Source organism: Astyanax mexicanus, chromosome 11, assembly GCF_023375975.1.
Source record: "Astyanax mexicanus isolate ESR-SI-001 chromosome 11, AstMex3_surface, whole genome shotgun sequence".
Taxonomy (NCBI): Eukaryota; Metazoa; Chordata; class Actinopteri; order Characiformes; family Acestrorhamphidae; genus Astyanax; species Astyanax mexicanus.
In genome coordinates, this window is record NC_064418.1 from 802,745 (window position 1) to 918,860 (window position 116,116).

The 116,116-nt window shown below is 38.0% G+C and overlaps 2 protein-coding genes and 1 long non-coding RNA gene across 3 annotated transcripts; all 3 read right to left on the bottom strand.

Moving 5' to 3' along the window:
• Window positions 1–8,346: 8,346 nt before the first annotated feature.
• On the bottom strand, window positions 8,347–81,896 carry LOC125805017 (uncharacterized). Its single transcript, XR_007441286.1, has 2 exons — window positions 81,774–81,896; window positions 8,347–9,655 (listed from the first exon to the last, which is right to left on the bottom strand). It is a non-coding gene; the product is annotated as an uncharacterized LOC125805017 (long non-coding RNA).
• Window positions 9,830–24,441, bottom strand: mxra5b (matrix-remodelling associated 5b). The gene is made up of 7 exons (XM_007227693.4): window positions 24,119–24,441; window positions 23,151–23,355; window positions 22,263–22,392; window positions 21,713–22,103; window positions 16,508–20,710; window positions 14,553–15,453; window positions 9,830–12,422 (listed from the first exon to the last, which is right to left on the bottom strand). The coding sequence occupies exons 1-7, from the start codon at window positions 24,129–24,131 to the stop codon at window positions 10,514–10,516; spliced, it is 7,752 nt and encodes a 2,583-aa protein (XP_007227755.3). The 5' UTR covers window positions 24,132–24,441; the 3' UTR covers window positions 9,830–10,513.
• On the bottom strand, window positions 48,150–77,829 carry LOC103040942 (cAMP-dependent protein kinase catalytic subunit PRKX). The gene is made up of 8 exons (XM_022665664.2): window positions 77,362–77,829; window positions 73,168–73,336; window positions 69,574–69,837; window positions 66,346–66,465; window positions 58,629–58,724; window positions 57,714–57,771; window positions 49,175–49,252; window positions 48,150–48,710 (listed from the first exon to the last, which is right to left on the bottom strand). The coding sequence occupies exons 1-8, from the start codon at window positions 77,588–77,590 to the stop codon at window positions 48,585–48,587; spliced, it is 1,140 nt and encodes a 379-aa protein (XP_022521385.2). The 5' UTR covers window positions 77,591–77,829; the 3' UTR covers window positions 48,150–48,584.
• Window positions 81,897–116,116: the final 34,220 nt, after the last annotated feature.

Genomic DNA, 116,116 nt, shown 5'->3' on the forward strand with positions numbered 1-116,116 from the left:
CACAGTGAGAACACTCACTCTGCTGCGTGTAAAAACTCTGGGGTTTGGTTCACTAGAGTTTGGTTTACGGCTGAAGATGAGAAGAACCTCCGGGTTGCTGTGGCTGTCGGCGTGGGAATGGGAGGGGGTGGTGTTTATATGTGTGCTGTTTACAATTAGCCTCGCCACATTAGATGACTTAAATAAAAGTCAGACTGACAGAAGTACTGGTTCGGAATTTCTAATGTCTGCAGTTTGTGTTTTGCACTTAAATTAAGTGTAAAGAGGGAATCTGGAGTCCTCTGGGTTCAGCATTTAAAAGATATTAGAAGACTGATAGTGTTTTACACCAATCCTGATCATTTTCTAAAATCTTCTAACTCCAGTTGTGGTTTTGGTCCTGATTGCCATATTTTTCACACTATAAAATTCTTTAATTTTCCAAAAAATCGTCAGAGCTTCTTATAATCCGGTGCTCCTTATGTAGGAATTCTACTAGTCAGGTATTAGGAGCAGTAAAGACACTCCACTGAAGTACAGAGTTATAAGGGTAAATTTTCAGCTAAGTTTCTCCAGCACTAAGGCTGGGGGCAGCAGTAGCATTAGCGGCTAACTGCATCACTTACTCTTTCACCTCTCAGAGGCGAATATATTGGACTGTAGTCTATTTATTCTGTTTATTGTTGAGTTAAAAGTAAGGTTTGTGCTGTGAGAGCACCTATAGGAATGGACTCTTGACTGTTGACTGTTGTCAGCGTTTTAAGCAGTCAGTGGCGTACCTGTGTTTTCCACTGCCAAAATATATAGAAACATGCCAGAAATGTACCTGAACACACCTCACTTCCAGACCACCACGCCCATCGGTGTAGATATATTCCTAAACTCAGCATCAGAATATTCAGAATAAAGCTCTTTGGTTCCATCATGACCTTATCTGGAACCTTCTGTCTCCATCCTCATCCTGTCTGGTTCTGACCAGGTCTTCTTATCGTTCCCTTTGTTTCCAGTTCCTGGTTTTCCGTGTTGTAGTTTTCTGGTATTGACCTCGCCTGATCCTTTCTCTGTTTATGATTATGGATTATCCCTTATTGACCCTCGCTGCCTGTCTGTTGACCCCTGTGACCCCTGCTGACTGTGCATGCTGGGAAATCTGTAATAAAGTGTTTTGGTGTTTCCATCGGACTCCCCCAGGCACCCGTTCATTACAGAGTAAACTCCGAGTAAACAGAGAATGACCCCGGCGGTTCTCCTGACAGGATTCAGTAGGCCTCCTCCTCGCGACCCTGCTTTAGAGGAGCGTGCTCAGTACTGACATCATTTCCATTCGGCTCTTTGATGTTTGGAAGCTGCATGAAAGGAAAAGCAGGGCGTGCTGGACTGATTAGTGCGAGCATGTGTTGAAGCTAACATTGTCCATATGGCAGGTCAGACCCAGAAACCCACCGCTGTCCCATAAATGTGTAGGATAATCTGTTACCTGGAGCTGTGCATCATGGCGGGAGTTGATAATATTGTTATTATTCTTTTGAAATGGATGTATCAAATAAAATTATTTGAACAATCAATTGATTGGATATTTAATATGTGAATTATGTGTATTGTTATTGAGTATTGAGTATTGTTATTGAGTATACTGTGTATATTGTTTATACTGTACTTATTTTATATTATATTTTATTTTATTATTCTTCTTGTAAATATTGTTCTCTGCACAAGTTTTCTGTATGTTCTCAGAACATTTGTATTTAACTTTTTTGTACATTCTGGTAATGTCACTGTATTGTCAATTGTGTCAGTGTTTTCATTTGTTATTTTCAGAATGTTACTTTTAATATTTTCATAGTGTTAGTATATTTATCTAGTTAGAAAACACAAAAATCGGTCAGTAACCATAGGAAACCAAAAAAATAAATAAATAAAAACATGACGAGGATCTACTAAAAAGGAGAGGTATATATACTAACATGACCAGGTGTGAGCAATCAGAAGCTCGGAGAGCTTGAATGCTGTAGTGTCCTGATGGTCCAGTGTGAGTGCATGCTGGGAGTTGGAGTCTTTAGTGTGTGAATCAGAGTGTGACCTGGTGTCCTGGATTCAAGCGTCTAATAGAAACCAATATGGCGTCCAGGCAGTTGAATGATTTGTGATGTCTTTGTAATTTATTGATCTGTGAAATAAAATCAATAAAAGCAATTTCACACAATTTATAGCATAAGAGATGTTTAAATCATTCGGAAGATATTAAAACCCTTATTTTATTTCTCTTATGACATCCACATCACTCTGCAGGCGCTCTCCTCCCCCAAACACTATCCAAACAATATCGCCTGGCTGAGCTAAAATTAAAGACAGGCTTATTATCGGCGTGAGACATCAGGTCTGAATGAAAACACAATAGTCCTCCAGTGTAATGAGAATAATTTACTGGTGTTTTGAAGAGCTTTTCTCTCGGGTACGAAGAGTTTAGAAGAGAGGAGACTCCCTCTGTGCTTCAGAAACAACCCAAAAAATGAAGAAGACCCATTTCCAGCATCTGTCTATACAATAAAAACACAGTCTGGAGTAAATAAGTGCACGTATGCATGTGTTTCAGTTCTTCACATACAAACACATCACATTCACAGACATTTATAATTAAAGGCAGTGCTGTGTGAAAGTGTAACAGGCCTCTCAGCACATTATTTAAAGGCGTTTATCTTGGCAGCGAGTTTGTTTTTGCTTATAAAAGCGCGTATATCATCAATACCATTAGAATAGATGCAAGCAAACATAACGTAGTCTATCCGCCAACATATACAACACAGGATATAACATAACTCAATATATAACGTAACTCAGTCAGAGGAGGGTGGGGTTTGTTGTGAAATTGTGGTTTATTGTAGAAATTGGTGGTGAATTGAATCAGGATTTAGTCAGCATCGATTACAACACATTTATATCTATTTTATTTAATATTCAAACCCAGCAGGGAACCCACACATGTCTTCTTAGTGTCTACCTGTTTGTAGTCACTTTGTCTGTCCTGTGTAACTTTGCGAAGTATTGCCAACATTTCCCTTTACATACTGTACTTAGTGTTATTCCTGTCAGTATCTCTCTCATTATTGATCTCTGTTCCAGTTCCTTCTTCAGTTTTTGGTTTATAATTCTGCTTCGCCTATGTCTGTATTAGTCACCTCCTGTTTTGTTTGTTACCCCGCCCCCTTGTTACTAGTCCCAGGTGTTTCGCACCCTATTCATGTATATAAGCTGCTTTTGTTTCAGTGTTTCTCTTCGAGTCTTTTGTATTTTTTTTATGCTTTGAGCTTTTGTGCTGATTGTTTTGTATCTTCGTTTTTAAGTAACGTTTAATTTGTTTAGTCTTCTTAGTGTTTTTACTCATCGTCTAGTTTTTGTAGGTTGATTTTCCATGTCTGGTTTTCACAGTTGTGTTTTCTTAGTCTTGTTTATTCTCGTTTTGGGTTATTCCTACCCGTGTTTGTTTTCTGTTTATGGTTTTAGTTGTTTTATTGAATTAAATATTACGTGCATTTACGTCCATCCTATCATCCTCTATCAAACTCTAATAAAACAGTATCTTATGTACAAGGCTGTGTATTAATAACCATTTGGTGTAATAAGATCCTGTGAGGGGTTCCTTTAATCATCACTGTAAACAGTTTTCTAGAACTAGATTTCCTTGATAGTTATATTAGCTTTGTAGCTTCTCTGCTAAATCAGTAAGAGAACATGACTTGGCTATTTGACTTAATTTAAGATAAAAAGGGAAAACGATTTCCGCATTTCCACAGAACTCACAGAACTATTGCTTTAACTTGGTTTAAACTGGTTCAGAAAAAACGCTGAGCATTTGCTGAGCTCCTCCTAGATTCTGACCTGTTTTAACTTTACTTTCCCCTCCAGGTGGACAGTGAGCCGGCCAAGAGCGACGAGCACCACATCTGGACCTAATTACTGTAAATACAGTAGTGCAGTAATCACAGCTGTTCCTGTGTAATGTGTTTAAAATTCTGACATATTTATGCTCTATTTTATACAACATACAATCCCTGGCCACTTTATTAGAAATACTTTCTAAAGGTTAAAACTGACCAATAATGATAAAGGTAGAGGAGGTCTGAATACTATAGTCAGTAGAGTCTTTACACCTACGAGGTTGGTGATGTTTTAAAAGTCTCCACTATTAGAAGCACAAAGGAGGTGTTTCCAATAAAGTGTCCAGCTCTGGAGCCACAGGTTCTGTTTAAGATCACTTTAGAGTCCTGCAAAAGCTTTGAATTTGTCCAAAATACCAAATAACTAAAGAATTACTGCTCCAGCTCCGTTTTAAACACTTGTTATTGATTCTTCCCTGCTGTTTCTTTATTGGCCAGTAAAAAGTCTGGGCTGCCGTGCGGATGGAGATTTACTGCTGGGTTTTGGAGCGTATATATTTACATTCTACTAAAATACATTCATTTACAATGGGGCGTATAAGCAGCAGAAACAGGGAACAGCCTAGTGCAAATTCCCAAATTATATTATCAACATTAACATTTTATTGTTTTAACATTATAGTCATTATATCATTATAAAAATTTGTTTTTCCCCTTTTATTACTTTTACTTTTATACTTTAAATGGTTTTGAAACCACTACTTTTTTAAACATATTTACTTAATGAATAAAAAGTTTAAGTTGATACTTTAGTTTCTCTGATTTTGTTATTTATAGGTTTATGTTTGAGTAAAATGAACATTGTTGTTTTCTTCTATAAACTACAGACAAAATCATTTAGAGCATTTATTTACAGAAAATGAGAAATGACTGAAATAATAAAAAAAAGATGCAGAACTTTCAGACCTCAAATAATGCAAAGAAAACAAGTTCATATTCATAAAGTTTTAAGAGTTCAGAAATAATCAATATTTGGTGGAATAACCCTGGTTGGTTTTTAATCACATTTTTTTTCATGCATCTTGGCATCATGTTCTCCTCCTCCACCAGTCTTACACACTGCTTTTGGATAACTTTATGCTGCTTTACTCCTGGTGCAAAAATTCAAGCAGTTCAGTTTGGTGGTTTGATGGTTTGTGATCATCCATCTTCCTCTTGATTATATTCCAGAGGTTTTTAATTCGGTAAAATTAAAGAAACTCATCATTTTTAAATGCTCTTTTATATTTTTTTTCCAGAGTTGTATAATTCTACCTATAGAGTAATGGATGGAGATACCTTTCACACCTTTAGTTAAGAGTTTACATGGGTGAATTAAGCTCTTTTTATCATATTTGGGAATTGAGGCATGCTGTGTGCTTGAAAACTTGATTGAATAATCAGACAACTGCAGAGATCTGTTCATAATCAGATTCCATAGCAAAATCTTATTCCACATTTTTTAAATCCTTTGAAATTAAGCATCTGCAATGCTTAGGCTTATTATTATATTCCGATTTTATGACGATGCCTCTTTAGTTATGTTTTATGAGCAGGTCTTATGCAATAAAGGATCATATATCAACTATGTAGTCTGAGTTTCTCGTAACTTTCTAAGGCAGCTCAAAGCTTTTGTTCATTCAAGTCCTTCATGAAGTTCTTTCATTCTTAAGAAACACCAGAAACGTTCGTCTCATTTGTCTTTGAGAGAAAACAGATGAGGATTTTGATGAGCTTCTCTCTGTGCCTGAATCTGCTGCATCACTTCCAGACTCAGGAGGTCATCGCTTTCCATGAGCTAACCGCTAAGTAGGAGGCAGCAGTAATAATGAAAAACCCCATGAGAATAAATCATGACAAGGCTAATAAACGCTAATCCCTTATTACTGGAACCAGAATATTACAACATATTATTATCATCTGTATTATAGTGTTATTCTTGTCATCTATTAGTGCATCTCAAAAAAATCAGAATATCATTGAAAATTTACTTTATTTCAGTAATTCAGTTGAAAATGTGAAACTCGTATATTATATAGATGTATTAAACACAGAGTGATCTATTTTAATAAGCATTTATTTCTTCTTTTACTGTTGATGATTATGGCTTACAGCCAATAAAAACCCAAAAATCAGTGTCTCAGAAAATATAATATAATATAGAATATTATAACACACCAGTTGCTGCTGGAAAATGAAATCCGCATCTCCATAAAAGTTGTTTTCAGCAGAGGGAAGCTGTAAGATACGAAATGCTGTGAGATTTTGTGGGAAAACAAAACTGGACTGACTTTAGACTTGATAATAAAACACAGTGGATCAACAGCAGCAGATGACAGACATGACTCTCCAAACCATCACTGATCATCAGTACATTTTACATTTCATTTAAAAAAAGAAATCAAGGGAGCAGAGTCTGGAGGAAGAGTGGAGAGACACACAGTCCAGGATTTCATTTTCCAGCAGGACTTGGCACACTGCCCACACTTTCAAAAGTATATATATATTCAAATTTTCTGAGACACTGGTTTTTGGGTTTTCATTGGCTGTAAGCTTCATAATCATCTTAATCATGAACAATAAAATAAATAAACAATTTAAATAGATTACTCTGTGTGTAATAAATATATCTATATAATATATGAGTTTCACCTTTTGAACCGAATTACTGAAATAAAGTAAATAAAACTTTTCAATGATATAATGATATCCTTGAAATGATATCATGATATGAAGTCTTAAAGAGTTTTTTTTATACAGCAGCAGAAGGACAGAGAGAGGTTAAAGCTGTATAATATAATGTATAGTGGTGATTTGATAATAACTAGCCTTTAGCCGGTGTGCTCGTCTCTTTCACTGCTATAAATTACAGTCCTGTTTGTTTTTACTCTTTTTTCCTGCAGCCGCTCTTCTGAACTGTCATTCATCAGCTGAAGTGTGACGGTTCTCCCTTTAGAACAGCTGGTTCTGCTGATGCCGGCGGCACTAGAATTGGGTGGAGAAGGACTCGGCGCTCCATCACTGTCTCTGAGACTCGCTCTGTAAAGATCTCAGTAAGTCAGTAACACTGTCAGGAGTGAACTCAGTCCAGTTTAACCCCGAGATAAAGAGAGAGATACTCTACAGGACCGGCCGTAAGTCCTGAAGAACTGGACTGAGACCTCAATGCTCAAATTACGTGTTTGAGATTATTAATAGTTTATTTTTTCTATTTATAACATGGAACATGTTTGTGCTAGAGGTACAAACGCAGCTGACTAGCCTAGCGCTTGAGCTATTGTTTTTCTTACATAGTAAATGAATAGTAAATTGATCTATCAGATTATATGAAGGAACACATAAGGAATCATGCAGTAACTTAAAAACTATATTTTTTCCCAGCTATAAGAGATCATGTAATATGGGATGCTCTGAAAACTTGTAGCGTATTTTTCACACTATAATTTTTCAAACTATCAATTTTCTGGTCTATTTTCATACATAAGGCGTACTGAATAATAAGGCTCATTTTAAGAGACACTATAAGGAACTTCTAATTCAGCAGGTCTCGCTGCTAAGTGGTGGTGGGGGAGAAGCTAAGTACGTTAAGTAAAGCTAAGCTAAGTAAACAAAACTGTAATAAAAAGACTTTCATTAAATTCAAACGAGCATGAAATGTTAATCTACACAGATTTATCTCCTGAAAACTGGAAAACTGTTTATCTACAGTAAGCTTAGATTCCCAAATTTCTCCAGAACTAGGGCTGGAGCATTAGCATTAGCGGCCAACCGTTAGTGGCTAATGCTAATGCTGCTTCAGCAGTGCTAGCCAGGGGAAGCCGACAATATTCATCTCTGAATGGGGAAATAGTGAGCTCAGTTAGCGGCTAATGCTAATGCTGCTCCAGCCTTAGTGCTGGAGAAACTTCACTAAAACTCACCTGTATAACTCTGTACTTCAGTGGAGTGTCTTTACAGCTCCTTAATACCTGACTGATAGAATTCATACATAAGGAGCACCGGATTATAAGGAGCTCTGATGATTTTTGGGAAAATTAAAGGATTTTAAGTGTTCTTTATACTGTGAAACATACGGTAGTTTTAAAAATCCATTAAAAATTCATTGGAATTATACTTAACTATACTGATTCTACAGTACCGCATGATATTTAAATAGCATTACTAAATGTAAAAATGTAAATAAATAAAAAAAACTGATTGGTTTATCATAATGTTCCGGTAAATTTTAGGTGTATTGCTGTCTTTGCAACGAAAAACACAAAAACACAAGAAAAAAAAAACACACAAGAACTTAATTTCATCACAGAAGTTGATGGTATACGTTCAAAAACAAGGTTCTGATGTTTTTGAATTATCAGTACCAATAATATTTCAATATTTTCCTGCATAATTATGAGATTATGTTTTTTTTTCTAGAGTTAGAAGATCATCAAATGTTAATTTTAGCTCTTAATGAATTGCAGGAGGTTTATTCTTCATATTATTCTGTATAAAGGAGGAAGTAAAGTCATTTATAGCCGTGCAGATGATCTGCTGAAGCGATCGCCGTCGCTGGTCTCGGTTGTGAGAGTTACGGGTCCTGCGGGACTCTTACACTTTCTCAGATATCAGGGCAGTCCTGCTCACACTCGCTCACAACACTGTTCACTAATACAGAACTCAGAACAGCACAGAAACAGAGCCTCAGTCAGTTTAAAACCCAGCGTCTTTAAGAACTCTCCATCACTTTAATGGAGCTCTGCTGAGATCATTCCCCTCACGGCTCATTTACTGATCTCAGATCATCTGAATATCGATTTAAAGGACAATACGAGTGATAATAAACGAGATACCATGCAGAGCTTATGAGAGATAATGAATCCAGAGGCTTTTTATGATCACACTTGCTTTTCATAACTGGATAATTATTCTGTTTAGACTCAGATTAAAGAGAAATAATAATAAATCACATGCTTATATCAGTAATATTTCTGTTATTTATTAAAAATGCAGATGTGAAGTGCAACCATGAGTTTCTCAAACAAAAACAACAAAAAAAGAATGATATTCATTAGCTTAAATGAAATAATTAGACTTTTAAAGACGAATAAGTTAAAAAAAGAGACACAAGTGTTATAATAATGTTATAATAGCCTAAAACAAACAAAAAATAAAATGCATTTCTACTGTTCATTTTAAATCCATTGCAATGCAAGTTCTGGAAAACAATTATTATTGTGTATCAATTAAAAAAGTTAACACAAATTAGGCTCAATTGTTATAAAAAAAGAAGAATACTGCCAATGCATGCAAAGAAATATAGCAATATACACAATTCTGTTTGGATTGCACCCTGAATTGAAATAAATGGCATTTTTTATTTTTATTATTAGTCAAAGTGTAAAATCTAAAAATCTGGTCAAAATAGGGTAAAATATATGAAGTAGTAAAGATTAATAGAAGGAAATGTGCTCTATCAAAATCCCTGATCATTTGTACGTGGCATCATAACATATTTATAAAAGAAGCACCATCTGTAAAAGTACCAAAAAAGGCCAAATTTGCTAAAAAAATATATATATGTGCTAACTCAGATATTTGCCAAGAAGATCAGTCAAAACTTGGCTAAAAATGGTTGTTATGAGTGGTGGGAAAAACAGGTAATCTCACAATATGACAATATCACGATATTGTGATTTTACGATACTTAATATACAGCTCTAGAAAAAAATAAGACATCACTTAAAAATGATGAGTTTCTTTGATTTTACCAATTTAAAAACCTCTGGAATAAAATCAAGAGGAAGATGGATGATCACAAACCATCAAACCACCAAACTGAACTGCTTGAATTTTTGCACCAGGAGTAAAGCAGCATAAAGTTATCCAAAAGCAGTGTGTAAGACTGGTGGAGGAGATCATGATGCCAAGATGCATGAAAAAAAAAACACTGTGATTAAAAACCAACCAGGGTTATTCCACCAAATATTGATTATTTCTGAACTCTTAAAACTTTATGAATATGAACTTGTTTTCTTTGCATTATTTGAGGTCTGAAAGTTCTGCATCTTTTTTGTTATTTCAGTCATTTCTCATTTTCTGTAAATAAATGCTCTAAATGAGAATATTTTTATTTGTAATTTGGGAGAAATGTTGTCTGTAGTTTATAGAATAAAACAACAATGTTCATTTTACTCAAACATAAACCTATAAATAGCAAAATCAGAGAAACTGATTCAGAAAGTCTTAATTTTTTTTCGGAGCTGTATATTAAAGGACAATTCTTTACGATAATTTATGGCATCTATGGATTTACTGGTGTCAGTTTCACAGAATTTAACAACCAATATTCTTCACTGCAAGTTTAACCTATTGATTTGATTATAGCGCCATATTTTGTCATTTGATGCCATTATAACGTATAGCAAAAGAAAATGAAACAATACCTTGTGATATCTATATATTTTGTCCCACTGGTTGTTATTAGCCTTTCAACTCTATTTACAAGAACATCAGTAGAAAATAATCGATCAAATAAACCAAAAATTGCATAGTTTGAAAAATATCTCTGTTACAAACAGTATTCTCTGCACTCTCGCAGTTCTTCGGGCATTTTGTACCTAAAGTTCAAACGTTTCCTATCAAAACACGTATACGTATGTCGCTTTGGTATCACTACCCACCACGTTCTTGGCAGTGCACTTATAGAACCCATTGTCTCTGCTGGAGGGGTTCTGGATGAGCAGAGAGCCGGAGGGGTGGAGGTATCTGTTACCGTAGACTCTCGGCTGGGTTCCAGCTTTCAGCTGAGTCTTATCGGGCATCTCCCACTGAACCTCGGCTTTAGGGATACCGATAGCCAAACAGTTCAGCTGGATCGCCACTCCAGGTCTGGCGTAAGTGACTGCCTCTGGTCCGCTGGTGATCCGCGGCGGGTAGGCTATCACGATCACCGCAACGGACATGGACGACAGTCCGTACTCGTTGGAAGACTTGCAGAGGTACGTTCCCCTGTCAAATACAGACGCCTGTTGAACAGTTAGTGTGCCGTTGTCGAAGACGACGTATCGTCCCATTTTCTGTGGCCTGGTCAGAAGAACTCCACTTGGTAAAGTCCAGGTAAGTTTGGGTAAAGGGTTTCCACTCGACAGGCAGTTCAGTTGCAGGTTTTCTCCGTTGATTATGCTCACCAATGAGCTGTACTTGCTGCTGATGTCTGGCTTTTTGCCTGACTCCAGAGTGACCTTTCGTTCCACGAATCCAGCACTGTTGCGTCCAACGCACCGGTATGTCCCTGCTTCCAGCGCTGAAGCCTCTCTAATGACCAACGATCCATCAGGTCTATGAAAAAAACGGAAAATGCTGGTTCCACTCAAGAGCGATGTTCCATTGGGAAGAATCCAGGTGATTTCTGGATTGGGTTTTCCCTCCACAGAACAGTTCAGGGTCACTGTTACGCCATCAGTCAATTGAACGGACTCTTCAGCCAAGCTTTTCAGTCGAGGTTTCTCGATGTGTTCTGTCACGTGGAGCTTCACCTGCAGTCTGGCTTCTCCTGCCTCGTTACGGGCGATACAAAGAAGTTGGACCGAGTCACTTTTGCGCAAGTTACGTATATCAAGTGTGCCGTTTCGATGAACCGTTATCCTGCTGCCGTAGTAAGGTGCTGGAAGCACTACGTTCTCAGGAAGTATCCACATGACTCGTGGAATTGGGGATCCTTCAGCTTTGCAGTGCAGAAGGACCTGCTGGTCCCTAACAGCAGTCTGCTCTACAGTGCTGATTGGCTTTTGTAATCCGTTAATGGTGGGTGAAGAAACAAGAACCTCGACACGGACTACTTTCCTGTCTGTTCCCGCAGAGTTCTTGGCTGAGCAGGTGTAGTTCCCGCTGTCAAATGTTTGAAACTTTTGAATAAGCAATGTCCCATCGTTGGTGACGTGGTACTTGTCTGACGCTGGCAGTATGATACGGTTAATTGGGGAAAACCACGTTATCGTTGGGGAAGGTTCTCCTTTTGCACTACAGCTAAGAGACGCTGTGTCTCCGTAAGGTACACGCATCACTTCGTAGGTGTTGTTCCGAATGGTCGCTGCTGCTGCTACGACCTTGATGTAGACCTTCATTTCGTCTTTGCCGATCTGGTTCTCGGCGTAGCAGGTGTAGTCCCCCTCCTCCCTCATTCCCACTTCGTTAAAGTAAAGCGTACCATTGTCGAAGACGACGTATCTCCTCCTGCGCACCCCGCTGTCATCTGACTGCATGACGCTGTTAACCATAGTGCCGTCGGGAAGGCTCCATCTGATCTCGGGGTTCGGAAGACCCGAGGCAACACAGTCCACTTTCAGATCTCCGCCGTAAAGAACCTTGTGATCGCTCGACTGCTTCTGCTCGATTCTGGCCGCTTTCATCATCACGTTTACCCTCAGGAGAACGTAATCATCACCCATTTTATTCCTGGCCACACACAGGTAGTCTCCCTGGTCCTTGTCGGTCACTGATTTAATGGTGAGGGTGCCGTTGCTGAAGACCTTCATTCTGTGATCGAAACTGGAAAGACAGATCAAGAAAAGAAAGAAAGGTCAGTTTTTAATGCAAAGCTGAATATGAACAATAAACAAATTAAGATCAGATGAATATGGATAATAATATGGCACTGAATGGTTTATTCCAGCAGAATAAAGCAATTCCACTATGATCGGGAGATTCCTGGTTCGAATCCCAGTCATGCAGCTTGCCATCAACTGCCTGAAAGAGCACCTGAGGGAGCACAGTTGTCCTTGCTCTCTCTGGGTGGGTACAGTACAGTAAATGGCGTTCTCTCTTTCCCCTCATCACTCCTAGGGTGATGTGGAACAGCACAAAGCTGTGTCTGTGAGCTGATGTATCAGATCTTTACATCCAGAGAGTGCAAGGCCAATTTTGATCTCTAGGAGCTCTGGCAGCTGATGGCAAGCTGCATAACCAGGATTTGGACCAGCGACCACCCGATCATAGTAGCAGCGGATCACTGCTGTGTACATAGTAGGCAGGAAGTGTGGGAGAGAGTCATCAGGGAGAGCCAACAACAAATGGGAGGGGTTTAAGTTTACATTTTACTGAATAAATTTTACTTTTCAAATAAATATTTTTAAACTGCAGTTTTGTATTTGCCTTTTCTTTAAATAGCAAAACAAACAAAAACATTTATGACTATTTAATTTATTCAGTGTTGATAAGAATACAATGGCAAAATAAATGAAAACCTGCAAAAAATGCTTAAAATGTTTAATTTTGTTCTGTTTCATTCTTTATTTGCATTTAAAGTCCTAAAGTGCTGTTTCTCAGTTTGGTAAGGTAGGAAACAACCTGACCTCTAACTCAAAGTTCTCTGAGCTTAAGCATCATCATAAGCTGATGCCAAAGTCCCAATTCACAAATATTATGCACTTAATCAATTTCTTGTTTTTTTGTTTGTTTTTGTTTTAAGAAAAAAAAGACACTTCTTCTTATTTAATTTTAAAATCTTTAGATTCGCTGAGTAGCATTCAACACTTCTCAGTTATTCAACAGTCTTCAGCTGATGGAAGCACACTGAAGACTGAAGAGGATCACTGGAACAAATAATTGGCACGGATGCAGAGGAAATTAAGGCGGCATGGTGCTCTGTAAACACTGACAAATGTGAACTCTTTGGAGAAGATTGAGAGTTTTGCTGTCAGATATGACACTATATTGGAAACGCTCTTCTGTGCATAACTTTCCTGAACCTTGGATGAACCCGAGCACTCCTGACGAAGCTGTCCAACCCGAGGGATTACGATTATGGACAGCCCTCCTTAATCAACTGTCGAGAAACAAAAGTTGATGCGTTTCCTTTTTAATCAACTGCAGATGGAGCTCTGAGATCTTCTTCAATTCTACTCATCAGATTTGGAATCGTTAATATGTATATATATATATATATATATATATATATATATATATATATATATATATATATATATATATATATATATATATTAGGAGTCACCATAAGTGTGACAATTTTTAAAATCATTGGTAATCCACAATTCTCCACCAAAAACAAAAAAACTTTATCCATTTCAAATCAGTGTCTCAGAAAATTTTTATATTATATAAGACCAATTGGTACTTTTCGCAGTGTGGGCTGTATGCCAAATCCTGCTGGAAAATGAAATCCGCATCTTAATAAAAGCAGATGACATGACTCTTCAAACCATCACCATCGCAGTTTGGACTGTGTGTCTATTTTGAAATATATACAGTGTATACACTTATTAAAAATATAGTTGCACCCAGAAGGAATCAACCAATAGGAATTAAGTTTGGTGGCTAATTTTTGATAATAGGGTCCTGCCAGTGGCCCTACCTTTTCTGAATACATAATTCAGTGTGCTATTCCATCAGGACAATGCTCATCCACACTGTTGCTGTCTCAATACATTTTGGCCCTATCAGTCTTAACTTTCTGTAATTGTATTGTTTCTGGTAACCTTTAAGGTCTTTTCAAATAGAAATACAATCAAACACTTCTTTAATGTGTGTATTCTACTGTAGTTTGAACATTTAATGTTTTAAAAAGGTATACAATCAGTTTCTCCTAACTCTCAATGTTTAGTTGTGTAAATTTACATGGTAGACATAGATCATTTTATTACAATATTCACAATAACATACCTGTAGTGTTCATCGATTAATTTCTTAGCTGGAGTTCTCCAGATGATCCTGGGTTCAGGGCTGCCCAAAGCGCTGCAGTCCAAACGCAGGAAGTCGCCGTAGCTGACGTCCGTCTTCTGTGGAGACGTGGAGGTGATTTTGGATGTGGAAAAGTTCTTCTTGACCAGGAGATTCACTCTTCTCTTGTCAGCTCCCACCGGGTTCACGGCGACACACTCGTAGGTTCCAGAGTCCTTTTCCGTCGGGTTTCGTAGATACAGCGTTCCGTTGGGGAAAACGAACAGGTTTCCATTGATGAACTGAGAAGGTCGTATGTGTGTACCGGTGGAGGTAACCCATCGGATGGTTGGACTTGGGGCTCCTTTGGTGCTGCAGTGGATGTTGATGGTCTGACCTTCAGAAATGGTGTGGTTCTCTTGGCGTTTCTGCAGGATCATGGGTGGCAAGACCGTGACGTGGAGCCGGATTGATGACGTGTCCGCTCCGGCTACGTTGCTGGCTATGCACTTGTAGGTTCCTCTGTCAGTGTAGCTGGTCTGCTTGATCTGAAGGGTACCATTAGTGAAAAGATGAAGCCTCTGATCACTGATGCTCACCGTTTGCACAACTGTCTGGTTTGGGAGAACCCAGCTGGTGCGAGGATTAGGAAGACCCTGTGCTCGACACTCCAGCTGAATGGTGTCTCCCAGGTACACGGTTAAGTCGCGGTGCCGTGGCACTGTCATCTTAGGCGGTTGCACCAGAACCACCAGGCTAACCATCATCTTTTCCGTACCGTACAGATTCTGAGCAGTGCAGAGGTACTGGCCGCGGTCCTGAAGCTGAACGCCGTGGATCATTAAGGTGCCGTTGGACTGTACCTCGAATCGCTGGAACCTCGTATTGACTGACATGATAGCTCCTGAAAAATGGAAAAACAGAGGAAAACAACAATCAGCAAATATGGAAGTGATCTGTGTACAGAAATCCAGCCCTCAGAAGTCATATCTCCTTCTGAAACATTGCATGTAACAGTAATGTGACATCCATAATGATATTTCATCACCATATATCAGTCCTTTCAGTGTGTCGCTTGAGAGAGAAAAACAGAAGGCGAACACATGTTCCCGCTAGACATGTGTTAGTCATACCGACGGCTTCTGCATTTTTAAGCAGAGGCACAATTCCAGTTACTGCTTGTGTGCAAAAAGAAAAGCTCAACAAGCAACAGAAGAAAAAATAAAAAAAGGTTGAATACAGACTCAAGAACTGAACAAAGAGAATACTGTACCCTGTTAAAAGTAATGTTAAAGGTATACCTTCCTTGAGGAACTTTTTGTGGTTCCTCAATGTGAAAGTATGGGAGAACCCCTAAGTGCTAAAGAGCTGAATTGGGCTTTATTACATCAAATCAAATTGATTTTGGAAATCAGTGATGATACTCATATTAGGGATGCATAGATGTGTGAATTAAGGGATGATGCCAATAACTAATATTATTGATTTATGATCTATTTTTATTTTACAGGCTACTGTACAATCTCCAGCATTATTTAAAAAACAAATTCTAATAAAATGATAGGTTTCTTCTGAAAAATTATTTTTTACATTTTTTGGCTTTGCATTTATTGAACTATCTGGTCCTTACATAGACTGGTCATAGTTTTTTGTTTTTTTAAGTGAACAGGTAAGATAAAACAATAGATCTATTTAAACTATGAGAAATAAATAAAAATGAGTTTTAAATCAATGGATATTAAAGTAGCACAGTACCCAGTGGCTTGGTTCTTTTCCAGCATACAATAAAAACATCATCAAGTATCAAAGTTTTAAATCGTCCAAAAAAATTAGACCAATGTCGATTATTCTATATATTTATACCACTAAGCATCCCTAATCTATAAACCTGATATATCACTCATCCTATTAATCTCACTAATGTTTCATAGTTTTCATTTCTTAAGCTGTAAACTTACCTGTGGAGACTTTGGTCCAGGTGATGAAAGGTTTAGGCTCCCCCACAGAATCACACGGAAAGCGCACATCTGTTTCAGCGTTTACGATGACCGTGTTGAGATTAGCCGTGGTGATTCTGGGCCTGGTTCTCGGTACAGAAACAGCTGGCGGCTGGGCGGGTGACACAGCTGTGCCGAAGCGCCTGTTTGTAGACACTATGTTTATCTGAATTCTGCTTCTAGGATCTGAGGTTGAGTGAAATGATCTTGAGTGAATGGTGGTGCTGGTCGTTGTTGGTTGAGTAGTGGTCGTAGATGTTTCAGGTAAGAAGATCGACAATTTTGTGCTGACCGTAGATGTAGAGGACAAGGTCGTTGATTTGATGGTACTTGTTGATTGAGTAGTGGTTGTAAGGGTTTTAGGTGATAAGGTTGTTGATTTGACGCCACTGACGATCTCTGGGCTAAAGGAATTGTTAAATGATGGTGTTCTATGAACCACGAATGGATTTCTATGGTTGGTATAGTAAGGATACCTATAGTTAGGTATTCTTCCATGGTGCCTGTCTGGAATGTAGTTTGTTGCAGGGTTTCTTGAGTAGTATGGGATTCTGTTATCTGCTATTGGAATTCTGGGTTTTGAGGGGGTCGTTGTTGTTGTTGTTGTAGTTGTTGTAGTTGTTGAGGTGGTGGTAGGGGTGATTGTCCGAGTTGTTGGAGAACTTGTAGAACTTGTAGATGTTTCTGTAATCTGTTCTGGAGCTGGTTTGGGGGTTGCTAAAATTGATAAAGGGGTAGCTGCTATAGGTTGTGTGGTCACCATAATTCCAACTGTTGTAGTTTGCGATGTAGAAGTTGATGCAAAAGTACTTGTTGCAGAAACACTAGCTACTGAATCTGTAATCGTCTTTGGTACCTCTGGCCATGGGTTTCTTCTTGTGTTGGGGAAGATAGCAGTAGGCAGGGTTGTTGAGTGTAATTGACTCTGATTTGGGTCTGAAAACAATTGTCTATTTTTTGTTTCCTGCTTTGAATCTTGTCCCTCAGCATCATATGCATCATATGGAGATACCACTGGTGGAGGAAGTGGTGGAACCGAAGCTAACTGAACACTAACGCTATCCTCTTCTGACTCTACAGAAGAATTCTCGGCAGAGTTCACATGCTTCAAGCTACTGGCCTCATCAATGCCTTCCTCTGGGCGCGATTCAGGTATGTGAAGGACATCCGGACGAGGCACTTCAAGGCTTGCTGTAAAACTGGTTTCTGTTGCATCTTTCTCGCTAAATGCCTTTTGAGTCGGTTCTGATTCCACAGCTGAGAGTACGCTCACAAAATTCTCTTGAGTAGCTGCCAGAGGAAGGGTTTTGTGGTCTGGCTGAGATGTTGGAGCTGCTTCTGTAGAAGCCATGAGCTCATTTGTCTTGACCGATTTAGAGGTTGTGTGTTCGTTCCACCAATCCTCTGTGGACGTGTCTTCATTTGCTACAGGCTTGTGACTTGTGACCACAGTGGTTGCTGGTGGTGAAAAGTCTACTGTAGGATTGATCTGCTGGTTTGTGGAGAATTCACTCTCTTGTTTTTGGATTTTCTCATAAACGATTGCATTATCCGTACTATCCATTAAATTCTTTTGGTACTGAGGGGAAGTGTTATATATGTTATATATATTTACTATATCAGCACTTCCAGTGAAATGCTGGTAAGCTGCTGTGCTTTGGACTGTTGGTGTAGAGGATGTAGCTGTAATGATTGATGATTGAGCCTTGGTTATTGTAAACATCTGTGGTCTGCTAGTGGTTAAGGAGGAGGATGGCTTCGGTCTTAATCTGTTCATACGCCTCCTATTTCCAAATCGCCTTCTGGAGTTCCAGGGGGATCTCGGCCTTGATGGTACTGAACTTATTACTGGAGCTTTGTGCTTTGTGGAAGTAGCTTTGGTCACTGGTACGGAGGTGGTAAACTTTGATTTTAAAGCTGAATCATGACTAGATTCACTCTTCACGTCCTTCAAGTTATTTCCAACATCAGAATCAACATCAGCCGTGTTTGAGATGATATTAACAGACTTTTCTGAGATGCTAAGAAGCTCATTCTTTACTCCTGGATCTGGCACATTGACAAGCCCTGAAGACAGTGGGTTATTTTTTCCCATTTCTTGATGATGACCCTCTTCACTGTTTGAAGTGCTTGTAGTTAAAGTGTTTACAAGGTCTCCCTCCAGGACATTTATTTCATTGATGCTGTAATTGGACGCAGCTGTGGGCTTTGCGGTGCCAGGGCTCGGTGTCACTTTACTGAAGTCACTGCTTAGTTTAGGAGAAGCTATTTGATGCGAGTTATGTTGGCTTTCAGTTTGTGGGGAGGCTGTGATGGATTGTGTACTGTAGGTCTGTTGATCTGGATTTTGTGTAATTCGAATGCTCTCAGACTGTGTTGTCGGGTTTGTGTCATCAGGGGAAGATCCTTCTGTGTTCTCTGGAGATTCTTGCTTACTTATCTTATTTATCCTGGAGTTTACAGTCTGTAACCTATTCGCTGGCCTGCTTTGGAGAGAGTTAGCCGGTGTGGTTTTGGGGACGGTCTTCTCACGGATTTTGGCCAAGATGTCAGCCCATCTCTGCGGATCTATCTTTTGCTTTGATGTATTGGTATTTCTCCTGTTTTCGAAGATATTTTTCCTTTGTTGTCCATTCAGACCTTTCCTAAGAGGCCGTCTGTGGTCTGGGAACCTTCGCTGGGTGTTCCTGAAAGGATGTCCCTGTGCTCTTGATGGTTGTCCCCTCCTCTGGTTGATTAATGGTCTATTCGAGGGCGTTCTGTCTTGGTAAGAGTCTCCAGAGGACTCCTCTACGTCCTCTAAAAACGCTCTGACCTTTGTTGAGACTCCTGCCGCAGACTGAGGTCTCATGGGGTATCGTCGGAGAGAAGGCTGCATTCCTTGCCTTCTTGTGACCGTGAGCTTGGTCGAGAGAGTATCCACACCATGTTCATTCAAAGCCACACATTTGTAATATCCATTGTCGTTATATTTGCCGTGAGAAATGAAGAGTGTTCCGTTGGAGGAGACAAAGCCTCTAGATGAGTTTGCTTTGGCATTGATCATGTCGCCATCTGGAAATATCCAGTTTGTTACAGCGTCTGGTATTGCAGTCGAGGGGCAAGGAATGGAAATGGGCTCGCCTACAAATTTAGCTATTGGAGTCCCAACCTCGTCACCTTGGGGAGGAGTGGAACCTTCGACTACAGATAAACGGAAAGGTAAAAGGTCCATATCTCCAGGGACCTCAGCAATGCAGTAATACACACCCGAGTCTGAATACTCAGCAGATTTGAGGAGAAGTGTGCCAGCACTCGACACGGACAGTCGATTATTATTTGGGCTGCTGAAAGGAGCTTTAACCTTAGATCCATCAGGAAGCATCCAGTGAATAGTTGAATCTCCAGAACTTTGCAGATTGCAGACCATCTCAACCCTGCCTCCCACGATAGAGCTGTACATCGTCTGGGTTGCGTTGTTATGTTCGATCACCACCCAGGATCTCCTCTGTCGTTGTATCTGATCGCTGTCCGTGATCGTTGATGTTTGTGTGGTGAGAATGAGCTTCACGGTCTTGGATGTGGAATAAGGTCTGTTTAGCTGTATATTTAGGAATGATTGCATGATCCAGGATGGATGGGATAAAACGTTAGCTCTGACTCCGGTGTAATAGTATGCATCCCTCTCAATGTCCTGCTTGTACCTGTAACTCAATTCAGGTTCTTTACTTAGCATGATCTCCCTCCTCAGGTGCACAGGCATCTCACTGTAGTACGCTAGTAATCTCCATAAGCTCTCATAGTTATCTCGATCTATAGGACATTCAAGGTCAAAAGAAAGAGTCATATTAGCCGCAATTTGCATCGATTTGGTGTAATTCCAGGCGATTTTGGTGGAGTCTCTCGGCTCCAGAATTCTGCAAATCAGTTCCACTTTGTTCCCGTGTTCGTCAGACAGGTTCAACGTGACGCTTCCTAAAGGTGGTCTGAAGTCCTCCAGTGAGAGCAGCTCGCTGAGGTTCTCCTCAGGTGAGATGTTCTTTCCTGGGGAGGTGATGATGGGTCCGGTGCACTGAAGCTCCTTCAGTCCGTAGATGTCCTTCCCTTTCAGTTGATTTGGTGAAGAACAGAGTGGACAGAGTTGACCTTTGGCATAGGATTTGTCCTTCTTACATTTCAGAACATCTAGAAAAGAAAAGAAATGAAATTGAAAGATGTTAGAGGACAGGGTTCAGAGAGAATGCCTAGAGACCTTTAAAACATACTAACACACACACAAAAACTGCTACAAACACAATGTTTTATTGTTAAATGTTTTTTATTTTTATTTTAATGAGGCAGTGTGCCTAATGACCCAAAGTAAGAATTCAGATTCGTTTTTTCAGAAATGTTGGCAAATTTAATATAATGGAAATCAAGCTAAATGCATTTTAAAAGGCATTGAAATCGAATAGAAAATTAAATTCAGTTGAATTTGCAAATGACAGAATGAGTTTAATTTAACCAATACTATGATTAATACATTTTAATTGCTTTAAAAATAAATTAAAATACAATAATCCATAGCAGTATGGTATAAGTAGTAATAATACTAAAAGTATTAATTTCATTATTATTGTTGAAGGATTTGAGATTAAGTTTATTTTCTCATAGTGATTCACCGAAATCAAACTAAATTTAACATTTAGCCAAAGGATGAATACGAATGCCAAACGAATATGAATGTTTATTTGCAGTTTTAATTTCTTTTTTAATAAATTTCATTAATAAATTAAATGACAGAAATGTATTTACATTTCAGCATATGAACAAAGCACAAAAATATTTTTACAAAATGACATTAAAACTCTAAATCTGCTGATATTTCATGTGCAATATGGACACTTTGACATAAAGACCTGAAAATCTGCTATTGTTGTAGTTTACATGCCACACATACAATTCCACAGTAAACTAGAACATTTTGGCTGTTTCTCTGAGCTAGATTATTCACTAATACTTAACAACAGGTCAAAGGTTAAATAAATTGATCAGTGTTAAATAAAAAAGAAAATTCTGCTTAGTCAAACACTGAATTTTTTTTTCTTGCATTTTTGTCAAACATTTTTTCTTTTGTCAAAGATTTGGTGCATCCTTATTTCTTACTAAAAAGCTTTTGAAAATATAAAAGCACAGTGGTCAGATCACCTGAGTGATGTGCTCTCCAGCCCCGGAGCCAGTTCATCCTGCAGTCGCAGGTCCAGGGATTCCCGTACAGGAAGAGGTTCTCCAGCTGAGGCATGCTCATTAGCATGTCCCGCGGCATGGAGGTCAGGAGGTTATCCGACAGGTAAAGGTGTTTGATGGTGGAGACGGGAAAGTGCTGGAGTAGAGAGAAAGTGCTGAAGGTAGCAGGATGGAGCTTCTGCAGGTGGTTCCCCTCCAGATGCAGCAGACGCAGCGACGTCATCCCGTGGAAAGCATCCGGATGGATGAACTGGATGCGGTTGTTGTCCAGGTGCAGCCGGATAAGTCCTGTCAGACCCAGCAGACTGCGGCCGGTGATCACCCTCACCTTATTGTAGCTCATTTTCAGCACCTGGAGGAGAGGAAGCTGGGAGTGAGTTCTGGATGACCGACGACAGACTGGACTGTCCAGGACTAAGACTGAGAACCACAACTTTATTTATTTAATCATTTTAATCTTCAGCGTTTCATTAGACTGATTTGTGTTTTAGAGCTGAAGAGTCTTCTTTACCTGCAAGGCCAGCAGATCCTGAAAAGCACCATCTGGAATTTTGTGGATGTCGTTCCCGTGCATCATCAGAAGCTCCAGTTTCCTTAATCCAGAGAAGGAATGCTCTGAGATGTGAGTGATGGTGTTAAATCTATGTGAGAGAGAAAGAGAAAGCACAATGTAAACCAATGGCAGTGATCTCTGTATCTGAGTAATTTTGTTGTATAATTATAACCCTTGTGTCACGCAAGACGGGATGGTTTCAAATTCAAATGCAGGTTTATTAGCAAAACATCAAGGTCAAATACAAAAATCAAGGTCGAGAATACAGAAACATAGAGATAAATACAAACAGGTTCGAAATGCCATTGAGTTTCAAACAAGAAGTCACACCACTGTTCAGGTTTGGCGTCCTTAAATAGTGCAAACCATGAGCAGGTGAAGCACAATCGAAACTCTTATATAACCTCTTATAGCTCTTTCACAGAAAGTTATTGAGACACACTGTTTTCTACCAGAGTATTTAAAAGATTTTGGATCTAAAACAAGTTTTTAAAATAATGTTTTTAACATAGTGGATGGATACATTCAAAGTGGCCAGTGAGATGTTATTTATGTGTTTCTAATAAAGTGGCCAGTCAGTAGAAGCACAAGATACCAAAGTTATTTCTAATAAAATGGCCAGTAAAGGGAAGATCAAGTTAGGTGTTTCTAATAAAGTGACCAGAGTGAGTAGAAGCACAAGGTACTGTAGGTGTTTCTAATAAAGTGGCCAGTGAGTAAGAGTTTCTAATAAGTTGGCAAGTAAGGGAAAGATCATGGTAGGTGTTTCCAATAAAGTGACCAGAGAGCGCAGGTGGAGTGTGTGTGTGGTGGGGGGTGAGATTTGGCCACAGGGGGCACCCTTACCCGAGGTTGACGCGTTGCGCGTGGGCGGGCATGGGCGCGGGCACGGCGCGGAGGGAGCGGAAGGTGCAGTGCAGCTCGTTGGGGCGCGGGCACGCGCACAGTCTCGGGCACGCGGAGGCGGCGCTGCAGGGGGCGCGCCTCAGGAGCAGCAGCAGCAGCAGCAGCGGGAGCGCCATCACGCGCATGCGCATCATGGCTTCAGACGCTGTCATTGAAGCGCGTGCGGAGAAAAAGAGAGACAAATAACAGTATATGAAATATACATATAATATATCTAATGCATTTATTAGATTATTAATCTGAAATAGTTTTAAGTTTGAATGAGTTTAAAGCGTCTTGATACTGAATAACAGGATATAAAAATAAGTACATAGTATATATAGAATAGATATATATTTAAATAATATATTTATCTGGATATGAAACATTTAAAATTAATAATAGATATAAAAATATATAATCTATATCTTATGTATTAATATTTTTTTTAGTTAGTTTTAAATTTTAAGGAATTTAAAGCGTCTTAATACTTAAAAACAGGACATAAATATAAGTACATAGTACATAGAATAGATATTTATATAATTATTAATCTGGAATAGTTTTAATACTGCAAATATATAAATAATGCAAAGAAAATAATTTCATATTCATAACGTTTTAAGAGTTTAGAATTTAAGAGTTTTAATCATAGTTTTCATGCATCTTGGCATCATGTTCTCCTCCACCAGTCTTACACACTGCTTTTGGATAACTTTATGCTGCTTTACTCCTGGTGCAAAAATTCAAGCAGTTCAGTTTGGTGGTTTGATGGTTTGTGATCATCCATCTTCCTCTTGATTATATTCCAGAGGTTTTTAATTTGGTCAAATCAAGATATATATTAATGTGTAAACAAACACAGAGATGAACTAGAAAAAAAGCATTAATAAATAAATATATACTTGTATGAATAAATAGATGAATACCTCTGAGAGTCATTAGTCCAGGCTGGGCTGCACATCTCCTCCTCAGAGCTCCTTCACGAGCTTCTCAGCCCCCAGCAGAGTGAACCCCCCACTCCCATTATATTCCATTACAATAATCATCCACAGCTCGTGCTCAGGTCTGCAGGCTGAATTATGAAATTAAAAAAAAAAGGAAATTAATTAAAATATATATATATATAAATATATAAAGTCCAGTACAGAGAGCTGAAGTCCAGTCTGGTGTTTTCATTCATTCAGTCTCCGCTCCACGTGCGCGCAGATCCCAGACCAGTTCAGCTCGAGGAGAAAGTTTAGAGCAGTGCGAGCTCGAGCTTCTGAGTCTGAAAGCTCCTCGTGCAGCTTTTACACAAGAGCGCTGGAGAGGAGGAGCTGCAGATCCTGCACTACTGAGTTCACTATTGGACTGAGTTACACTCACTATTCTCATACAGCCCTAAACACCAGTTAATAATTAATAATTCAAACTTTAATTACATTACATTACATTACTGCACTATGTATAATCTGAATTTAATGACTTTCTTACTTACTACAATACTTCAAATATGTATATTTATTTTACAATTTTATAACTGATTATTCTATGAAAAAAAGTGAAATATTAAAATATAACAAATAAAAAGTGCCACTAGATTTTTGGTAAACTGATCAAATTTCCAATAAAAACTACACTTATTATGTATTCAAATATATATATATATATATAACATATATATATATAGTTAATAACAATATCAACTACAAATTGAGTCACAACCAAAATATTCTACAATGTAAAAAATAATAAGTAAGTAAATAAAATAAGAATGAATGAATGAATAAATGAAAAATAAATACATAATACAAAATATATATGTAACTAGTTAAATAATTACATTATTAATTAATGAGATAAATCAATATTTATAAGTGATTTCTGATGTCCATTCTGTATAATTATACATTTTACATCAAATCCACTTTTTGAGACCACCGTTTCTCTAGAATCCGTCTCCAAACCAAAGCTAAGAAATCATCAGTTTGCTTGTTTAGCTTTAGCACTCGAGCTATGAGGCTAACGTAAGTTAGCTATCTAACAGAAGCCTATACTCTACTCACTAACCAAACTTTACTAAATATTGATGTTTATTTTATAATTATTGTGTATTCTATGAAAAATTAAAGTGTTAAACATACAAAAAGTGTCACTATTTTAATTATTTTACTATATTAATTATTAAATGATATACTGTACATGTAACTGTTAAAATAATTAACAAAAGCCTACTCCATGCACATCAGTTAGCATGATGCTAACTGCAGGTCTTGAGGATCACTTGAGGAGCTGAGGAACACTGTTCTTGATGACCTGCTGTCCTCTCCTGAGAGCTGACACATCCTAAAGTTCCTGTAACCATAAATAACCTGTTCCTGGATTGTCGCTCACTTTCTACACTGGTTATTGTGTAGTCTGAGCGGTTGCTGTGGTAGACTGTGGTGGTTTAGTGGGCGTAAATCATCTGAATTGCTGTTGTTTGGTCAGCGGTGTGGTCAGCGCTTTTTCTTCAGCTGTGCTTCTAGTTTTTAGCTCTGGCCTCCAAGGGGTGGTCCAACTGTTCCCATGGCTGAAAGGGTAGCGTCTAAAATAAAGGTGTAAATAGTTGGAATTATTGTGGGAACAGCGGCATTCAGAGCCAGATTCCCTTTAACCTCCCGCTGCTGATCTGAACGCTGTGTAGAATTTAAAGAATAAAACCTTTATTTTAGTGCATACAGGGAGAAAATTAACTCAAATTAACTCAGCATTTCCTTTTTTAGCCAACACACTTCCCTTGTAGTTTATTAGCGACAGAATTTATGATGTATTACATACAGAACCACACAATACAGACAATCCTGGGTTTGTGCTAATTATATAGATATTACATATGAAGTATTAAACATCATCTACTGCTGTGATCTTAAGTTCTGTTAGCAAATACTGTATATTACCTATTTAACTGTATTTAACAGATTTTTGGTTCGAATCCAGGTTATGCAGCTTGCTCTCTTGCTCATTGCTCTCTCTGGGTGGGTACAGTAGATGGAGCTCTTTCCCCTCATCACCCCTAGGGTGATGTGGATCAGCACATGGCTGCGTCTGTGAGCTGATGTATCAGAACCGAGTCGCTGCGCTTTCCTCCGAGCGGTAGCACTGTGATGCTACTAGGCAATGCTACAGCATCAACAGCAGTTCAAAAAGAGGCGGAGTCTGACTTTACATGTGTCGGAGGAGGCGTGTGCTAGATGCAAAGAAAACAAGTTCATATTTTCATAAAGTTTTAAGAGTTCAGAAATAATCAATATTTGGTGGAATAACCCTGTTTTTAATCACAGTTTTCTTCATGCATCTTGGCATCATGTTCTCCTCCACCAGTCTTACACACTGCTTTTGGATAACTTTATGCTGCTTCACTCCTGGTGCAAAAATTCAAGCAGTTCAGTTCTTCAGTTCATTCATCTTCCCCCTGATTATATTCCAGAGGTTTTCAATTTGGTAAAATAAAAAAATCAAAGCTGATCAGAGTTATATAATTTAAAAAAGGCTGCTATGTATTACTTATAAATGAGTCTTCAACAGTATTATTTAATATTAAAAGCCCACATCTGCAGCAGTTTTATAGCATTAACACTTGTTCCTGCAGATAAATATAGACTGTAATTTCCTAAAATCCCAACAAACACAGGACTTCTTCATAAACTCCATCATAAAATAATGTTTTTGATGTGTTTGTTTGTGATCTGTGTTTGATAAACAGGGATTACAAACTACATCTGGTCCCACAGAGAGAGAGAGAGAGAGAGAGAGAGGGAGAGAGAGAGAGAGAGCTAAAAATTAAAGAAAAGAAAATAAAGAAAAGCCACAGATGCATAAATAAACCCATGTTTCAATGAGTTAAAATCCTGACAGATCTTCTCAGAACATCTGTGCTGCTCGGATTAAAGTCTTCAGAATGATCATATTTTGTTCATAAAAATCACATTTCAGTTTGTGTTAGTGAGGAGCCTGTCTCTGCAGTATCTCATAAATACTCTCATGTTCATGAAGCTGGAGGAGGCAGACGGGCTCTTGTGTTTTAGAAGAGCTTCAGGCCTAATTATATAGAAGAAAACACGACGTAGTAAACACCAGACTGTCACGAACACAGCTATTTTTATAACACTAAACATCGAGAAAAAGCATTTAACACGACATAACACACTAAAACGAGACGTTTTAAAAACGCTTACTTCACCCAAAACACTAAATATCTCTGTTTTATTTATTCATTTTTATCTATATGATATTTAATGTATAATGTGTTTTGTAAACTGTAAAACTGATGACCACCCATTGTTTGCAGTGTAGCTGTGCCCAATCAATCTCTAGCAGTTTAGCCCCGCCCATCCGATTAATAGCTGTTTAGCCCCGCCCATTAGATCTACAAGAGATTGGCCCCGCCCATTCAGTCTATAGCTGTTTAGCCCCGTCCATTCGATCTACAACAGTGTAGACCTGTCCATCCAATCTATAGCAGTTTATCCCTGCCCATCCGACCGATCTATAGCAGTTTAGCCCCGCCCATTCCCTTTATAGCTTATTAGCCATTTGATATTTGATATTCAAGAGTTTAGCCCCGCCCATCCAATCTATAGCAGTTTAGCCCCGCCCATTAGATATATAGCTCTTTAGCCCCGCCCATTCGATCTACAACAGTGTAGACCTGTCCATACAATCTATAGCAGTTTAGCCCCGCCCATTCAATTTATAGCTGTTTAGCCCCGCCCATCTGATCTATAGCAGTTTAGTTCCACCCATTCATCCTACAGAAGTTTATGGCTGCACCCATTTAGCCTACAGCAAGTTAAGTTTAGCCACACCCACTCAGCCTCCAACAGTGTAGCTCCGCCCATTTATGCTACAGCAGTTTGGTGCAAAATTTATTAGCCATAGTTTTGGTTCATACAATAAATAAATCCACACAAACATTACAATTTTAATAAAGTACAGACTGGAGATTTTGGGTGCTTTTTTAACAAACTGACAATAAGGATTAGTCTCAACATTTTCATCTGCTTCAGTTTAATTCAGTTACACAGTTGATTAAACGACAAAACACCAATTACGCCTCGTACACAGCGCTGTGTGTTTAATGCATTTCTGACTGGAACCACATGCTAGTGGCTGTAATCCACCATGAGCTCAACATGCAGTAAATCACCACAGATTCAGGACCAAAAGGGGGTTCGTACTGTAACTCTTAATTTTGAATGAGGCTTTGTGCTTTATTTTATTATATTTAATGTGATTCATGTTATTCATTTAGTGTTTGCTTGTGCAGTGTCCTTGTGGACCTTGAAAAGCACTTTATAACTGAATTATATTAGATTGTTATCATATAACATCTAATATATCATAATATCTATATCATAATATCTAATATCTAATTTATATTCTTCCTATTCGATTTATTATATATTTTTTTGCAGTATATTTACCACTCAACTTAAAAACTCAATGTTTTAAGATATAAAGACTGTAATTGTTCAGTTGTTCAGTCTGATTGGTTGTTTATATGATTTCATACAGCTTTTTAATTGGAACAGAATTTAGTTAAACGTTGCAACAATTAGTTTTTTTCCAATTAAAAGTGAATGGGGTCTAAAACAGTGTACCTACATCTATACATAATGTGAACATACTTTTAATGTTCTTATATATTATATAGTATACTTCCTTTTCAAAAGGGAAGTTCTTTCCCTCTTTATAGATCACAGAAAAAAGGCAAAACATGGATCAGACTATGGTGGAAAGGATGAACTACATTAAAAAAAATCACATTTGATTTTCTTTTCATCCAAAAAAAATGGTACTAAGTGTAAAAGGACCTTTATTCCATTGAGCCACTCAGATCTGCTGGTTTTAAATCCAGTTGTTAATGGCTTCTACTCTGTTTTCTGGTATTTCAGTGTTTTTAGGCTTCAAGAACTTAACCTTGATATCTTGGTTTTCTTGGTTTTGAAAAGAAATGGAAATAAAATAAGAAAAGCTCTTTTTCTTTGTTTTTGCACTGTATTACAGGTACTACTGAAGGTTTTAGTCGTAGATGTGTCATTGTCTTGTCATTGTTAATGAGTTTAGTGCTAGTTCTGTATATAAAGTGATGAAATTGATGAGAGCAGGGCTTCATGAGAGAAACAGAGATGTTATCTGAGTATTTTTACAGTGGGTCATCCAGGGAGACGAGCAGATCCATGACTCAACAATCCTCTCTCTCACTCCACTGCCCACATCTGTCATGACCTCATGGCTAAAAGGCAAAATCTCATCGCTGTGGGCCGGCAGATGTCACCCCGCCCTCTCTAAGACCAAACATATGGGTCGTCCACTCCAGAGAATCCACCTGAGAAGGAGAGATCTGCTGACTTTCAGTCACTAAACTCAGAAGAAATGAGGCATTAAATAGATTTCAGTTTCGGTGGAATTTACCAGCCATCACTATCTAGTTTAACAATGCTTAGCTGTGTTCATATAGCCTACATATATATGTGCATATGGCAGTTTGTTTGAAATATAATTCAGATTTCATATATCATGATTTCACTTACCATATTTTTCGCACTGAAAGGCGCACCGGATTATAAGGCGCATTATGCAACACTAGTAAGGGACAGCGGTGACGGCATGTTTTCCTTCAAATTCAGCAGGTCTCACAGCTGGGTTAAAAAAACATTTTCTTTTAAAGTCAAACAAGCTCTGTATGTTAATCTACACAGATTTGTATCCTGAAATCTGTTTATTTGGGTGAGTAAAGCACTTTTATTCTATTTTATTTTTATTTTATTTCATTTATTTACAGTTTAGACTTTAGAACCCCCAAAACTCCCACAGAAAACAGCAGTGTGGGATGATCTCAGAAAAACCCTTCAAAACATCTACCCAAGTAAAGAACACTCTAGGAAGTATGTGTATCATAATCTTAGTTTAGTGTAAAAAGAAAACTTCATTAGAGAGAATACAGAGAGATTAGGCTTTAGATGGTAACTATAAATACTTTTTGACAAAAAAATGTAAAAATATAAATTTACATGACATTTACATTATTTTAGTATTTAGTGGACACCCTAATCCAGAGCGATTTACAACCGTTTGCTGTTTCCTTCAAAATATTCAAAGCTAGTTTGTAGAGACTCGGATCAAGAGATAATGTTGATCATGTTTAAAACCCTATAAGATTTTTTTAAGGTTAGTTTAGGAATTCTTTGTAAAGATAAATCTTCAGTTAGCATTTGAAGACGGCGAGTGATACTCAGAGCTGTTCTGATACTCAGTGGAAGTTGGTTCTCGGTTCTGCAGCTCAGAGAAGAGTCGGATGTTAGTGGTTTTCTGTTGGTGATTCTGAGGGATGGAGGTTTGAGCCGAGTCGTACTGGAAGCTCCAAGAGCTCTTGATACAAATCTGGATTTGACCTTCATCACCATTAAGTATAAAGGATCTGGTCAGTTTTTGGATTTGTAGGTCAGCAACAGGGTTTTGAATTTGATGTGGGTGGTAACAGGAAGCCAGTGGAGGAAACGCAGCAAAGGAGTCTGTACTTCAGAAAAATTGAAGACGAGTTGTGCCTCTGATTCTAAACTAGTTGCAGGGTTTTGATTGCTCGCAGTGGAAGATCAGCCAGTAGAGAATTGCAGTAGTTGAGTTAGTTAAGGCAATTCATTTCATATAGTTTACGGTGCAATTCAATATTTTTTGTTCTGTTTAGTTCAGTGTATCTGAAAGTCTGAACCGAGACATGGCTCTGGAAGCATTAAAACTGCACACCACACACTAATTTAATAAACACTTACCGCCCTGATTGCCTCTGATGCTGTACAGTTTTGCACAGTACTGTAATTGTAAATCGCTCGTCATGGAATCACCCCAATTACGCCTTGGATTCTCTCAGCGTCTGACTGAATGGTCCTATTGAGTTTTTACGGCGTCCTCCCTGCCGTCCCCACCCTCATCCCAGAGCTGGAGGCCAGCAGAAGTTGGATGGCCTAGTTTTAAAGTGACCACTCCTGTCCCAGAATTCCCTGGGGGATTGTGTGGTGGTGTGGACGGAGAGTTAATAATGTAATACAGTCTTATTGAAAGAATTTCTGTACTGTAAATGTAAATACAGGGCTTTTCTCGCTGTTTCTAACATTCCTGTAGAGCAGAATGCAGATCTTTAGAGGATCTAGACCATATGCGGGGTGGATTCAGGATTCAGAGGAGATTAGTAGTTATTTAGCTGTTAGTTAGCTGTTCTTATTTACAGTAAATCTGCATATAGAAACACATTTATATTCATTGGGTCTAGAGATGTACAGAAATTGTGGGTTTCTGATGTTTAATCCTGTGATTCCTCTGCGAGACACTTGAGTTGATATACCGTAAGATTATTTGAGTATATTTTCTTTGGGTGGCAACTGCAGTTAATAAATGTATATGCAATATATTTACAGTATTGTGTATTTAGTAGCTTGTATAATCTATGTACAGAAGTGCTGCAAATAGAATAGGACTAATCTGGAGCAGATAATAATGAACCTTTAACATTATGCCTCCAGCATTGAACAGTGTTCTCTGGAATTATGGTGCTTTATTATTGCACCATCCAGCATGATCCAGCATGAGCTGAGGAGTTAAGGATGGTGAAAGGAAGCTGAATTTTCTTGCATTTGCTGAATGCAATGAAATTCTCACAGCTTCAGAATCTGGTAAAAAGTATTTATTAACAAAAATAGGAAAAGAAAACAGAACCAAGAAACTTGAAAACACAGGAAATAAAGAAGTAACAACCTTTGAATTGATGTAGAACACACAGAAGAACCGACAGGAGAACACTGAAACAAAGGGGCTATATATACACACACAGAAGTAACAGGAAACACCCAGGGACAGGTAACGAGGGGGCGGAGCTACAAATAAAACACGTGGGAGAACAGAAGACAAAGGCAGAGACAAGGAGAGCACAGAGAGGGCCATGTGTTAGGGAGTACATGGCTAGGAAAACACAAAACGGAAAAATATAGAGATAAACAAGGGACAGGACAAGAATGTGACAATTACATACAAACCAGCTCCAATAAAATAATTTTTTAAAAATTTTAATACTTTTGAACTCATTAGAAACGATGAATAAACAATGTGTCCTAAAACCTCTATATTTACACTATATAGTGTAGATAAAAAACAGAACCTGATATATTAACAAATTCACTGTGACATTTTGAAGCAGAGCATGATACCTCCCTTCCGAAACTGGGCCATTTAGCAGTTTATCAACTTAATAATGAGCCCAAACACACCTCCAAGATAAAAACTGCCTTTTTGAGGAAGCTAAACCTAAAGATGATGGACTAGACAAGCATGTTTTAAGATCTAAACCCTATTGAGCATCTGTGGGGCATCCTCAAACAGAAGGTGGGCAACCTGTGAAGCTCTAGTGGACTTTATACCCAAGAGGGTTAAGGCAGTTCTGGAAAATAATGGTGGCCACACAACATATTTATAATTTGGGCACAATTTGGCCATTTTCACGCTATCGTATTTTAATTTCATTGAAGTTTATTGATAACATTGGGTCATACAATTTTAGAAACCACATAGGCAAATCTATTAGAGATAATTGAAAAGTTTTACGACTATCTTTACTGTTATCTTCTGTAAAAAGTCATTAAATTCTGAATTTCTTTGTTTTTAAACCCATTTTGAAATACAGTAAAGCAGGTCTGCTGAAACCGCTGACTCAGTGCCTGTAGATTTGTATTAAATACTGTCAGAAACAGGGATTTAGGACCGTGCTCCTTAAACTCTAAAGCTGTCCTGGCATGTTCCAGCATAGCAACACTTTAAAAGCTTGACAGTTTTATTATTAAATGTCCTGTTATGAGCCAAATCTTTGCCCAGCCCGCTTCTGCAGTGTAAATTCTGCCTGACAGATGTGTATATTACCCTGACGTGACTCAGACGTCCCTGCTGAAAGGTCCAGCTCAAGACCAGCTTCTGCTGCGAGCTGGATAAAGATGGTCTGAGCTGGACTTCAACACTGAGAGACTTCCTGGGAAAATATTGTAGTGCCTGATGCAGTCCTCTAGGTCAACGGTGGTTTCCGTTTGAGAGTATGCTGTGTGCTATTAGGTGCTGCTTCTCACCGGTGTGTGGATGAGTACTGAATATGAATGGTTGTAGGTAAGACGTGTAAATTGTAAAGCGTCCTTGGGTCTCTAGAAAGGCACTATAGAAGCTTAACTTCATTCATTCATCCCTGGGTACCCACAGTGTTGAAAAGTCTTGCTAAACTGCACTTTAGAGTGACAAAAAAGTGTAAAAGTGCACTATTGGCTGCACCATATTCGCTTCTTCTAGCAATAAAGCCATCCCTACCAGAGCATGTCTTAAAGGTTGCCTCTTAACCTAGAGAAATGTGTGAGGATTTCATGCTATATTTACTGTTCTCCTAAAGGTGAGAAAACATGGTCATGCACTTGTATTGGTGCCCCTCTTAATAAAGAACCTTACCAACAGTGGATTAAATGTGATATTGCCTGTCTCTGACGTCCACTGTTATATGGAACTTGGTCTTTAATTTGGAGATACTGGTACCAGGGCTCATTCAAATGAGGCCATCATGGTTTTGAGGAACCCCAGCTTGAAGTTTCCTATCCTACGAGCTCTTTCCAGATCAGCCAAACGTGGCATGATGCTGATTCTTGGAGAATACACCTACTGACCACTGTAGCATAGCCCATGATCACAGGTGCTGCCAATAAATCAGGAGCTGGAGGAACCAAGAAGCTCAAAACATGGGTAAATAGCAACAGCACAATAAGCTGTTTGGCTTTGGCAGAGAAGATTTGGCAAATTCTTGGCAAAATGCTCTGCTGGTCCTCACAAAAATGCATGTTCCCCACAAATGTGGCTCTATTTTTAAAGAGAAATTAACAGTCCTTTATATAAAATTTATTGCCAATTACCGCATTCTTAGCACTATAATGTGCTCTTAAAATCCTTAAATTTTCCAGACATCGACAGTGCATGAATTCTACCAGTCAGGTATTAAGGAGCAGTAAAGTTACTCCGCTGAAGTACAGAAGTTATAAGGATGAGATTCAGTGAAGTTTCTCCAGCATTAAGGCTGGAGCAGTATTAGCACTAGTCACTAATCAAAGCGCTAGATTAACATTAAGTGCTTGTTTAACTTTAAAAGAAAATATTTTATTTAAGAATTACAGTTTTGTTTACTTAGACGGCAAGACCTGCTGAATTAGAAGGAAACATGGTGACACCCTTGTTCCTTACTAGTGTGGTTTAAAATGCGCCTTAAAATCTGATGCGCCTTATAGTCTGAAAAATAAGTCAGACAGTGTTGTTACAACAAATATAATCTACCAAACACAAATTTCCTTTTTTTTTTTTGTGTTGACTTGTGTTGCTAGTTTGGTAAATCTAATTGACCAGATCGATCATGCTGCGATTCTGCATGTTCTAAAAATGCTTTAATTTAATGTCGTAAACATTCTGATTAAAGTCACTGCAACATCAAGTGTATCAATGCTTTAAAAATGTTATAATAATATTGTGATGCAAACCATTAATATGTCACACGTTTCCTGGAAAGTTTCCTTTTTAAAAATATGATGTTTAAACAATGTTATCTGGCTCATCACCTGAACCTGCCATATTTCTCCTGAAGACAAATGAACCCGGCTAATTATCCAGCGCTGAGTTCTGACCCGAATGCAGAGCTGTGGAGAGCAGCGGAGAAACGACTGATAAATATTTACTCTCCACGTTTTCAGCAGATCATTCCAGGAGAGGCTGATGGACGGAGGAATGTCTGGAGTGGTCTTTCTTATCCTCTAGTGAACACATCATCGTTGAGTTTCAAGTATATTGAGGCCAAATCCAGACCCTCGGTGACCCCTGGCAGAGACGTGTACTGTAATGACATGCTGCAGACCTCCATCCAGCTCTGAGACCAGCCCTTAATGACCGAATGCCCAAGGGGTGAATATGAGTCAGTGGACTCCTCCCTCTCAGCTCTCAGATGATGTGCAGGAACGAATCAGCAGCTTTTTTTTCTTTAATATAGTTATAGGACTTTAGAGTTTTTTTTAAAGGAGAACCTCCACCTCCTCTCTCCTGCAGCTTTCTGAGATCCAGTATTTTATGCACCTTAAAATGATTGATATGGGGCATAGTAATTTCCTCCTGCAGATAAATCATTTTTTACACCGTTATCCAGCTCAAAGTTGCTCCACACTTCTCATAAGCATATTTAAAGAGCTCTGATATTTAAAAGAGGCATTTAGAACTTTTAAACTGCACAAGAAGTTTATTAAAAACATCCTGTAGTGTAGGTAAATCACCAGCCGCCACCATCTTAAATTTAAGTCACAATAAATGCTCAAACAGCGCCTTACCAGACACCCAATCAGGCACCAGACAGTGCATGCCAGTCGTTTAGTGTGATATATATTTCTGTAAGGGAGCTTGTACAAGTAAAAGCATCTGATTGCATTCTGTAAACAACATTTCACATTACATGACCTCACATATTAACCTTTTAAATACCAAGATAGCAGAAGACCACAGGTGTTGCAGGTGTATGTCAAGCACATTTCTCCAGCTGGGTGGACGCTCTATAAAATACGTTTCATTGCAATACTGCTCAGAAAAACCCTATCTAAAGCTATCACTTGTAAAAGAAAAGTGTATTTAAGTATATTTTTTAAAAGAATACTTAACATAGAAAGGTACATACTTTTTAAAATTAAAATGTGTACTAAAATACAAACTAAATACAAACTATTTTGGAACAACTTATGGCAACTTAAGTATTTAAACACAACATAAAAGCATTAGTAGATTTAAGTATGTGTTTTTTATGTGTTTTTAAAACATAATTTTTTATACACTTGAAGTATATTGTAAATGTACTGCTTTGCGTATTGATGCACATGTTTACAAAAATACACTAAAATGTTGTTTAAGCAGTATTTAATATTATATATATTTTCTATCAATCTATTTAAAGCATTGCTTAAAGAACTTTTATGCAAATACAGAAAAAAGTATATTTAATGTGTATTTTCATAAAGTATATTAAATTAAAAATGCTTTTAAATTAAATTCTTTACCTAACATCACATACCAAATATACTTTTAATGCTCTTAAGTATACTTCCTTTTCACAAGCTACTGCTGCTAATGCGTGCTACGCTAACAAGCTAAATCAGCTTCCATTTACTGCTGGCCACTCTAATATTATATATATATATATATATATATATTTATATAAACTGTACAACTTTGTAACTTCTTTAAGGGTTAAAATGGCTCATCTATAGCTGAAATATTGTCTGTTCTGTACAGACTATATATTTACACGCTCTGTGGAGGGTTTAGTCGTGCTATAACTTGCTTTTATATAATTCGATTCTTCCCTCTCATTTAAGAGCAGAGGGGATGTACGGCTAGTTACTCATTTCCTTACAGAATCAAGTGTTACAGGCTTTGATCTGAATGTAAACATGCCATTTAGCCTCTACATCTAAAAAAAATCCTTCCTATTGCAGGTCTAGAGAAGCCAAAGCTACATTTATACTAAAATAGAGGGACATAAATGATTAAAAGACATTCCTTCAGTCTGGTTGGTTTTGCATCTCCAGTACTGATGTATTTAATCTTAAACAATATAATTCCAAAATATTTTTTTAAATAAAATCAATGAATAATGCATTTTACTCTAAAACAAAGTTATACATAATTCTGAATTCTTTTAATGTTTTACTTAAAACTCATCTCTTTAGGGAAGCTTATTGCTGTTAATATACTTTTACTTGGATACCTTATTCTATAGTATGTTACTCATCATACTCGTACGTGTCTTTTATCTTTTACATGTAATTTTTTTTTCCTGCGTTGTTCTTGTGCTTGTATGCATTCTTTATTTTTATGCATTGTACCTTCTGTCTATGGCTGTGTTGTTAAACCATATAAATAAAATATTATTCTCATACATTTTACACTGTTTTTCTGAGCTCAGAAATTAATATTTAGTGGAATAACCCTGGTGGTTTTAATCACAGTTTTTTTCATGCATCTTGGCATCATGTTCTCCTCCACCAGTCTTACACACTGCTTTTGGATAACTTTATGCTGCTTTACTCCTGGTGTAAAAATTCAAGCAGTTCAGTTTGGTGGTTTGATGGTTTGTGATCATCCATCTTCCTCTTGATTATATTCCAGAGGTTTTTAATTTGGTAAAATCAAAGAAACTCATCATTTTTAAGTGGTCTTTTATTTTATCCAGAGCTGTATTCTAACAGTGGCCACTTATGGAAGAGTGGAGGATTCAGTCAACTTTTAATAATCAACATTTTTAAAGTCATATTTATTAATCTTTTGTCTACTGTGTTATAGAATGTCAAGGATTAAAAATTTAACATAGCATATTTCTTGTTGGTTGACCAGCATATCCATGTTTAAACTCCAGCATATACTGTTTTTTGCTGTATGAAACTGGAGGATGCTGGGATTGATGTTAGCCTTAAAGAACCCAGTCTAGACACTGAGCTGGAAATTCCTGCTGAGTTAAAGCTCATGTTCTACCATCCCATATTCATCCAGCCCTCTTCAGCCGGAGCTGCTTCACTGACATTTTAAGTGCTAACGAGTGATTAGCCGTCATGCTAATGGAGGAACTGGCGCTATATATGATTAGACTGTAGGAAGGAGGGAGACGTACAGCAGGGCAACAGAAGCAGACTAAACACACATGATTACAGTATTTCTGCAGAGAGAGGCTCTCTGAAGGTGGGCTGAGGTGATAACAGTGTTCACTCCCACCACAGAAACCACAGCTTCTCACAGGGGGCATAACAGTACATCTGTAAAATATATAAAATATATAACTTATTTAACTCTGTAAAAAATGAAGAGATCACTTCACTTTCTGAATCAGTTTCTCTGATTTTGCTATTTATAGGTTTATGTTTGAGTAAAATGAACATTGTTGTTTTATTCTATAAACTACAGACAACATTTCTCCCAAATTACAAATCAAAATATTCTCATTTAGTGTTTTATCTGAGGGAGTTTTGTCTGTGGTTGTTTTGTCTGATGGAGTTTTGTCTGATGGAGTTTTCTCTGAGGGAGTTTTGTTTGGGGTAGTTTGGTCTAATAAAGTTGTTATCTAAGTTAGTTTGGGCTTATACATTTTTGTCTGAAGAAGTTTTGTCTGAGGGAGTTTTGTCTGATTGAGTTTTTTCTGATGGAGTTTTGTCTGAGGGAGATTTGTCTGGTGGAGTTTTGTTAGATAGGGTTTTGTCTGATGTAGTTTTGTCTGAGTTTTGTCTGATATAGTTTGGTCTAAGGAAGTTTCGTCTGATGGAGTATTTATCTGTTGTAGTTGGGTATTGTGGAGTTTTGTCTGATAAAGTTTGGTCTGATGGAGTTTTGTCTGATGTCATTTTGTCTGAGTAAGTTCGTTTTTTATGGAGTTTTTTCTGAGGTAGTTTTGTCTAATGGAGTTTTGTCTGATATATTTTGGTCTGATGGAATTTTGTCTGACAGGGTTTTGTCTGATGAAGTTTTATCTGATGTAGTTGGGTCTTGTGGAGTTTTATCTGATAAAGTTTTGTCTAATAGAGTTTTGTCTGATGTTTTGTGTGAGGTAGTTTGGTCTGATGGAGTTTTGTTTGGTCAAGTTTGGTGTAAGGGAGTTTGGTCTGTGGGATTTAGTCAAAGGTTGATGGAGTTTTGGTGAGGATTTTTTTGTCTGACGTAGTTTTGTCTGACGTAGTTTTGTCTGATGGAGTTTTGTCAAAGACTTTTTGGTTTGATAGAGTTTGTGTCACTATATAACACAACCCACTGTGGATTATTGCTTCTTTATTTTAACTCCAGTTCTAATCATCATACTCTAGACCCAACCTTTCCCTCAACCCAAAGACTAAACCCCTGGTGTTAAAATAAGACAGTGTTATCAGCTAGTCTAATATTCTAAAATTTAACACAGTTTCACCTACACAGACTTTAAGACGTTTATCCTCAGACCTCTGGAGGGGTTTCTCAAATTGATCCAGGCTGCTTTGAGATGGCCTGATTCCAGCAGGTCTATGTTCTGAACTTCAAGAGATATCATCTCCAGTGTTCCCAAAACTCAGGAAACAGACGCTCCAGTTTCCAGGTTTTTATCCAGAGAATGTGGAAAACCAGTCAGATGTATCTGTGCCTTATCTCCCAGTCTGAGTGTGGGCTTATGTTGGGTTGAACAGATGGTCTCATGTTGAGACAGATAGCAGAATGAGCATGTAGACAATTCTATTTTCAAAACATCTCTAGTCTTTTACATTTATGTGAAACTCTGGTTGATTTTTTATTGTACACTCATTTTCTAACAATAGTTGCACCCAGAAGGAATCAATCAAAATGAATAAAACTTGTTGGGTATATTTGACATTGGGAGGCTTTAATGTTCAGCTGTGTGTGTGATGTATGTAAGGAGGTACTTACAGTAAATACCTATAGAAGGTCATTTCATTGTGTGTGCTTTCCATCCTGAGTTCAAATTATTCAATGGTTTGGACTTTTGAACCAATTATACAAATTGAGGTTCAGGTAGCCTATTGTCACCAAATAAATAACAGAAGAAGAAAATGAACCAATTGAGATTTATTTCTAATTTTCTGCCATTTTAGCTATTCCTGATTCTACTGTAACTGTAGATTGGAAATAAATACATGTATTAACAAATAAAAGGAGGATAATGGTGCAACTACTTGAAGAGCATTTAAGCAAAGGGAAGATAAAGAATTAGGCACAACTCTTGGAGATGAGCTCTTTAGTTCACTCAGTAAACTCTGGTGTGAAACCAAACTTACCTGGACCAAATGTAAATTTTAAGAGTGTAAAATTTCAAAGGTAAAAAAATAAATACTAACAAATACAAACAGAAATCTAAAAGCAAATCTTTGTTAAATTAATTTTAGCATTTTAAGAAGCCTACATTTCTATACAGAAGCTTCCAGATACATGTGATACACACAGATCCAACAATAAGAACAAGAGGAAGCTCTGTTATGTCTTGAAAAAGTGAGACGGACAGGTTGGATGGTTCTCCAGCTCTCCAGGATACTTTTGATGAGGGGGCGATAAATGCAGCCACCTGAATACCCCCGCAGAACCACAGAGAAACCCGAGCACCTGGAAATGAGCTTTCGGGGACCAACGCCAAGAGCTGTGGCCTTTGGAACAATTCAGAAGAGTTTTTTTTTTTTTCAGATAGCCTCATAACAGCATCATTTCCACCCAACCACCCATTGGCCCCAGACGGCCTCCAGAGGGGCTTCAATAAAAATACGCTGCTGTTCTCCAGCCTGCCGTCATATTCCTGACAAGCCACTTCCAATGCTTGAGCAGTTCTCCGGCTCTTTGGAGGTCTTTAGGAGTCTGAATGGTCTAAGAATCGCAGACTGAAGGATGGTAAATGTCTTTGCCGTGTCGTGTAGCATCACACCACCGTGCAGGAAAACCACAGGCCTGAGAGTAAAACGCCTCATTGTTTCTCGAATCGTAATTTCATTTCATTACGTAAGTGGACCTCGGCACTTTTTTTTAGCTTAGAAAAATTTTAAAATGTACATCGTTTTTCCTCTTACCTCAATTTAATGTGTAATAATCAATCAGCCATGACACAATTTTTATTTTATTTTATTATTTAGCTTCACACTGGAGCTAATTGGCTGAGCCTCAAAGATTAGCATTGTGCTAACTGTATGTTAAAAAAAAGCATCGCACTATCACACATTTTCCTCTAGTTATAGAAGAGTTATAGACATGACAAAACTAAAATAGACTTTCTAATATGGTTTCTATACTGTATCGTTCACCGTAATCTAGAACAAGTATTCTCTTTCGCCTCAAGAAACCAAAATGTCCTACCAATAAAACTTTGTCTTTGTACAGAAAGTCATTTTTCCAGAAAGTCATGTCCTCATATGGAGATAGTAGTTTTATTTATTTATTCATTTATTCATTTTATTTATCCAAATCACTCATTAGGACTCCTCCACCTATCACTAGTGATGCTCCAACACCAGGAGGGTTAAGAAGACCAGCACACGCCTCCTCCAATACATGTGAAGTCAGACTCCGCCTCTTTTTGAACTGCTGCTGATGCTGTAGCATTGCCGAGTAGCATCACAGCAGCGCTAACACTCGGAGGAAAGCAGCGCAGCAACTCGGTTCTGATACAGGAGCTCACAGACGCAGCCTTGTGCTGATCCACATCACCCTAGGAGTGATGAGGGGAAAGGAGCAGCTGAGCAGTTAGCTAATCCAGCAGCTGAGGAAGACGGTGGTAAATGTGGACGGTGGGCGTGGGAAGAGCTCAGGTGTCGGGTGGGAGATGGAGGAATGGAAACAGCGCTGCATCTCTCCCCAATGACACAACGTCTGCTGTGGAAATCACATTACAGTCCAGCAGACATCCTGACATGAGCACGAGCAGCCGTCGCCCCACCGAGAGCCGTAACACCATCAGCAGATCCTTCTGATATACTGCGTCCTCTTATTTAAAGCTAAAGAACACACTTAAATTAATATATTCATTAAAAAAGCGAGCAAAAATCTAATAAACTGATGAAAAAGTCAGTAACAGTGAGTGTGTTTACCTGTACATCTTAATTAAACATTAAAATAAGCTCAAACATAAACATAAAGTCAGTGTTCAGTGAGTGTCTACCTGTAATTACCTCTTCATAACATTAGAATAACATCAAATAAACATAAAATCAGTGATCAGTGGTTGAATGAAGTGACAGTAAGAGTGTCTACCTGTAACTAACTTTATATAACATAATAATAAACACAAATAAACATAATGTCACTAGTAAGTGAGTGTTTTTACATGTAAAACTCTGTATAACATTAGATTAACCCAAATAAACATAAAATTAGAGGTGTCTACCTGTAATTAACTCTATATAACATTAGAGTACTAAACACAAATAAACATAACGTCAGTGGAAAGTCAGTGTTTTTACACCTGAAATTAACTTTATATAACATAATAATAAACATAATTAAACATAAAATCTGTAGTAAGTGAGTGTTATTGTGTGTAAAACTCTGTACAATCAAACATAAACTCAGTGATCAGTAAGAATGTCTACCTGTAATTAACTCTATATAGCATAATGTGTTTCTATCTGTAATTAACATTATATAACATAATAATAAAAAACCCAATTAAACATAAAATCAGAGGTAAGTGAGTGTTGTTACGGGTAAAACTCTGAATAACATTAGAATACTAAACCCAAATAAACACAACATAATATATAATAGTCAGCGTTCAGTGTGTATATCTGTAATTAACTCTATATAACACAAACACAAAAAACATAAAACACAAAGTCATTGAACAAGTTAAAAAAAATCTCTACTTGTAATGATAAATAGCATATAATACTACACTTTCTTTTGGATATTTTAATAATAATACACCATTGATCAGCCATAACATTAAAACCACTTTCCTTAGAATGTGTTGGTCCTTCCTGAGCAACAAAAACAGGCATGAACTTTACAATACATCTGAAGATTTCTGAGTTATCACCTTTTTGTTATTCTCAAAAAGTCTCAGATTTTTATGCTTATTCTACTCAATAACTACAATAACTTACTGTTCACTTGCTGTCTAATATTTTTAATATATCGTAGGAACCAGATCATCAGTGTTATTCTGTTCTTCTCTTTTCTGGACGTGTTTGTAAGGTTATTGCTGTGATAGACTGAAGAAAAGCACTGGACAGATCGTCTCTCTGCAGTTACTCTGCTCTCTCAGTTCATTTCTTTCTGCCTGAAGTTTGTAGAACATTAAGTTCAATTAGAAAAGCTGCACCTTTACAGCAAACTCTGCAGAGCACTGCGAACAAATCAATAGCCAATTAAATCCCTCCAGTTCCAGCTGGAGCCGCTGATTTTAGCTGGATTTTCACACGGTAGCTGTTCTTTTTTCCAGGTTTGGGGGAGGAGCAGGACGAGCAGGAACAGAAAACAGTCTGTATTTACAGAAATCACAAACAGGTGCCCACCAGAAGACTAGTTTCTGAGTGTTTATGTGGGAGCTGAGGACTGTTTCACTTAATAAATGATCAGTTTAGTCATGATCTTTTTTTTCTCCACCACAAACACCAACAAAAATGTTCATAATAAAGATCAGAGATGCATCTCGAGAATTTCTGCACCTCTGCGACTGTTTTGAGACAAAATTGTCATTCATTTTTGTTTTTTTGTTTTTCCGACCTCCTCATAGTTACGTTCTTGTGTCTGTCAGGTCTTTTGTCTGTCTGGTTCTCAAGTCTGTGTTATTCTCAGGTCTGTGTTTCTTTCCCAGTGTTTTTCCACTCACCTGTGTTCATTTGTAGCTCTGCCCCTTCGTCCCAGGTGTTTCCTGTTTCCTGTGTGTGTGCACCTCTATTTAAGGTCCGTGTTCCTTTTCCCCGGTGTCGATCCTTGTACGTTTATCGTCTGTCAGTGCTCCTTGTTTTCCCGAGTTTCCTCAGTCCTGTTGTTTCAATAAATCCCTTTTGTTTGCATATGCGTCCGCCTCCGCGTCCTCCCTGCACCCCAAACCTGACAGTGTCAATTAAACAAAAACTTTAACAACAAAAAAAACACAAAGTACTTTAAGAAATAAAACAAACAAAGAAACAGCAACCAGACTGACATAAAATGGCAAAATGTATATAGTTATTTTTATTAAAGATCATCATTATGGTATAATTATTATAGTAAAACCCTCTGTAGTATCTTTGTAGCATCAAATAAGCAGCACCACAGAAGCTACTGATACTGATACCATAGCAACTGCCAAGCAACCACCTGGTACACCACAGCAACCCCCCATAGAAACATTTTTTATTAGGGTCTAATAAAATTGTTTTTGAACTTTAACATTTATGGATTGTCAGAATGGCTAGAAGGTTCCACACTCCCACAGCAAAGTCATTCAGCATTAAATTCTGGCAACGGAGAACTTTTGCCACCTTTAATCCATCATTAATTAAAGAAAATATCTGTCGCTGTGCTGCACGCCAGCACAAATGTAACACAAAACTGCTCTTGTGGTGCACGCTTCAACAGAAATCACTGACAGAATCGAATTCCACTGGTTTCCTAAACAAAAGACACGACCAGTACAATAAACATCTAACACCAACCATGTGCAAACAGAGAAAACAGCAATATAACCCTACTAACAGATCCAGCTTAATACAAAAACATATCGTATTTTAAGTACTTTAAGGTGCACTGGATTATTTCCCTTCTAATACAGCAGGTCTCACTGCTGGCTGACGAGACCTTTAAAACTAATAAAAAAAAACTGTAATTATTAAAAAAACATTTTCTTTTAAAGTCAAACTAAAACTGAATGTTAATCTACACAGATTTCTCACCTGAAAACTGTTTATTTGGGTAAGTAAATTGTTTTACTTACAGTAAGCTTATTAGATTTACAGATTTACAGATTTCCACTAAGGCTAGGTGCGGCAGCATTAGCATTAGCGCCTAATGTGCACTTAGGGACTCTGAGTGTTCTGGTAAGCCAGGACAATATCAGCTAGCGGTTCATCCCACATAACTCATTTCAGTATACACACAGACTACAGTCTGATATACTCACCTGTGAAAGGTGAAAAAGCTAGCACTTAGCATGGTTAGCGGCTAATGCTAAACTGAACTTTACTGAAACTCCTGTATAACTCTGTACTTTAGTGGAGTGGCTTTACTGCTCCTTAATACCTGACTGGTAGAATTTATACGTAAGGAGCACTGAAGATTTTGGGGGAAATTAAAGGATTTTAATTGCAATTTATAGTGAAAAAAATACAGTACCCTTTGCTGGTAGACTACATTTTGACCAGCATAGGGTATAGGGTATTTTTCTGGGTAACTAACTGGTCTTAAGCTGGATATTTTAGCAGGAAAGCCTGAAGTAGAAAACTGAGGAGTTATCTCAGGCCAGCTTGCTGAAAAGCAGACGTTGATTTGCGTGTAATGCTGGTGTAGTGGATAAGCAATTACCCTAAAAAAAAAAGAAGAAAAAAAACCTAAACGCATGCCTAGTTTTGAACAGTCCATCAACATCACTGGCTCCATCAGCTTCCAGCATGTTTTCTGCATTCGCCTGTGACTTCAAATCATACGACCACCATAAATCACAACCAAAGAAAGACATCAATTTTAATGAATCCTTATCTAGCGCCGCTCCTCCAGCCAAACCCAACAGAACCTGGAGAAGTGCTTGAGGAGCTTTTCCAACTCAAAGAGCGATCTGTTATTCCCAGATTGGATAACCTTCTCTGGTACTGCCTCTGGTAGATCTGGAATGAGTAAAATATTGTTACATAAACAAAACAGAAAAAAAGAGTAATATTTAATCCTCCTTCTATCCAACTTTATTCTCTGGGCCAATATGATCCCAGCTATTTAAAACTCCAAAAAAATGTGAAAAAAATAATAATTCCAGATCATTAAACATGTTAGCAAAGTTTACTTACTAGTTTTTTATGTTTATTTGACAAATTATTAGTGGTTCTGGTATTATAAGTGGTTTATTACTATGTTATAAGTATTATAAGTATTGAGTTGTTAAGTCAGGGCCTAAACTAAAGGTAAGTTTAGAGAAAGATTATAAAACTGAATGTAATAGTGAACTCGACATTATTATTACCCAAATATGTGTAAAATATTGAGAATTCTTATGTTTTGCGCCAATAAAACAAGAAGACGGTTAATATGAAAAGAAAAACACAAAACTAATGTCAACCCTTAAATGAGGTCAAATTGACCCCAAAGATAATAGGAGGGTTAATCAATAAAATCAATATTTAATGGATTATATTCATTTTTTGGCTGGCTGGTCCCTCTGAAGACGCTGTGCAGTATCCAAATCAGCTTGTGTTTGTGTTGGAACTCTTCTGGTTTTAGGGAGAAAAGTGAAGAAGAGGTTCGTCTGCTACTGAGGAAAATCATGTGCACTAATTTATATCACCGGGCTAAAGTTCCAAAACACTGCAGCAATAGTCTTGAATTCCCCATAACCCATTATTAGTGAAATAGAGGAGTTCAACAGTATGACTGAGCTGGTTCAGTAGCGTTAACAAAATGGGTTTATTAAAAATAAAACGCAGAGGCCTTTAGGAGCCACAGAAAGGGCCTGGTGGTTGCTGTGGATCCGTAGGGGGATCCTTGGAGCAACACCCCACTTGGATACATGCAGATGCAACTGATCATCCCCGGCTGGATCGCCCTGGTGAGGATGTTTGAAGATTAAAGATCCAAAAACATCCTTTGACCCGGGGTTCTTCACTGATGATGTGTCCAAATATGCACAAAAGACAAGGCCTATAGTCCGTATTAGATGTTGGTGATCTTCAGGCCCTCAGGCTGTACTGATTCTGTACTAGAATTCACTGCATGGCCTCTGAAACAATTCTATAATTCACAAAAGTATGTTAAAGCTGCATCATTGCATCTTAGCGTTTTTGGAACTAGGGTTTTACCTGGTAGCTGCATTATAGCGTTTTGCAGCCTTTTATCAAATAAGTCTTAACTGAATGACTGCAGGGGGTAACGGTGGTATAATTACATGTTCATGTCCTCGTTTAGGGGTTAATACAACGACTGTAGCTGGACTTTGATTAAACAGAAAATGCGATTATACAGTAATCTGTAACAGAGCTGAAATCTGTAGGTATTTAATGGGTGGTTAGGAGGAGGAGGGGGGTGGGGGGTGTATTCACACACACTCCCCTCCAGCTAAAACAACACAGAACACACACACACACACACAAACACATTATACACACACACACACACACAGGCCGGAAACAATTACCTGAACTCGTCCAACACGTATTTAATCAATAGTCACGTTCAGTATGAACGATCACGTTTAACTATGTCTAACAGATGTAAATCATTTAAACTTCATAAACTGTGATAAAGAACAAAAATAACAAATTCTGGCCAGTTTATTAGAAACGCCCATCTTGTGCTTTCACTCACACTGGCCACTTTATTAGAAACCCCTAAATTGAGCTTCCACTAGCTTGACACTTTATTAGAAACTCTTACTTTGAGTTTCGGCCGACTGGACGCTTTATTAGAAACCCTAACTTATAAATATTTAGAGCTTGCCATTATCTCAGTTTTTTATTATTTACTCATGAAATAAATGAAAGACATCTATTTACACTTGTTACTTAGCATGCTAGATATCTTATGTAAGCAGAGGTGGATAGTTCAGATCCAGAAGGTATAAATCCACCCTGGGGTTTTGTTTGTTCCAACTGCCTTGGTGGCTCTGCTGTTGTCGGTGGCTCTGCTCAGCCAACAAAACCCCGGGGTGGATTTTTACTTTCTGGATCTGGACTACCCACCTCTGTGTGTAACTATAGGTTTAAATAGGATCTCCGGTGGATTTGGTGTTTTACACAGACTCTAAGACTAGGTCAGTGGCTGAACTGCACTTAGCAGGTTTAGCATTATTACACATGTTGTAAAGTAACATATAACATTGTAAAGACTGTTATTAGTGTAAAAATAACTTTATTTTAAAATATTTCTAACTGTTCTCTGTGTCACTGGTGTCGCAGTGCTGTTAGCCAATCAGAGGCGATATGTTTGCATGTATGAATATTCATAAGCAAGAGACGAAATCCTATCGTTTCTCCCCGTCCACTCCTCCACCAGACTAAAGCAGCGTTATACCGGATCAAAAATGTTGTAATGACACATTTAACTTGAGCTTCCAGGAACTGGACACTTTATTAGAAACCCCTAAATTGAGCTTCTACCAACTGGCCACTTTATTAGAAACACCTGCTCTATGCCTCTGCTCACTCTGGCCACTTTATTAGAAACATCTACTTCGATCATTGATCAATAACACTCTAAAGTCCATAGTCTTTTGTAAAATGGCATATACTGCCTTTATTACATAACCAAGCATGTCATAGAGACGTCAGAACAAACAAAGGACGAAGAACTCATTTGCATCATCATCATCATCATCATCATCATACACATACGCGTACAGGTTCAGAGGTACAGTCACGATCGGACGAATGTTGAAACTTACCGTCAAGTCAAACCAAAAAACTGCATAGCTCGTAGAAGTAGAAGTTGCATAATCATTCCCAGAGGACGGAGAGAGGCGTGGTCAGATGGAGGGGGCGGCGGCTTACAGTAAAGGTCATGTGCACTTGCATAACACAAAGAGTTGACCAGTGCATAGATTATGCTACGATACAAGACTAACAGACGACAACATAGAACAAGACCAGGGCGAGTGAAAAGATGCTAAATAAATATTGAAGAAACGCTGATAGATATTCATATTCAAAAGTTCTTAAAAATTTCCACGTCCTTCGGAGACACAGCCGGCTCCTTTTTCCGCTTCTCGTCTGGATACGTGTCAAAGTTCGAGGAATCTCCTTCGTGCGAAACTTTGGGAACAATGGACGGCTGTGTTGGATGGAGAGAAAGAGATAAAAATATTGTCATTTAGAGCAGATTTATGTGCAGAAAATAAATGAGAAATGTCTGAAATAACAAAAAAAAGGATGCAAAACTTTCAGACCTCAAATAATACAAAGACAACAAAAACAAGTTCATATTCATTAAGTTTTAAGAGTTCAGAAATCAATATTTGGTGGAATAACCCTGGTTTTTAATCATAGTTTCTTCCATACATCTTGGCATCATGTTCTCCTCCTCCACCAGTCTTACACACTACTTTTGGATAACTTTATGCTGCTTTACTCCTGGTGCAAAAATTCAAGCAGTTCAGTTTGGTGGTTTGATGGTTTGTGATCATCCATCTTCCTCTTGATTATATTCCAGAGGTTTTTAATTTGGTAAAAACAAAGAAACTCATCATTTTTAAGTGTGATCTAATTTATTTCCAGAGCTGTATATAAAGGTCTTACCTTGAGTCTTCTTTGAGGCACAACGTCCCAATCTACAGATCTGAACCATCTGTGCTTCTTCACATCATCGGCTCCACCCTAAAACCCACAGAGGTCAAATGTCAGTGTATCACCTCATCACTGGAAAAAACACTTTATGTAATACAGTGCTGTGAAAATGTACATTTGTATACAGATAAAAGTCCTGCATCTGGACTGCAATTGAAAAAAACAGGAGGACCAGGGAGTTTTTAGGCTTTAGGCTTTTTCTCGGTCACATGACATCGCGTCGTTCAGTAGCTCCTCCATTTCCACTCGCTGTTGTGTTTTTAATGCGGGGATCTTTGTGGAAACCGTGGCGTGCCCAAAGTGTAATTACGGTGCGCAGCAGTGGACAAATATCGATTTTATTAAAGGCGAGGAGACGAAACTCAGAGATGTGCGTCCGGACGGGACTAAAATTACCGGAGGAGCACGGAGTTCAGAGAAAAACAGTAGATAATTCAGCCTGTAATTTTCTCAGAGGACGTCTGAGAAAAACACGTACATGATCGTTCTGGACGAGAATAAAATCACAGAGGATAAAAAAAAAAACATAAAAGAGAAAATGACCCCAGAACCCCCTGAGTCCACAGAATATTTTATCTTTAAATACTTAAATACTACTTAAATTCTACTAAAAACATTACTAGTGTTGATCCACTGTGTTTTATTATCAAGTCTAAAGTCAGTGCAGTTTTGTTTGTTGCTTCTTCTCACTGCTGACAACTTTTATGGAGATTTCATTTTTCACTGTGCCAAAAGTACCAATAAGTCTTATGTATATAAAATTCTAATTTTCTGAGACACTGATTTTTGAGTTTGATTTATTGTCTGTAAGCCATAATCATCAACAATAAAAGCAATAAATGATTTTAAAAATAGATCACTCTGTGTGTAATACATCTATATAATATATGAGTAACTTTTCAAAGATATTAACATTTTTTGAGATGCACTAGTATATCACTTCAGCACAGCTATTTTTAAGTCCCCTCCTCCTTCTGATCTAAGCAGAGGAAGCTGAAAGTGCTTTTTTTGAAACGTGGGTCTCTCTAAACATTCAAGATCAAAAGTTAAAACCAAATAATCTCGCAGTAAATAAAGAAAACAGTGTGATTGTGGGTGAGCTCCTGAGAGAGGATGCCCTGCCCTCCGGCTCGCTCTGTTTCTCTGGGAAAAACCCCGGAGAAAACGGCCTAGCGCGACTAGCGATAAGCTAATCCACCCAAGATTTCCTTTGTTCCTCTCAGCCTGGGAAGCTTTTGTGGACATTCACCACTCCAGGAATGGCCTTTAGCTTTATCCTGCCGACACAATTCACCAGACGAGCGTGCACACGTTATTTATAACTAAAGGCCAAACATAAAAAAGGGCGTTTATATCTTTATATTTGTGATATACAATACAGTGAGTTCTATAGGATTCAGAGCACACTGAGAAACTGTTTGCTTTTCAAAAGGAGTCAATGTTTTTCAGATTATGAACAAACACATTAGGAATCATGTAGTGATTATTAAAATGTTTAAAATGTTACAAAATACTAAATCTGAGGCTGGTAAACCATCAACAGGTAAAACAGTGAGTAAAATGAACATTGTTGTTTTATTCTATAAACTACAGACAACATTTCTCCCAAATTACAAATAAAAATATTCTCATTTAGAGCATTTCATTGCAGAAAATATTATATTGAGAAATGGCTGAAATAACAAAAAAAAAAAAAGAAGCAGAGCTTTCAGACCTCAAATAATGCAAAGAAAACAAGTTCATATTCATAAAGTTTTAAGAGTTCAGACATAATCAATATTTGGTGGAATAACCCTGGTTGTTTTTTAATCACAGTTTTTTTCATGCATCTTTGCATCATGTTCTCCTCCACCAGTCTTACACACTGCTTTTGGATAACTTTATGCTGCTTTACTCCTGGTGCAAAAAATCAAGCAGTTCAGTTTGGTGGTTTGATGGTTTGTGATCATCCATCTTCCTCTTGATTATATTCCAGAGGTTTTCAATTTGGTAAAATCATTTTACAGAGCTGTATTAGGGACAGCTCTTAAGAATTTAGAAACAAAACGCCAACCGCTCTGAATTGTGGACCCCTGGCTATTTTTTATTGTACCCTGGGGGTCTTCGGACCCATTTTAAGAACCACAGCTGTAGTTTACTCTGGAGTTTGAAGCATGTTGACATCTCAAACAATCTGGAAGTTGTTCAAGTTTGATGAAAAGTCAGATTTCTTTCTTTTATTGAACTTTTGTTCGCTTGTTCGCTTTTATTGAACTCGTGTTTGAGCTTATTGTCGACGACACAAAACAAATAGCGGTGTGGAGTGAATGAAATACGACGTGGACATTCGCCTGGACTCGTTTTCAGGATGATATATTCAAATACCGGATTGAAAAAGGCTTTGAACTTCCCGACCAAACATCACACAGAGACAATATGTACTGGGTGTAGATGATATAGAGGGGATAAAACCACTGACAGGGAGAAAAGGGAGGAAACGAGTGAGGTCTTGCTGAGTTACCCCAGATCAGTGGTGGTTCTGATGGTTCTGGACATGTAGAAAATTGTCCTGCTCTTGACATTTTCAAGCCTAAATATATAAATTCAAGTCCAGTGTTGAAAAAAAAGTGTTGAAAGTGTAGGATTTTTGTGTTTTTAATTTATCATAAGGAATGTTTGAATATTTGCATCTGTTTAGATGGACTTTAAAGTCCCAAATCATTCATTACAAATGATTTGTAGCTCCACACTCTACATAGTCTCTATATAGCATTATAGCCCATGCCAGGAGTAATGGCGGCGCTTGAAGCTGAAGCTAGTAATGTTATGGGATGTAAACAGTTGTTTTTAATAAGCTTTTTGTGCACTTTTTAAGTTATTAATGCCTCATTTTAAATGTCAGGGCTCTCCGGATTCTAGCAAGGAGGCAAAGTAGAGCTACTTTGAGCTGGATAACGGTGTAAAAAGTGATTTATCAGGGTTAATTATGCCCCGTATCTCCCAGTCTGAAGGGTGTTTGTTGGATAAATTGTTAAAATTTCTGGATCTCTGAACGCTGTGGGAGAGCGGAGGTGTGCTATTCATCAAAGATAAGAACTTTTATCATGTTTTACTACAACAAAAGTCCATTTTACACCAGAGTTCTCTTTTAAGAGGGTTTATAACAACAGAAGCAGTTTAGCATTCTGTATTAGCACAGCTGCTACACACACACACACACACAGAGTGAAAGGCTAGCAGTTTGAGGACGGCCTCTTCCTTAAAATGCGATAAAACCAGCAGAGACCAGACACAAACACAGATGTGGAGAAAGGCACTGTTTTAGCTCAGCAGTTTACATCCCATTGTAACGACACATGAACTGCAGGGTCACCACCAGCCAGGAATATCGCTACGCTCACTTCACCAACAAAGAGCAAATTCAGACCCAAATGAAAGAGCTGCACAGCTTCACTCCTTTCCAAGCTGTTCTCTGGCAGGACTGAAGAAGCTCTTGGCATAACGGAAACCAACCGCACTCCCAAGGACTGAGAAATTACTCTACTTACAACAATTTAAAGCCTAAAGCAGCTACAGCTGCTGGCCACACGCTACCACCCATCAAAACCCATCTACTTCAGATGCCCACTTACTAAAGTCATTAACGGAGGCACTGTTAAAGTCGATTATAGATTTATAACCTCATAATATGAGCCGATTAAACATTTAAACAGTCTGTTTCACTCATATTTATCAACTAAACTAAACGAGATGAAAAAGAATTAAGACAAGCTAAATAAACTGTCACGCTGGCAATACCAAACACACAGTTTATTATTAATAAAGGAATCAAACTTACAGGGAAAGATAAAGATAAGCAGGATCAGTAACAAAATATTTAAACAAGAAAAGATTTAGGCAAAAAGAGTAGTCAAAAACAGAAATAAGGGTTGGCAAAGATAAACAATAAGTATTAGAGCAAGGCGGTAAAAGTGTAGGCAAAAAGGTAAACAAAAAGAGCAATAAACAAAAAAGAAATGCAAGAAGTAGAGCTAGAATCTATAGTAGATATAATACCAGGCAATGAGTAACAGAAAAAGGGGGGTATTTATACAAACAGGACCAGGTGTGTGTAATCAGAAGCTCTGTGAGTTAGAACGTCGTAGTGCCACATGGTTAGCAAAGTCCGGAAGGTCTAGCGTAGGTGCATGCTGGGAGTTGGAGTCTTGTGAGTGTGTGTAACTAAGTTCATTGCAAGCAATGATACTGCTAGCGCATTTACACCGATGTGAAACCGTTCTGGAACTGCTCCCATCCACATGGTTGGGTATGTGCTTGTAAACGAGTTCAAAAGAGGACAAATTGTTGGTGCACGTCTTGCTGGAGCATCTGTGACCAAGACAGCAAGTCTTTGTGATGCATCAAGAGCCACGGTATCCAGGGTAATGTCAGCATACCACCAAGAAGAACCAACCACATCCAACAGGATTAACTGTGGACGCTGTAAGAGGAAGCTGTCTGAAAGGGATGTTCGGGTGCTAACCCGGATTGTATCCAAAAAAACATAAAACCTCGTCTGATCAAATCACGCAGAATTCAATGTGCACCTCAACTCTCCTGTTTCCACCAGAACTGTCCGTCATCACAATCAATTATTGTGCTCTAAAACCAGCTGTTTCAGTTTCAGTCTCCAATCACTGTGTACTCTTTGTCTAAAGCTAATTTATATGCCATTAGAGGTTATCTGAACCCTTTTAAATGAAAGGTTGACTGATTTTAAAGTTTACCAACAAATAATTAAACCCCAGTGTACAGTATAAATCTGGCCCAGACCGAGTTCATTACCGGCCTCTGTCTGAAGAATTTCAACACACTGCCTTTCCAGGTGAACTGGGCCAAGAATTTAGCCCCCCCTCAATTGGCCCATTTTTCTTCTTCCTTTATTCTAGCAAACTCCAGCCATCAACACACACACACACACACACAAACTTACTTTATAATCAAGAGGATATACATTTTAAAATTTACAAACACTATAATAAACATTTATATGACATATTGACCTGTTAAAAACTGATTGTTTAGCACTTTAAAGTATTGAGAAATTCCAGTAAGCGTCACAAATTCTAGGAATCAGTTAGGAAAACAAACAGAAGCTTTTCCTGAGTGTTATTGTGCACTGGACAGAGCCAACGCTAACCAGAACCAAATGCCAGCGCTAACCTCCCGTCCTCCAGACGTTCAACCAGCAGCAACCTGTAACTCTGAGGAGCACAGCCTCTGCTAATATTCAGCTGGTCTGCATTAACTGGGTTTCTTCACCTTTATCGTTTTTCTGTGACATTTATACTCTCGGAAGAATGCAAGCAAATACAGTCCTACTTTAAAACACTCCACTTATTTAGATCTGGGGAAGGGTTTTCGGAAAAAGGGGGTTGTGCCTGATTAAGCTGAGTGTGAATTCCGCGGACGGAGACTTTTCGGAAGCGTTTCGGAAAACCGTCACCTCGTTTAGACAGTGAATCATTGTTTATGAAAGAGGGGAGTCAAAACTGTGAAAAAAAAATGTTAGTGCTAGAAAGTCCAAGTGTTGTGGAATCTGGGAAACAGGCCTACAGGAGTGGTCAAAAACAGAAATAAGGGTTGGCATCGAAAAACAATAAGTACTAGGGCAAGGCAGCAAAAGAGTAGATAAAAATACAAAAATGGGTCAGAAACAAAAGAGCAATAAACTAAAAAAGAAACGCAAAGTAGAAGTAGAGCTAGAATCTAGATTTAATACGAATCAACAAGGAACAGAAACAGGGGGATATTTATACAAACAGGACCAGGTGTGGGTAATCAGAAGCCAGGCGAGTTAGAACTTCATAGTGCCACATGATCAGCAAAGTCCAATAGGTCTAGCGTGAGTGCATGCTGGGAGTTGGAGTCTTTAGTGTGTGTATCCAAGTTTTTCACCAAAGTGAAATTGTTCTGGAACTGTTCTGGTCAAGCGGATTCAGTCCTACTTTAAAACACTCCACTTATTTAGAGCTGTGGAAGGTTCTTTGGAAAAAAGCGTGTTGTGCCTGATTAAGCTGAGTGTGAATTCTGCAGATGTAGATTTATCGGAAGTGTTTCAGAACGCTGTCGCCTCGTTTAGACAGTGAATCATTGTTTATGAAAGAGGGGAGTCAAAACTGTAAAAAAATATATATATATAACTGTTAGCGCTAGAAAGTCCCAGTATTGTGGAATCTGGGAAACAGGCCACAATTTTCAGCAAATATCGGAATTCATGAGCCACGCTGGGCTTATAATCCTACATATGCATCTCTTGAGAAGCTCCACAAAGAGATTTATACAGCTTAAGGTGCCTGACGTCAACATAATTGCTTTGGAATTATTCAGTATTATTCAGTAATCTTTGAACAGCGCTAAAAATGATGAAGCACTTGAGGAAACCACACCAGTTTGCTTTTCAGTCAGACAGACAGACGGAGCAGAATGGATTTCTATGGCTTTCTTCTCTTTACAAACAGCTATTAAAAGAGATGATCCCAATCAATAAGTGCCACATTTGTTAAGTTTGACGATACAGAAACTCTCAGCAGGGCTGTGTAAGCCTGTGTGAGTATTGGTGAGAACTTGCCGATGCAATGCATATCTCGATACAGGTTTTAAAACTGTGTATATTGCATTATACACGGTATATCAAAAGTCACAGGACACCCTTTTATTTTATAAAAATAAAGTAAATTTAATCAAAGAAACAGGAAAAAACACAAAAACAAGATAAATATACACTACACTTAACAAAACAAACAGACAAAGACTGTATATAAAGACTAAACACTGAAAGAAACCAGGACATGAAACAAACGGAGCAAACAAACGGATGTGTTATGTGCAAGAACCGACAATGGACACTGAAACAAAGGTGCTATACATGTGGGAAACAGGAAACACCTGGGGTAGGTAACAAAGGGGCAGGGTTACAATATAATTTTCCTTTTTGCTTTGTTTTTCTTTCACAGCTAGCACTGCTGGAGCAGCATTAGTATTAGCTGCTAACCGTGCTAAGTGCTTTCTCTTTCGCCAATCAGAGGTGAGTATTATCAGCCTGTAGCCTGCTGAAAACCCTGGCTAGCACTGCTAGAGCAGCATTAGCATTAGCTGCTAACCACAGTAGGCGCTAGCTCTTTCGCTGTTCAGAGGTGAGTATATCGGACTGTAGTTTACGTGTTTACCTTGTTAAAGCAAGCTACGTTTAATAAACCGCTAGCCGATATTGTCCTGGCTTATTGGAAATCCCAGGGTTCCTCAGTGTAGCCGCATGCTAATGCTGCTGCACCTAGCCTTAGAGAAATCTGGAAGTCTAAGCTTACTGTAAATAAGCGGAAGCTCTTTACTCACTCAATAAACAGTTTTTAGGAGAGAAATCTGTGTAGATTAACATCCAGTTCTTGTGTTAAAGAAATTAAGAATTACAGTTTTGTAAACTGTGAACCAACCATTGCAAACCATGAATTAGAAGGAAAACATGGCGACACACTTGTTCCTTATTAGTGTCGCATAATGAGTCTTATAATCTGGTGCACCTTATGTATGAAAATAGGCCCATAAACCTTTTAGTGCAAAAAATATACTACTTTGATTCTCTCAAATTGATTCAACTCCAAAAAGCCAGAAAGCCGCCTAAAGCGATTGGAAATAAACCAAAAATGAACTGTAGTCCAGTTTCTTTAAGCCAGGACTTCAGCAGACAGCGTCTGGAGACCTCTAACCCCGCCGGTGGTTAATATTCTCTCAGGGTGGCGGCGTCCGGGCTTTATGGAGGTTTTTATGGAAGGCCGTGTGGAGCCGGACCTGACCACCACTCCAAAGGAAAGCCTCCACGCCGAACACCTTATAACATTCCTCAGCAGCGCCGCCCGGGGGCCACTGGGGGCCGCTGAGGGTTAAGTGGAGCTGGGCTCTGAGACAGTGAGGCTCATTAAAACGTGTGGAGAGGGAGATCAGAGGCGGCTCGTGGGTCAGAGGTCAGACGTTTAACATGAACTCTGGGTTATTTATGAAATAAAAGCTTCTGGTTTAAAACCATCAGTAGTGGAGAAGAAAACATCACCACTGACCACCTGAAGCTCAACAGCAGTGTAGTTTAGTCTCCACTGGAAGAACATTAGTGTAGTGTTCTGATACAGCAGCTCACAGACGCAGCCTTGTACTGATCCACATCACCCTAGGAGTGATGAGGGGAAAGAGAGAGCGCCATCTACTGTACTGTACCCACCCAGAGAGAGCAAGATCAACTGCGCTCTCTCAGGGCTCTGGCAGCTGATGGCAAGCTGCATGACCAGGATTCGAACCAGAATTTCTCAATCATAATGGCAGCGCCTTAGTCCACTGGATCATTGTAAGAGAAGCAAATGTTGCCAGTGTTGTATTCCTTATTGTGTGTCCAAACGCACATATTTGTAGAATGTGTAAAACTAACGTGTGACTTGTTTGGATACTTTAAGCCAATGTAAATTCTAGGCGTAAATACACTTACCCTCAGGTTTCCGAGTCGCTTTGTTTTGTCGACGACGAGCAGCTTCTTGATGAGGTCTCTAGATGGAAAAGATGCAGAAAATTAGACATAAAAATTATTTTTAAAAACAAAACTTAAATCTACTTAAGTTGGCAGAAGTTTTATGAAAACAGCTCTCAAAAGCACAATCTAATGCTTTTATGTTGTATTCAAATGGAGCTTAATTACAATTGAAATATACTGAATTGCCATGAGTTCCAGAAGAGTACATTTAGTATGTATTTAAGAATGTATTAATTTTAAAGTTAAAAATATCTACTTTTACATGTTAAGTATACACTTTTCTTTTATGAGGGTTATCAGTCGCTCCTGCATCAGTGAAACAAAGAAGGAGATGATAACCATCAAAATTCAATTTACTATGAAAGCACACATTGGGCCAGTTCCCCAACATGGATTAAGCCTAATTCTGAAATTTTCCATTTTAGGGTAAAATTTAACCCAGGATTTGGTTTAATCTCAGTCTGGAACTAAACCAGTGTGTCCAGCATGACCTGGTGAACCACAGCATGAAATTAACTCTGGCCTGAGGTCAGCAGTAGCAGCTTCTCTACCTGTGCAACAGGTCGTGTCGAGTAAATAACGTGTCGTATTTCTGTCGCTGCACCACCTGTTGTGGTAAAGTAAACACTGTAGAACAGACTTTACAGCAGCTGAACACACACTGGATCTCTGGTGGCCCAAAACCTGGACTAATTACACTGAGAGAGCATGAATTTACTCACTATCAGGTGAAAATTACATATGGATCCTAAGATAAATGCAAATATTATTCAGTTTAAAATGTAATATATAGTTAAACTGGGCTCTTGTCATTTCTGAAGCTGGACACTGGACAATCTTTGCTGTGTAAGATTAATGGATATCTCGACTCACTTTACGTAGAAATCCAGATGGCGAGGAAAGTTCAGCTTGGCAGCGAGAACCTTCTGGTAGATACCAAAGGGGTTATCATCGAAAAACGGTGGATACCTTAAAACAAATGAGAGAAACACACAAATTCACTCTCTCTTCTGTGGATTAGTGTTTAACATGCATTCTGCTTTTAAAGAGAAAGCGAAGAATGATATGAACGTTTAAAAACATATAAAAAGGAAATAAATGCTTCCCTCTGCTGCTGTATTTTAACGTAGGGTAGCGTACCTCTTGGTGAGAAATCACAAACTGCTAAACCTGCCTTTTCAATGCACTTAAAACATTTTACTCAGTTGACAAACCTTAAGACGCGTCACTTTATTGAACTTAGAGAAGCAGGACGGTCATGTCAGCAAATTCCCTGCCATCAGCCAGACAACGGTGTCTTATGTATCAATATTCTGAACAGTATGGACACCAAATTCGGCAACCTGTAGGTGTGCAGGATCTAAAGGCCCAGCTTTACAACATCTGCGGATGCCATACAGAACCTGTAACCTCCACAAACAACTGTTTCTCATCTTAATCTTGGCTAAAAGGAGTCAATAGGGTCTCCTAGAGTCTCCTTTTAATTGTGCAAATTGTACAGTTTTCCTTAATAAAATTAACATTTTACTTTTTACTTAATACTGCGATCACTTTATATAGATCAGCATTACATTCGTACATACTGTATAATTTCATTAAATTCAAACAAGTCAACCAAACTCTGTCTCAGAACGACAAAGCTTCAAAACAACTGTAAAACCTAGCAGCTATTATCTACTATAGATATTCCAGTAGATGTTGAGGTAGAACAAATGGAGGCTAAAATTAGAGTTTAATATGTTATTTGAGGTGTCTTGTAATATTTTAGGCCTTTCTGGTCTAAAATTACCATTATTTATATTAGAGTCTCACTGCAGTTCTCAGCATCCTTTACACAAACATGATTCAGCAAACCGCCGGGAATTCCTGTGGTTCTCCATAGTTCCTGACTGCCAGCTAAACCACTTACGCTGTACTAAACACCAGTGTTTAAAAGGCTAAGCAACATTTGACACGAAAAGCTTATTTTTGCTCATTTTGTATGGAGAATATTATATTATATTATATGTATGTAGGGTATTAGCTATATCTTAAACCCAATCCAGTAATAATATTTTTATTAATACACTGACAATGCCAAAAGTCCCGGAATAGCAGTTCATAAACTGAGGTTGTCAGGTATTTTTAAAAACGTATTTTTAAGACTATAAGGTGCATTTTAAATCCTTTAATTTTTCTAAAAATCATCAGAGCTCCTTATAATCCGGTGCTCCTTATGTATAAATTCTACCAGTCAGGTATTAAGGAGCTGTAAAGCCACTACGCTGAGGTAAAGCTTTATAAGGGTGAGTTAACCCTGGCTAGCACTGCTGTAGCAGTATTACCATTAGCCGCTAACCATGCATCTACCCACCCAGATAGAGTGAGGTCAATTGTGTTCTCTCAGGGCTCCGGAAGCTGATGGCAAGCTGCATGACTGGGATTCGAACCAACGATATCCTGATGATATTGGCAGCACCTTATCAATGCATTTAATCAATGCATTAGAATCATGAAAGTGTTGCAAAGTGAAAGTACAGTCCTTCGAGCATAAAAAATAAGGATGTAGAAAAGAAGGCTTAGAAACACAATCCTCGAAGTCTTAAACTCAAACGACACTTCTGCTGAAACTATTCCTCTCAGTCTGGATCTCGAATGCGTAAAATATGGCCATGACTGTAGGGAGTACAGGTGGCCCAGATGTGAGCTGGTTATGTAATGCGGCAGATCTGAAAAAGCATTCCCGTTCCTGCATGTTTTTTATTTCTAAAAAAAGTTTAAAATATCCAATAAATTTTCGTTCCACTTCACGCTTATGTCCCACTTGTTGTTGATTCTTCACAAAAATAATTACAATTTAATATCTTTATGTTTGAAGCCTGAAATGTGGCAAAAGTTAGAATAGTTCAAGGGGGGCAAATACTTTTGCAAGACACTGTATAAATATATATATATATATATATATATGTGTGTGTGTGTGTACTTGGGGGCTTGGGGTGTGTGGAGCTTCCGAGGGATCTCCTGAATGGACAGAAAAGCCCCAGGGGTTGAGGACTTTCGCTAAGGGGGGGCTGCAGCTTCAAAGCCTGCAGTGATTTATGGGGCTGGAGGCACGGCGCTGTAATTTCTCTCCACTACGGGAAAGAGGTTAGCAAGTTCCAACTGCATCACCCTACAGCAGAACCAGGTCAGGAGCAGCAGCAGCTCTGAAACAGGAATCCATCATCCTGCTGAAACGTGTACGAGAGGACGGTGGCCAATAGGAACTCTGCTCAGGTCAGAGGTCAACCATGTGATCTGCGTTCTGTGCTAAATATTAGCATGTTGTTTTTGTGCTTATTAACTTTATTAGCATTAGCTGTTACCCAAAACGCTTCACTAGCCTTAGTAATAAAAATATATATATATATATATATATATATATATATATATATTAATGGCTTAAATTATGAAAAACTTTTTTTTTCCAAAATGTTAACATATATATATATATATATATTTAATATATCAACACATTTAATCTAAAACAATTTAGCCCTGATTCTATCTTGTAGAATTTAAGCCCCACCCATTTAGCTCATAACAGTTTAGCTCCACCCATTCAGCCTATCAAACTTTAGCATTTAGCATTAAGCCATATCTATTCATATGACAGAGACTTAGCCCCACCTGTTAAACCTATAATAATGTAGCTCCACCCATTCAGTGTACAGCAGTTTAGAATAGTTTAGCTCCACCCATTCAGCCTACAGCAGTTTAAATTTAGCTCCACCCATTCAGCCTACAGCTGTTTATAGTATAGTTTAGCTGCACCCATTCAGCCTACAGCAGTTTAAATTTAGCTCCACCCATTCAGCCTACAGCTGTTTATAGTATAGTTTAGCTCCACCCATTCAGCCTACAGCAGTTTATAGTAAAGTTTAGCTCCACCCATTCAGCCTACAGCTGTTTATAGTATAGTTTAGCTCCACCCATTCAGCCTACAGCAGTTTAGTATAGTTTAGCTCCAACCATTCAGCCTACAGCAGTTTAGTAAAGTTTAGCTCCACCCATTCAGCCTATCAAACTTTAGCATTTAGCATTAAGCCCTATCTATTCATATGACAGAGACTTAGCCCCACCTGTTAAACCCATAATAATGTAGCTCCTCCCATTCAGCCTACAACAGTTTAAGTTTAGCTCCACCCCTTTTGTCTACAGCAGTGTCAAAGGATTTGTTATTAAAGGAGCATTATTCTATTTTTACAACTACGCTCCTGCAACAAAAGCACATTAAATCACATTATATTAATATTGTCCTGATGTATTTGTTAATATACATTATTTTTTCTACAGTTTCTATAATTTTTTCCTGTTTTCTGACATTAATAAATAAAATTCCTGGATGGGGGATCTGATAGTGACAGACTGTTCCCATGCTGACCCCGACCTCCATCATATTTGCTCTTAAGAAACAGTAAACGACAGAAAGTCCAGCTTCCTTCCTCCTCCACACTCCTGCCAACAGACCCAACCAGCCAATCATAACAGACCCGCCGGGTCCAGAGCTGAGCAGTGCATGCTGGGAGATCAGGACCGCCTGTGAAAAGCACACACAGCAGGACGAGGACAGGAACAGGAGGTTGGAGGCCGGCAGGACATCAGGTTAGAGCTGGACTCGGTTCATCCAGAGCTTCATGCAGATAATCAGGAACATCACGCTGATGCTTTCAGCAGCAAAACAGATGCATCAAATACAGAATCTACTCATGAGCTCCAAAAATATATAAAAAATATTCTGTAGACAAATTAAAATATGTGACTTTTTATGTGCGACTTTATTCTGCTTTTTGACAGCCTTTTTTTAAAAGAAGTGTTTATACGGAGCTTTTATACACCTGTGGCCTTAAAAGTGATTAAAACATCAGAATTCAATAATTTTGATTTAAATGTTTTTAACTTTACATTTCTTATAATTGTATTATTATTATTATTATCATTTTATATTTTATACATGTTTTATACTGTGAATTCTTTACTTTATATGTATAATTTTTTTATGCGACTTTTCAGAATTTCCTATTTAAATAAAAAAAATGTATTTCAATATAAAATCAATATTTGGGGGAATAACCCTGGTGGTTTTTAATCACAGTTTTAATTTCATGCATCTTGGCATCATGTTCTCCTCCTCCACCAGTCTTACACACTGCTTTTGGATAACTTTATGCTGCTTTACTCCTGGTGCAAAAATTCAAGCAGTTCAGTTTGGTGGTTTGATGGTTTGTGATCATCCATCTTCCTCTTGATTATATTGTAGAGGTTTTCAATTTGATAAAATTAAAGAAACTCATCATTTTTAAGCTGTATTGTACAGTTTTTTTAATTTCCTGAAATCCTTGGCTCTAGAAAATCTCAATGGTCCGTTCTCTGCTGAATCTCACAGACTGGAGGAAATCAGATCCATGTCTGAGGAGGTGTGTCCTGTGCTCTTTTTCTGGGTCAGTCTGTGGACGTTATAAAACTGTCCTGTAATATCAGTTACTACAATAGAAAAACAGAGCAGCACCTGTTGTCCTTTTCTAGCCGTTCCTCAACAAGAACTCGATCCCAGACCTGAAAACATCCACTATCTGAGCTTTTGAGACGTGATACCATGAACCTGCACGTAATAATTAATCAATTCTTACAGATCTATCAAACCCTGAGTCCTGAATCCTGCTTTAAACTTCTGTATCAGGTCTCACTGCATTCTTATCCTGAGAAAATATGTGATGACGTTTGGAAGGAAGGAATAGATCATTTTTTATGTTTATAAATGAAATTATCATTTTAAAACTATTTTTAAAAATATTTTCTTCGATTATCTTTGATTTCTGATATTAAAAAGTGTTTTTTTAATCTGAAAAATTCACGTTGATAAAAAAAAAAGCATATAAAATAAATCTGTTGGGGGCAGATTTTCAGACCCATGCTGACCCCTTGTGGACAACTGTGTTACTGCAGCCACCATCAGAATGCACCCAGATCCTGTTTTCTCACTTTAAATTTTATGGAATTCACTCAAAGCCTCAGTTTTGACCTAGAAAGCGTCCTCTCCACATGCGAGGTGATGTCAGGCGTGCTGAGCTGCAGACAGGTGGGTGTAGTGTGGTGTGGTGAGCGTATCGGGTGACGGCCTCTGCTGCCTGGAAGTCTGATGTGGAAGATGTAATGCTGCTGAGGCTGTTAGCGGAGGATGAAGAGTGAGCAGAGTGAGCAGAGGCTCTGTTCACATTATAAGCCATGTTGCTCAAATCACACTCACAAATGTAAGTGATCTGTATCTGTGTGTAATGTGAACACAGAATCTGTTCCTGAATCGTCTCACATGCTGCACATTGATACCTGTATAAACGCCTCCTTCTTCACCAACAACAAAAACCCCTCATATTAGAGAGAGGAGAGACTCGTAGCTTTATAAAGGGAAATGGATGAGTTAGCAGCTCATATGTGGAGCATCTTTTGCTGGAGTGGAGAGTAAACAGCTGCTCTGAAGTTCATGCTCAGGTCCAGGAGGTGCAGAAAAAAGGACAGGCGGTTTGCTTTTGCTGTTTTTTTTGCAGCTATAGCTGCACAGCTGCACCAAGAGATGCAGTGTGGGTACGAGAAAAGAGAAGCACGTAGCGCTAATGCTAATGCTAATGCGTAAAAGCAAGAAGACGCATGAATTCCTGCATGATTTGACCGCTTACATTCACGTCACACGTCCGTGGATTGGATACGTATCCGATTTAGGACCACATATGAAAGTGGGTCAGCACCCAGCCTTAGTGGAAATCTGGAAATCTAAGCTTGCTGTAAATAAACAGAAGCTCTTTATTCACCCAAATAAACAGTTATCAGGAGAAAAATCTGTTTATTTTAACACACAGTGCTTGTTCGACCTTTTTTTAAGAATTACAGCTTTGTTCATTTAACTTAGCTTAGCTTTACAGGTCTCATCGCTCATCGTTAAGCTGAATGGCGACAACACTGTTCCTTACTAGTGTCACATAAGGATCCTTATGTATGAAAATAGACCAGAAAAGCAAAGTTTATTGATAGTGAGCCTTATAATCCGGTGTGCCTCATAGTGCAAAAAAGATCTGAAGATTTTTGAAAAAAATTAATTTGGCACGTTCACACAGCCATGAAAAAAATCTGATCTAGCAGTCAGAGTGTGCATAGATGTTTTTTTTTTACTAAATTTTTATTAATTTGGGGGTATTATTTAAAACTTTAACTTTACAGACCCCTGCTTCTTTATGACTTTTTTAACTTTTACTTTGATTTTAACAGTGAAAAACTAGGACTATAACTCTGAGGAGCCTAACAGATACAGTTTGCCCACGTAAGTGTGTGTGTTTGAAAGAGAGTGTGTGTGTGTGAGTGTGTGTACTCTGTAAAACAATAACCCAGGCTAATAAACCTCCGACCTCGGGCTCCAGAAGGAGCGTTTTACAGCAGGAGCTGCTCCAAATGGCTTAATTACAACTACAAATGGAAAAGCTATCGATCAGCGTTCCTCAGTTTTAGGGATGTTTAGTGAGACTAAAGAGAATAAAGAGTAGAGCCGAGATCAAAGCGCTATCGGAGATGCTAATGGCCTTTCTCCATCAGATCGAGAGGAGGAGGAGGGGGACGAACGCATTCAGAGTAAAATGGAAAAACAAGAATAACTTTCCTGTATGTAAACTGGAAATGCCATTTACAGAACCAGATTTACCAGAAGATCCTTAGTTTTCCCCAGTTTATGCATCATATCGATGAGTGAGTCGTGTGTAGAAGTCCCAGAATTCCCTCATATATTATCTGAATCTCATGCTTTAACGTGATTTACAGTGACAGTTACGCAGGCTGATGTACAGCTTCCAAACATGGTGAAGGTAGTTACACACCCTTCCACACTATATATACGTTTAGTTACTGTAACTTCCCCCACCCATAACCATATTTACAGCAGCTGATGTAAATGTGCTTTAGAAACAGGTAAAATAATAAAATGATTAAAACTAATTACTATATTTTTTACACACTATAAAGCACACGTAAAATCCTTTGATTTGCCCTAAAATCAAGAGTGCGCCTTTAAATCCATTGCACTTTATGTATGAATTATAGCACTTCTGGAGCAGTATTAGCATTAGCCGATAATCACGCTAAGCGTTAGATTTTTCATTGTTCAGAGCTAAGTATATTGGATTGTAGTCTGCATTTTTACAGTGTTAAAACAAGCTACGTGGGAGGAACCGCTAGCTGATAGCACCCCGGTTTACGGGAACACTCAAGGTTTCTCAGTGTAGCGCTATTGGGGGGCATTTGCCGCTAAATGTGGCTAGCGGTTAGCTGCTAGTGCTAATGCTGCTGCACGTAAGCGCTTTACTCACCCAAATAAACAGGTTTCAGGAGAGAAATCTGTGTAGATTAATATCCAGCACTCGTTTGACTTTAAGAAAATATGTTTTTTAAGAATTACAGTTTTGTTTACTAAGCTTAGCTTTACAGGTCTCACCACCCAGCAGCCAGACCTGATGAATTACAAGGGAAACATGACGACACCCCTGTTCCTGGTGTGTTTTTAGGTTGGAAAACTCGTTTGATTTAAACTCACCCAGACAGCATCTCGAAGATGAGCACTCCTAAAGCCCACCAGTCCACCGCCAGCCCGTGCCCTTTGCCCTGGATGATCTCAGGAGCCAGGTACTCTGGAGTTCCACACAATGTGCATGTCCTGCAAAACACACACACACACACACACACACACACACACACTTTAAATCAGTGTATTCTGGACACACTCCATCACTGCACAAAAATCTGCTGAAAGCAATGCACTCTCAAGTGTTGAAATAACAAAAAAAGGATGCAGAGCTTTCAGACCTCAAATAATGCAAAGAAAACAAACAAGTTCATATTAATAACATTTAGTTTTAAGAGTTTGGAAATCTTTAAATATTTGGTGGAATAATAACCCTGGTTGGTTTTTAATCACAGTTTTTTTCATGCATCTTGGCATCATGTTCTCCTCCACCAGTCTTACACACTGCTTTTGGATAACTTTATGCTGCTTTACTCCTGGTGTAAAAATTCAAGCAGTTCAGTTTGGTGGTTTGATGGTTTGTGATCATCCATCTTCCTCATTATCACTGTCTACTGCGTACACAAACAGAATCTCAATACCACAACAAGTGCCTTTCTCTCTCTCTCTCTCTCTTACTCTCTCTCTCTTCTTCTCTCTCTCTATCTCTCTCCTTGTTTGTTTCTGTCCCCTGGTCAGGGCCCATTATAAAAACAGTTTGTTCTCCTGCGGGAGAGTGACTCCAGGCTGGAGTGGGGTCTGCTGCTCCTGAACCATCGACCTATTCTCCTCTTTCTCTCTCTCTCTCTCTCTCTCTATTCCTCTCTCTCTCTCTCTCTCTCTCTCTCTCTCTCTCTCTCTCTCTTTCTTTTCTCAGCCTCGAGAGAGATCATTAAGTGCAGGCTCACGCTGTGCACAGCCAAAAGCAAATTGACAATAGTGCAGCGCTTTGCTGTTAGCCACTCTGCACTTCACATATATACACCTAAAACCCTTAAATTATGCATTATATTATTATATTGTATTCTATATGATATAAAACAGATTTGCAGTGTTAGTAGATATTCTCATTTCTATTTCTAAATCAAATGCAGTTAGTTAAGGTTGTTTTTGTCATAATAATGAATAATAATATTAATAATAATAATAACTCTACTGCTTGTTAATAGATTAGCAACAGTTGACATTAAGCTGAATTATTCTGTACTATACTCTTTTATTATACTCTAATAGTATAGTATTAATTCTGTTAATTCGCTCCAGATGCTGTATTGATCATCTCTCTGCTTCTCTCCAGATCTAATCTGTATTCAGTGCGACTATCGCTGTACCACAGGGGTTCCCCACAGAGAGCTGCACTGTGCTCCTCAGCCACCAGAGGGCAACAATCCCCTCAGACAGGAACCGAAAAACAGAAATTCTCCTTCAGGATTTTCTGGTAAACATCAGAATTCATGTTTCCATCAATTACAGCAAGTTTAGTCGAGGCTATAAAGCAGCAAAGACGCAAAAGACCTAAAGACCTTCAAACTACCACCACCATGTTTTACGTTTAGTACGATGTTTACGATGATATGACCGTAAGTCTCGAGTTCGATATAAGGTGGTTGGATCACTCTTTTATCGACAAGAAAAGCAAAAAAAACTTGAAGCGCTATTTATTTTCTACTGTTTCAGGGACCCGCATTAAGCACCCCCAAAACTCTCAACAAACATGTGACTTCTTCCACCAATCACATAGCAGAACAGGTATTTACACAAAAAAATAAATACACAAAACCTATTATATTATTTCTCCTTTTACTGTTGTAGTACTAGGATTTTAACTACAACATTACACTAAATAATTTTAAAACTATTAAAACCTTTTAACTATTTAGTATGTTATGTCAAATAGAAAGCTTACATGATGTTTTCCTGAAAAACACCTTCCATAAAGTTACTTTTGTCTCGTCAGTCCAAAGAACATTTACCCAGGAGATCTTTAAGACAATCAATGTTGAAAAAAGTCTCTTTTTATTATTAAATCATTAACACTGATCTTAACTGAGGCGAGTGAGATCCTGCAGTTCTTTAAATGTTGTTCTGGGTTCTTTTGGGACCTCCTGGATGAGTTCTTGATGCCCTTTTGGGGTAATTTCTCCATTTGTGAATAATAGCTCTCATCTGTTTTTAAACTTTTTCAGATCATGGAATAATGTGCTGCTTTTTGAGATCTGCTTCATGTTTTGTTAGGTTCACTTAAGTAATTTCTTGATTCTACAGGTCTGTCAGTTATTAGGCTTTTTCCTTAATAAATTAATTCATAGTTTATAAACTGCATTTTGTATTTACTCAGGTTATCTTACATATACACATTTCCTCAGAAGTTACAGATAGATGTCTGCATATCGCTTGAATACAGGGCGTGAAAGACTACAGCAGCAGTTAAACTGTAGTAATGTTGAGGGTAGAAAAATGTATTGATGTTTTCATGTTCATTAATCGTCTGATAAGTCAATAATGTAATTATCCCGAAATGCCTAAGGCAGATGTCGCTAATAAGTAATGAAAATCTATATTCGCTAATCACGTTGGCGCTAACTGCATGCCTAAATCACCACACAATTTCCTTTCCTCTATGCGTCAATAATATCTAATATAGGCTTATTTATGTGGTTCTGAAGTTGTATGTATGTATATAATCAACCATTATTTTAACTCGGGAAAAACATTGTGAGGTGACCCTCATTTACAATGTTGCCGAGCATTTACAACATCAAAGGGATTAATACATTTGAAATAATAGGGAATGAAATAGTAAAAAATTATAAATAAAAGAAGTACTCATTTTAAATCAACATTTAATATATATAAATAAAAAATATATGTAAATTCTATTAGAAAATTCTAAAATACCATAAAAAAACTAATTGACACATAAAAAGTACAAAAGTATAAAATATAAAATAAGTAAAAAGATAATGGTAAAAGTAAAGTAAAACGTTATGAATGATAAGAAATGATAAAATTAATAATAAAAAAGTTAGAATACATAAATAAAAAATAAAAATAATTAATTAAGAAAAAATAATAAAAAAACTAATTTAAAACAATTTAAAACAGGCTTCCTTGGCCAACAATTGCATTGGAAATTCATTCGTGGCTGGGCCTTCCAGCATGACAATGACCCAAAACACACAGCAAGAGTAACTTGAGGGAGCTAAAACTCAATTGTTCAGATCCAAAGAACAAAGAGGAACATTTTTGTGTAAAACTCACCTGTCGATGACCTTCTTAGCAAAGCCGAAGTCGGTGAGCTTGACATGTCCCTCCCGGTCCAGCAGGATGTTCTCCGGCTTCAGGTCCCTGTAGACGATGTCTTTGGAGTGAAGGTACTCCAGAGCGCAGATGATCTCAGCGGAGAAGAACATGGACGTGTCGTTTCCGAACTTCCCACGACTCCTCAGGTACGTGAAAAGCTCTCCGCCCGGCACAAACTCCAGCAGCATGAAGAGACAGCGCTCATCGTGCCACGTCCAGTACCTGCAGATCAACGGGAAAAAAAGAGGGTGAGAAGAACTCAAGACTCAAAAAGAGAATTCTGGATGATTTTTGGGTGCTGGACCCACTTTAACAGTGACCCTGATGTACCTGATACACTCAAACTTGCCTCTTACAGTATAAAAACAATATATGAGACAAAGCTGTGGATAGATACTGTACTTAGATACTGTAGTTCATTTAATAATTCACAATACAGGAGTTTAGCTCTGATACACTGGTAGTTTGGTTTAGAAATTGTTGACAAAAGCCTTTTTTTCTACATTGTAGATTAATAATAGGTCATCCAAACCATGATAAAAGTATATAGAATGGTTTAGTAAATTAAAACGTGTTAAACAAACAAGAAAATTCTTTATATTTTAGATTCTTCAAAAGTAGCTCCTCTTGTGTAGATGATTAGTTTCACACATCTCTGCTGGATTTTTTCAGTTAACAGCTGTGCTGAACTCATCAAGAGTTAATTACTTGAATTTCTTGTCTCTTAATAAAGTGTTTAAGAGCATCAGTTAAAGTAAAGTAGTGAAGAGGTAGAGTTACAGGTATACAGTGAATAGTGAATATTTGAGTAATGTTCGAATCCAGATTATGAGAAGCAACAACTACTCAACTAAATATTTAAAAATAGAAACGTTTCCTTAAGTGGAGTTGCAAAAAAAAAGACCATCAAAAATATAATGATGATGGAACTGGCATTCATCAGGGCCTTCCAAGGTTGTACAGCTCAGAGTTTATCAGAGTTACCAGCCTCAGAATCCACAAGTTCAGAAACAGCTCCCCAGATAAGAGCACCTAAATGCTTCGTCACAGAGTATTTTTAAAATGTGTTTAACAGTAATTTTAAGTTACTACATGATTCTTTATGTGTTCCTTCATAGTCCGATAGATCACTTCACTATTCATTTACTATGTAGAAAAAAAAAAGAAGCTTTGATACCTGATATTTCACACTCTAATGAGCCAATCAGAAGGTAAAAGCCCTGGCTGATCATTAGCATTGAGAAAACGTAAGGCTGGAGATCTGGAGATGCATAAGCACTAAAGGAGATGCTCCTATAAGCTTCACCTGATATGGGTGAAGATACTTTTAGAAGATATCTGAGAGCCTGGGCTTCAGTTTAACAGCACACTGAGATAATGTGAACCCAATATCGTCCACAGATGCAGGAATGAAATATAACCCCAGTCTAATTCCACAGAAATCCATATGGGTCGAGAATATTGACGTTTCCATATCTGGATAAAGACTGGAGCACGGTAGATGCTGAAGCATCATCCGATCACCCTGCTTTTCTATGTTCATGTCTTCGTTTAAAGAAAAACTCATAAAAAAGCTGTGTTTTATGTACATTTGGGTGGAGGGATTTATTGTACAGATATTATACCGATCTTTCTGTCTAAAATTATCTAAAATTAAAACAGAGTTGTTTATTCATAGTCCATCCATAGGAGATATACCACCATGCAAAGTTCAGTTTTAAAACCCTGGCTCTAATATGCAGAAATCTCTGTTGGTCTTTATACAACAGTTCACAATCTGATTGGTTGAGAAGTGTTCTAGCCATGATGATATTTGTGATACCATCACGGCCTTCTCACACTAAACCTGTATCACTCCACCGACGCGTTGCTGAGTAATGGCGTATTTATACACACAGGACAGTTTTGAATCATCACCTCCAGCGGCACCAGCAGCTTTAGCATTAGCTTAGCACAGGCTAGCGCTCAGCCACGGCACGTTTGCCCGCAATGCTAGGCTAAGGCTAAGCTAAGTTAATGCTGACCTAAGCTATGCTAACCTATGCTAGCTATGCTAACCTAACCACAGTCCAGCCGGCTAGCTAAAACCAACACGACCCAACAAAACAAGCAGAAATACTTAAAAAACGCACAGCGTTCACCTGAAGACGACTCCACTGTGCAGGATAGGAGAGTTTTAGCGTTATTTCACAGTCCTAACATTTACCATCTTCGCTTATTTCCAGCTAATGTTCGTGGTGTTATTCTGTATAAACTATACACCATTTTGTAGTTAAGTTATGGTTCTGTTACAGTTGTTGTGGAACTACTTTTTGTGAAAGGCACTGTCCATAATAAAGCATATTCATTCTGGATTTCTTAAGGTTCTTTAGGTTCCCTAAGACCAAATCACAGCCGTGATGTTATTCACGATAACACACTCCCTCTCGTGTTCTATTGCTTAATTATCACCTGGATCAGGTGTGTTAGATTAGGGTTGGAGCTAAACCTCTGGCCTAAATGAACATGGTGTTCATCAACACTGTCAACAACTATCAGTGAGTAATCAAGCTCAGAAAAACAGTAAACATTGGGGCTAACACACTCACTAAACCATAGACACAATATACAGTAAGTAGACGCTTCATAAACTGACGCCACCTATTGGAGCTTATGTGCATCAGTGTGGCCGCCATATTGGATGGGTCTCATGGACCCCAAGTGCATTTATTTGTCCTGAGAAAGGTGTTTAATACAACTATAATAATAACTTTACAATTTTTTACCCGATTTTCACACGGTTTGGTTTATTTCAAATGGCAGAGATGTACTAATGATATAGGACACATATGTCACATATGACAAATATCTGCTTTAATGCTAAAATACTTTGTATTATGCTCTTTAACAAAGACACACATATGTTATGGCATATTGATAAGTGTATGCATGAATTAATGTATATATACAAACACATATATACACACACACTGGGGAGATAAAACTTCTAAAATCCTCTAAAACCTCTAAAATCCTCTAAAAGCTCTAAAAACCTCTAAAAGCTATGGTGCTAACCTAGAATGAGGAGACCCAACCAATATGGCGGCGACGCTGGATTACGCTCCAGCCCGCAATGAGGCATCTACATATATTATGTCTATACTCTAAGCCTAATGAGACTGGCTGTTAGCATTGTGGCTAAACTGCTTTAACACTGTTAAGGCTGTCTGCTGTGGCTGTTAGCATTGTGGATAAAACCTGACTGAGCCAGGCTGCTAGCATTGCAGCTAACCAGCTATTCTAGAGTTCATAACACAGGTTCAGAATAACCTACAGACATGATAAACAGCAAAACATTCTTAATTTTTATCTTAAATCCCATATCAGTCATCCAGTGCATGTGTACTATTATGTGATATATAATATATATTTTAAAAAATGACTATTCTTTACACCTGTTAAAATATTGATGAACTCATGTTAAGTTAACAGGTTCTTTCTCCAACCTCTCTCGCTGTTTTTTCTCTGCTGCTGTTTTTTAAAGATAAGAATAATAACCCCGGCTGAACTCACAGCTTGACGATGAAGGGATGATTGACCTCCATCAGAACCTCCTTCTCGTTGTGGACGTGCTGCTGCTGCTTCAGCCGGATCAGATCCACAATCCTCATCGACTTCAGCGCAAAAAAGCCCTTAGATCTCCGGTCCTGGACCAGAACCACTCGTCCAAACGTCCCCGTCCCTGCAGAGACACGAGACACGAACCACATCAACCCTCACATAGAAACAGATATGATGAGTTCCAGGTCTTTACTGCTGTTAAATTAATATTAATTCTGGTCTGATCTAATCCAAACCGCAGATATTATTTTCAAAAAGTGAATTAAAACACTACTACTACTACTAATAATAATAATTTTTCAGATTTTTGCTTTTTATCATCCTTACATTTTTATATCAGACAAATATAACCTGGAATAATTCAACAAAATATTAGTTTTTAAATGATATTTTCATTTATTAAGGGAACAAAATCTACTCAAACCAAAGCATTTCCCCCTAATCCTAATAACTTGTTTGTGTCACTCATGGTGGCAAAAACTGCAATCAAGTGTTTACGATAACTGGTAATGAGAATTTTGGCCCTCTCTTCTTTACAGAATTGTTTTAATTCAGCCATACTGGAGGGTTTTTGACCCTAAAACCGCCTGTTTAAGATCATCCACAGCATCTCAATCAGACTTTGATTAGGTCACTCTAAAACCTTCATTTAGTTTTATTTTATGTATTTTTTTAAGTCATTTAGTGCTGTATTTGCTGGTGTGTTTTGGGTCATTGTCCTGCTGCAGAGCCCAAGTATGCTTCAGCTTCTTTTTCAGGATTTTCACATACCATCCAAAAAATTCCACCTTATATTCCACAGAATATTTTCCCTAAATAAATGGAATAATCATTTAAAAACAGCTTTTTGTATTTAAGTTATATTATATTAACGTTTGAAATGTCACATTTGAAATGTTTGAGATGTCCAGCCATCATTTATCTGTAGGATTCACTGGAATACCAAGTCTGAAACACTTACAGGATCTTGTATCTGCTTGTTCAGGACTTGTTTTCTACTTCTAAGTATTTACTGGAACATCTCAGAGACAGATACCCTCAGGAAACCTCCAGAATTTTAGTAGAAGGAGCTGCTTCAACAGCATGTGGAGGAACAGCAGCATATTAAGCCCCATAATATTTGTTTCACAGTATAAAAGAAAAGCGAATTTATGAAATCCAGCTGGGTGTTTGGCAACTGGCAAAGAATTTCAGTGCTAAACAGTATATAAGATTATAGAACAACATACTGTTTGCTCAGATTTAGACAACGTCTCTTTTAGGGTATGTCTTGTATATTTCAGCAAAAAGATAGATAGATAGATAGATAGATAGATAGATAGATAGATAGATAGATAGATAGATAGATAGATAGATAGATAGATAGATAGATAGATAGATAGATAGATAGATAGATAGATAGATAGATAGATAGATAGATAGATAGATAGATAGATAGATAGATAGATAGATAGATAGATAGATAGATAGATAGATACTTTTTTATTTATCCCAAAGGAAATTTAGGCATCCAGCAGCAACAAAACAATACAATAAGAAACATATTTAAACATAAATTAAAACACAGAAGAATATAAGAAAATATTTAAGAGTATATAAAAAAAAAATTCTATACAAGGTAAAGATCTATCTGTAATCGGAGCAGTGCAATAGATGTTGCAATGACATTGATTATAAAAGTGACGGATGTGCCATATAAATATACATTTAAATATGCATACGTTACAAATATAGTTCTGAAAAGTGAATATGTGAATACGTGAATACCCAATCATGGGTAAATGTACTTGAATGTACGTGAGGTTGGGGAAAACCACAAATGCTTAACCACATACTGCATCCATCAAAACAGAATAGTGAATAAAATATGGGCTTATAAGGTTTTTAATGATAAAAAAACGCTTTTGGAATTGGGCTTGTTTATTTTTTTATTTGCATGATATTTTCCAGAATTATCCAGCTTAATGCATCATCGTCTTTCAAACACTGGCTTTTAATCACTGTTGCATTTAGTGCTAAACCAGCAGGAGAGCCAGCATTTGTGCAGCTGGATGTTCCGGCTCTAACTGAGTGCTCTGCAATCCATAAAGTTAATTTGCAAGCAAATAGAGGATGCATCACAGATCGCCTGTGTCATCATAAAGCCAAATGGAGCTCTTCTTTTGCTCGCCGGTGGTCCTAATCTGCTTTGCTGCAGGGGGTCCACCAGGCCTGATGTGGTGCATATATACATATCATATATATATATATATATATATATATATATATATATATATATATTTCTAAATATACATTTAGGTCCATAGCGCAGCCGCTAGCATTGAAACTACAGGGAAATGGGTCAGGGAACTGTTGTGAATACACCTGCACCCTGCAGCCCAGTGCACTGTTACAATCCACATGCATATCAATCCAGAGCATGCCGGAGGCGGCCTTAAGCTTTCCCGCTTCTCAGTGCTGCGGCTGCACTCCATTATCACAATGCAAATTCATTTGCCAGCCTGCAGCTATAATTCTGATGCACTAAGCAAAATGCATATCATATTTCAGAGCATGTGTCTTAATTACAACTGATTACAACTCCTTAGTCTCCAATTAGTCTGAAACCTTTAGTCCCATGCTTTTACAGTTCAGAGTCTGCATGTGCCAGCTTGCAACTCTAATTTAATGCTGTACTGTAATTGCAGACATGCATCATGCACTCGTTTTTTACAGCATGCATGTGAGAAATGCATGGCATGTGATCATATTCTACTGGACACTGCAAACGTGCACAAAGCAAACATGCAGAGAATTACACCTTTCGAAGCACACATGTGCAGACCTTTAGTTCTAATATAATATTGTACTAATTGTACAGGTGCATCATGCATCCTTTTAAAGCATGCATGTGCAAAATGCATGCTATGTCATGCATTTTTTTTATTCATAGGTGCATAATTTAAAACGCTTCCAAATATCCAGTGCATGTCTACATGTCATATCATATTCTGCTTGATGCTCCAAATGCAAACTTGCAATTAAAGCAAAGTGTATGGGATTATATCTTTAGGAGAACATGCCTGCAAAATATGGATTTGGCAAATATTCAGTCTGAAAAAAAAAATATTTGATTTATATTGCTATTACAGGTACAAGCCTGCAGTTTGATTAGGGGTGCACCAAAATTAAACGTTTGTCCAAAATTGAACAAATATACATTTAGCACAAGGTGAAATACTAAATGCACTTTTTCCACAAGTTTTTTCTCACTTTTTTCACCACTTCATAAATTAAAGTGTCTATTTTTATCTAAGCATGTGCATAATATCACACCTTTCAGAGTTGCTCACTTGAGACAGCCTGCTGCTCTATTTAAATAACCTCACCAGCATATGGAGGTATTGCATTGTGTGTGTCATTTCATATTCTGCAATACATTTCAGATGTGCCAAATGCAAACTGGCTCTAAAAGCAAGGTGCAAACGTACACCTTTTTTAGCACACGCATGCAAGCTTGCCTTTACAATTAGAGATGCAAGAAAATTTATTTTATTTCATTTTTGTCCACAACCAAACAAAATGAAAACATTTACAGAAGGCCGAAAACTGAACACAATCTTTTGATAGAGTTTTCATAATTTTGCCATTTTTTCTTTTCATTTCACCACTGCAGGAATTAAAAGCCTGTTTTTGTATAAGCAATCTGCCTAATCCCTCTGCTCTAATTAAATGCATATATTTAAACTAAGATGCATCCCTGTTTTTAGAGCATGCACATGCAAAGTGCATGCATGACGTCCTTTTATGTCATTGTGCAATGCTTTTCAGGTGCTGCAAATGCAAACTTGCACTAAAAGCAAAGTGCACAAGATTTCTCCTTTTGGTGCACCTGCAGCTCTAATTACATACTTTAATTAAATATTCCGATGCATATGGTGCATCCCTTTTTGTAGAGCATGCGCGTGCGAAATTGCATGGGATTACACCTTTCAAAGCACGCACGCGCCCGTCCGCCTTTGTTATTCTCTATTCTCTATTGTTATTGAAATTCGTCGAGCGCGGTGCTCGGACCGAGTTGCTCGTGGAGAGGGCATGCATTCACGTGCACGTGCAAAGCGGTAGGTTAAAAAGAGTGTGAGAAACGTTTGCGGGACGTGCACGCACCCACGGTGGCGACCGAGTCGAGGATGCCCGGGGAGAAGTCCGAGCAGCCGGGCTGGGGCTGCATGCACTGCGCGCCGGCCGGCGAGCGCGCGCCCCTCCTCGCGCTGCCTCCGTCCCGGGACGCTTCTCCTCCTCCTCCGCCTCCTCCGGATCCTCCTCCCGCTCCTCCTCCTCCGGATCCTCCTCCTGATGCCGTGCCTCGCGCGGGCGACGTCTTGGCTGCTGTCATCCTCTAATTCCGCTCGCGCTGCGCCTCATTTTAGGTGTTTTGTCGCCATGCACTCCGCCTCCTCGCGCGCGAGCTGAGGATGCTACCCGTCCGTTAAGCACTGCGGATTTACAGAGGCGAGCATGGTGTGCGCGCGCCTCTCGGCTGGACTGGTCTGGATTGGGAGCTCTGGGACGGGGAGCACGGGAGGAGTCTGTTGCACTGCACGGGAGGAGTCAGCAGTGCTGTGCAGCACGAGACTGCTTCCGGTCACCATGTTGCATTTCACAAAGGTGCAGGATTTGCATTAGTCAACATTGCTCTGCATTTCACTGGACAAGAGTATATAGCTTTAGATAGGTGGAGTTTATTACCATGCACTTGGGAGGAGTCTGTTGCATTACATTCTTATTATTACAATATACATATTACACATATTACATTTATTTAGTGGGAATATTTTGCATTGCACATAAAAAAGCTATAGGAATGCATTAATTCATTCTATTGTACTATACTTAGGATGCATTGGCCATACGTTTATTGCATTGCATTTCTCTGATTTCGGTAGTTATAGGTTTATGTTTGAGTAAAATGAACATTGTTGTTTTATTCTATAAACTACAGACAACATTTCTCCCAAACTCCAAGTAAATATATTGTCATCATTTAGAGCATTTATTTGCAATACATTTAGAAATGTCTGAAATCACAAGAAAAAAAGAGTTCAGAAATCAGTATTTGGTGGAATAACCCTGGTTGGTTTTTAATCACAGTTTTAATTTCATGCATCTTGGCATCATGTTCTCCTCCACCAGTCTTACACACTGCTTTTGGATAACTTTATGCTGCTTTACTCCTGGTGCAAAAATTCAAGCAGTTCAGTTTGGTGGTTTGATGGTTTGTGATCATCCATCTTCCTCTTGATTATATTCCAGAGGTTTTTAATTTGGTAAAATCAAAGAAACTCATCATGTTAAAGAGGTCTCCTATTTTCTTTTTCCAGAGCTGTATAGGATACGGCTATTGCATTGCAAAAAGCTAAAAAAAAAAAAGACAATGTGTTGCACTGCACTGGATGGGAGTCTATATTTATATTTATATATATCACTGACTGTTTGTATCTTTGTAGAGAAATCTGTTATATTGCTTTGGAAATGATTGCACTGCATTGCACGGGAAATCCGTATTGCACAGATTGTGTCAAATTAAAGTGTATTATATTAGCTGTACTTTATAATTATATGTTGGGATTAAATTGCATGAATTGCACAGCGAACGTCTATTAAATGTCTGTTAGCACTCTTGTTTCCTTTACCTGCAAAAAAAGACAGAAGCTTTTTAACTGTTCGAGTTGCCTCAGGAACTCGAACAGTGACATCAATTTTCCAATTTATGTAATTAGCTTATTTTTCACTCTAAAAGCTTTTGAGATCCGTCCTGATGCTGCTATTAGCGGAGGTTAGCGTCACAGCGCCGGACAGTGAGCCGCGGCCATTGTGATTCGGGCCGGTCTGGTCCAGCCTGGGGATGGAGGAGCATGCATGGTGTGCTGTAGACTTTTAGTCTGCTGAAGCGTTACTAATGACCCACGCCAGGAGAGCCCTCGCATCTTTTATTCTCTGAAAACCTCTGCGGCTTTACTTCCGGAAGCCCAGCGTCAGCTACATATTTCATCCCCCTGTTTAACCCTGAGCATGCTGGAGTTTACACTGAACAACCTGCATTATGCATGATCTCAACATCCTCATTTATCACCCATAAATAAACCATGATGTATGTTATAGGTTCTAAACATAAACGATGATCAGACAGAATCACCAATTATAACCTCTGTCAGGTGACGAGGAGGACATTAATGATTTAGTTCCAGTGGGATTTGTTAGGCAGCAACTGACCAGTCAGTTCTTAAATTTGAAGACGTGTTTAAGCATAAGAATCTGAGACACTCTGGCAATCCATCCAAACTGGTGTTGAATTATCATTTTTGGCTGCAGGGGAGCCAAAAATATATATATTTAAATGATGTAATACATAGTCAAAATGTTTCAAATACATGACTTACCTATCAATAAAACAATGTCCTGCTCTACATATAGATTAACTATACAACTGTTTAGTAAAAAAAAATAGAAACTGCAAAAACACACTACACTGTAAGATACAAAAATACACTCAGGGTTGTCAGGTGTAGAACACAACAGCATGCAAACAGTGTTCTGCAGCAATGGAAATAGGTGAGCTGGCTATTTTTCTGCTCAACAGGTAATCTCTGAGCTTCTATAAGGTTGCTAACCATAGCTGGGTAATTTATCAGCATTTTGTAGGTACGGACATTTTGGACATTAAAATGTATATTCAGTGTTAAAATTAAAATACTCACTATCTCTACATATAGATTAACTGTATATTTTAATCATTTGGCAAGCCAAAAAAAAAATAAATGAAAAATCATATAGAAATATAACAGTACCTTTGTGTTTTTTAATGTCTGTAAATATTTTAACTTTCTCACAAAATGGGTTTTATGTAAACGTAAGTTATTTATTAAACAGAAACATGTATTACACAGAGACAGAAAACAAAGAAACATTATCAACCTAACAGATGTGTAAATGTACAAGAAACAACAAACAGGAACACCTGGAATAGGTAACGAGGGGGTGGAGCTACAAATGACACAGGTTGAAGTACTGAAGACAAGGGTGGAAACAAGGAGAACAATACAAGACCATGTACTAGGGAGCACATGGCAAGAAAAATGTAGATAATGCTTAGAAAAAAAAGAAGTGTGGAGGACTTGTGGAGTTATTTTGGGTCTATACGGCTCTAAACAATATAAATGAGGTGGTTTTAATGTTATGCTGCGACAAATCCAGAGGTTTATTGAATAAAACAGCTTTGTTCATCTTCTTAAGTGGACAGTTAGGGAGGTCACCGTGGCTTTAGAGGAATATCGGATTTAGGGCTTTTTGTCCAACGTCTAAATAATTGATCAGATGTAACGTCCACTTCAGCCTCCGCCTCAGTTCTAATTAAAGCTGATTAATATTTAAACTGCCCATCTCAAGAAACCTCACAAACCTTACAGCACTACAGAGAAAGTTTTTTTTACCTCCAGCTAAGAAATAGTGCTAGCTTCCTTTTAGCCACCTGTTAGCATAGTGCTAACTGTTCTGTTTACACTACAGACTGTATCTATTTAGTGATATCTAAAATATGCAGCTAGCATTGCTAAAACCATTTACTGTTAAAAACAGTGTTGCCTGTATCGTCCAATTAAATTATATCTTATTAACTTTAGTCTATAAAAGTTTAATTGAGCTTTATAATACTATCTATGAAGCTGAAGCTAAAGCTAATGGATGGTTCAAGTATGTCTCCAAACTTAAACGCAGTTGAGCACCTCTGGGGCATCCTCAAACAGAAAGTTAAAGAGCACAAGGTCTCTAACATCCATCAACTCCACAATATAGTAATTTTCACATAATTAAGTATATTACAGATTAATAAACACACGTATACAGTGTAAAGAGAATTAAGTGTGTTATGAATTAGATTATTAGCAATTAGCAACGTGCTATTTTTGATGGGTATAAGCTTTTTAAAAACAATATTAGCTTTACAACCTTGTTTGTTCAACATTGTTAAGTTTGACCAGGAAAAAATAAATATTGAGCTCAACATGATGAATCAGTCAAATTATCTAAAATATTTATAAATACTGTTAAATAAATGAAATCCCAATTGTGCCTCCACTGATTGGCCCCTACGTATCCTTGTGCTTCCACTCAATAACATCAATAAATCAACTTACATCAATAATTAAACATTCTTTTATTGTTGATAATTATTACTTACAGCCAATGAAAACCCAAACATTAGTGTCTCAAATCCTGCTGGAAAATGAAATTGAATGAATCCGCATCTGACAACTTTTATGGAGATGCAGATTTATTACTTATATTGTATATATTTTAATATATATACTGTAAATTTTGTGTATTTGTGCATAGAGCTGTTTTTTTTTTATTTTATTTTATTTTTGTTCAGACACCGTAAAGATTGCTGCTAAATTTCGTTGTACACTGTGCAACGTCAATACAAGTATCTTAGCTTATCTTATTTCATTTTCCAGCAGGACTTGGCACACTGCCCACACTGCTTGTGTAAAACAGAGTATCGATTTTACCAAATTAAAAACCTCTGGAATATAATCAAGAGGAAGATGGATGATCACAAACCATCAAACCACCAAACTGAACTGCTTGAATTTTTACACCAGGAGTAAAGCAGCATAAAGTTATCCAAAAGCAGTGTGTAAGACTGGTGGAGGAGAACATGATGCCAAGATGCATAAAAAAACTGTAATTATAAACCAACCAGGATTATTCCACCAGATATTGATTATTTCTGAACTCTTAAAACTTTATGAATATGAACTTCTTTTCTTTGCATTATTTGAGGTCTGAAAGCTCTGCATCTTTTTTGTTATTTCAGTCATTTCTCATTTTCTGTAAATAAATGCTCTAAATGAGAATATTTTTATTTGGAATTTGGGAGAAATGTTGTCTGTAGTTTATAAAATAAAACAACAATGTTCATTTTACTCAAACATAAACCTATAAATAGCAAAATCAGAGCTGTATATATGTTATATATTCAATTATTATAACCCCTGTGTTGTGATATGTTGTGTTTCTGCCAATACACAGCGCTATTAAAAACACAACAAGCCCATTCAGAGCTTGTATGCTCACCTGAACCCCACCTGGCCTGTGTTCCCCCAGTATTATCATGTTCTCTGGGTTTAATGCTGCTCCTCTCTTTGCTCTTTCTCTCTCTCTCTGTAAAGGAGAAACGATAGAGACATGAAGGAGATCTCCTCCTGTTTCTCCATCCTCTGGGGAGAAATGCACTGCAGGTGTAATTAATCACTGCAGTCCTGCAGTCCAGTTAGGATTTAATCCACTAACAGAATAATATTCACTGTCTTCTACACCCATAAATAAATGATTATTATTATTTATATTCAGAGCAGAACTGTCCCCAGAGCTCTGTTACTCAGCAGTGTGAACTTCATTACTGTACAGTCCAGATAAAACCCTCCCGAGGTAAAGTTAAACAGGGGTTAACCCTTTCAGACCTGAATTATCTCAGTTAGGGGGGAAAAAATGCTAAAAGAACGCTGTTTTCTGTCTGTAATGCAAAATCTTACAGGACGTCATGCTTCCCTCTGCTGAAAACAACTTTTATGGAGATGCAGATTTCATTTTCCAGCAGGACTTGGTACACTGCTCACACTGTGTAACAAAAATACCAATTGGTGTTATATAATATTCTAATTTTCTGAAACACTGATAATCATCCATAATCATCAAAAATAAAATAAATAAATGCTTATAAAATAGTTTAATGGAGGATTAACACCTGAATTTTATCCAAATTCAGAGTTTTGTCTCTGATTTGATTACAGTCCATTAACACTCCTGAGATTATTGATGGGGGCTTTGTTATGGGGAAAAAATGCTGAAAGAATGTTTTTTTTGTCTGTAATGCACTATATATATATATATATATATATATATATATATATATATATATATATATATATATATATATATATATATATATTTATATATATAAAACAAAGAAAAAAGTAGGAATCATAAAACCATAAGTAAGAAAATCTATTTAAGAAAGAAACCTATTCTATTGTGAGAATGCGACTTCAGATAAATACTGTAAATAAAACTAAGAACATAAAGGAGTAAAAAAAATATTAACCAATAAATAAAAACAACAAAAGAAGACAAATAAATAAATAAAAGAAGAAACTATAAAAGGAATGTTAAAAGACGGCATTTTTCATAAGACAAAAGATATGAAACAAAGAAAATTGAAAAAAAAAAAATTAGTAGGAAGCATAAAACCATAGGTTCGAAAATCTATTTAAGGAAAAAACTATAAGAATGTAATACTGTAAATAAAATTAAGAACAAAAAGGAGCAAAAAATAGGCAAGAAATTCAAGTAATTAACTCTTGATGAGTTCAGCACAGCTGTTAACTGAAAGCCTGAATTCCAGGAGACTCTACCTCATAAAACTGACTGAGAAAATCCAGCACAAGAGGACGAGAGGAGCTACTATATATAAAATATATAATATAAAACATAAAAACATATTCTAGTTTGTTTAATAGTTTTTTTAACTAAATAATTCCATAAGTTTTTCTTTTTCATAGTTTGGATGAGTTTAGTATTTAATCTACAATACAGAAAAGTGTGATCACTATTGAATGTGGAGCACCACTGTCAGATATTTCTCTATAATGCAGCGTTTCAAAACCAAACCCACTATAAATGACTTTGTTTCAGATTTTAACTGTTTAATTAAGCAGAGAATTATGAATATATGTGTTATATTATATGTGTTATGATATATCTGCTTGATTTTATCTACACCACAGTAGCAACTCAGTTTATTTGTACTATGTGATTGGTTTTCATTGGCTGTAAGACATAAACATCGACAGTTAAATAAATAAAGGCTTAAAATAGATCACTGTGTTTAATACATCTATATAATATATCTTAAACTTATTCCCAAATAAAGACTAATAAATATTATCAGTGAGCAGAAACAGAGATCAGCAGATTTATGTATCGGGGAGATACTGACGCTGCTACTGATGATGATATTGATATTGATAATGAGTTATTTTATTTTATGAAACATTAATCAATATCACATTCTCACAGTGGGTGCACTGCAGTGGAGTGTGGAGCCAGGAGGCGGCGCTGTGGTACTGCCCACAGAGCAAAGGCCTGGTAATACACTATTAGACTGCAATAGAGAGAGAGAGAGAGAGAGAGAGAGAGAGAGAGGCTTTAGTCTTACCTGATGCAGACTGCTGATTGGATGTTCCGTCTCTATGCAAATCAACTTTCATTATGTTTCATTTCATTTCACCTCCTCTGATACTGCAGAACCACCACACTCCACCACATTAACCCCCTCAGTACTGATCACATCATTAAACCCTGTTCTGGTATCATATAGAACTTCTGGTATATATAAATAGTTGCTTGATTCACAAATGAAATTATATTAGATGAAATTTACTGATGGGTTAGAGAGTCATGTCTGTCATCTGCTGGTGTTGATCCACTGTGTTTTATTATCAAGTCTAAAGTCTTTTATGGAGATGCGGATTTAATTTTCCAGCAGGACTGCTGGAACACTGCTCACACTGTAAGTACCAAAAGGACCAATTGGTCTTATACAATATTCTAATTTTCCGAGATACTGATAATCATCCATAATCATCAAAAATAAAAGAAATAAACGCTTATAAAAATAGATCACTCTGTGTGTAATACATCTATATAATACAGGATATGAGTTTCACATTTTGAACTGAATTACTGAAATAAAGCAACTTGCAAATTGTATTATAATATCATAATATTTACTAGTGATGCACCAGTACGGTATTGAGGTAGTTCTACTTTGTTACTATACTACTATACTATACATCTCTGCTCATATTGCAGCTTGGTGTATTGTAAAATCAAACACAGTTTATGCTTTTATTCTGTGAGATTATTGGCTGTTGCAAAGTAAGAATACAATTATTATCCAACTGATCTAAACTCTAAACTGAGCGTCCCCTTTATCTCATATAAACCAAAATGTTCTGCATTATTAGATTAACAATTGCATGTATTAGGGGGTTGTTTATAGCACTGAAAAATATGGTTTTCCTTGGTCTTGACCTGTTCGAAATCTGTTACTTATTACACCAGTGACGACTTTCTTCTTCAGGACTTTCCAAATGTGCCAATTTGTATTAGAGGGTTATTTATAGCACTGAAAAAGATCTAACTTTGTATCAATTAATAAAAAATTCAGAGTGTGTGTTTACCATTCTAAGGTCAATGTTTGTTAGCAGCATTAGCCTAGCATCTCCTGTTGTAAACTAAATAAATACATACCAGATACCAAGCATCTTAATTCATTAACTAAATCTGGGTGTGTCTAAGGTCAGTCATGATACTCTGATTTTTTTTTAACCAAATGTCTCCTTTAATAATTTAATGCTGATTCAGTTTTTAGGTAAATAAAATAAATAAACTGATTCTGAATCAGTTCAGCTCTGAGCTTAATGGAGGATTAACACCTGAATTTCACCCAAATTCAGAGTTTTGTCTCTGATTTGATTACAGTCCATTAACACTCCTGAGATGATTGATGGGGGCTTTGTTGGACGGCGAAGCTCCTGGATGAAAAACCATCTCCAGCTTCCAAAATCCAAATCTGATCCAAACAGACTCACTGAACTGAACACACACACACACCTTTATCTGAAGGCCAGTTCAAAATGCAACAACTACACAGTAATTAAGCAATTCTTCAGTGCTTATGCACAATTTTAATCACTATTTAATGTTTGCAAGAAAAATCAGAGGGTTTCAATTGAAAAAAAAAGACTTTCTTTTGGTTATTACAATGCTAAAAACATCATTGACAAGTAATTGGGTACATAAACAGGACGCACCTGACTATAAGATCAATTGTTTTAATAAATACGCTCTGTATATGTCACGCCTGGCCCTGTTTCCTGTCTGTCCTCGTGCCTGTGTTGTCCCACGTGACCCGTGCCCCTGTGTTCTGCCTGTGATTTTCCATTACCTCATGTCTCATTTGTAGCTCCACCCCTTCCCCAGGTGTTTCCTGTTTTGTTTAATAGACTTCCGCTGTCACTTGTCCTCTGTCGGTCTTTGCACTGTCCCCCGTTGTCTGTCCCTCTGCGTTTCTCTGTTCTCAGTGTTTTCGTAGCCTTAGCCCGAGTCCCTTGTTCTTTGTTTATCTTCTTGTGTAATTCTTGTTTTGTACAGTTCTGTTTTGTTTATCTAGTTTTATTAGTCTTTTTCCTTATATATTTATATACTCCGTTTAGTTATTCTTATTCTCTCTTGTTTATTCCTAGTTTATTTTCCAGCGTTTGTTTAGTTTCTTGTTCTCTAGTCTCCCTAGTTTGTTTTGGTTTGTTTCGCTGTTCTTTGTTTATTTGTTTATTTACTTATTTAATAAATTCTCACCTTACCTGTGAATACGTCCGCCTCCTCGTCTCTCTGCCTGGGTCAACCCTGACAGTATACATAAATAATCTATCTATCTATCTAGATCTAAAGACTCAACTTCCCAGCATGCACCCACACTGCACTTCCCTGACTTCACTGATCACATGACGCTTCGGTGTTCCCACTCCCCGAGTTACTAATTGGCCCCACCTGCCCTCCTTTATTATATATACCACTCAGTTTGCTCAGTTTAGTGCTGAGTTTTCTAGTAAATGTAAAAACGTAAAGTGTCAGTGTTAACACCCCAGTGCAAAATCACAGGGTTCTGTATATAACTGCAGAATCTCTATCTGAGAGTATTTTTATTCAGCCTGCAGCGAATCATAGCGTCAGTGTTAAGTGTTCTAGCGGGAGGCTGTAATTGTTGCGTATAAATATTTAAGGAAAGATGGTGCTCTCATTGGAGAGTGCAGATTTACACGCCCATCTGTCCTGGTGAACGACGGTGGTGGACAGAAGGACACTGAAACCGGAGAACATGGTTTTGGGAAGGAATGGTGGAAGAAAAGGTGTAAATGTTTAATGAAAAATCACCAGTATTAACCTCTGGTAACTCTGATAAACTTATCCTGTACAACAGAAGAAACTCTCGCTCTTTCTTTCCTGGAGCAGTCCTGATGAGTGCCAGTTTTATCATTATATTGTTTTTGATGGTCTTTGCAGTGACTTCACTTGAGGATACTTTCAAAGTTCTCAACATTTTTTGGATTGACTGTTGAGTTAATATGAACTACAACATTACTCAAATTGGAGTTCAGCACAGCTGTTAACTGAAAGCCTGAACTCCAGGTGACTCTACCTCATAAAGCTGACTGAGAAAATCCATTTAAGCAATCTAACACTTTTCTGTTTACGTTATAATTCAATATTATTCTACAAGGTAGAAAACAATAAAATTAAAGAAAAAAAAAACATTACATAAGAAGGGGTGTGTCCAATTTTTTGGACTGGTCCTGTATAATCAAAAATGTATGGCGGATGGACCATGATGCAGGATAATGCATGTTATAACATATAGTACATTAACATATAGTTCATTTGGTCCAACACATTGTGTTCCCTCATGATTAGAGACTCCCTACTGATTAAATACTCAGTGATTAATGTGTTTTTTCAGTATTTTATGGGGTATTAGTTATGACTGTATAAACTGAGCTCAGTGAGGGATTATTGTGCAAAGGAATTTGGCACATTTGTACGTTTTTTTTTCTCGATATAATAAATGTCACCATCGCTCAGCGATTGTGCCGCTGGTGTGATAAAGAGAAACTCTCAGCTGGACGGCGAGTTAAAGCTGCGCTCTTCAGTTTTATCCCTTTATCAAAGTCAGCCATAAAGCAAACACACCTCCACTCCTCTCAAATGTTTCCTTACCAACCTGAAAGTCATTTTTACACTTCCTTTTACCCTTAAACCATATCTCCCCCTGCAGGTGTGAACCGTCCGGCCGAGTGGCCGTTAATCTAACCGAGCTGGATTTATCACTGTTGTCCACTCCGGCCTCCCGCGAGCATCGACCCAACGCGCACTAAATTAATCCTTCCATGCTAACTACCGGATTTTCATTCAACTCTGGCAGCAAAACTGCAATTTCACACGGATCAGGGAGACAAGGCCCTGTTTGTACTCCTTAAACTGCCCTAAAGGTGTCCTTTAAGTGATTAGAGCGAGAGGATCACTGCTGTTTCTTAAAGCCATAGTCTGTAAGTTTAAGGGATTTTAGGCATTTAGGAAAGACAGATAAAACCAAAATAAATCATAAAAAAGACCTACCAGACCACTCTCTTTCAAAGCTTCTGGATCACTAAGATAGGATTGAATGTCTGACTGTTGACTGTTGTCTTAATCAGTCAGTGGCGCACCTAAATTTCTCGCTGCCAAGATAGAAACACGCCAGATATTTACCTGAACACAGCTCACTTCCAGACCACCACACCCATCAATCTAAATATATTTCTATATATAGTTCTCATCGTTTTGGGGTTTCTTTTTCCTCACATTTTCAGTTATTGAACAATTTATAAAAAATATTTACAGCATTGTGTAGATTAGAGGATTTTGGAGATTTAGGAAGGACAGTTAAAGCCAAAATAATGCTCCTGCATAGTTTAAGGGATTTTGGGGCATTTAGCTCCTCTCTGGTGAGAATATGTAATTGTAATTAAACAGAGCACATGGAAGAGTACTTTTAAAATGTGCATTGTGGTGTGATTTCCTTTAAGAGCAGAGTAGTCTGGGGATTTTTGCAAAGACCCTGTTGAATTTTCTTTTTATCTCACCAGATCTTTTCAGTTCTAATTCTAATAAGTTCCTTTGGTATAACTCTGATTTTGCTGATCTGATCTCTACAGTAGCTTTTGTATCAGCATCATTATCAGAGCAGGTAAACCAAGAAAGACAGTTGTGGCCAAAAACGTCATGGAAAGACCTACCAGACCACTCTCTGTTTTAGAATGTTAAAAAGATGGATGCAGAAGCACATTGATGCCATTTATTATACTAATTTATCACCCACTTCACTCTAAAACACTGATACTTTCAATTTAAAAGAAAATTAATTCAATAAAAAATAAAACGTAGGGATTGCTGCTTTAATGTGAGCCACAGAGCCCTATCATACACCCTGCGCAAGATGCGTTGTGGTGCTCATTGCTATCTCACACTCTGTCAGCTGTCCAATCCTATCTCATTGTGTGCATTGCACATGCTCAGTGTGTATACACCCCCCCCCCCCCCCCACTCTTTAAACACACAGTGCCCAATTGACACACTGATTTACACATGGGTTTATTTCACGTTACGCCCAAAATGTATGCATGCTGCTACCCACCACCTAGTATTCAGATCAGTAATAACCCTCCAAGAGAACTTTAAAGTTTAAGAATCGTCCAGAATCCAGTATAATTTGTAGTCAATCAGTTAGAATGCAGAATGCAGGTTTCACTGATGGATATCTGGCTTTAATCTTGAGATAAATCTGAATCATTTCACATTATAAACACGCTCTCAGCAGATAGCGCTGTTTTATCCAGTAAAACGAGACCCTGTTACCACCTCACCCACACCGCTCTCTGCTAATGAACCACTCTACCCACAATTCCTCTTCCTTTTTGATCTGATTCCCAGTTTTCCTGCCAGATTAGTTGGAGGAAGCGCCAGTGTTTAGTGAAAGCCGATTCTCGGATGGAGAAAGCCTGCCAGATCAGAGCTGGCCCTCAGCACGTTCAGCCCCGCCACAAAGATACAGCTCTCTGGGTGGTGTTACTGTGCACTTGTGTGGGTGGAGGAACCTCTATTAGCCAGTTCCAACGATGTGGAACCACAGCGTTTTGGTTCATGAACCTAATTTTGAACCGTTTGCTTCGTTTCCATCAACAAAAGTAGGTTCCAGAACCAGGAACGTTTATTTATAGTGAGGATCGAAGGATACCAGGTTCTTAAGCGCAAACCGTGATGACATCTGTTCACCGCCGCTGTTCAGCGCCCTCTGTTGGTGACGTATGATGTGACGTTTTGCGGTTCCACTAAAACTGGTGGAAACGCGGGCTGGTTCGACCTAACATGTTTTGTTTTGCAAATAAATGGTAAATATACACATTTTATCCACAGTCCCACCCACTGTAAACTCACAGAACATGATTAGTTGATTTTGTTAATTTAGTTGATTCCTAATTGTGTTGGTGGTCAATCTGTTGGTCTTCAGTTCTACCAATGGAGTCCCAACCAATTGGAGAGCTGCTGTAACTGTTTCTGCCCGGATACCACTGAGAGATTTTGAGTTTTTTTCCAATCAGATTCCACTAGAACTCAGTACTACAGTATAATAATACTTTTAAATACTTTAATTTTAATTAAATATCTGCATATCATTCTATTTTTTTATTCTTATTTCCCAGAAATCAGAAAGGCCTTCTGTGAGGCTCCTCAGAAGATTCTCCGAGGTATACTCTTATTCTCGTTCTCCTTCTCCGTGTCTCCTGGGTTCCTGCTGCAGTTTCCTCCTCCAGTCCTCCTGCAGTCTCAGGACGCCGCTATAGAGGAGATGTTTCCAGGCTGAAGTGTCAGCAGAGCTGTTCTCGGAGCTCCTCCGCTTTAATGATGCACTTTTCTGGGTTATTTTCGACCCTCGTCTTCTCTCCCGCGTATTGAGTTCTGGACGTGGGCTGAAATTGGAGATCAGTGGCGTGGACGCCACGTCGGCGCGGACCTTCGGGTGGACGGGGGACTGTCGCCGTTTCATTAAACGTGCCGTATGAAAAATGACGAGGAAATAAAGCGTGGCATCAGTATCTCGTTCGGCGGCCCAAGCGAGGATGATGAATTACTGTGATGTTTAATTAATTCGTATCACGCGGCATGTGAGCGGAGATGGCGTTCCCCAGGGTTATCTTCTGGGGCCAACTTCTTTTATTAATCATCACATTTTTTGGGTGTGTGTATTTCATGAGTTTTTCTATTTTAAAAAAAACTGAAATAATAAGGTCTTTTTATATATATACATATTAATTGGATGGTTCTGGCGATGTCAGTACGTCTTAATTACAGAGCCAGTGAAGTGATTAAGGATTAGAGATGCTGTGCGGATGGGAGACTAGCGCAGGGTTCAACTGATTATGCAAAAAAATGCAGGGAACATGTACGTCTGAGTGGGTTTCTCTCCATCTCTTTCTCTCTCTTTTTCTCTCTCACACATATATTTCTGCTCGCACGTCCTTGTGCAAAAAAAAATACAAAAATCTCTCGCTGGGAATGATGTGGCTGCAGGCCAGACGTTATCGGCTTGGCAGCGAAAGCAGGTGACGCCACTTCGGAAAAAAATCGAAGAAGCGGAAAAGCGAGGAAGTGTCCGTTTTAGCGCATTTTAACTGCATCATTCAGCATTTCCTGCTAAAAACACAGCTTTCCTCTTCTTAGACCTTAAATAACTGTTTCTCAAAACCACAAACATCACCACTACTACCACCATTACCATCAGCACAACCACCAAGAGCAACTTCGAAGAAGCTAGGAAGTGTCCGTTTTAAAGCATTTTGGCTGCATTGTTCAGCTTTTTTTTTTGCTAAAAACACAGCTTTTCTCTTCTTAGACCTTAAATAACTGCATCTCAAAACCACAAACACCACCACTAATACCACTACTACCACCATTACCACTATTACCATCAGCACAACCACCAAGAGCAACTATGAAGAAGCGAAGAAACAAAAAAGCGAAGAGGTCTCCGTTTTAACGCATTTTAGCTGCATAGTTCAGCATTTCCTGCTAAAATCACTGCTTTCCTCTTCTTAGATCTTCCATAACTGCATCTCAAAACCACAAACACCACCACTACTACCACTATTACCACCATTACCATCAGCACAACCACCAGCAAGAGCAAAAACAAGAGCACCATCAGCACCATCAGCAGCAGCAGTAAGAGTAGCAGCACGTCGTTCGGATTAATAGTCATCAGAGTACTGGGCGCTAGGCCCATTTATCAACCCCAGCAGCTAGCCTAGCACTTAGCTGCTGCTGCGCTCCCTTTCAGGATTGGTTAGCAGCAAAGCTCCGACAGCCCCTGTTCCATTCCCAGGGTGGCGGTGGCAGTGGCGGCTGTGGTGGCAGCAGCGGCGGCAGGAGCGCTGATCAATGCCGCGAGTCAGGAGTGCGGACAGTAGGAAATAAATCACAGCGTTAAAATCACCGTCTTCGCCTCGACTCTACTACTGACACCTATTATCCCAATCTGCATCCTTTCTTCCCCGGAAGAATAATGACGTAAATCATTGGGCTGTCACCTCCTCCAGATAATTACAGTGCGAGAAGTGCAGCGGCTCGCCCGCGCGACAGTGAGAAATGACCGCGCCGCAAATTGCACGAAAATTGCGAGTTAAACGATGTGACTGGAAGTTTCGGCGAATCTGTTGGGAGGTTAAGAGTAACGTGAGGAGACACCTGGTCTTCCTCACAACAAGATGGACTGAGAACGTGTCCGCACTTAATAAAACAAAAGGTCACGCCGTCAGATAGCATGATAGCGTGATAGCATGTTAGCATGATTCTGCTAGCTTCAAGCATTAACAACATTAGCCACAATTCCACCCTCTTCATTTAATCTCTCAGTCTTAACAAGACAAAATACAAATACCTTGTTATCTTAAGTAGAAATGTTGACACATTTTCCCTTAGACAGTTTTTTTAAAAGAACATATTACGAAAAAACTCACTTTTTCATGCTTTTGTATTTCTGCTTGACTGCACCTATAAGCAGAAAAAAACATCTATCTGTTTTTTCTGACACAGTTATAAGAATTTGATGAATAAACACCATTTGGGTCACCTGGTTGAGAACCTCAGACAGTACACAGCATGATTAGCCAGCAGACTTCTTCTGAGGGAGGGATCTATACCTACTGTCCATGGCAAGTCAGCATATGAGGGAGATGTAAGAGCTTTTAAATAAGGAGTTTTGTGCTTCTATCACAGTTAAGCATGGACTAGCTTTTTGTGTTTTGCCATTTAGCACAAGCTGAAGCTAATTTGCGGTAAACAGTCAGCATGTACATGGTTTGGACAGCAACACCTCATTTTTAAATGGACTGAAACTGGCAAGAATAGAGCTGGTGAGATTTTTATCTTTATGTGAGGATGATTTTGTGTAAAGAACTTGTTCTAACTTATGTAAAAATAATGTAAAATGATGTACAATACATCCCCTTTAAATATTATTCTACTATATCATAAGAACACAGGGTTGAGTTGTAGTGGAACTTACTTAAACTGCACTTATTGAACCATTAAACTTACTGGATAAAATGTTAGTGGCAAAAAAGGTTTTTGTATAGTAAAGGAAAGGAGGAGCTCCGCCCTTTAATTAAGAGAGCAAACTGTCTTGTAGACAAAAGCCTACCTGGGAAAATCCCAAAGGAATGAACCAATGCAACCAGTATTATAAAATATTAATATTTGAATAGGTCAAATTATTAAGAATATTTTAGCATTAATAAAATATTAATGAGGTATTAATATTAAATCATAATTCAGATTTTCAAGGTGTTTTCAAATTCACATCTACCTTCTCTGGTCTGAACTTTCAGACTTTTCAACTTTCAGCTTTGTAATTCTTTATCTCAGAGGACGTCTAAAAAAAACACATACATGATCGTTCTGGACGGGAATAAAATCACAGAGGAAAAAAAATATATAAAAGAGAAAATTACCCAGAAACCCCTGAGAAACTAAACCCATCTGGATAGAGTTTTAGTCTTAAAAATCTTTTTAGACATCAGACAATTTATTCATAACCATATGGTGTAATATATATATATATATATATATATATATATATATATATATTTTTTTTTTTTTTTTTTTTTTTTTTTTGAGGAGTAGGGCTGCAATGATTAGTTGATATAATCGACAATTTCGTTTATATGTCAAATATATGTCAACTAATCGTTAATTTGTAACAGTACCGCATTACACAAAGTGATGTGGACAGAAGTGCAATTGGAGATGGGTAAATGGCTCACTCAAAAAATGCCCAAATTACACTACAGATTACAATTTTAATCACTAAATATCAGTAATTTCTACATTCAACAACATCTAGACCTTTAAATGACTTTTAAATCTCATGTTCAGATGTTTCCATCGTTTTATCATTCTATCATAGAGGTGGAGGACAAGGCAGAAATAATCGTTGACTAATCGACTAATCAACTAATCGACTAATTGAAAAAATAGTCTAATCAGATTAGTCGTCTACCAAAATAATCATTAGTTGCAGCTCTAATGAGGAGCTTTTAGAGCTTCAGTTCTGACTGGGTATGTTTCTCCAAAAAAGAGTGTTTTACACCAAACCCGCTCTGAATGACTTTTGTTCAGATCTTAACTGTTTAATTATGCAGGAAATTTTGTGAGGAATTTTTTCCTTTGAAGTCGACAAAGGTGTCATTAAGGCGCCGCCTGTCTGAGGCGTCGCTACAGCTTTAGAGCATAATTAGCTGAAAGCGAGAGCTAATGCTTCAGGTGGGCTAAAATGGGCCGGTAAGTACAAGACTGTGATAATGTGCCTCCAGAACTCCACCGGCTCTGCTATCAGTGAACTGATTCTAATCAGGTCATTTCACGGCCTGGTGGTCACGTCCGGCTCTGTATTGTATGACCTGTCAGAAGGACGGAGGCTGAGACGAGGCTTTGTCTCGTGAGCGAGTGATGGACTGAAACGTGGAGGATTGGTGTGATCTGGAGCGACTGGTTCTGCACTGAGGCTCTGAGGCCATACGGCTGATCTGCAATGAGTTCGAGCATCGAAAATGAGGTTTTAGCATCCAAATGTCAAGCTGGTAAACAGAGGGATAACAGCTGACGGCTAACTGGTCTGGAAAGTCACTTCTGTAGCTCAAATTTACCCATTTAAACCAGAACAAAAAGTGAAGCAGAGATCTTTAGAATTATTACAGACGGATCAAAGGATTCATTTATTTTTTATATTTTTCTAAAAATAAAAATAAAAATCCCTAAAATTTAAAAAGATGTAAAAGATTTAATTTCATTTCAATATTCAAGTAAAATTGGTGTGTAAAATTATCATGAAGTGTTACCTCAGGGGACGTCTTGGGAACGTCCACACCAGTATCAGTTGTGAGGTGTTATCTTGTCTGAGACAGACGAACGTACGGACAGAAATATAGACAGACAGACAGACAGACAGACAGACAGACAGCAAGGAATCAGTTGTGTATCAGGTGTGACGTGTTATCTTGTCTGAGACAGACGAATGGACAGATAGACAGACAGGCAGATAAACGGATGGACAGGTGGAAATACAGACAGACAGACAGACAGACAAACAGACAGACAGTAAGACAAACAGATAGATAGACAGACAGACAGACAGATAGACAGATAAATATCAGTTGTGTATCAATTGTGAGGTGTTATCTTGTCTGAGACAGACAGACGGACGGATGGACAGACAAATAGACGGACAGTCAAGCAGACAGACAGACTGACAGACAGGCAGATAAACAGATAGTTTAATTAAGATGGGTCTTAGATGTTTTGTATTTTATAATTTATGTTTGTAGCACTCCCTGTTTCATGTTTATTATATACAGCAAATAAATACATTAATTTAAGCAAAACAAATCTGAGGAGTTTAAAGGAGTCATCTGACAGCAACCATACGAACGAATCAGGCTTTCTAAAGCCCCGCCTGTCCTGAACCAATGCAACCAGTATAATAACATTTTAATATTTTAACAGGTTCAAATATTAATAATATTTTATTATGAATACAATATTAATAAGGTATAAATATTACATAATAAATCTATTTTTTCAAGGTGTTGAATATCAAAGTGGACAACACGCAGCTTCAGAAGTGCTTCAGGATTCTGCTTTGTCCCAGGAAAAAAAGTTGAAGTGAGATAAACCAAGTTATACTTTATTCAAAAACACCAATCACTTCCACAGCCTGTCTAGAACCTCCAGAAGGACGAGAATGGCGTTTTGATTCATGGCCCACACATGATTGATTCCTTATTACGCTGGTTGTTAACCTAATCAGTGCAGCTACTTAAGGACTGACCAATAGGAGAGCTTGCTTGTCGTAAATATGCCTAGATACCACAGAGAATCAGTCCTGATTGGATACCATTTCCCATTACTTTATTAAACATTAATTTTATTCTTCTTTAACCATTTTTTGCTAGAATAACTTGTGTTCTTAGGGTCATTGTCCTGCTCTTAAGATTCAGTTCTTATTGAGAGATGTCCTGATATTTTCCTTTAGAATTCTCTGATATAATTTAGAATTCATGGTTCCATCAATGATGGCAAGACGTTATTGCCCAGATGCTGCAAAACAGGACCAAACCATGATACTACCACCACCATGTTTAACAGATGGGATAAGTAAAGTACCAGACGAAATGAGTAGTAGTAGTGAATGAATCTTTTACACAAAGTACACAGAAGTGCACAAAAAACAGGAGTTATCTTCAGTACAGAGAGAGAGAGAGGAAACAAAGAGAAAAAAGTGATAAAGAACGAGGGATAGGGGAACACACCTGCTCAGACTCAACGACCGGTGGTGACTCACAGCACCATCTGCTGGATCCTGGTGTAACCAGGGACCTTTGACCCAAACAGATCCAGCCAATGCACAAGGGCATTTAAAGCTCTGTGCTTAAACATATTCATGGAGGCTGATCTGATATTAAAATGAGAGCCAATCAGCTTGTAGACAAAGGCACAGCTGGAAAAAATCCAGATGAAAAATCAATTGCAACATGCATCTCAACATATTTAAAAGGGTTAAAAAACTAAAGACAGACAAAGATATTTATAGTAAAAAAATCATATTCATACAATTCATATTTTCATTGTGTTGAATAGCATAGTGGATAACACTAGTGCATTTCACTGGCTGTATTCCAAATCCTACAGATCCTAATCTGTTTTGTTCCAGTTAAAAAGATTGAAGTGAGATATAAACCAATGAAAATGTATGCAACAAAATAGTTCGGCTAATTTCTGTTAGTTCCTCTATCCGTTACTGTATATGTTATATCAAAAATATGTTAGCACTAAGCTAACTAACGCTAGTGCATGCAAAGATCTCAGGCACAGGCATAGTTCAGTCTACACTGATAATTTCTCTAAAGGTGGATGAACTGACACAGCCACCAATTATGCTATTAGGCTAATGACATCATGCTTATCTGTGGCTAAGAGCTCCAGCTACGACCCCTAATAATTAGCCGTATTAGCGGGTCTGGTTGAGCTATTCATTCTCGTAGCTTTGCTGCAGTGAACTGAACGAGTCGAGAGCTGGAGCCCATTTCCTCAACAACAGAGCGAACTCCTCAAACTCCTCTACCCCGTATGCAGCTGAATATTAAACCCTTTTCCATAATTCAGACCGGTTACTGTTCTGTTACTCAGCGTATGAATATTCAGATAAATAGCAGAGGACGGCGCTCCTCCGGCAAATTAAACACAGCCTGCTGAGACAATGCAGGAACATGCTGTTTAAAAGCCTGTAATTCAGGATCGTATATGTAATTTTAAAATCACGTAGGTGATTCTCGCCTGGTTGAGGAGCTCAAGTCGTGTAAAGTCGTGTTTCACGGCGTCGTTTGTGAGAAATGTCGGGACTCTGCTCTTATCTCTCAGCGCTGCAAGACAAGTCATTTACTCATCAGGATTATTAGCGACATTGCTAATTCAAAATGCTTTCTGATAGCATCTTAGCTGGTTTATTGACACCACACTGCAGCAACTGATCTACAGCCTCAGACACATTCCCCCAGACTAAAACGCTATGGAACGACTTTAGCTTAGCATTAAATCTGCAACACAAATTGAATAAATGATTGAATGATTGAATGAAGTTACATTTATATAGCCTCTTGTAAAATTGGTGAAACTAGGTAAAGAGTACTAAAAGTGCATTTTTAATTTAATATACATTTTAAATTTAAAATACACATTAAAAAAATATTATTAATTATAAACTGTATTTTTAAGCAATGCTTTAAATTATACATTGTGTCAATTGTGTTAAAAATATATGTAGTAGCAACAAATACTGCTGAAAGTGCATTTTAGTTTAGTGTAGTTTTTCTTCAGTAGCATTTACGTGTAAACTATATGTGCATCAATATGCAAAGTAGTACATTTACTATATACTTATACTTCTAGTGCATAAAAAATTGTGTTAAAAAAAAGCACTCAAAAAACACAATTTCATGCTTTTATGTTATATTTAAATACTGTATTTAAGTTGCCATAGGTTGTTCTGAAATTGTACATGTAGTATTTATTTAAGTCCTTTTTTATTTTAAATGTATGTACTTTTTATGTATGTTAAGAAAACTTTTAAATATATAAATTAAATATACTTAAAATACGTTTCTTAAACAAGGGGTGCCTTTCTAAAAACCCAAGGACACTTTACAATCACGTTTTTATAACCATTCATTCATACTCAGCCATTCATATTCAGCACACTGGTGAGAAGCAACAGCCAATAGCGCACAGCCTACTCTCAACCGGAAACAACCCCGTCCACCTGGTGGACTGCATCCAGCACTACAGCATTTACCCAGAACAGAGTATCCAATTTATCTGATCTCCATGTTTTTGACCTGTGGGAGGAAACCCACACTCAGACACAGGAAGAACATGGAAATTCCACCCAGATATCGACTTGAACCCAAGACCCCAGTACTGGGAGGAGAAACGTGCTAACCACTAAGCAACAAGAAGAAGAAAAACAAGAAGAAACTACAGGCAAAAGATAAAAGATCAGATCTCACAGTGGCGGCTGCTGTTTTCCACTATGCTATTCTACACTACTTCAGTCAGTGTTTACAGGAAACAGTGAGTCACCTCAGCTTCAGACACCACATAATCTATTAGTCTGTATGAGAGTATCAACACCTCCACACAGAGTCAGGAGAACGTGAGCTGCTTTAAACATGCAGTTAACACCTTGCTAACCTGGCAGCTCGCTTCCTACGCTGCTCGTTAGCTGCATTATTAGCCTCGTAGCTCCTGTGCTAAAGGTGAAGATGCTAATTTTAGACATCAGACATACACCAAACTGTCAGTCACATGTTTTAATCCAAACATTTTGGACAGAGAAGGCATCATTGTAAGGTGTTTGCATCATCTCAGATGTTGCAGTGAGAATTAAGAGATTAAAGAGATTAAAGTTTGTGGTAAGAAGCTATTTTACAGTGGAGTTTTAGAACATGACACAATCTAAGATTTTGTGCTTTAATAGTTAGCATAGCATTGTGCTGTGATTTTATAACACATTTTAACAAACAGCATTGTGATAAGAGGTCACTTTAGCCTTCACAAGCAATTTAGCTTAGCTTAGCATGAAAACTTTTATAGCTAATGATGCAGCAACAACAAAAGTATACAATATACCGCAGCCAAAAGCTTGGTTTGGTTTTCCAATGACAAAAAAAAATATTTTATTCTATTCCAATGTATTCCATTTTTTAAAGGCGATATACTCATTCTTGGATAACTCTTCTTGGGTTACCACTGGTTAGCCTGGGCTAATGGTTATTATTCATAGAAACGTTTATAAAATAATGAGATAAGACAAGTATCACTCATTATTGAACAGGCATTGCTGGATTATTATCGTGGTAAAAAAAAAAACTTGATTGGGACAACCCTAGTTTGATGTTGGGGTTTGATGATCTACTTATAGTATTGCTAACTTGTTGACAGCTTCAAAAAAAATGTAAATTTATTTTAGCTTTAGAGCTCCAGAGCTAAAACCTCAGAAACCTTCTTCCTTCCTTCCTTCTTCCCCTCCTTCACTCCTCTATCCCATTATTTCCCTTCTACCTCCTTTAAGCCCTATCTAAAAATGTTTTACCTTTAACTTCTATTACTTTTGTACTTGACTATTGTAAGTCGCTGGACAAAAGCGTCTGCCAAATGTAATGTAATGTAATGTAATGTAATGTAATGTAATGTAATGTAATGTACTTAAATCCAGTTGGAGACTTTTTTTGGCCAGGTAGTGTAGTTGGGCTGGTCATTCACATCTTGGACAAAAGGGAAAATGGTAAAATAAAAAATCTAAAAGTTATCTAAAAGTTCCATTGAATGGTAGGAGAAAATAATAAGGTTGCATCAAACCAACCAAATTTAACCTTAAAAAAAACAATGTTCAAGTGACGTCTGGTGCTTTCCAGCTAACAGGGAACATTTCGTTTGGGAACTTTGGCTAATTTTATCTCAAAGTTTCCCCAATTGTAAAAGAAAATATTTCCACAACCGAAATCGAACATTAGGGAAACATTTTACGAACTTTTGTTGAAGTTTTGTTGGTGGTTATGGCTGGGGTTGGTGGTTATTAATTATAGAAACACAAAAACAATAGGATCAGATAATTATCGCTCATTATTGAATGGCCATGGTTAAATTATTATCGATTTCCTTAGTTTAATGTTAGGGTTTGATGATTTACAATATGATGATAGTACAATGCTAATTTGACAGCTTCTAAAAACTACATTTTTTTAGCTTCAGTTCTTCAGAGCTCCAGAGCTAAAACTTCAGAAACGTCTCTTGGCTGACTGTGATTACATTTGGGATGAGGAGAAAACTGTAAAAACTGTGTTGAATTTCTAAATTGGCTTGATATTTTTAATAACTATTGCTAATCAAGCGCTTCGTTCGCCAGAAGCCCAGAATTGGAGCAGGGCAGTGTTTGCCAGGCAGCACCCTGAGGGCAGCGAGAGTTAAACACTCTGCCTGAGGGCTCAGCGGCCGCCCAGTCATATCTTGGACCTCGCTATCCCAGCATCCTTCCCTCCAATTCACAGCCCAGCCACCAATTAGGAAAACTCAACCACTTCTCTGCTTCAGGCTGGCGTCCGTACGGTCGCTGGCGCGCTCCGGCTTATCGCTCGGCTATCTGCCACCCACCGTTTAGTGAAATAAATTATTTAATGGAGTAGAATAGAGTACATTAAAAGACATCCTGCCAGACCAACATCACCACATGCTATCATAACACAAATCTCTCTGCGTCTGCTATCTGCTGACAGAGTAATGACAGAGTCTGAACGAGTAAAGCAGTAGTACGGTGGCCTGTAGGGACTCCACAGACTCTACAGACTCTTTAATTATCGTTACCAGGATGCTATCTGAATTTGAAAGTGTGACATTGTCAGTTTTTTGGGATAATCCTTCTGCAAAGCTCTGCATCCAGATTAAATCTTGTTGGGAACGACTGGAACCCACCAGTGATGTCTGTCAGAAATCAATGTTCTGAACTGGCAGGGTTCAGAACATTGATTTAGAATTGAGAAAAGTTGGTCTGTTGTATACAAACACTGTCTCACTGCAGTAATCGCATTATTCCAACCCACCACACAGACATTACAGCTGGTAATCCCAACCAAAATATTTTAAAAAGAGTTTAATATGATATAATGTGCTAATATGATCAGAGATGCCTGGTATAGAAAGGATAATGTGGCTAAAAAAAAATAAACAAGGTTTAATTCTGATTTACAACAACTGGACGTTGAATTTGGATTATTTTGAGGCAAAAAATGGGAACACCACCATCAGGGTTGTAAGAATAATAATAATATATATATATATATATATACATTTGCTAAAAGAGGGTTTAATTGATTAGTTGATTAGTTACGTAAGCTTCAAGTTCTCAAAGCAGATTTCTGACTGAAGCAGGGAGTGTGCAATAACACTTTACAATAAGCTTACCTTAAATAACAGTACTTATGGCAGAATCTCAAATAATTATTCGTAAATTTACACCAGATAAAACTATAATATTAATCATTACAATTTATACAGCTTTTGGATCAATTTCTTACATTATTCATTATTTACAGCATTCTTACAATTGCATTATAACTGAATAATTTTTAATTGTCTTAAATATCGTCAACTGATTTGTTTGATTTTTAGTTTACTACATAATTTGAACAAGCATACTCTCCTTTACACTGTATCAAAGTTTATTGATGAACAGACCAACAGATATTCTCCATGATGACCTAATATGTTTTCTTTTTACATTGCCTTTCATTGAAAATTAAAAGGATTTTTGGACAGAGGCAATATTATGTCTTATTCTCTTTATTGACTGGTTGCAAATAAAAAATCAGATTTTTTTTACATAGTCATTTACAATTATGAGTTTTTCTATTGTCTGATTACCCAACACTCTAAGAAATATAAGTACAGATTTGTACTTAAAAGAGTACAAAGCTTGTCGCTGGGGCTGTATCTTATATTGAGGCACAAAAAAGTACCTTTCAGTGAAAGTCCTTTTTTGTACCCATGGTTTTTGTGGCAGTAAAGATCATAAAGATTATAAACATTATCATCAACTAAATATGGCTCAAAAACTTGATGATCCAAAATTGTCTGGCTTTCAAATAAAAAATGTGCTATTTAAATATATATTGTTTATTAGTACAGTGATACAGAATACTGAATGTACCCTTTGGCTGGTTAAATGGTACAAATTTGTACTTATTGCTGTTAGAAATGACTTTGTACTTCAGAGGGAACAAATCTGACCCCGTAAAGACCAATATTGTACCTTTGAGGGTACAATTATAAAGAATGTACCTTCGAGTACAAAAAAGTACTCATATCGTTCCTCTGTTTTTTAGAGTGAAGTGCAAACAAATGCATTGATTGGATTACAAACTAAATCCAATGTTCTACATGTTGAAATTTCAGAGTTTAACAGCTGAGAGTTTTAATTTTAACTTCCAAAGTGTAATTTTAAACAGTGTTTAGTGTTGGAGTCGTTTGACAGAGTTAAATATTTTAGTGTTAAAGCTAACATTTTATTATATATATTTAATATTTTTTTATTTTTAGTATTTATTTGGCTGGTTGACCAACTGACCGTTTCAGAACTGTGCTCCACTTGGCAGAGGATTTACCTTCATGGACTCCAGCCTACATCTCTAAATACGCGCTACAGGCTATCAGCGCTCGCTCGGCTAATTAGTCAACATGATAAATGTTTACTGCAAGCAGATGTTCCACAGTGAACACACCTTTCCATGTGCTGGACAAACTGCTGGGCTAGTAATAATTATGTGAAGATTAAAGGGATGCTCCAGCTGAAATAAAAATAATAGTGACCGTCACTGTATTGGTTGTAAACATGCCTGCTTTACTCCTGCTTATGAAGAGAGCACTTCAGTTTCTGAATCAGTTTATCTGGTTTTGCTATTTATAGGTTTATGTTTGAGTAAAATGAACATTGTTGTTTTATTCTAAAAACTACAGACAACATTTCTCCCAAATTCCAAATAAAAATATTCTCATTTAGAGCATTTATTTACAGAAAATGAGAAATGACTGAAATAACAAAAAAAGATGCAGAACTTTCAGACCTCAAATAATGCAAAGAAAACAAGTTTTAAGAGTTTAAAGTTTTTTCATGCATCTTGGCATCATGTTCTCCTCCACCAGTCTTACACACTGCTTTTGGATAACTTCAGTTTGGTGGTTTGGTGGTTTGTGATCATCCATCTTCCTCTTGATTATATTCCAGAGGTTTTCAATTCAGTAAAATCAAAGAAACTCATCATTTTTAAGAGCACTCTTATTTTTTTTTTCCAGATCTGTACAATATATAGTCACCTATACGGTGTATAGTATCTTATACAGTCTTTCTTTCTTCATTTCGAGCTCCTCCTTCACATATCTGTTGTTCTCTTATCTGCTGATCATGCAGAAAAATAATTCAGAGCAGTAGAGTCTGTCTTCCTTCAGCAGCCGAGAGCATCTGAGCTAATTCATCCTCTCCATCATGAAGGACATAAAAAACCCTCTCTAAAACGTGCTGTTCGGCCGGTCTGAACGTTTCAGAGTGTTTTCTATTTTTACGGCAGCGGCCGAGGCTCGGAGAAGATCAGAGAACCTGCTCTGAAATATGTCTGAAAAACAGAAGCAGCAGAAAAACATCAGCAGTGTTTGTGTGTGAGAGTCTCAGTGTGTGGTTACGGCTGTGCTTTTGAATGAGTTTCTATTTGAGTAATTTTTACAGTCGATTTAAAATCAGGTCAGGCTGAAAAATACCAGTTAATTCCTTTATTTCAATTAATTAACCACCACGGATACCATAGCAACACCTTAGCAACCACTTGGAAACACCATATCAACCACCACGGACACTATAGCAACACTTTAGCAACTACTTAGCAACACCTTAGTAACCACCTTTCAAAAACTTAAAATTAAAACATGACACAAGTGATTTTGCAGCGATGTTACCAGAACGTTGACCAACGTGACTGTCACAGTGGCCAAACCCACGACAGACACACGTGGATACGTACATATGTACATATTATTAAATAAAGAGCAAAGCCTACTGGAGTGGTCAGGGACAGGCAAGGTCAGTAAAAGAAGGGCAACAAAGATAAGCAACATTCCACAGTAAGCAGGCAAAGTGGTCATAGACAGTGAATCCAAAATGGTTAGAAGGGCAAAGCAAAAAGAGTAGTCAACATAAAATAACACAAAATAAATTCGGCAATGAGTAAACAATTAAACAATACAGGGTTAGGCAAAGAGAGTGGTCAAAAAAACGAAACAGGTGGGTAATGAAGTAGCAAAACACAAAAGAAACGCAAGGTAGAAGAGCTTGGAGAAGAGGAAACAGGGGGTATTTATACTTGGGAGCACAGGTGAGAGCAATGTAATAAGCTGGGTGAATCGGAACACCGAAGCGCCATGTCTGGGAGGTTTGTCGCAAGTGCATTCTGGGACATGGAGTTCTTAGAGTTAATACCATAGTCCGTGACAGGCAGACTGAAAACAGCAGGACTGACGTTGACATTGACTGAACATTCTTAAAATGTGAAATGTATTGTTCAAAAAAAGGTCCTACTAACCAAAAACTCTTACTGTTGGTGATGGCAAACCATCCATACGTACTAAATAAATGCATTCTGTGTCACCATAAATGATTAACCGATTCACAGACTCACTGATTCACTGATTTCTCCATGTTTGTATTTATGTGTGTAACTGAGACATATAGGCTAATCAATTAAGTCCTGGTCCTTTCAGAAATTAGCGTCGGTGACGCTGCGGTGTGGAATTAGTGGTTTAGTCTGGCTGATGTTAATCCCATCATGTGTTTGGCTGTGAATCAGGATTCATTCACAGCATCACTGAATTCTGTTTGAAATCTTCACCAAACAATCGCTCAGCTTTTCAGAGACGCGCAGGAATAAACGCTAAGCTAAGCTAAGCTAAGCTAAGCTCGCTGCTAAGTGTCGGCGTTCCTCCGCTACAGAGCGGTGTGTGCTCCGGCGCCGGGCGTAACTGCGGCGTGCGCTGCTGCGGCGGCGAGCCGTGTTTGTTCTCGCCGTTTCTGCGCTAATCCGCAGCGTCGGGAGCGAACGGGACGGAGGGGGAGAAGCTCAAAGACTTCAAAGAGCAGCCGGGAGCCGAGGCCCGCGGCGAAAAGCTCCCGTCTGATCAATTATACAGACATTTTCTCAGATACGCGCCGCTCCGCCAGGACTCCGACATGGTTTTAATACCCCACACAGGGACGCCGGCGCTCCGACACCGTCTCACGAGGCAGAGCGGCAACTTCCAACATTTAACTGCATAACGGATGAGTCGCCGCGACGCGTCTATATAAACATGACATCATTTACATCCATATAAACAGCTGCATGCTCTGTAGCTCCTGCAGTACTGTTTATAACACCTCTGTTTATATGGAACAGCAACATTCACACAATGCAATGCTTCGAATATATAATTATATAATTAGCATTAGCATAATGAGTTAAAACAGGCTCATATAACATCCACAAATCACTTCAGTTTCTGAATCAGTGTCTCTGATTTTGCTGATTATTTATAGGTTTATGTTTGAGTAAAATGAACATAGTGGTTTTATTCTATAAACTACAGACAACATTTCTCCCAAATTACAAATAAAAATATTGTAATTTAGAGCATTTATTTACAGAAAATGAAAAATGGCTGAAATAATGCATAATACAAAAAAAACAAGTTCATATTCATATCATTAGTTTTAAGAGTTCAGAAATAAATATTTGGTGGAATAACCCTGGTGGTTTTTAATCACAGTTTTTTTTTTCATGCATCTTGGCATCATGTTCTCCTCCACCAGTCTTACACACTGCTTTTGGATAACTGCAACTGCAAAAATCAGTTCAAGCAGTTCAGTTTGGTGGTTTGATGGTTTGTGATCATCCATCTTCCGCTTGATTATATTCCAGAGGTTTTTTTTTGTAAAATCAATTATTTTTTTCCAGAGCTTTATATGTAGGGTCAACTTGCAGTTCTAGCTACAAAATGCTCTAATATAGTATTAAAGGAGAATAATAAAGTATGCAGAGAATAAAATGTGTGCAAATAAGGAAGTAGATCTTATGCAGTCATTTACAGGGGTTGGACAAAGAAACTTAAATACCTGACATTTTGGTGTCAGCATACCACCAAGAAGGACCAACCACATCCAACAGGATTAACTGTGGACGCTGTAAGAGGAAGCTGTCTGAAAGGGATGTTCGGGTGCTAAACCGGATTGTCCAAACCCCTGTGGAGCTGAGTTGAGCATCTTGTTTATCTGAATTTTAGTGCTTGTGTAAATTAAGGTGAAAATATTGATTCTCAAACACTAGAACATGATTCAGTGCTGCAGTTTATCCGGTTCTAGGTATCAGAACGCTCCTGAGTTGGTTTTTGAGAGTGTGACGGGCAGCTCCACCGCTGGAAGCGTCCTGCTCCGTAACGCAGAAAGGTCAAGCATATTCCAGAGAAAGACAAAGAGCAATTTCTCAGGCTGAATGACTCTGGCAGGCGTTAAACTCCTGAGCTCGACTCCCCCATGAATTGTAAATGCTGCAAAACTCCTGACCTGTTCATCAGGAGGTCAGCGTCTCTCCACGTTCTGACAGCGCTGGAATATGATCATCACCAGCACGTCTTTCATGAGCACTACAAACTGTTCCAGATAAATTCTCATAGCTAATTTGTTTCTGGATATGAATTTTATTAACCGATTCGTCTTTGGATTAAAACACCCCAAAAAAACTGATATACTAAACACTTATGTGATAATGTGACAGTAAATCAAATATTCCAATTTATTTCTATCTCTGGACTCCAGAGATTACCCAGAGTGCACCACACACTGACATCACTCGTTTACTCACCTCATCACATGACAACTGCCAGATCACAATCACCAGAATATTGATCACACCTGTTGCACTCATTATATATACACCCCTTTACCACACACACTAATTTCCTAATATGATTGGGTCCTATCTTTCAGTTACAAATTCACACTTACAGATGTTTAATAAGACAAAAAAATCTTATCAGGGAAAATAATAAGATTTATTGCCTAAGATAATTAGATAATTTCTCTTGCTAAGATTTTAGGAAGTTTTTTTTAAAATAAGAGGTTTAAACACACCACAACACTAAAGCTCTAAACCACTGTCTGCCACCCATATTTATATTTAAACTACTAATATAAATCAATACTGTGTTTTAGAAAAATAATATTTAAAAAAATTAATGGAGTATTGCTAAATAATGCTAATGCATGACTTCAGAAATCAATGTGCTTTTCTAAAAATCTAAAAATCAGCTCTGTCACATTCTTTGTTAAATAAATAAATGCAGTACCAGTCAAAAGTTTGGACACACCTTGAATTCAGTGTTTTTTTTTTCATTATGTTATAATGTTCTGCGTTGTAGATTTTAATACTAAATGAGATCATTTCACTTGCTAAGACTTTTTTCTTTTTTACTTTTTTGCAGTGTACATTTTTACCACAGTGTAAGAAAAAAATAATGTTATCCAGTTGTTTTCTCTGACTTCATTCAATTACTCATTCAATTACTCAAATAAGCCTGTTGAGCTTTTTTATTTTTGAATTTTGATTAGCATCTTATCATTAAAGCCTAATACTTTAAAATATAAGATTTCACTAAAGTAACTTTAAGGCTTTAAGCTTTAATGCAGACGTGATTGAGGTTTGTGGTGGAGATTCAGAGTAAATGATTTAAAGCTCTGCGTATGCAGACTCTGACTCTGAGTTCAGACGGAGAGAGCATTGCCTCACGTTGAATATTTTTCATTTATGAGCGTCCGTCCTCCTGAGAAACTTCCCCGGCTCTGTAGCTCTCAGAAATACCAGAAACAGATCGATATTTCTGCACCTGGATCTTCTGCACGACACCAGAACCGCCGGCTTTCATCCGCCGCCATTACCATTCCTGAGCCGCCGCAGAAATTAGCCGGCGCGTGAAAGGTCAAACCAGTCACCTCTAATGACGGCCCGCCAATCAAACGCACTTTACTATTCCTGCCGCGGCCGAGAGCCGTCGACTCGATCCATCACGCCGCTGCGCCGCCTGCTTATCAAACATCCAGTCAGGATCATTCATCATCTGAAAGGTTTGGAGGTTAGAGGTGCAGCCACTGTCTCTACAGTTACTTTCAGTTTAGAGTAGAGAACTATAGGGCGGAGTCGGCCTGGACAATAATTTGATATCGGTATTTATCGCGATAAGAAATGTTTCAATAATGGTGATATCATTTTTTTGCTATATCGATATCTGTCATGGACAGGTGTTTTTTTACTGCTGTCAGTTCACTGCAGAGCTGAACACAATCAGCCTCCGTAGCCGGGGGGCGGGGCCAGGGTCACCTCCCTCAGTGAACGCTATTGGCTGATATCTCCAGGGTTTGTGACGGACCGCCTACCTCCATGAGCCGGAGGAGGGTGGGGAAGGAGAGACAGCAGCTGGCAGGAGAGTTAGCTAGCTGGCTATGCTAACATCCAAACAGCCCGCTCTCCGGCACACTGGCTCTGTATATATTTTGATATATTGTGATTTGATATATTGCTGTTAGTAAGATGATAAAAAGATAAGTCCCACTTTGTAATGTTGTCCATAAGTATGTTTTAGTTACACAAAAAAACATTGTACTACATTGTAACTACTGATTAAGTACACATTGTTACAGATTAACTACAGAAGTACAGGTTATGCAATTACACATGTGTATTAAAGTTAATTTTGGTTTAGATTCCAGAAGCAATAATAAAGTAACGAAATATTTAAAAAATATATATATTTGATATGTTTTTTTCTGTTTTGAATTTTTGCTTTTGATTCTTAAAATTTTTATTGCATTTATGTTAAACATTTGGTACAGAATAACTATATATATATATATATATATATATAAAGTATATGTGTATTTGGCACAGAATATCTATATATTTATACACAATGTGTACTTCATCAGTAGTTACACTGTAGTTACATGGACTGTTACCATGTAACTACAACATACTTAGACAATAAAGTGCAGATTTTATATTTTTGTGTAAACTTAATTCTCATTTCTCACTTGGACTGTTTAAAAATGCAATTAGCAATGTTAGCTAAACATTAGCTGTGTCTGAAATGTAAGAAATGCTGATTTAATACCTTGCTGTCCAAACTATCTGATTCAAAAATGTGATCAGGGTCTAGTATTTTTGACCCGTTTGGAAGTTAAATGACTTTTAACATTCATTTATAAGTAGTTTAACCAAAGGAGGATGGGTCCCCGCTTAAATATATATATTAGCCTTGATATATATATTAGCCTTGAGAGTCTTGGTTCCTCCCAATGAAAACAAAAGTTGTAAAAAGTTCTATATAAATAAAATTGATTTGATTTTTAGCATTTATTCCAATAAAACAGAAAGATATGATGGGTACACTCTACCAAAAGGTTTCCTCATCAATGGGAGGAACCATGGAAGCCTCCAATTGGTTCTTGGAGTGTCTGTGGTTTTAAATATAGAGCCGCTCTTTACTGAAGATCCTTGAATCCCTTTTTTAAGAGAGTAGTTTGGGATAATTAGCTACAGTGGTGCTTATCTGCTGCTGGGTAATGAGGTACTTAGCTAGCACTGATCACAAACATCAACATCTCTCTGAGCTGCAGGAACACCAGTGGAGCGTAAACACCGGACATGCAAGAGCAGAGCGGCCATATTGGGGAAAAAGGCAAAATTAATCACAGTCATGTACTAATGCACTTGGCTATATGAGGCAACGAGTGAACAGTGATCAGTGATATGAAGCTGGTGTGTTAAGAGCAGAATAAATGTGCAAATTTAAGAACCTGAGATACCAAATTTTGCTCTTGGAAGCATTAATTCACAACGGAATAACCTGATGGTGTAATACTGGAGCAGATACTGAACATCTGACTCTAGACATCTGCATAGGTTGTATTCAGTCACTGCTGCATCTGTGTTTTCTATTGCCAAGATAGCAATACGCTAAAAATGTACACTTAAATGAACACACCTCCTTTTCGGACAACCAGATATATTCAGAAGCACTGTTGCTATTTAAACAATGCAGGTGCAAGGTGTGAAAATACATTGAACGCAGGGTGTAAGATAGCAATGACTCTCATGACATGTCTTGCACAGGGTAAAAGATTCTGGCTACAAAAACACATTGAAGACAAAATAAAAAAGGTGCTAAACAGTATTAGGGCATTTTCACACCAGCACTATTTGATTTGGTCAAAACAGACTCTGGTTGGTTTGTACTTTTAGTGCGGTTCGATTGATCAGGTGTGAAAACAGTAATCACACTCAAATGTAGATCAAAACAGCCCAAACCTGATCCCAAACGAACTCTGGAGCAGTCTTGATAGGTTTTACTTTTATTTGAACTGCCGATAAGGTGCAGTTTAATCTGATATATTAGCCAGATAATGCTAATTTCCACAGCTATGAACAAACACTGTCTCTGCTGCTCCATGCTGTTTATGTGCATGGTCTGTGCTGCATTCACTGCTCGCTGCACTGCATATCCCATTGAAAACACTGTGTTTAAAAGCACAGCAGCAAATTGTCTGTGTTCTGTGTTAAAAGAAGCTTTTCACTGCACTTGCTGTATTTTCTTTCTTGCTCCTGCACCAGACAGATCTGGACAATCAGAGGAGATGATGTGCTCACGTGCTTTATTGGTGCATATTTTGGTGCATTTAGGTTTTTCTGCCTGTGTGAAACCAAACCAAACCAAACCAAACCAAACCGAGGGAGAAACTGAAGCTCCAAATACTAATACCAACTAATCAACTGATGCGAATCATAGAAACTTTCACAACTACAGGTGTGAAAACAGCCTAAATTGCCTGGAGGGGTGAATAATTTATGTAATCACGTATTTTACATTATATATTTATAATTAGTTGACATTACTTTGTAGCAGTCTGTTTCCGCTTTGATGCTTGTTAATTCTTGTGGCAATACAACTATATATATTTATATATTCAAGATGGTGTTACAGATCAGAGTTGTAAGATGATCATTTTACAAAATTTTACAAACATTTCAACCTGAGGATTCATGATAAGTTGATCACGTTTTATTTTTTTCAGCACACCCACCCACACACACACACACACACACACACACACTTTTCTTATAACACATCTTTTATAAAAGGCCCAGGCTGGAGAGCGTGCCAGTGATGGATGTCCTTGTCCTTCTGTTTCTGACAAACGAATGGGATCTGGGCTCTTCAGAGGAATAATGTACAAAAATAAGGCGGTGAAAACGCAGTGAATGGAAAACAGTCACGAAACGTCTATCCTTGACTCGAGCGCCCTGCCGTACTGCGCTTTATTGAGTTTCAAATGGAAAAGATTTGTCCTGTCTGGAAGCTTATTGAATAAGCAGAGAGAGAGAGAGAGAGAATACAGTGCTGCTGCTGCTGCTTCCATCACTGAAAGCTGTATATTAAACCCACAGATTGACGTCACTTTAAGTTCATTTAAACGCCTGGGAAAGAGAGACGGTCAACCCATTGAAATGCCGCCATCGTCCCCAACACGTCCACCAGCCTCAGCTCTGCACTGCCTAAACTGCCTGTATCAAACTATAAAACACTATTTCCAGTGATGTGGGCGAATATGAGGGGTTTCCTGCAGCGTTCAGCAAGAACAACCAACTAAAAGCACTTTCTATGACTCACTATTCATATCTTCAAATCATAGTACAAATATTTGATTGTATTACTGAGGAGAGGAGTTTGGGTTTTTCTCATTCTGCATTCAAGTGCTGCCAAAAATGACTATTTTCTGAATTTAGAGTCATTCCATAGAGAAAAGAGCTCTGTTTTTGGCACAATTTGACCAAATGTGAAGAATATACTGAAAGCTATTCCCATTACATTCCATTTTTCTCAAAATAAAAGACAATATCTCAAAAAAAGGATTAGTATTTCACTTAGTAACGTCTAAAAATATTTATTTTCTGTTGTTATTATGCTTCCTGTTTCTCCCAATCAATCAAACTATTGCCATTTGTCACGCTTCCCTCTGTCTTTCAAGCTGATCCAGACTTCATTTCCCAGAATGCCACTTATACTCCTGATCCTGGTCACCTGACTACTGATTGTTTTCACCTGCTACTCTGTCTATTTATACCCTCTCCTTTGTTCAGTTCCTTGCCAAGTTTTGAATAGCCACCTAGCGTTATTAGCATTCCTGTCGCTTTTGTTTGATTTTCGTGTATGATGATTGCTACTCTATTTTTGACTTTTAATTTTTGCCTAGCCCTTATTTGCTAAGTTTTCCACCCTTGCACTGTTTGGCACTTATTCTAGTCTTGTAATAAAAGCCTCTTTTCTTTTTTAAATCTGCATGTGTCTGACTTCTGTCCAGTCCTGACACCATTATTAGAATTATTGCATCTACTCTGACTGCTTAAAATCAAATTGCCTACCTCAAATCTGCTAAAGGAAGGAACGAGTTTGGTCTTATAATTATTATGTATTAGTAATTTGGTTATATGCGTCTCTAACCCTCTCTGAATGTGGTTTGAGTGATCAGATAAATTATTATGCACAACTATGCGTTAAAATCTTCCCAGTCCAGATCAGATGAAATTACTCCGGTCAGTTCCCCTGATTACTGACTGTTTTCACCTGTTCACCTACCTGTATATACCCTCAGATTTGTCTGTCAAAAATTATGAGTTTCTTTGATTCTACCAAACAGAATACCTCTGAAATAAAATCAAGAGGAAGATGGATGATCACAAGCCATCAAACCACCAAACTGAACTGCTTGAATTATTTTTTCACCAAGAGTAAAGGCATAAATTTATCCAAAAGCAGTGTGTAAGACTGGTGGAGGAGAACATGATGCCAAGATGCATGAAAGAAAAAGAAAGAAAATGGCCTTTACACTTACTTAAAGAAATGCACAGTATTTTTTAAGAGGTTGAGCGGCAGTGCTATGCACCTCTTTTAAAAAACACACACACACACACACAGATTCACACACACACAGATACACACACACACACACACACACACACACTACTCTCTTGGTAGAAATGACAATTGATTTCCTCGTACATCCCAAGCCCTACACAGATCAATATACCAGCTCAGGTTCTTCACGTCCACGACCACAGCACACACACTTAAACACACACTTCAACACACACACACACATTTAAACACACACACACACTTATACACACACACACACAGCCACAGGGGACAACCTGTCATTGTTTCTGTCACTTATTAAAGACCTTAAGATCATCTTAACCATTCTGAAGGTGTGTGTGTGTACGCTGTCATTTAACTGCTTTAATAAACGCCACACACACACACACACACACACACACACACACACACACACACACACACACACACACACAGAAAGATCTGTGTGATCCTTGTCCACAGAGCTTCAGATCTGAACACTAATTAAAGTCTCTTCTATTAGAGTTCACTGCTGAACCCCAAACCCAGCGAATGATCAGCACGATGGCGTCGGTATTCAGCCAATCAGAGAGCTGCGTTCGGATCAGCGCTGGAGATACGAGCCCTCGGCAGCTGGAGGAACCGTCCTCTCGCCCGAGGAGAAGCTGAAGGGCATCTGAAGCAGAGCGGCGCTGCTGTTTATTATGGAACAAAGATCTTCCCTCGCTATCAGAGCCGCCCTGCAGCACCGGCCGCACTGTTCCGGCACCGCGGGCCCAGCGAGCTCACTGAAGCAGCATTCTCACGCTCTCGCGCTCTCTCTCTCTTTCACAAATCTCTCTCTCTCACAAAGAAAGAATAAAGCTCACACAGCCATTAAATTCTGTCCAATTTATTGGAAACACCCGGCTTGTGAGCAGGAGTGGGCTTTTGGATACGGTGCGTTACGTTTGTTAAGCCATCCTGAAGCTCAGTGATCCACAAGTAGATGTTATATTTATAAACACTATGGGCTCTATCGCTACGCTTATTGCTATCTTACACCCTGTCTGCAAACTGTCTGTTTTCATGCCTTCTGCCTGCATCGTTTAAATAGCGATGGATTTTACGTAGTGTATATACATGTCTGTAAAAAATGAAGAGAGCACTTCAGTTTCTGAATCAGTTTCTCTGATTTTACTATTTATAGGTTTATGTTTGAGTAAAATGAACATTGTTGTTTTATTCTATAAACTACAGAAAACATTTCTCCCAAATTACAAATAAAAATATTCTCATTTAGAGCATTTATTTACAGAAAATGAGAAATGACTGAAATAACAAAAAAAGATGCAGAACTTTCAGACCTCAAATAATGCAAAGAAAACAAACAAATTCAAAAAGTTTTAAGAGTTCAGAAATCAATATTTGATGGGATAACCCTGTTTTTTTGTCATGCATCTTGGCATCTTTTTTTCTCCTCCACCAGTCTTACACACTGCTTTTGGATAACTTTATGCTGCTTTACTCCTGGTGCAAAAATTCAAGCAGTTCAGTTTGGTGGTTTGATGGTTTGTGATCATCCATCTTCCTCTTAATTATATTCTACAGGTTTTTAATTTGGCAAAATTTGGTAAAGAAACTCATCATTTCATAAAGGGAATGTGTGTAAACTTTGATTTTCAAACATGGTTATATAAAATAAAACATCATTAATAAAGTAGGTATCCTCTGTGGGTAGATATTGAGTGTGATGATAATGATAAGCCATCATATCTAATAGACACTAGCAGTACTGTAATTATTACAGGTGCACAGTCAGTCTTTAGTATTCTTATATAACATTATCACAGAGTTTTTTTTTAAGGAGCCGTGCAGCCACAGTAAAATTCAGTAAATTAATATTGCCGTCTGCCTGGATTTCAGTTTGATACGACCAATTAGACGTGGAAAGCTTCTCACAGCCTCTTAATTCCTGCTAAGAGGATTCAGCAGTAGAATACGTGGATAAAGCTGACTCACTATATTACAGGTCCGAATGTTACGATGACTGACGGAGGACCTTTAAACACTGCGCTTTTCTGAATTAAGATATAATATTAAATATACCAACACTACACTTTTTTGATTTTCTATCCTGTGGGTTCTGAGTTTTGAAGAACAGGGTGAAAATAAGGAGGATAATAATAAAGTATACAGAGAAACACAAATACAGTCTGTAGCTTTAGAAATAAAGTGCTCCTATATGTGATCAGGAGAGCTAAATAATAGATAATGGGTTTAGAAACATGGAAGTGGACATAATGTTACGCTTGAATGTTTTATACAGTTCTACTGAACCTGTTTGTTTCAGATTGTTTCTATATAGAAGTATATACAAAGCTGATCCCTTTAAATGTGAGACAGTGTTTAAAATGTAAATGAATTTAGATAAACACAGAATACAAAGATTTGCAAATCTCATATACCCATAGTTTATTCACAATAGAATATAAAACACATATCAGATGTTGAAAGTTTTACCATTTCATGAAAAATATTAACCATAGAACTTGAGGGAAGCAATGCAAGTTGAGACAGTTGC

What these genes read in the sequence shown, in the direction of transcription:
- LOC103040942 (XM_022665664.2), bottom strand. Translation starts at nt 77,590, where the DNA reads ATGACAGCAGCCAAGACGTCGCCCGCGCGAGGCACGGCATCAGGAGGA. An exon ending in CGACTCGGTCGCCACCGTGG is followed by an intron (nt 73,337 to 77,361) that starts GTGCGTGCACGT and finishes GTGTCTCTGCAG; the next exon opens with GGACGGGGACGTTTGGACGA. An exon ending in GCTAAGAAGGTCATCGACAG is followed by an intron (nt 66,466 to 69,573) that starts GTGAGTTTTACA and finishes TGTGTTTTGCAG; the next exon opens with GACATGCACATTGTGTGGAA.
- mxra5b (XM_007227693.4), bottom strand. An exon ending in GCGCAACGCGTCAACCTCGG is followed by an intron (nt 22,393 to 23,150) that starts GTAAGGGTGCCC and finishes TCTCTCACATAG; the next exon opens with ATTTAACACCATCACTCACA. An exon ending in TTAATCGATGAACACTACAG is followed by an intron (nt 12,423 to 14,552) that starts GTATGTTATTGT and finishes CTGTCTTTCCAG; the next exon opens with TTTCGATCACAGAATGAAGG.